We start from the raw sequence: 142864 nt of genomic DNA, 5'->3' as shown, positions 1-142864 counted from the left end.
GATTAATTACTTTCACAGTTGAAAATGTGCACCTTGATTTTCAGTCTGAATTTGTCTGGCCTCAGCTGCTGGCAGCTGGTTCTCATAAATGCCCTTTTCTGCCAGATTAAAGAACCCTTTGATATCAGGACTCTCTCTCTTGAGGTGCCTGTAGATCAAATCACTCCTTGGAAGAACCAGGGAGATCATGCCTTTTTAAATTGCACACCATAGGGTGGGTTGTCCAGACTTCAAACCTTTCCAGATTAAGCCACGTGGTATTAAATATCCTTTGGCATCCACACCTGTTCCTGCAACCCTCACCAGCACTGTGAAGGGCTGCCTGCCCGCCCAGGATGCTTGATGCCTTCAAGATGCAGACACAGCCATGCATGGACCAACAGAGGAGCAGAGACTTGGGGGAGACCCGACAGATGCATTTGGCCATGGAGGGGTTGCTCCTTAGGTGTGAAAGGACCAATGAAATGAAATCTTCCGCTGCGAAGGAAGTCATGGCATGCTGAGTGGGTCAGAGCAATTGAGGCTGACCCTCACAAGTGGGAGGGTGGGACGGAGATTGCAAACTGGCCAGCACATTGTGTACCAGCAGCCTTGGAGGAACAGATTCATCTCTAAGTTCAAAGGGTGTTTAGCCACAGAAGTCTGTATGTGGAGAGGGAAAAAAAAAATGTTGGTTTGCAACACTGATTTTTCAGATTTTAACTTCTTGTGGTAGTATAGCATAAAAGTGGGAAAGGTTTTGAATGAAGCCTCAAGCTCACAAAGTGCAAAGACTATCTTCCTACCCAGTTTTGCAATAAAAATATGTGTGTGACAGCAATGGAAATGAGAGCTTTTGTTTGTTTGTTTGCAAGCTCTGCAGCCCAGTATCGCTGCTGTGTTTTTTACGCCCAGAGCTCATGCAGAATTTCATATGCATCTCTACTCGGTTGCTGGAGTGCCACCGTCTGTAACATACAGAGACTGAGATGCTGAGACACTGCTACTCTACCACACTCACAACTCCCTGGGGTTATCATCAGCTGAGATTACAGCCAGTTGGGTACAACCAGCACTGGCTACAGCTGGGGAATATGAAACATTGTCCTTGGCCAAGTAATTTGCAAAAGGTCACCCAGAGCATCTGTAGCACGGAAGGATCTGAACCCTGCTCTTTTAACTCTGGCTCATCATCACAGAACCCTCTCCCAGGTGAGGCCTCTCCTCACGTGCTTTAGATCAGGCAGAGCTGTCTGGGCAGCCTTTCCCACTAGACTGCATTTCTGAACAATAGGATTCATCTCTCACAGCTGTATATTTTAATCAGAGCTACAAGTCTTAAGCTGCGTGCAAATCAGGCCTCTACTGCCCATCTGATGAGACTGGGAAGTAAATCCATAGGGTATCTCAGGAGGGACCACCACAACAGACTAGTCCAATGCAGACCACAAAACTTTTCATCAAAACCTGATTAAAAATCACCTTTCAGGAAGATTTAACTTATTTACAGACTTTGTACAGTCTCCCATTCTGCAAAATAAAGCAAATGGTAAACGTCTCTTTCGCCTGCCCAAGCAAGACCAGTGCAATTTTCCATCCCACCGGGGTGCTAACTGGTAGGATCTTTCCTGTAGGCCGGTATCTCCTTCAGGAGAACTAGGGAGAGCACTTTGGTGTTGTGACATCGAACCTTTTTCTTCCTGTGTGGTGCTCCATGCTAATGGGAATGTAAAGGACAAGAAAGATCTTTCTTGCTTCAAATCCTCCTACCCACCCCCCGTCCCAGTCCCAAGGGTCCTGTGTGATACGTGTTTTCCTTTCATCCCTGCCTGAGAAACTCATGTTTCAGCATTAGCATGCAAGATGGAAGAGGGCCAGCATTTCTGGGACTATTTCATCCCAGAGATTGCTTTCAACTTTTCCTCACTGCTTCCCCAACACTAACTGCAGCAGAAAACCCTGTCAGTTTGTTACCTGCTCATGCCCCGAGGTGGTAAGCTGCATCTCTCCACTGTCAGTGATGCACTAAGACATGGTGACAAGAACCTCTCACCAGAGGCTGTTTTTGGCAGCTCAGGTAAGAGGTGCTCTATAGGGCACATAGCAAAGGAGGCTCAGCAGACAGGGGAGGTGGCTTCTTGTCTCACCCAGTAAAGAGGTGTTAAAGTGACTACTGCAACTTTTTCAAGCCCTGACATTCTTTGTCAGTCTGATGAGAATGCCCATGACCCAAGTGGCCTCCCAGGAAGCGCTGTGTGAGATCCACTCTCCTTGTTGGCCACTCTTCACCATCCCCCTTTAGTCATCATCTCCCGCCCACCTCCCACCTCGGTGCAGCTAAAGCATTTCCATTATTTATGAGACATCCCTTGGTGCTTCCAGCCCAGCCTTTCTCATTCTTACTGCTTTTTGCTTGGCATGTTGAGGTCCATGGCCCAGAAGTCAATATGGCTCAACACTCATCTACCAAACACAAATCCCTTGAACTTTTCCTTTCTGGTACGGTTTGTTTTAAATTAGCAATGTGAGATCATTGTGCGTGGTTGCACAAACAAAGCAAAAGTCACAAGTTTTGGATTAATGGCTATGGAAGCAGTGCCTTCTCAGGCTGGCTGTAAAATATGTAGCATACCATCAGCAGCAACACAGACCAGAATCATGGCAAAAGATGGAAAAGAGAATTCATCATTTCAGACACACTCTATTTTTTTGGGCGCTCTCATGTTTTGATGGTTTATCAGTGAGGCAGCCAGCTGGTGCCATACTAACAGGTTTCTTCCACCTTGCTGTGCACAAGGAAACCATGTAGGACATGATCAGTGCATTTCTCAGGTACCATCATCTGACAAATCCTTGGCCATCACCAATCCCTTGCTCAGGATACTGAGCATTTTATTACTGAGTGCTCAGTGTGTGAATAACCCTTCCAGTGCAGCATAAGTAGGTTTGAACTCCTTGTAGTGAGATCACTCACTGCACTACTGCTCTGCAGGAAAATGGGGACTATATTATTCTTTTTTACAAGGCCTGCATTTGCACGCTGACAGAGGAGGCCCAGAGGAATACTTCCTCACCAGACAGCAGCCAGACCTTAGCTGTATGACCTTATGGCTCGCAGACAGCAGTTTTAGTAGCACATCCAAAATAAACCTATCCTTTGTCCTGATGCAGAAACTGCATGGAGGCTCTTTCATTTAGAAGTCATTCCTTGGACAGCTTATTCCTCCAATGGCCTGGGAATGTTGTCAGCCTCTCCTGTGAACTATTTACCACATCTGCCTTTTGTAACACCAAGTTATTTTGCTGCCTTGTTCCCTCTCCAGCCCCCACAGCACAAAAATAATAGTGCACACACAATTAAAGCCACACATAACTCTCCCAACATCTTCCGTTGGCCTTCAAGGATGTCCATGGGTTTTCCCACTGTGAGTGAAGGTTTCTCATTCCCACTGTAATAGCCCAGAGCTTGTTGTCTAAATCTGATTTTGAATTAGGCAAGGGTCCATGGTTCCATGTCAATGCCAAGATGTGGGTGGGAGCGGAGTGAAGGATTTTTTTCCTAGGGATTTGAAATCTCTTCTTACACGGTTTCTGAAAGATTTCATCTCTCCAGGAAGAAGTCTCTCGAGATGAGCTGTTTGTGCAAGACTGCCGTGTGGGCTTGAATTGGAGCCTTCAGATGCAGCCAAACCAAAAGACTGCTTTTTCCCTCATTTGGGACCAGTCAGGATCCAAACTTCAGGGGAAGATTTTGATCCAAGAAATTGAATCTGAGCTGCTCTTATCTTCAAGTGTTTCAGATGAAAGGATCGTCTGAGCCAAAGAAGGCATGTGAAATGCAGTCACCCTGACTTAGTTGTGGCTCCAGGCAGGGAGATGTGATGGGACAGTAAGGGAAGCTGCTCATGGCTCGGGTGGGCACATAATGAAGTGACTTGACAAGGGACACAAAAATAGTCCATAGCAGAGACAAGGAAAAAATTATCTAAATATTGTTTTGTTGTCCCTCTTTAATCCAGAGAGACTACTTTGGCTGGGCCAAATCCACAGCTGGTGTAAGACCCTTCATATTATCCAAATGTCCAGGAAAGATACAAACATACAGATTGCGTTAGGAGTGATCGCCATTTCTAACTGGAATTTATGACAGGAGCCAAAGCTGGAGTTCACATGAAACACATCCCATTTCAAATCACCAAAGTCAATGCTTGAGTTGGATTTTCTTCCATACTAAATATCAAGGCTGAAAGCGTGGGAATGCCTTCTCTTGAAATATATCTTATTTCCACGGTCTGGCTAAAGAGGTCCCTCACTCCCAAACCATTACAGCCTTTGTTTCTTTCCTAAATCTCATACCACCGACGTTTGCCGTGAAATCACCGGGTCAGCGTCCCCCTCCTGGCTGTACTCCCCCATTCTCCGTGAGCTTGCTGGGTTACACCCCAGGTTACACACAGGGAGATGAGCTCAGAATCCCCAGAAGCGAGAGATAAAATGCTGCCAAGTGAAACCCACACTAGTTGCAGAGTCATGTTTTAACCTTGTCCCATCCCTCCCCTTCTAGAATGCCAGCCTGGGTGGGAAAGTTGAGGAGAAATAAGATGTTATATTCATCCCGGGGAGCAGAGAGACGGGGGATTTGTAACTGGAGACCAGGAGGGAGGCGGGGGAGAAAGAAACACACAGAAATATTGATGACCCCCTACGTGGGCAGGTCGGCTGTCCCCGGCGCCCCTTTCACAGCATGTTTGGCATCTCTCGGCGCCATGCATCCTCTACGTGCATGCCCCTGCATGCAGGCGCGGGCGGTGGGATTGGGGGGGCGGCTTAAAAAGCCTCGCTGAGAAAGGTATTTCTTGTGGGGAGAAAGACTCGGGGGGGGGGGGGGGAAGAAAGAGGGCAGGCCCCCTCGCTCCCCACTGAGTCCATTTCTCCTGCTTTGCCGGAGCTGTCAGCCTTGAATCCCGGTGGCGTCCCGTAACTAATTGACGGCAATGGGGGCCTTTGGGAGCCGAAGAATACGCATCCTTGCTGGGCGAGCGCTGGAGCAGGGGCTGCGCGGGCAGCTGTGGGGGGAGATAAAGGGCGGCTTTGAAAGCCTTTGTGCCTGCCCGCAGTGCGTGCGGGCGTGTGTGTGGCGGGTTTGCGGCCAGGGGAGGGATGCCGGGCTGGGCGGCGCGGGGGGAGCGCCGGGAGAACCGCCGGGACAAGTGAGGTTCTCCCACAGAAAAGGGGCGGGAGAGGGAGGGAAAAAAAGAAAAAAAAAAAAAAAAAGCAAAAAAAAAAAGCCCCAAAGGGCTCGGGGAGCGAGATCCCGAGGAGCGAGGTGCCCGCGCTCTCCGAGGGCATCGGCGCTGCCGGCAGGGAGCTGGCTGGATGGGGGTTCGGTGTAAAGCCGGGGCCATCGGGAAACTGCATCTCTGTTTTTCATCCTGCCCTGGCCCAGACTGTAAAATATCACCCGCCGGCACGGCCGCCAAGCTGCGGCTTCGAGAAACAAATCCCCTGCTGTGTTTTTTTTCTGGGCTTGGGGAACGGGCAGAGAAATCTCGCCTCCCAGGTGTAACCTGGCAGCTTTGTCCCTGTGGTCATCCTACTCTTTCCTGAGGATTCTTTGATACCCACCAGAGGAAGGGCTAGATTTTTTTATTTTTTTGTCCTGAAGCCAGTTGCACAAACATGTCCCAGCACCCCAGACAAAATATTGTCCGGGAGACATTTTTATGTTTTTGGCTTGACTCATGCAAAAATGCCCCATTGTCTGTGACATTTTAAGAAACAATCTCTGATAAAAGTATTTGCACATTTACAGCTGGAGAGAAATAAATTAACCGCTTGCATTTCTCTGGGGTCTGTCACTTTGGAATTTAATAACAGAAGCAACCCAATGGGGACAAGTGTAGAAGAAACAGCTCCCAAGGCAGCTGGGCAAGGGTGCAACTACCAAGCAAGCCCAGCACAAAAGTAGGGGCAACAAGGGACACTGACATTTTAGACCTAATCTCTACCCAGTTTTTGAGAGAGAAAGTGAGTGTTTGAAAGATGAGGCATCAGTTCATAGGTTTGAAGGCCAAAAGGTATTATTAGACCAGCTAGTCTGATTTTCTGTGTTATAAAGACCCCAGTATGATACCCAATTATGTTTATATTGAGCTAAATGACTTGAATCTGACCAGCAGACACTTTTTCCCCCCTTTGTCACAGTCCCTTTGTCTCTTTATTTCAACTAGGCCCAATGCAAAAAAATGCTTGGACCCAGCCAGTCAAGAGCTCCTGGGCATTTGGCAAAATGCATTTTTCATTCTGCATTTACCTCACTTTAGTAGATGCTCTATTTTTGCTAGATCCTACATGTGGCAATACAGAATGGGAAAGCCAGATCCTCACACATTTGCTGGCTGAGCAAGGCTAATTGCCCAGCTCTAGGCTAAAAGAGAGAGGTGCCCAGCTATCTCCCAGGTCAAGCCCAGAGGCCCTTGGGAGTAACCCAGTTCCCAAAAACTGTTGATGCTGTGGGTGAAGCAACGAGTCCTCACTCCTTCTGTTGCCTGTGAGTTATACACTACAGGAAATGGGAGCTGCATCTCCTGGGAATGATAAACACCTTTTTGCTTAGCAATAGGTCAGTGTGCTAAAGTTTCTCCATGAAGCCAGAGTGGGCATGTTCAATGCAGGGAGAAGAGCAAGCCCTGGGCAGGTGGTTGGGCTTCCTCAGAACATCCAGCCTCTCTGGTACCCATCCAGCAGCTGGCTACTGTCTCTGCCCGTTTGAATTAATGGTATTAAAAGGTGGCTGATCAATTTGTGCTGTTGAAAGAGGAGAGATCCTTGACTATCCATAAAAGCAGTTTCTTGTGTTGTTGGGTTGTGGTTTTTTTTTTTTTTTTTTTTTAAGAGCTAGAGAAAAGCATTATTATTAGAAAAGCATATTTATCAATATTTTTGAAACTTTTTTTTCTGTTTGTTTTTAGTCACATGGGTGACGGTGTTCGCGTCTCCATTTCCCAAACACCCCTGGGGCCAATGCAGCCCTGTCCAAGCTCTGAAAGATGATGTTTGGCCTATCTAGTAACTGCTGGCTTGAGCCCAAGCTCCCAATGAACTCAGTAAAAAGATTGACTCAGCTTAAAAGGGAACATGACCTTAGTCTGTACCCTGAACAATAGTTCAGGAATGGCTGCAGGCTGCAGTGACCTGTTGCTGCTTGTGGTAGTCACACTGCGGGCTCTGGGCAGCTCCGAGCATCTTTAGGCTCCATGTTTGTAGAGCACCCCATGTGGAATCAGTATCAATTTTCTGATGGATGCTTTCTGATGGATGCTTCCACATGCTGTGGCAGCAGATAAGTGATACAGCAGAGCTTGTCCGTGCAGGTGTGAGCAGGGATGGCACTGCTCTCCCCCTGGGAGCTCTGGAATTTCAGGCAGCTGTTTTGTCTGCAGAGGGGTCACTGGTCTGTGTGGGAAGACTGTGACTGCTGGCAGAGGCATCAGTTCAAGCCTACTGATTGCTCTCTCTCATCTGACAGTAAAAATAATTGTTTCAGATAATACAGCATTGTTCTTTCCATGTGGAAAAATCAGAAAGGCATGCAAAACTCTCCCTCTTTTTTCCCTGCTAATTGCCTTGATTTCTGCTTCCACATTCCCAGCTGCCGCTTCTCTCCAGGTTGCCCTTTTTGACTCCCTGATTAACTTCTTTGTCCACCCGTTTACCACTCAGGACATGGCGACCTTTGGATGTAAATCTGCACTGACGTCCCTCCCATTTGCCTGCTTTTGTCGTGGCTGACATCTGCGAGACTCCTTGTGGTGGAGATGGGAGAGAGCCGAGTAGATGTGGGATCTGGGCAGTGCCCACCCCTGCCAGGGCTGCTGCCCACCTCCACTCTGTGTTCATGGCTCCCCGTCCCAGAGCTCAGTGCCTTAGCCTGGCATGAAAGAATCACAGATTTTGGTCTGCAGCTCCCAGATGAGACATGAGTGTAGGTGCAGCCTTCAGCCTCTGCTGTCTACTGGCTCAGGGGTTCCTGAGTTGCTCATGGCACAGCTGGTTCTCACCTCCTTGATTGACACAGACAATCTTTATTCCAGGTTAATTTGGACAGGCATTCTTCTTGAGAAAGCCCAGCCCACCTACGGTGCCCCTTGTTGTGCCTTGGAGCCGCTGCTTTTTGAAATGAGAGGCTTGTCTGGAAGACACTCCCAAAGCCATGACAATGCATTTGCTCCTTGTGTTACCTCAGCGTGCAAGATGTCCTACCTGCATGGCAAATGTCTGACAAGCCTCGCAGCTGTGAGGGGGCCACAGACCATTGCAGAGCCTGGCTGTGCACCTCACATCAGAGCTGACAGGTGGGGTGGACACAGAACCATTTTCCAGGAGCAGGGCCTTGTAGATTTTTGAAGCAGAGACAGCTTTTTCCCAAATGATGTCCCAGGCTGCAGCATAAAGGCCTTATTTGCTGTGAAGTGGGTTTTATTCTGCACAGAGTTTGACCACTGGGATGTGGAGTGCTGCCTCCTGGGTCCATTGTGATTTTTGGCATCATCTCCTGAATCCTGCTCGGAAGCTTTCTGCTTTTCCGAAGTCCTGCCCAGAGTTTCCACCAGAGACGTGAGATGCCAGTTTAAGGTTCCGCTTTCCAGCACTGCGTAGGGCTTTTGGCTTTAATTACCCAGAGCCCCCTTCCCCCAGCCTTCCCCTTGTTCCCAGCACAATGAGGTCAGACACCTGCAAAACTGAACTTTTAGGGAAATGGCCCCGGAGCAGGACAAAGGCGTTAGGCAGTGGGGGATGGGGACATGAGGGGCAGGCAAGCAGCTGCAGCAGAGGAGGCACAGCTGGATCCCTGCACAGCACTGCCTTCCTGCCTGCCCCTGCTTCATCCTTCTAAGGCCTGTTAGAGTAGCTTCTCCTTGGGAAAGCAGAGTGGTTTCTCCTTGAACTCTGGTAGCACCATAGCTGCCGCGTGAAAGGGTCCTTGGACAAGCTTCTTGCTGAAGGCCTCTTTGAACAGTTAAGGGAAGTGATCTTGTTTGATGTTTTTTCACTGAGCCCTTTTCTTCTTCTCAGTTTTACCCAAATGGAGAGAGACAACTTTGTGGAGGTTGAAATAAATGAGCTCTCCCCATCCTAGTACAGGTACTAGGAATGGACAAGTTCCAAATCTCCGCCTTGGCTCACTTAGATCACAGTCTTTCTTCCTTCACTGGAGGTGGAATGCAGATGTGAGCTGCAGATGTGAGCTGTGTCCAGATGCTTGAAAGACTTAGATTAAGTACTTTCCTAAAGGAAAATGAACAATAAGCATTGCAATTGTGCAAATGGATATGAAGTTGTACTTACATGCTCAAGAGGTGTGTGAGCTTTACAGAGCACTCTGGGCAAATGGGTTTTAGTGAAATCATACATGGATTCATCTGTACTAGGGGTTTTTTTGTCTCTTCCCACTCAAAAGAAAGGAAATAAGAGGACATATCCATTCCTTAAAAATGGGAAAAAAAAAAAAAAAGGATTTAGAAAGAAGCAAAGAAAAAAGAGAGCAGGACTTACAGATGACCTATGTTCCCATCACCAGTCTGCTTCTCTGTGCTCCCATATGCAAAATGGGAAGAAAAACAGTGAGTAGATAATGAAAACGGGACAACAGATAGGGTGGAGTAGGTGGACAATGAGGGGGAAAAAGATTAAAAGGGTCATCAGTTCTCATGCTTACAGATTCAGCTCAATATACTAAGTGCCAGGAGAAAATCTGTGGAGTTGTATCATTGAACACCTTGCAACAAGATTTCTCATTCTTCTTATTGACATGAGGCAAGTGGACCTTGCCCAACAGCACCTGCTTTCATACAGCACTTCTCCCTGTGTCATGGAGGGCATTGTATGAGAATTGTGTGAGTGTAAGAAAGCATCTCTTTAATAAGAGATGGCTGCTTGGAAGGGCCAAGTGAATTCCCCACCCCACAGAGGCAGCAAGTTAAGCCGGACCTTCGGACAGTGTTGGCTTGAGGATTTCCAGTTTAGACTCCTTCTCCCTTCAGAAGGGTTTGTTCTGCCCTGGAAGGGTGTCAGGCTTAAAGCCTTCTCGCCTCGCTGGCACACTGTGGGAATGTTGCTGAGGGGGTTCTGTGCCTCCCACCATCTCTCCTGAGGTACGACCCACTGTGTTGCTGCCTGGGCTGGGAGGTGGTGGTGAGGGGCAGGGATGAAGGGGAGGGGGCGGGGGGAAAAGCTGGTGAAGAGGGTAAAGGAAGCAACTTTTTAAATAAAAAAAATAAGTGATGAATAGATCGGCTAATCCCAGGAAACCTTGAGAATATAGAGCAGCGTCTGTGGAGCCTCTCTTTTTTCTTTTCTTTTTTTTAATTTTCCTTTCTTTAATTTCGCTGCAGCACATATAATCAATTATGGCTTGAATTGGGGATAAGGGGAGGGAAAGTACTTCAATTCATAAATCAATTTTATACGGTCATCAGTCAGGTTGTGAATGCAAATACCTCTGTCGGTTTAGGTTATTCAGAATTAATTGACTCCCACCGGGCTGGGCTGCAGATGGAGAGAAGCTTTCTCACAAAGTCTGCTCAGGCTCAGCATGGGGGCAGGCAGGCGGGCTGGCTTCCTCCTCCTCCTCTTCCTCCTCTTTCCTCTCCTGGAGCATTATCCTATTGGCGTTGAGGAGAGTTTTGTGTGTGCGTGTGTGTGTGTCCCCTCTGTGAGAGGGAGAGATGCTTGAAGAAAGAAAGGGATATGCAAAGATTAAAGTCACAAGCCCCCTCTTCAGCCCTGGCCTGTGCAGACACTTTTATGTGATTAGGAATGCTTTGCTTTCAAGGGTTTGCTTTTAAGCCTTGAGCTTCTCTTGAACTTCTCCAATAAGAAAACAAACAGCAGCGTCAAAGCCTCCCCTGTGCCTGGAATTTGAGCTCGAGTTGTGTCATTAAAAAGCCACTTCGCTACTGGGTCTTTGGCATCTGAGTCACTGTTTCAAAGCCAGTCTGGGGCAGGGGAGATCGAAAGTCATTAAACATCTAGTGGTTGTTTTGGTGGCCTATTGAAAAATGGGTTTGGAGGGTTTCAGGGCCACTGAGAGGACACAGAACAAATGCTGCCACCTGAATCCTCCCTCCTCCTCCTCCTGCACCTTCTCTCCAAGGCTGAAATATCTGGCAAGCGGGGGCTGCATGGAGAAACCCCAAAGGATGGATTTTCTGGAGGGTGAAGAAGTGGGTAAGCTGCAGCCCCTCTTTTCCTCCCCCGTCAGCACTACCCAGGTCAGCACACTTTCTGGGCTAAACAGCGGGGCAGAGCTGGCCGTGTACTACAGAGGGGGCTCCCCCAATTTCCTCACACACACCCCCACACCCCAGTCCTCTCATGGGACAGCACTCAGCCTGGAGGCTGTCACCCCACGTGGTACCACAGGGCTATCACTCCACTCCTCTCCTGGCCCCATGACCCCTTCCCTCCTCCCTGGCCAGCTCCCTTTGTCTCACTGGTTAGCTGATGCCATGAGTTCCCCCACACAAGGGACAGTCGTCCTGGTTTTTCCATGGTCTCACCACCCAGTCCAGGCCTCAGACTGCCTGGCATGTCCACCACATCAGCTGCTGGAGGTTTGTGTCTGGTGTTGGCCCTTCCCACACATCACATTGAGGAATGGCTGGGGAACACCACTTCATGACAACTCCTGGGAAAGATAATTTGTATTAACATCCAGGTACGTGCCTTTCCCTCTTTGTTTTGGCTTGTCACACCTGGGCTTCTTCAGACCAGGACATATCAGCATCAAACTGCAGGAGCTCATCTAGAGAAGGAGGCCATCAGTCATGCATCAGTAGATACCTAACTATGAGATCAATTGCCAAAACCAATCAGAGTATGTAAGCCTGTTTTCTGCCTGGGGAAACTGAGGCACAGATAAAGATGTGGCTCAATCCAAAGCATCCTACTTTAAAAAGTGGCATAGCTGGGAATAAAGCCTAGGTCCTATTGTCTGCACTCTTGTAATGGTGCACACCAGGACTAAGACAGCAGACCACCAGAGCTGAAGACGTGGGGCACATCCATGCCCTCTGCTCCACAATGGGCTAAGCACATCAGGTTTCAGCAGGGCTGGAGGCATTGGCACATGAGTGGAGTGCCAGAGATGACCCAGTGGAGCTGATCCCCACAATGCCATGGAAACATTAGGTCAGACACACCGAAAGCTCAGAAGAGGCTGTGGAGGTAGTAACAACTGGAGAAGAAGCTTGGCTATGCTTAAAGGACCCCGGGAGGAGAAGGAGGAGGCTGCAAAGGAAGATGAAAGGAGCTGTCTGTAGCTGTCTGCAGTTAAGTGGAGAGGTGGGAAACAGCTTTGCAGTTCTTCAGCAGGAAGCGTGGGGAGCAGGTCTTGGCAAAGGGAAGCAAAAGGGAGAAGCAGAACAAAAGAGCCATGCAACTTCCACTCAATGCTTTCCTCCATTTTGGGCAAATCTGCTATTTGAACAGCAACCAAAGAGCCAGGTGCTTTGGATGGTCTTCTACAAGGCTCTGCCAACTTCACAGCACCCCTCAGCTGCAAAATTCTCTGCTAGTTTTCACAGATGCAATTTTGTCAAAGCCCCCTCCCACGACCCATTCTGCCCCCTCTGCCTCTGCTGCAGTCAGGGGCACTCCTACACACGCCATCCTGCCGCCCCATTTCCCCTCAGCACTTCCCTTTCATGACACACACTGTGGACAGTAATTGATGAGAATATGAATGCCCCGAATTCCTCATCCTGTATTTTTTGAAATGAACTTGGCCCATAGTCTAGAGAAGGTAAACATGGGATTGTTAGCTCCAGCACCAACCTGGAAGCCTTAGGGAATTTACCACCCCTGCCACATGCTGAAGTACAGCCCATTAGGAATGATGGGCCTTGTGTTTGCAAGCCTGTCGAATCTTTCACACTGAAAATGAGAATTACTCAGACCAATCAGGCTGTCTTCTGCTGAGGCTGTTGCACCTTGTAGGTTCACCATGGCCAGCACATTGTCTCTGCTGCACCTTCTCCGTATGGCAGTGCCAGGGGGATGTCCTTCTCTGGGGCTGGCAGTGACTGGGAGCACGGGATGGGAGCATATTATATGTTTTGTGCCTGGTGTAGGAGTACCAAAAAGCTTTTGCCATATGGCTCTTCACATGTGAAGCCTGTGCTCCTTCTTCCTGTGACAAGCACCAGGAAATCCATGCATTAGATGCATTAGACAAAAAAGTGTCATGATGGCCTTCTGCACATCCAGGTCCCATCCACCCACCAGCCTGACAGTAACCAGGTCTGACTCTTGCTAAACACAAGTCTCTGGGACCAAAAGTTGGAATCTGTGCTGCCTCTGCTAAGCTTTGCCTAAATTCCCTGCTGAATATCCCTGAGAAGATCTGCTTGGTGTTCAGGTTGGAAAGCAGTTTAGAAAAAAAAAACAAACACCCTTTGGGATCTTCCAGCAAATCCATAATATGTGAGAATTAACCTATTTTTAATGCACTGCCTGCTTTCCCCACACTCCCTCGCTGGTCCAAGGCTGGTTCATCTTTCAGAGCTGAACAATGCTTCGTGTGTTTCTGTTTGCTCAACATTTAGCGGGAAGGCCTTCCTCTCTTCAGTGCTTTCTTAGCATTTTTAAATCATGTTTATAAAGTCAAATACCTAAGTGACCAAAAGAGCGGCAAGAGCTGCTTCTCTGCTCTGCAGGGTACTGAAATCTCCTCTTGAAGTCAATGGGGAGGGCCATGCTCTGCTGAAATCTTGATCAGAGCTGGAGCTTTAGCAAAGGGGAGGAGTGAGACCCTTGCCTTACTACACAGCTCCTTTCACAGAGGCCCGGGGAAGGAGGGGAGAGGTGGGGGGGGGGAATCTTTACACCCATGGTGGGACTTCTGAAGAATTTACAGTCATCTTTCCTAGAGACACTAAAGATTTTATAGCCTTGGTACCAGTGGTTACAATGCCCTATGGAGCACAGAGCTGAAAGTATGCCAGGGACCCCTTCATCTCACCAGAGGCTGGAAGGTGGCCAGGGGCTTCACACGGGGAAGTTTATTTCAGAGAGGGAAGGGAGGGAAGAAGCTGGGAGGGAGAGAAGAGGGGAGAGAGGCCGAGCAGAGGGGGAGAGGGAAGGGAAAACAAAGGCATGTGAGACGGGAGAGTGAGTGAAAGAGGCAGGATGGAGAGCAAGGGTGGGAGAGCAGAGGGAGGCAAAGAAATGAGAGGATGCCAGCGTGGGAGGAATGAGAGGAGAGACCTAGAAAGGAAAAACAGAAGGGAGAAATGAAAGGGAGGGAGAAAAACATTTTAGAAGTGGCAGAGGGAGGAAACATGAGACGAAGGAATAACAGAAAAGGAGTCAGAAGGAGGGAAAAGAAGAAGTAGCAAATATGAGTAAAGTTAGAAAGAAAAACAGGTTCTGAGTGCAGGTACAAGGGGGAGGCTCAGAAGCACCTACAAGCCCAATCCCCCAGACAAACCCAGCACAGAAAATAAGGCTTTCAGTGACTGTCCCCATTCTCCTGCCAAGTCTTTAAACTGAGAGAGGAGCCAGGGAGCACTTCTGCATACCCAATTCTGCACAGACTTGCACACCCAGGGTCCTCTTGGGCAGATATTCACAAAAATTAATATGCATTTATATATGTATGTATGTGTGTGTGCATGTGTGTGTACCCTGACACATGTGTGCAAGCATGTCATATACCCAATGCTATGACATCCATGCTTTCCCTCTTCACAATGCTGTGCACCTGCTGTGCACATGCAGACTCTCCCTGTGCCTTCACCTGCCTCCACAGCCATCCACAAACCCAGCCTGAGCTCCCCTCACTCCTCGACTGCCTGCAACACAAGGCTTACACTTTGTGAAAAATGCTGAGGTTTGGCTCTTTGGGTTCATTCCATGCTGGGGAGAAAATGAGCCTTTAAGATGTTGGTTGTTCTTTTTCTTGTCTTTTCTTTTCTTTTTTTTTTTATGAGGGGAAAAAAAATCAGACAGAAAAATGAAGCCAGCAAGTGTTCCACCCCAGAACTTGAAACATGGACATACATTTAAGAAATGGTTTCTCTGACCTGGTGGTCTGCGAATGTAGATTTAAGGACGATTGTGGTGGTCAATTATAGCCTGGTCATTTATAGCCCTGTGAGGCTATGCTTGAGGCCCGTAGCCCAGGAGTTTCAGTGCTGTCAGAGCACTAGAAAGCCAGTTCCATGTTCTTTGTCCTATGTCCAGCAAAATCAATATGCTGGCACATCTCTGGGTGCAGTAGAGTGATCTCTGAGCTCTGCATCTGCTTGGTTTGCCGAGGGGGGAGTGTTTGTCCAGGGTTCCCTCACAGTGGTGTGTGCCTGTGAGCAGAGCCAGACAAACCTGGGGCTCTCAGGCCAGAGCGGATATCGAGCTCCTGCCAACAATCCACTGCCCATCGCTGCGTTTCTAAAGCACTGTGTGCCAGCTCAGCCTCAGGGAGGGTCAGTGGCAATCCCTTAAAGTGAACATTGCCCTCACCCTGGTTCTCTCTCGTTATAATGGACAGAAAGGGGCTTGTAGCAGAGGTTTTCTATACTTTTATAGGTGTTGCCAGAGCCCAGAAAGGGTAGGGAACCAAAGGGCGAGAGACCTAGCAATTGCATACTGGGGTGAAGAGGCAACAGTGGTTTAATATTCTGTTAAAATCGCTGTGCAAACTTTCTCCTGTTAGAAAAACACTGCACAAAGGCCCTGGGTGATACATTGTTATGGGTCTCTCTCATACGGACAGTAACCACAGCTCCATGCTGGCGAACCACCAGAGGAGGTAGATCTGTGCATGCCACCACTGCAGGAGCTGTGACAGCTGTGACAGCTCTGAGCACCATGGCAGGGCCGTGAGGATGCCAGGGGAACATGCTCTCCATGTCAGTGTTACTGTCAGACCTCCTGGAGGACAGCTGAACGTTTTTGGACACTTAGGGGCATGCTGTCCCCTGCCATAATTTGGCACCAGCTGAGTGTATTTGACTTAAGATGGATGAAACGTAAAGAGGCAGACCTCCAGTTAGACAGCTCTTGGGGAACAGCTTCAGGAAGGGATGCATTTATTTCAAGACCTTCCAGATGCACATTTCCTTCAGCTTGTAATTCAGCCTTTCACTTGTTTGGTGGTGCTTATCTAATGCCATTGTTTTTTACAGCCCCCCCTGTGAAACACCACTGCTTCAGAAATGGCCCTGTCCCCTCTCTGCCCATACTTTCTTTGAATATTTTTTTTTGCTTTCCTATAGAATAACCAAGAAATGCATAAGGTATAGTGCCTCTGGCAAGGCAGAGAAAGCATGAATCAAGAGAAGAACAGGAGTGCAAGCTGAGCACATCTTCTGTACCCAGCAATGGAAGTCAAATTTACTTTATTTTTTCTGTTCTAATTTGGCCACCAGAAGCAGCCGTAAAGTCAAGGCCATCTGCCTTGGAGATGTGTGGTCATTTCTTCTAGGAGAGAGTACCAGTGAGCCTGCATGTCAGGGCAGGAATAGAAAGGAACTGGCCCTTGTGCCAAGACTTTCTTGCTAATCCAAGGAATTCATACACACACAAAAAAAACCAAAACTGAATTAGTTCAAACTATAGTCCAGAGGGGCCCTGGCATCCTCAAGCTATAAACAGAGAAGATAAATGGATCTGTTACAAAGCCACATTTCTGGTAGGCTTGGAGGAATGCAGTGTGCTCAGTACACGAAGAGAATCTGCATGGCTTTGCACAGGTCTTTACTCTGGGGCCATGCACTGCTGGCTGATTAAATCTTTTACTCCTGCTGGTGAATAATTATCTGCCTGACCTGTTCCACTCCAGGCAGCACGAATACCCCATTAGTGATGTCTTCCCAAATAAAACGTGGGGCGCTCACCCCTCTTCTGGCTTTACCTGGCCTTTGGCAATGATGCTCAGGCCAGAGGTTTCAGTGCCAGGTGCTGGGTGCTGACAAGAATGTCCCCAGCTTCAGGGACCCCTGTGGGAAACTTGGCTCTTGCAGGTGAGGAGAGCACTGCCTCCCAAAGGAAAGAGCCTGGCACCTTGGGAGGTGTGGCCCAGGGCCTTAGTTCTGATGTTATTCCATTCCCTGATTTTGGAAGGAGCGGTGGAAACAATTAGGTCTCTTAATTTCTCTGAAGCAAGATCCAAATACAGAAAAGAATACATCTCCCAGGCAGGGAGAAGTGGGGAATTAACTGCCTTTTTTTGGATGAGATCAGAGAAAGCTGATTTATGAAGCAAAGAGAAAGCAAAGTGCTTTTATGGGTAAAATGTTCCCTGCTTATTTCCTTTCTGTCAGACTACATTCCTCCCACGCTTCTGGCTGCAAGCTTGCTCCTTGGAAGCCTGTTTAAGTATTTCAGCATGTGATGATTTAACTGGGCATGGATTCTGACAGATCTTTGCAAATAACATCACAGGAGTTGCTGGAGGTGACAGCCTAACACCGACTCGGGGCACGTTCAGGAGGACAGGGCTGGCAAAGAGAAACCCAGTCATCCCTGTGTGCTCCCAGCCTCTGCCAGGGCCACTCTGAGAACAGGCCCTGGGAGACACCCCTGGCCATCCACGGAGGTGGGCTGTGCCTGGCAGCCTGCTCTATCTGCTGTGTCCCTCGGACAGATGGAGGAGACGCGGCACCGAGGGCTCCAGAGATGAAGCCCCACGGAGAGCGGGGGCGTTTGGTTACAGCTCAGGTGGAGCAAGGGAAAGCAGAACAGGAGAGAAATCCAAGAAGTTGGGTGTGGAATGAGAAAGTTTCTGCAATCGAATTTCCACACACAAGGCTTTCAGCTCCTGCCGATGTACATATAGGAAGGGATGAACTCAGGGGAACTCAGGAGGCTTATTCCTACTAAGGGAGAATGTAGCAAACAACTAGCACTGAATTATAGGGCACCAGAATTACAGGCTGGACATGTGAAGTCTGCCCCGGTGGCATGGTGCCTAGCGACAAAGACACCCACCCATGACAGATCTAGCTGCAAAGCTGCATCTGCTGCACCCACACATGCAAGTACAGCCCAGTTTTCACTAATAAAGGTGGGGGCATCAATACTGTCTCCACTGTCCAGAGGAACAGCAAGTGGAACCACACTGGTGGAGCATGAATGTGGAGCAATTCAATGCACAGATGTAGGAGGCTTTGCACACCCAGCAGACCATTCTGGGGATTGCTGGAAGGTTTTGGTACAATTGGCTGTCACTTCTGACCAGGCACTACCTTGTTGATGAGGTATCAACCAGAAGGGACTCCAGAGTAGCCCCAAGGACACCAAAAGGTCCAGGAATGGGAACAGTCAAAACACTTGACATACCTTGGCAGAAGAAAATTAGCAAAGGAGGTGAAATGAAATCAACCCCCTACGAAGTCAGGCAAAACAGGAAAATATAGTTTAATAACTGATAATGACATAGAGAAGCCCCCACACTCAGACCCCAAACTGCGGTAGGTTTACAGGGAGGAGGGGAGGGCAGGGGTGGGAGCAGGGGCTAGGGAAGAGAAAGCTGTACGAATTTACCTCTCTCCCCCCTGCCCCCTCCTTTTTCTTTAAATCCCCACCTAGTCAGGAGTGCTCATTAAGGATAGCTCTCTTTTCCCTAATTAGCCTGCCCCCTTCCCTTCACAGGGCTCCAGACCTCTGCCATTCAGCAATAACAAGAATAACAAGAAACTCATTATTTTACAACCTGGGCCGGGGAGGAGGGGAAGAGGGAGAAGATGGCTTTGTGATGTGCTGCTTGGAGGAAAACAAGCTCAGAAAAACCTGGGTTGAGGGAGGAGTCCCTCCTGTTAGGGAGACCTTGTCTCCTCTTAAACACTCTCTTGCCCTCATGCATGCCTGCACTAGAAGTAATACTATAAGGAATGAGGATTTGTTTTGGGTGGTTTTTCTCCTTTTCTGCAGGCTCATTCTTGAAAGTTGTTTTTCTTTCTAGCAATCATACGTACGTGTACTTGATTTTATGTGAAAAGTAACCTCTGGGGACCATGACAAGGCATGAGCCACCGCAGCCCTGAGCTGGGGAGGAGGAGGTGGCAGCAGTGACACTGGGACACTCCATGTGTTATGTGGTCTGTATTTGGCATTGTCAGCATCAGGAGGCTGTGATGGTTTGCCTCGGGGAGGGCAGCAGAGGAAGCCTGGTCTCAGCCCGGCTTTCCCAATTCCCTTTCCCTCTCCGATGCCGAGCTGTGCACGTGCACCCATCGGCCAGCCCAGCTGTGCCCACGTGTGCGAGGTCCCCTCCAGCTGTGCCACCCTCCGTGCCACAATGGCCCCTTTGTGACTTGGGCACCTCTGTTCTGCATCCTGCTGCCGATCCCCTCTGGAATAGCATCCCAGAAAACCTCCTCACCAGCAGATGTTTGATTTCCAAAGCTGCTGTGGGGAAAAAAAAAAATAAAATTAAAAAACCAAAGAAACCTGTGCCTATTTTATACCCATGGAGCAGAGGTGGAGGGTGAGTGAAATGTCTCCCTGACAGACTCCTTGGGTCCCCGTTACAAGGGGACATGTCATCATGTCATCAAGAAATGACCTTTCCTGAGTTTTGTGTTGTGTAGCATCCCACTCCAGAAGCAAACAAGCCAAGTCAGCACGACCAAGCATGTGTTTAAGTGTTGTTCTAGATGAGAGGAGAAAAAAAAAAAAATGCTCGCCACCTTGCAAAATCAGACCCACCCTGAGCATTTGGAATTAATTTTGTCAAAACCAGCTTATCATCTCCATAAATTGTCACAAATCCACTCTGTTTTGCAGAGCTAAACATTTCAACATTTTATGCACATTACCAGTTGCACCATCTTTGCTCAATTTATGCCTCATTTAAATAACTTATTGCATCAGATATAGGGCTTTTTTTATAGCTCAGTTTTTATTCTCTTTCTCATACTCTCTTTAAGACTTTTCTAAGTCTTTCAAGATGTTCTTTCAAGCCCTCAGACCAAATTAAAACATCATTCACTGCACTTCAACACTCTAGCAGTTTCTCAGAGATCTGGCAAATATTCTGAAATACCTCAGAAGGAGAAGAAATCCCAAATAATGTCTGCCTTAGCTTACACGTTGACATTTGAAGCATGAATGTCCAAAGCTGTGCCTCAGAAGTAGGTGCAGGCATGTAAGCAAGGGTTCCTGAATTTTTCTGAGGTGACAAATACCCCATAATAATGTCTTGAGGGATTTACAATATCAATTACTTGGATTTCGCCTCCAAGCCTTTCTTACAAATGATGGTTCATATTGTTTTCTAAATTCATGTTCATGTCTTAACTCAGTTACATCTGCAAACGGGTTTGGATTGTCCTGATTGTAAATAGACAAACAAGTATGTATCTGCTGGGACTGAGATTTACTGTGCCAAACCCTTTTTAAACACTCTTCTCTTCCTCCCACAAAAAAAAAAAAAAAAGCTGGAACTCCCTTGATTTAGAGCAAGGAAAATTGTTTCAGCTGAAATTGTTTTCTTCATGTAGGATTTTTTGTGCCTAACCCCAAAACTTTGGGCCACCTGAAACATTTATCAAACTGACATCAATTTCGCTGAATTATTTTAACTTAAAGAAAAGGAGCCCTCTCTGCAGGGATAAGAAACACCCAACCTCCTGCTTAGTTCTTCCCTATTTTTATGGAAGTAAAGTGTCCCAGAATATCTGTCAGACTTAGCAAAGATTGTTGTTCAGCCTTTGGCTGTGATCAGCTTTCCCCCCTCCCAAGAAACCCTTAGTGAGCACATGGGTTGGAGAGAAGGTGTGTGACAGCTTCATGGACAGCCTGGGCTGGTGAAGGCTCTTCCAGACTATGGAAACATTCAGGACTTTGCCTTTTCCTGCTGGTAAAATACAGCTTTGCTTTTTTGGTTACCATCGCCCTCCTGCCAAGAGGGTAACTTGGATATTTTGTCTGTGCTGACCGTCCAGCTGGGGCCAGGACATGTCATGGCCACAGCAGGAAGGAAGAGAGTGCCCCAGATCACACATCTGATTTTACATCTCCTCTCACTTCTCCTGTTTCAAGCAGAAACACATGGCAGGTATCTTTACAAGCAGATAATATCTGCATTACACAGTGCATCTGGATTGCACTTGGAGGGGAGCCCCAGACTTGCTTCCAAAGGCAGACGATGGCTGTACTGAAAGTAGCGGACACGGGAGTGTGGGAAGGACATGGCGTGCCACAGCTGATCTGGAGGCATGAGCATGGTTGCCCAGGGGCTGATGGATGAAAAGCACCTACCCTAGCTGGGCAGCACAGCTAGGGAGACACGTTCCCAAGAGGCCAGAGTCATGCTTGTGCCAGTCACACACTTTTCATTTTCTCCTTCATCCACTTGTTAATTATGTGCTGCAGTCACATCTGGGTGGACCAGTTGCGATCACAACTGCTGGAATAAGAGGCAATCCCAGCAGATTCCACATGTCCTGGAGGTGGAGTTGGAGGTGAGAGAGATCTCACCTTCAGGCAACTGCAGCCCTGGGCTGCAGGGTCACCTACAGCACAATGCCAGCCATGCTGTCTTTCACACATGAGAGCACAACAGGAAGTGAGGCGTTCCCAGCTGGGAAAAGACAATTTGCAGCTATTCTGAGCTGTACTGGTTGGAACCCTCTTGTGAAAACAAACTGAGAGAGACGTCCCTGGTCAATATTGACCAGCACTGCTAGGACAACACAGGCAGCTTTATTTGGTAAGAGGGGGAATGGAGGAAAAAGCCCCAAGTTTTCCTTCCGCCCTGCTCTGCTCCATCCCTGCTGCCCTGGGGTGCATTGTCCTGCTTTATCCCTGAGAAGCACGTGTGTCCGGTAGCACCACGGTTATTTTTAGGCGGACTTGGCCAGCATCCATGGTGGTGGTGGCTTTGGTGAGCTGGGAGAAGCAGACTTTTCTCTCTCTGCCTTTCAATGTTTGGAAACAGTGAGGCTGCCAAGGCAGCCTGTCTCCTGCTCTGCACTTCCAGCCTCTGGAAAGTGAGAATGAGCCCTGAAAAGCCTGGCAGGCTGTCCAGGAGAGCTTGCCAGGCAGCCGGCAGCACCCTGCCAACAGTAGTGGCCCTTTGCTGCCATCAGCCAGGGAAAACTGGGGCAGGGGGATGGAGAAGGGGAAGTGGCAGCAGAGCAAGAGGCTGGAAAATTGCACAGGTCCCTCTCGGGAAGAGCCTTTTCATTTCCTGAGCCTGACTCTGCATTTGTTATGGATGGGAGCAGCAGGGGAGGTTGGAGCAGGGGGAGGTGGGGAAGAGAGAGGCATCCACCACAGTGGATCTGGGATTTCTCGTACATGTGTTTGGGACTGGGTCAGTCTTGCTCAGGGGAAGGAGGCTGCTACCATTGGCCAGGCTTGGAGACCAGAGCAGTTTGTGACAATGAAGACAGCCTGGGCCAGGACACTTGTGGGCCTCCCCCTTGCCTCCTGATCCCTGGTTCGGCCATTCTTGGTGAAAAGGGGCTAGGACATCCCTAGATGGGATACAGTGAAGTGGCAAAGGACTACTACACCAGGGATGCTGCAGACCATGAGCATGGCTGCGTTGTGGGCAGCCCAGCAACCGGATAATGGAGAGGTGTACTATGTCCCTGATGGAGCAAAGATCAAGTCTAACACAGAAAGCAGACCGCTCAGTCAGCTGACATTGATACTGCTATTTTTGCCCCAGCTACTCAAATCTCACCTCTGAATGAAACCAATTGTTTTCTTGAAAAGGAGCAGGAGGCATGTTTTTCTACCAAAAGCTTTGCAGATACCCTGTGCCTCAGCAGGAGCAGTTAGGCTCTCAACAAGGCAGCAGAGGCAGCTGGGGCTGAGGGACAAGTCTTTCTGAAATGCTGGCATCAGTTTCACCACAGACTCTTGTGGGAAGCCCACTCCATAGGCCAGCAGCCTCTCCTCTCCTGGCTGCATGCCAGGATAGCAGGTCCGGGGCAGTGTCTGGAGCCCCCTTTTTCTCTCAGAGCCCCTCCATTCCTGACTCTGAGCTGTGCCACTGCCAAAAAGGCAAAGGAGTTCAGTGTTTGAAGGGGAGGGAGAAGGAAAAGAGGAGGCGCAAATGCTTGCGTGTGTGTGTGTGTGTGTGTGTGTGTGTGTGTGTGTGTTGGGGGGAGATGGAGACACCGGGTAAGAACAGACCAGCTTTCAGAGTTTGGCTAACACCCTCTCCAGCCTCTTACTCAGCATACACAGGGTCCCATGATCTGAGTAGCAGCCCCTCTCAAGCCATTGTGTGCCTGACCTGCTTAAATAAACGGTGTTATTTTAAGCAAGGGCAGTCGAGCATTTGCCGAAGGTCCTTCTCTTTCTTGCTCCCTTTCTCCTGTCCTCATTCCCCCCCTTTCCCGCTGCTTCAGTTTCCCCTCCCACCCCACTTTCCTTTACACAGCACGATTAATCCATCAAACCGAATGGGGGGGAGGAGGAGGGGCAATGAGCCCGCACTCCACTGAGCACTGAAGAGGCCCCCATTCATGGGTCAACAAAACCAGGGAGGACTCTTGGACTTAATCAGCCAAGGAGCGCTCCAGCCCTGGAGACAATTAACATCAAAGCAGTGCAGGAGAAAGAGGAGACGGGACAGCCAGGAAGCTTGGAAACCCACATACAAATCCCGATTAGAAAGGGAGGGAGGTTAGGGAGGAAGCAGAGGGAGGGAGGATGCTCGGCAGCATGCGGGAGGAACTGATCCATGTCTGCCTCCAGGAAGGGGAAACTGAGGTGCGAGGAGGAGGCAAGACTTACTTGAGGCTGATGTGTGGGGCAGCAACATGGGCTTGCTAAGGGCAGGATCCTCATCTCCTGAATTCTGCTGTAAGTCCCTTGCTGAGGCTGCCCTGGGCTAGGATCCTGCATCCTCAGCAGCTGTGGCACATATCCCTTACACCAGCTGAAGTTTCATGGATGTCAGTGGGGCTAGGATTAAGAAGCAACATGTGGCTGGGTGTTGCTAACCTCCCACACCTCATTTTGAAGGTTGTTTCCAGCAGTCTTGTCACAGTATTGTCACGATCCACATAACTGAAAAAACTTAATAATACTTTATTGTTACCTTTGGGCACTACATCAAAGACTGTGTGCACCTAAACATAATAATCATATTTTGCCTTTGTACCAGATGGTCACTTGGCTGCTGATGTAAACTGGCAGTGGTCCCATTCAGTCCTGGGGAGCAGCAGGGGCTCTGTGGCAAGAGCATGGCACTCAGGCTGCATTGCCCATGGGGAGGGACAGCCAAGCCTGGAAACTCTCCTTGCACTGGAGCCTGAGGTTTAATTGCAGCTTTCTTTGGAAAGAAAAGCAGCAGATGAAGTTATAGGTGAAGAAGGAACAGCTCCTGCCCCCGTGGCTGTGGGCCCCCACACGCACAAGTGCGCTGAACCGAAAAGAAGGGGGTTGCACACTGCTGAGAGAAAGGGTAATGGCAAAGGAGGCTGCAGGGCAATTTTCCAAAACTTTTGCTGCACACTTCCCCCCTTCATGGGCCTCACTCTGCAGAGATCTTTCCACACCTCAGGAGCACCATGAGGAAATGTTAGGCTGCTAGTGAGCTGTTGCAGTTGCAATTTACCATCCTCTTGAGTTACCATGGGATTATTGAATGGAAAATCAGATCCATGCCACAGCTTGCTAGCACATTCCCTCTTCTCAGCTCCAGACTGTTATGATGTCTCCTCCTCAGATCTCTGCAACAGGTAGTGCTGTCGCCAGGCTGCAGCTACAGCTGTGCTGAGATCTTACAGTCTGTGTATTAAAGTGTCAGCTACGATGGGGTTTGCATTACCTCCCCTACCATCACACTGACAAAACACCATGGAGGTGCCAGAGCTCTCCGGGAGGGGAGCAGGGTCTGCGGACGCTGTCTCATTAAACGCTGGCATCTCAGGTGTTCAGAGAGCAGAACATACGGTACATGTGGTGACTCCACTGGCATTTCCCCCGACTGTTCTTGCCTGTTTGAACCAGTAAAATATCTGGGACTGGGACTTTCTCCTGTGGTGGGAAAGTATAAATCCTTGGAGCTCAAAAGTCGGCACAAACCCACTTGATAAAAGTGTGTAGAGTGGAGTGCACAATGCGTCTTGATGGTCTTAACGCCTGATTTGGGGGAAGGGGACATTCTGGTTCATGGCTTTTGAGAAAACTCTTAAGAGGTACAATTCCATTGACAACCGTGAACAGAAATCATGGAAAACAGAGTACAGAGACCTGGAAAAGCTGGACAAAAATATTGGACCTACCTCTTCTAGTTGAAAGATGACTTCCATATAAAGAATTGCTAATTGCTAGGTGGCCCAATGAAGCTCATTGTTTCCATACCTCAGAGTACATCACCAATTCATATTATGTTTTTCAGTGTGTAAATGTTTGCTTCATCCTTCTGTGTACTTGAAGCCCTGATCTACACAAATGTCACTGTTCAGGGGCCAAGCTGACAAGCTTTCCTGATGCTGATCTATGTAGCTTTGAACAGGGAGTGAATATCCCTGGGTACAGGGACAGGGCTAAGTGTATCCTGCAAAAAGTGGGACCCTGAATGATGGGCTTGGATCAGGGCCCTGAACCAGTTGCAAGTGGTGCACCAGGTTCTGCAGGAGTAAGGGTTTTTCCAGAGGGGCTGGGGCCACAGACAGAGCAGGACATGAGTCAGGTCCCACCACCTCATGAACACATAGGCAGCAGCATGGGCAGGTCCATGCAGACAGTTATTCCCCACGGGAGAATGGAGAACCTGGAAGCAGCCCACAATTCACATCACTAAAATTCCTTGTCCTGAAGGTTGCTCTGGCTGGGTTTGGCAGTCACACAGTAGCTCTGCACAGCTGGGTTCATGCCTGGCATTGCTGCCACCATGGGCAGACAGGCGCAGAGGACGTGAGGGAGCACCGGCACGAGGGACCAGCTCTGGGTGTATCAGTTCCATCTTAATTGCAGCTGTCTGATTGCAAGGAAGAACAGGAAGGGGAGCAGAGAGCCAGCCTTGGCTTTTGTTTCATGCACTGAACTTTTGGGCTTCTCTTTCCTTTCTTCCACCCCCCTCTTTTGCTCAGATACAGCCACCCACATGCTCGCACCACGCTCACTCATGCTTTCTTGTTTTGTCCTGTCATGGCTCTTCTCCAAGAGCTTGGAGAGTCTCTTGAAAAAGAAGGAAAGGGGGAGAGGGGGTTGCATGGAGGTAAACCACTATGCAGCGCATTTCTTCACTTTCCTCCTCCTCTGTGCTGTCTCCTGAGCATCCCTCCCTTTTCCTCAGCAGGTACCTATGGAAAGTGACACTGTCAACAAACCCCCAGCAGGACCAGCCTTTGGTCATGCTCAGGCAGCTGGTTCCCATTAAATGCTCTCAATTGTGGAGAATTCTTTCTCTCTCATCTGAAATATTTTATTATTGCTTTTCCTTTCTTTCAGTTTCCTAAGGAGAAGAGAGGGAATTTGTGTGTGTGCATGCAGTGAACTAAAGGAAGGGAATTTAGAACTCAATCTTACCATGCTCATGTGGAAGGGTATGCATTAATCAGCTGCTGTAACATTTATTCTTTCTTACACACCCACTGAAATATTGCTCAGATTTTCAATCCCCCGCTGTCTCAGGTGGAGTCCCCAAGGATGAGATAGGTTCTGTTTCTTGAGCATGAGCCCCTCCATCTGCTTGGTTGCAACTAAGGCAGGCCAAGATTTAAACTGGGTTGGGTTACCTGCAGTGGGAGGCTGAGAGCTGTGGCATTCCCATTTTGCCCAGGTGCCACTGGTTTTGGAGGCTAAGAGGAATTACTTTGCTGAACAGTTTTTCAGCACCCACTGTCCTGAGCTGCCACATGTAAGACCACTGAGTTTAACACATGTAAGCCCAGTGGGAGCTTGGAGACACAGTCCTGGGGAAAAACAACAGGCACCTGAAAGCTTCCCAGGTGCAAGAGAAGAAATATCTCTCAGTCTTTCCCCAGGACACCCCAGTCTTACCCCTCTGCCCTGCATGGTGATTCTCTGTGCTCAGCATGAACCTCGTTCATGCTGAGCACAGAGAAGTGATTTTAAGCCTGAGGCACCTACTTGCTAGGTGACTCCTCCTTGCCTGTAGTTCCCAGAGCTGTCACTTCTTGCTGTGGAGCTCCTGCATTCTGGGACCTCCCACAGATCAGGAGCCACCTCACTCCATACCTCAGATCCTGTGTGGGGTGGATCATGTCAGATAGCCAAAGTTTGCCACAGGCTTCCAGCACTGTAGAAACTTCCATTTTCCATTGGGAGATGCTGAAAGGAGCAGTAGGCTCTAACAAGGAGGACCATGGATTTGGGTAGTTAGTAGACAAAGAAGGGCTCCTTAAGAAGAGAAAAATGTAAAAGACTGCATAAGCCCATGGCTTTTCTAAGACTGACTCGTGGCCTAAATGGCATAGCTGATCCTAGGGCTTGTTGCCGAGCTGCCTCAGCTGCAAATGACAGAATGGGTTATGTAAATTTTTCCTGGTTATTGTTCAACCTCTGTTGCCTTTGAAAAGACAAAGAACACATGAAGCCCCCTGCTCTCTAATGAGAAAATGCCTGCACTTGGTTTTCTCCTCTGGAATTTCAACTCTTTCCCTCTGCTGTTTGTTTCTGCCCTGCTGCCTGGCTGTCGCCTGGTGTGATGCCTGCAATCTTCCTCCTGGGACAAGAGAAACGTTTCTCCTCACAGCTCATTAGTAGCAACCATCATATCATCTTCAGCCATCTGAGAAAGTGTCCTCATCTCCTTGCTTGCAACTGGCTTGCCAACAATCTCCCCGCAGGGCTGGATGGCAGAGGATCCTGCAGCTCTCCTGCCTTAACATGGACACATGTTAAGAGGACACATGTGAGAAACAAATCAATCCCAAGTGCTTCGCAGTAGGGATGTAGTGCTGGAAGGGATCTCCTATTTTACCATGTCTTGGCCTTTGCTATTGTCAGCAATCACATCGTGCAATCTTCCGCACAAATGTGAAGATCCAAACAATCCTAATAAGTTTTAAGATTCTCCCACTACCCCAATTAGTAGACTCTTCCAGAACTTGACAGCTCTGAGGCTTAAACCATTCTTCTTATTTCCAGTCTCAATTTATTCCTGGCTGGAGCATGCCCACTTGTTCTCGTGCCAACATTGTTCCAAGGCTTAAATAGCTCTGCTCCCTCCCTGGTGCTTATCCCTCTGATATGTTTACCAAGAACAATCATATCCATCCTCAGCCTGCATTTCACTGGGCAAAATAAATCAACAGTCTCCTGCCTCCCGATAGGCACTCTCATCCCCTGACCATGCTGCTAGCCTTTGTCTGCATCCCTTCTCAACATTTCTCTTTCCAGTGCAAATGGCGAGAAGTGGAAACCATTCTCTATCACCTGTGTTCTGAATAAGGTCCTGAGCAGCACTCCAGTTTTTGTGGGTGTCCCAGTGGCCAAAGAAAAGTCTGAGTGTGGGGATTTTTATAGGCACAAACTGTTTTTCCCAATGGATTCTGGTTTTGACCCTTGAATGCTAAGTAAAGTAGTGCCTCATGGCAGTATTTTGACACTACTTAGGAGCCAGCAGCCCCACTCTGCTCTGAAGCTGTCATGCATGCTCTTGGTAAAGCATGCAAGACTTGCTCACAGAACTGTGGGGATAAAGTCACTCTTGAGGGTTTGACTCATTTGGTGGCACTAGCTGTTGAAGTTGGGTCTCTGATTTCCCAGCATAGTGAGGCACCCTGAGCTGTATCACTGGATAAGCTTAGCAGAAGGTTTTGTTATCTGGTGGTTTTCTTACAGTGCAAGAGGTCTATGTAGGTTTTGTCAGTGATTCCTGGACATTCAGAATTCCTGTGAACATGATATTGAGAGGCCCAAATAAATTACCAGTGAGTGTGCTTTTTTTCATAATTTAGTGTGTATCTGACCACTTAATTTCTCACTTATAAAAAGTGTGCAAAGTGCACATGACGGATTTTTAGGCTAGGATATGCCGCAGTAGAAAGAAACAAATAGGTCTACATTTCAGTTAAGCCAAACCTGGACTTCAGGAGAAAAAAAACCAAATAGTTTTGGCTCCTCAAAGTATGAGAACTCAGCCATGCTCCTAATTGTCCCTGACAGCAATTTTACTGACAGCTGTCCTTCAGTTTCATTCAGTTCTGTTCTGTAGAACTGAAACACCACTTCTTTTATCTTGGTGAAAATCATGTTTTGACTTTGCTAGGTTCCAAGATCTCAGCAGACACATTTTGTATAGAAGCAGCACAGCAGAGTGATTTCTCTCTTGATGGATTGACTCCCTGCTTGAGAAAATGTGACTCTGGCATAGCACCTGTGCCCCAAACTGATTTGGTTCCTTCTGAGTGCCAGACAAGTGCTGGTGTTGTACCACAGAATTGCTTTGTGTCCTTACAGAGAGGCTGAGGTATAACAGGGAAAAGATACTCAAAAACTTAAATGGCTTCTTCCCCTCACTAAAGTCTTTTGTTTCTGAAACCAAAGCACAGTAAATCAAGGGGTTCTGCCTTAAATGAACTTCAAGTGCTCTTTATTTAGAAAAAAAAAACCCCAAACTAACCAAATCCCCAAATCCCCAAAAGGAAGAGGAGGAGGAAGTAGATGGGACCTCAGAGAGGATTCATAAATCATGTTGCCATGGACCTGGTTCCTGCATTCAGCCCACCAGGCAAAGCGTAGCACCATAATGGGACTGACGGGCCACGTGTGCAGACAGAACGCAGCTGACATGGAGGAGATGTGCATATACAGCACATACAGCACATGCTCGGTCCCTGCTGTGGCCTCACTTGGTCCCCTCCTGCCAAAATATAAACAAGCCGGATCAAACCTGTCATGGGCTGGAAGTCTTCAGCTCTCCCTTTATTTTAACGTGGTGCGCATGGTCTGGTTTCCCAGCATTTATCGCTTTGGCATAGTGCTGGAAAAGTGTTAATTCTTCACTTCTTGGACTGTGGCTTCCCACCTGGTTGTCCAGGGTGTGCCTGAACCCCAGGCAGCAAGAAATTGGAAGGAGGGGAAGAAAAGGGCCAGGCATTTCTCCAAAGCCAGAGCTTGCCAAGATTTTCTTGGGGAACTTCTTGCAGAGCTGCCCAGGAAGCCCCAGGAGGGCACACCTGAAGTCCAGAACACCACTGCATGACCCCCATGCCCTGAAGCAAAAGCAGCCAAGAGCTGAGGCAGCATTTGGGCACAAAGAGACAGTGAGGAGCACTACGAGCTGTGGGGCTGGGCATGCCCATTCCCACATGGATCCAGAGGCACACCAGGCTGTGTGCCCATTTCCTGGGGCACAGGCTGGGTGCTGCCACCACTTTGTCTGCACACTGCCTGCAGATGCAAAAGCATGGTCTGCCCCCAAATCCTCAATCCCAAAGCATCCTCTTTCATATCTAAGTATTTTGAGGCTTCTTCCTCCATTCTCCAAGCAACCAAAAGGTCACAGATGTTAGAAGGTAACAGCTCACGTGTCATCCAGTGGCCATGCCTTCTATCTGGGAACAAGGGAAGTAGGTGGCAGAGTAAATTAAAGGCCAGGTTTTTCTGTGGTTTCCTTCAAAAAATAACTTCTCCTATTGTACTCCCAAAGCCTCAAATGCTTCTGTTGTCAGAAATGGCCTCAGGATGTTCACAAGCGTTTTCCTTGGTGTCCTTTGGTGGACACCCACAACAAGAATATTGGAAAGAAGCTAAATCTAAGTCCTAACTGTTCTGCAACAAGCTGCAGAACAAGTATACTTTTGTTTCCTGTGCGCCTGGATACTGACCTGACAGTTTCCCAAGGCACTGATGAGTTCAGAGTCAGGCACCCCCTTTGCCTTTGGCCCCCCAGAGGCACAGAAGCAGGCAAGTGTGATGTGATTTGGGCATGCCATGGGCATGCATGGGATATGATATTTTTCTTCTTTTTTTTTCCTCTTCTTTTCTTTATTTGTCCTTATTTCAGGAGGAAGGAATCACTCTCATTTGGACTATTTTGTCCTTTGTGTAAGGAAAGGGAAAGACAAATAGGGAATTCCAATGGGTTTTGGGGCAGCCAGCACCTGGGTGGTGCATTGTGCTTAAAATGGTCTCCAAAAATAACTAGGAGCACAAAAGGGGAAAAATTAATAAGGATAATTAACTGGTTTCCATCTCCAAGTGCTTCAGAGACATGAGCTAATCAGTCTGTAGGCATATCCAAGCACACACAATGTCTGTAGTTTGCTCTTCTACTTCCTTACCCCTTCCCCCATAAGATTGCCCACCAAGATTCCTATCAGACAGAACAGGTCTCTTTCTGCCCTTTCTGTAGAGGCCTGACAGTCTTGCCTCCTCTTCTCAAAGTACACTGTCTCTCTTGTCAGTCTGTCTACTTCCCTCCCCTGCTGGCCATGATCAAATTTCACTAAATGAATCACTGTCTAGTGGAAACTCCCTCCCATCTTTGCCAAGAATTGCAAAGTTGATGAAAATGGGACTCAGAGCCAAAGGCATTTTAGCACAGTGTCTTACCAGTTCCAACCAACTGGATTCCCACTGCAGTTGGTTGCTTCTGATTGTCCTGTTTCTGCTTTCAGCTTGGCACCTTTCCACCTGGAGCATCTTTCCCAGGATTATCATGATGATTACTTGATGCTGCAACACACCTCCAGGGCCCTCCTGGCAGCTGCAGGCTTCCTTCCACCCCAGTGTTCCCTGGTTTTGGGGTGTTTTTTCTTCAATGAAGAGGACTTGTTGAGACCAAGTGCCCATCTATCCCTATCACTGGTGTGGGTTTAAACATCTTGTCTGTTCCCAGTTATCTGGTGCAGTTCTGCCCTTGAACCTTCCTTCCTTCTCTGACAGTGTCACGGCACTGCTGGCTCGTCATGCTGGACCTTCATGGTCTAGAAGAGCAGGTACTCCCTGACTGCCAACCACAAGTCCTCTTCCAGGTGGGACCTGGATTCTTTGTGAAACCCAAGGCAATGTTACTTCACTTTTCCCCACCAGTAAAATGAGTGTAATAAACTCCATTTGGGAAAGATACTGGATTTAATGCTGGAGAGGTATCTCAAAATAGAGAGGAAGCCCTCCCAGTTCTCCTGGGGTTCTCCAGCACACAGAAAGGAGGTTCCTTCATGCCACCCTTAAGCTAACTCCCAAGGACTTAGCAATAACCTAGTTCTCAGGCCCAGGCTGAAATGCTGAAGCAAAATCTCTTTGTGTTGGTGTCATCCACATGTCCAGAAACAGACCTGTCCTCAGGCAGTTAAGCCTGGTGAGACACTGAGGAATAGTCCCTAGACATTTATGTGTTGATAGGAAGTTTTCCATCCCTGAGGCTCTGCAGGGAGGTCCCAGGGCTCCATGCAGGTCAGCATGCACAGTTCCCTTGGGGGCTCTCAGAGAGGCTGCTGCCCTGTCTGGCTGCTAGCACAGCCTCCCCAGCCCAGAGCGTGGCTGTTACAGGCTGTACAGGAGCAAAAGAAAACATGTTATACACCATCTCTTTATTCTCCAGCCTTCATCTCCTTCTTGTCTTTTCTCTTCTGTCCCTTGCTTTTTCCATTTGTGGTACCTACTATTCTATTTCCTCTCCAAGCCTCTTTCTTTTCTTATCCTGCCTTCTATCACCTCCCCAACCCCCTTCCCTCTTGTTTTCTCTCCTCTCCACCTCTGATCCACATCCACCCCAGCTGGCTTCTCTTCTCCTGGAACCCACCAGGGATGTGAGACAGATGCTTTGGATCAACAGAGAGCCACGGCTCAGCCTCAGCCCCCAGCTGGCTCACAGCTCTTGTATCCCAGCTTCCCATCAGGAGAGCTCAAGCCCTGACCAGTCTGGGAAGTGATAAAGCCCAGGTGTGACTTGCTGCCCCAGTGCAAGGTTCAGCCTTCCCACAGGAGCAGGGAGCAGTACACCAGCACAGGCATGGGCTCTCTGACAGGAGAGGGCAACGTGCCTTTGCCTCCCCCATCCCACACACCACCACCTAGCCCCGGGGGACAGCCACGAGCCCTTATCAGTATTCGGATCCTTGCTGTGAGGAGGAGGGATCGTTTTCCTTTCTGGGTCTCCCTGCTCTTCCTTTAGCCCTCCTGCTCTCTCCTTCCCTCTCATCCATTTCCTTTGACACTGGTCCCAGGCCCTCTGCCAAGTCTCAGATCCATTAGTGAGGTGCCTTGCTGACTGAAGCACAAATCAGGACGGATCCGGGTGCAATTAGCAGCTTCTAGCACCTCATCTGGAAAGCATTAGCTTGGCGTTTGCGGGAGGGGGTTATGGGTTGGGAGGAGAAGAGGGAATGGATACAAATGCCAAACAGAATAAATAACCACTATTTCTACCACTCCTAGGAACAGCCATCAAGCATCCGACAGCAATGCATGAGCACGTGCAAGAACCATCTGTGGGGGACACAGTGACTGTACCAAGCTGGTGTGACCCATAGACCTTCCCTCCTGGAGGATGTAGTTATCACATCCAAGAAGGTACTGAGATGGAATGGAGGTATGCACTTAGCCACAGCTTATGGGTGATATCCCTCCTGGTTTTCCCTCACAAATAAAGGCTTGTGGTTATGGTGCCTGTAAGTGGACTTGGTCTACTTTGCCTTCCATCTAGCCCCCAGTACATTAAAATCCCTGATAACATGATGCTGTAGTGTCTGTCTTATGTGTGAACAGCCAAGATAGACTACCAGGTATTAGTTATCATGGCCTGTTTGTGTGCTAGACACAGTCCCCAGATAAAACAGTTCTCATCAAGACCAAGATTCTGTACAAAATATATCTGCCTCCGTTTTTTTTCTCCCAGCACTGTAGATACCTTTTAGGAAAACCTTGGCATTCCTCTGTGCAAATACCCAAGTCATGCCCTGCTCTCTTGCCAGCTTGCTCCAGGTTACAGCCTGGGTGCATGGATGCACAGGAGGCTGTGACTCTTGGGTAATCTCAGTCCCAAACAACAGGACAGAATAAATATACTCAAAGGGCTGTGTTTGTGCTCCCAGAAAGGTCCTGCTTTTTTACAGGCACAATGATGCTGTCACACAACATGTCTCTGAGGGATTCCAATATTACTGACCATTAGAAAAGGTGACTGTCAGAATGAGAGAACCAAAGCCAGCCTGTTCATTACCTTCACTTTTGCTTTCTGATGGATCTCAGCTTTGGGGAGAAGGCAGGGTGGGAGTGGGGGACCTGGGGGCTGTCCTGGGTCCCTCTGTGGTGGCAAGCAGTCTGCTGTGACACAGGCCCCTGAGGGAGATGGGGCCACTGGCAGCAGGTGGCTGGCGTGGCTCTGAAACAGTGCATCTTGAACTGGGAGGATTCTGGGGGAAAAACCAAACACCGATCCCAGTCACCTCGTGCAGGAGAGCCCACCAGCCAGCAAAGCAGGGGGGCTGGCTTTTATTTATTCATCTGTGTATGATCCCCATGCCTACATGCCATGTTCCCCTTGCCACAGCACGCACAGGCCATTCCACTGCCCAGGGCCACCTGCTGATGGCCAGGGGCTGGGGAAGCCGAGTGAGCCAGTGATCTCATGTTATTTCTGTGCAGGCAGCAGCTGGAAGTAGCTGGAAACATCTCTAACAGTAATTTTTCCTACACCAGCTGTTGCCAGACGATGGTCTGTGAGGCTCTGCTGGTTAATGAGCTCACGGAAAGTGAGCTGCACCTGGGCTCCAGGGCCAGTCATATTCTAAAGATTTCCAGCCCTGAGACTGTGGTGACATAGGTGTGGGAGTGCCTTGTTGAGGGCTGATGACATTGGTTGTTTCAAAGAGACGGGCACATGTTGTTACATTCTCTGTTCTCTGCTGGTTACCGTGGTAGGTACAAGGTAAAGATGGTAATGGTTTATCCTGTCAAGAGAATGGAGACTGGCAATGGTTGATGCTGGGTTAAGTTAGAAGGACAGTGGCTGGAAGGACCCTGTGAGTGTTCTCTCTGTTTTTTGTACACAGAGGCAAAATTGCAAGGCATGAGAGAAAGCCTGCACATCCTCCCGCCCCATCTATGCCTCTTGCTTGCAAGCTGTGACCAGTCAGGATGGTAGGAACATGACACTCATCCTTTCAGCATCCTTGTTCACTGACCCAATGTGATGAGAAGGCAGCCCAATGGTACTCGGTGTTTCCCGAAGAGCAGATGCACAATGCCTGGAGGATAGCGTACAACAGCATGTGGGAGCCTCCTCTGGGTGACAAACTCTAGATGGGAGAAGCGCAGAAAGGGGGAGCGGATGTGCAATAAAGGGTGTGAGTGCAAGGGTGTCAGGAAGTGCATCCGTGCCATGCCCTGGGGGTGCCACATGAGCAAATGTCTGCCCTCCCTCTGGCTGTGAGTGGCTGTGCCTTGCCTCCATCCTTGGAGGCAAAGGAGGACACCCGTACACGCTCTGCCGGTGGCTGCCTGCACGTCCTCTCTTGTTTTCCTGGCTGAGGCAGAGAGAGAAGGCCTGGTTTCGGTTAAGCCTTGGTCACACAAAGATGCCTTTCCTATTACTCTTTTGTTTTTCCTTCTAAGCAATGTTCCCATTTAACTCTTTCAACTCTCCCCTCCTCTCAGCCTGAAGCCTGGCCCAGGTCAGAGATAATTCAGGAAAGAAGAGGAGTTGTTGGGCTGTGGGGCTGGAAAATCCTCAGCCCTGCTGAGAAGTTTTGGGAACCTCAGCATGTAAGAAGGATAACACTGTTGAGAAGATCTAGGAGACCAGGATGAAGATACTCCAGTGGTGTTGTGCTGAGCATGGTAGAAATACCTAAAGAGTCAGTCATGGCATTATCATGACTGAATTTGGCACCAAACTTCAAATCCACAGAAGGGGAGTGGGGGAGGCGGAAAAGAAAACATGCAAAGGCCTTTTCAAAACTCAAGACCACAAGAAAAACTTCCTATAAACAAATCAAATGGAAATATTTTTTTAGTTCTATAAACATTTCCCCTTGAAGCATTCAACCCAAATATTGCATCACTGTGCTAAGACATAAACAAAGCTTGCAGTGAAAGAGATGCACACCAACAATAGACTGGCCTGTTTGCCTTGTCCAGGCTGCAAGAAGTGCAAAAAACAAACAAACAGGGCAAAGAGTGACAAACAGAAGAGAGATGTCTGCAGAGTACTTGTCTGAATATTCAAGGGAGAGAAGAATCACACACCCCACCCCCTAAATCCCACTGAGCTTCAATAAGAAAATTCATCTCCTTCAGGATCCTTAGAAAATCACAGCTCTGGCAGGTTAAGGACACCAGCCAAACTTTTCTTTCAAAAGCAAGGTAGCTTCTGATTTTCCCCAAATATATTATTTTTAAAAGTATATTCTTTGATACAAATATCTCTTGGGTGAAGATGTATTTATTTTTGCAGTGATTCACTTCAGCAGGAGGCAGGGGTCTGGGTCTGGCTTTCAGGTGGTAAAAATCTTTAGAGGCACTCTAGAAAAAAGAATTTGGTGCCAGATTAGAAAATGTGAAGTACCCCACAAGAAACACACCTCTAAGGAATAGCTGTAAAAGGTGATTTTTGCTCTGTCAGGACTGCCCTTTGCTCTACCTCACGTGTAGGTACCTCTAATCTAGCTCTACCTCCTCCATTTCTCACATTTTTGGGATGCAGTATGACCCTGTAGACATCATACCTCTGAAAGCACACAAAGAGATCTGCCTCCAGCTCCTTCTCTTGCACAGGGAGAGCACTGTCCCTGTGTGGGAAAGAAGAGTGGACAAGGACATGCTGACTGGCAGTGGCAGTGAGGGACGTGGTGTATTCACCATGGCATAACCACGCTTAGCAATTTTGGTGCTTCCTGGTGTCGTGTATTTCAAGTCATAATACCATGCTGGGACCAATATTTGGCTCATACCTCAAAAAGACACTGTAAGAGCTGCCAGGGACCTACTGGCTTGGTCTCTCTCACCATGAGACACAGGCAAGGAGCTGCACAAGACACTGGGGTGGGAGGGAATTTCATTCTTGTTCCGGCTCACACACGGAGACACTGTAGAAAGGGCCACCAAAAACAGCTGCTTGGCAGTTCAGTCTCATGGGAAAGTTTCACTACCAAAAGGCTAGCATAAATGAAACCTCTTGGGCAGGTGAACTGGCTCTGTATTCAGCTGAGACGAAACAGAAACGTGGTTTTGCATGGTTCTTCAGCTGGGTTCATACTGCAACAAGCCGGCACAACTACGATTTCTCTGGTGGCTTAATGTCCCCTTTCCACGAGCCCTCCTCGTGCTGAGCCATGTTGTGCATGGTCCTCACACTCAGCAACCCTGGCCGAGCTGCCTGCAGCACTGCAGGAAACAGCAAACCTTCTGAGACCATTTGATCTTGCTAGGCTCTTGAGAAAACCTTCTCCATGCATGCTTTCTTTGGCCTTGAGAAAATGACTTCAGGTGCTGCTGTGGGAGCTGATTTATGAGGGGAGGCTGACAGAATAAAAGGCCTCACACACTTCTCATGTTACATTGCATCTAGCTGGTGCGAATTCAGAGACATTTACACGCAGCTAGCTGAGGGAGAATTGGGCCCAGACCCAGTATATCTGTCTGACAACAGAGAGGATTAAAGACCTGCAAATGCTAAGCAGGGGTGGTCCAAAAATATTAGAATCAGAACTAATGGAAAGAAGTACACAACAGTAAAATTTAAATTGTAGAGAAAAGATTACAGCTGACAGCCATTCCCTAAGCCAAGTGTTCTGCCTTCCACAAGATGCTTCTAGATATGGCTTACATCAGTCAGAAAAGGGGATTAAATGGGTTTTGGGTTCAGCATGGTCTGGCACGCAGCAGGCAGACCAGAATGGAAGTATTTTGAGCACTGGTGTCTTGCAAAACTTCAGAAGGCAGTCTGCAAGTGGATTACAGCATCCTTCTCCAAATTCCCACCCGTACAGTCATGCCTCATGCAATATCTAACGCATGCAGTCAAATGAAATGGCGACAAACAAAAGCAGCTGGTAGAAATGAAAAATGAAGAATTTCAAAGCTTTGCCTGATTTTTATTTGCCTATAACCACTGGCTGCTGCATTGTATCATGCCACAAAAGAATGTGTGGATTTCATTTTCCTCCCTGAAAGGTTAGTTTGTTCTTTGGATTAAAAAAGGATCAGAAACACTGTGTTATATAACTTTTTAAAGATCACTTAACCCTTGTTTTCAGAGGCTGTAAATTCCTGAGCATCATGGCCTTGGCATCAGCCATTATTCTTTCTTCTAAGAGAACACCTAGCTCCTGAAGTTTCAAAGAAATTTTTGGTAGGTGTTCTGTTATCCTGCTCTTAAAAATGCAGTAGAAGTGTATTTGTGCACAGCCTAATGAAAAGACAAAGCAGGGCATATATGTCCAGAGGCATGGAGCTGTAAGACCAGCTGTTTCTCTTTTGGCCTTTGCCTGAGTCTCCAGATTGCAGTAGGGTGATGGTGTTCAGTGGACACCACATACAAGCAGAGAGGAGAGTATTAGGAGGATACTGCAGATAGGCAATGCCTGACCAAAAGGAGAGGGACTCATAATGGTTCAAACATCAGTGTCTGCAAGGCTTAACACCACAGAGTTGAAGGTACTGAGGAAGATTATATTAAGGGATCATATGAAAAATCAGGAAAAATAATGGGAAAGTGCAGATTGGTAAAAAAACACTGTTTTGAGAGACGTGTCCTCCAACAGGCAAGAGCAGTCTCCTTCAGGGAGAGGGCTAGCCACTGGGGCAGAGCAGGGGAAGGTAGGTTTAAGGAGAGTGACACCTCTGACACTGGGAGTCAGGACTGTCCTTTGGTCAGATGGTCAGATGGGGAGAGAGAGGTTATCCCAGGCTGCATCCTCACAACCTAGAGGCTTGCACCAGCCCTCCTCTGGCTTCATGAGCTCTTGGATGACCCCGGAAAGCACCAGCTCATGCCTGGGACCAAGGGCTTCCCCACAGGCTGAGCCCAGAGCGGGACCTGCCAGTGCCGTGGGGGCTTCCCCGTGCTCCCTTCGGTGCCTGGCTGTCTCGGGGGGATGTTGGGGGCACAGTGGGGCTAGTGGGGGCCCGGAAGACTGGGGAACCCCAGCCTTTTCACTTCCTGAAGTTAAGGACTTGTTTGAGGGCTGTTGCAGAGGACAGGGTGAGCACAAGCCTTAAGCAATGAAAAAGAAAGATGGAAAGGCAACAGGTGTGTGGGAAAGTGGTCAGGGAAGAGAGATTATAGGTGAATAATAGGTGAATAAATAGACTACAACAAAGAGAGAATGTGATGTAAAGGGAGATCTGTGTGCCTTAAAAGGTAAGCTCCCTTGTTGACAGACATGACAGGTAGCTATTTCCTGCAGATATAATTATCCAGGGACTACACTCAACCTAAAGGGATCTTTTCAGTCTTCAGCATTAACCTGGAACACCTTTAAGATGCCTCCCCATCTTCACTGTTGTTGTCTGTAAACTTGCAACAACCTACTACAGATTAGGGAATCATAAAGTGTGAAATCCTAAACCCAGCAGAGTCTGTACTGATGAGAATAAGATTTCCATCAACTACTGTAGTACCAGGTTTCCCTGCAGAGTCTCCACACAGAAAATGAATCTTACGCGAGAAGAAAAAAACCTGCTTTTTCCAACAAACCTTTACAAAGCTAAAAATGGATACCAGGGGAAAAGGATCAGTCAAAGCCACCTAAGCAAACTCCACTAAAACATCTCACACTGCCATGATTTCCAGCTGAAGTGGTGCACACACACTAAAAAAACCCCAAACTGATTCTTAATGAGCTGATGATGCTGCAGCTTTGTGTACATACATATAATTTGAATGCATATGCTAAAACATTATATATATCTTTCCTCTAATTTCAGATTCACAACGTTCACTTCAAATGATCCATTCCACCTAATGCTTTTCACCCATGAAAGTTCTGTTTTCAGCACCTACTGCCCAAGTTCCCATCTCCACTTGGAAAGGCGAACTATTTTCTAGCATCCCATCTTGTCTATCCACAGGCATCCAGAAGTTTCCAAATAATTTCCCACTCAAGGATGAGAATAAGCTTGCCTGCCACTGAAATATCACTGTCTCTTGATAAATACAACACCTATTTAACAGCACAGAGCCATTGCAAAAGATGACATGCATGGTCTTGGGTTTACATCCTGTCCATCAGGGGAGCATTTCTTATCATTATTCTGAGATGGATTTTGGCAGTGAACCCAAAGGCATGAGGGCATGTCCTGCCTCCTTCTGCAGACAGCAGGTTCATGGTTCTCTTGTGTCCAGTCTCAGGAATTCCCACACCCAGCACCGGCAGTGAGGTGTGTGGTCATGATCACAAATGTGGTTATATTGGCTTTCACTGCAAGAGAAGTTTTAAACTGCAGAAGAGTAGTTGCTAAGTTCTGAGGAAGGAAAGCAGGATTCTTGAGGGGTGGCTATTTATTCTAGAGGGGAAAGACTATTTATTTAGGGCATTTGTCTGATCTCCTTACTCAAGCAAAAAGTTTTACCAATTGCCTTTGATAATTTCCCATTAACAAAACATTTTCTTAAAGACCCTGTCCTCCACTCAAAATGTTCAGCGACGTTGTAAAACATTTGCCAAACACAAGAGGATCTCTCTGACTGCTGATCCCTGAACATTTTAAGACAAGGAAACAAATGGACCTGAACCAAATCTTCTCATAGACTTGGGAGCCCACTAAATCTCCACATATTTCCTATCAATGGCCTGACTACAAACAGAATGGTAGTTCTTTACAACATCCCCTGTGGGTATGTGACATAGAACAGGCACAGCTGTACCCATATATAACATGTTTTATATCAATGTATGTATCACGGCAAGAAAAGAGAATGATACCTTTGTGGGGCTGTGTTTCTTTTGTATTGTTTTTATTATATTTGAAACAGGAACAGTACTAATAAAACTATCTTGCTGCCAACCCCTCTCTCAGAGGGAGAAGCTAGCACTGGTTCACTGCGATTTTTTAATTTCAAAATACATACGTTATCCCTTGTGTGTGCTTGTGTTCGTGCATGAGGGGCAACATATATATTCTGAAATAAAAGAAACACCAGTGAACATATGATATTTTTGTCTGACATCAGGATGAGCTTGTCACAACCAAGCCTATGTCCCTGACTTGGACCCCAATGGTAAAACTAAACTGACATCAAGTTGGTTTAGTTTACGGCAGCAGAGATTTCCTAATATAGGCAGGCCCTATCTCTTGTCCTTTCATCCCACCCCCCTCTTTAATTTGTCTCTCTGAGTTCTGATGACTGAATCACTTCCCCCTTTGTTTCTCTGATTTCTTTCTTAATCTTCTGCTACTGAAAGATGCTTAGTTCCTGAATCCCTACACAAATACACTTTCCTTTCTAAGCTTCTCACCAGCCAAACAAGGTTTTATTTGTTTATTTAATTTGACATGCTGGAGAGAAATGAACCCGTTTCCTATGGATTATCAAAGTAACAAATAGCTTTACAAGAGGGTAAACAAAGTAAAACTCATGCTGAAACTCCTTTGAACTGGGGTTTCCCATTCACGTCCTTCATAATGTGAGTCTTTCCCCTCTCCTCTACACAGTTCACAAAATTACTTTCTGGTCACTTTGGACCATGGCCACTCCTGGAACTGAGCTAGTCATCAATTCCTCATACATCCTTCCACAAACTTATCTTGAATTTACAACAACATGGCCAGACAGCTTTGAACTCTCTATGATGGAGCGTTTTATCCATCTTGTCTTTGCCTCACAGCGCAATTCCCCCCCATCAAGTTTTCATTTTTGCAAAAATGCAGAGCTAGAGGAGCCTGGTGGTGAGCCTGGGAGCCTCCGTGGAGGCAGGCATACCACGGTGATTTTTACTGGGAGTTTTGCCTAACTCGAGCAGCAGACATGGTACACCTAAAGCAGTGCTCTGCAACACACCTCCTGCAATGTGCATTTCTGGAGAAAAATAGACAAAACAGCACAACTCAGGTGTGAATCTGGGCTAAAATCCCTAAGGACTCAGAGCCAGAGCTGCTGAAGAGCAGCTCCCAGGACAGCAAACCCCAGCAGTGTGCAGCACACATATTTTCAGGGCGCTTAGGTTTGGTGGCTAGGGACTGGCTGGCTTCCCCCCACCCCCAACATCCCTTTCTGTTTATTACTCCTGCTGTAATTGGGAGGCATGTGTGGATGAATTAAACATAGCAGGACAGATGAGAAAACTCTCCCTCTTAGCTGGCTGAATGAGCAAATTTAACTGAGCCTGTTACCCACTGAGTATCGTGCCGACATGCCAGGGTCCGGTTTCCTTTGAGCTCGCCCTTTCATGCGAAGTCCCTCTGTGCCCCCTGCCTTGCTCCTCACAATATCAAACAGCTGGAGTTTCAGCGGCCCCAAGGAGAAGCCTTTGCATCCGACAGCAGCAGCAGTGGGAATTTTGTCTGGGATCAGAGAGGGACAGGGCCAATACGGGCAAATTGGTAGCCAAGGATCAGTGGGGCTCTGGCATCTCCAGAAGGACACGGGACACCCCCCAACCATGGGCTGTGCTTGGTCAATGCCCAGAGTAAAAGTTTCCTTATGCCTGAAGAACTGGGGTTAATGAGGGGGTTTTGGCTTTCACACTACTTCGAGCTTCAGACAGGCAAGGGGCATCCAGAAGCTGGTGCTGGCGGGGAGTTTGAAATAAATGCATACCAGCCTAGAGCAGGCATCCCCAGCAGAGCAACAACAGAGCTTCCTGAGAGCAGGACTGCCACTGGCTTGTCCGGGGATGCCAAGGGGATGTGGCTGCACAAATCAGCACCCTGCTTTGTCCCAAGGCATTTCTTTTGGAAGGCAGGTGAGAAGAACAGCATATGAAGGGCACTGCTGAATCCATCTATTCCCTCAGCCCCGGGGATAAACAGCGAATGTAATCCTGCAGGGTTGCAATCTTTCCTTTCATACTGTTTAACAAGCCCTGGGGCACTTCTTTGCACAAGGTAGCTCTAATTCTGCTCTCTCACTTTTTCTTCCCACCTCTGTAAGTCTAAAACTAGTGAGGGCTAATTCAGTTACTACTTTAATTTAGGAGAGTTTACGACTGCTTTAAATTAGGAAACCAGCGTTTTTCAGACAAGGCAGGTGCTGGAGGTCTTAGCGCTTGTAAAAATTAGGCCACTTAGTGAGGTGTCTACGTATGGATTTAGCACCTGAGGAGTGTGTTACTGAGCAATATAAGGAAAAAAAACTTGGAAGCTTGGAAACAATTCTTTAAAAGATAATTAGAGAGCAAAGTTAACATTTCAGAGGAAGGAAGTTTGTGTTCAACCTGGTAAGCTTACCCATTGAAATGAAAGTTGAAGAAGCCATCTTCACACATTCCCTTGGAACTCAAAAAATCCTACAGAAAAATAAGTTCTGATCTTTTCAGTACCCATGTAATAAACCAAGGAAGCAAGAACCCCAAATATAAATAGGAAAAAAAAAACAAACCCACATTAAATCCTTTGCATCATCCTTATGAGAAATGAGTAAAAGTAAACCAGGAAATCAGAACTCTCCTAATGTGCCACTAAGCAGGAATAGCTCTGAAACCCAATGATGACATGATTAAAAACTTCAGCTCTTTCACCTTCTTCTTTGAAGACTGAAGGACTTCACATTTAGAAACTACAGATCATGTTTGTCATCTATGCTCTTCTGTACATGGCAAAAACATGAGAAACCTATCCTGACCTTTCAGTGACAGATTTGTTTCAAGAGAATCTTTACTGAAGGGCCTTGAAAGGCCCAAGATTTCCCTGCACGTCTGGGTAAATTTAAGTTTTGGGGCATGAATTCACTCTTTGGTGCAGGGACATGCAGTGAGGAGGAAGCAATGGGGTTTCATCTCAGGGAGTGGTGGCACTGCTTTTCCTTAAAATTTTGTACCCGAGACACTTTCCGTGAGAGCAAGCACCTGCTAGGATGGGATGGCTGGAAGAAAAGACCTTTTCATCCTTGTGGTATTTTTTACAACTGATGACCGCAGAGGATGGGCGCCCGGGGGGCTCCGTCAGCCCTGGTGCCGCTCCAGCGTGCGGGGCCAGCCCGGGACCCCCGCGCCCGGGGCCCCGCAGTCCTCGCCCCGCACATGGGCCGGTGGGGCCGCCTCCCCTGCCCACGACAACCTTTTCTTCCCAACACTCCCGCTTCCGCCGGCCCGGGAGCGTGGGGCGGCGGGGAGCGGCCCTGGGGGCCCGCGGCTCCCGGCTCGCGGTGCTGGGGGGACGGGGATGGTACGGGCAGGGCGCTGGGGAAGGGGCTTTACTTGGAGTTTTCTCCCTTCTCTGGCTCCTCCTCTTCTTCCCTCCTCCTCAGGGGGAGGGGAAGGAGGGAGGCTCTCGGGGCAGGAGTAGCTGGAGTAGGGAATTGTTTGGGAGTTCAGTCATCCAAAAGCCGTCTCCCGTATGGAGGGTCTGGCTTTCCGCATCCCGGCGCCTCTTCCCTCCTCCTCCTCCTCCTCCTTCTCCTCCTCCTCCTCCCGCCGCGCCTGAGCTCAGCGCGGCCCCCCCATCCCCAGCGCCAACCCGCAGAAAAAGCACAACCACCACCCCCAAACCAAGGGCCCCCTCACTTTCCCCTTCCCCCCAAAACAGGCTTCCCCCTCTCTTTTTCTCTCTCTCTCTCTTTTTTTTTTTTTTTTTTTTCTCTGTGTGTTGGTGCGTGCGTGTGTGTATGTAGTGAATTCCCCGCAGATCCGGCCTGGAAGTTCCCAGCTCCTGGAGTTAAGCCTCTTTGTTGCCTCCCTTCGTTTGGGGCATCTTTGTGTTTCCCCCCGCCTGCTCCACTGGAGACCGCGGTGAGTGAAAGAGAAGGGGGCCCGGGCCTGGTGGCCCTGGCGAGGGGCTGGGAGGACGCACGGTGGTGGCGGGCGATGGGGCGCAGGGATTTCGCCCCATCCATCTTCAGGCAGCGGCAGAGTTTGGGAAGTTGGTGTGGGGATGCGAGGAAGGGGGTCTGCCTAGGGATGTAGGAGACATGACAGGGGAGTGGTGGAGACCCGCTGGTCCCTGCCGGGACGGGGCTTGTTTTGGCGCAGGCAGGTGAGATGTGGGGGGCTCGGATGTTTCCCTCCTGCTCTTCCTCCTCGGCGGCCCGGCCAGAACTAATGGAGGGCCCAGGGCACGCACACGCTCCGCGGTGCTCCCGGGCTCGCCTGGAACTTCCCCGGCAGCCTGGTCCACGACCTTGCCCCGTCCTCACTGCCGGCTGGGCGAGGAGGCACGGTGAGCAGGGAAGGGAGAAGGAAAAGCTGTGCAAAGTAAGCCGCGGATCCATCCTCCATTGCTCCAACTCTTGTCAAAAGCTGCTGGGAATTTACAGGCAAGAGCTGTCTCTGGCAGATGCGAAGGCATTTTGGTTTGTGCTCTGTGAAGGGGCTGCTGCTGCAGCAGAGAAAAGCGGGAGAGTCCGTCTGTTAGCAGAATTTTTGTCCTCTTCTGTGACCGTAGAGTTTTTAACCCTGGTGCAAGGATAAGGAGTGATTTGGGTCACTCAATTTTCTGCCCGGCAGTGGGATGTTGTAGGATTTGTCCACGCATGCCTCCCTGCTTGGATTGGAACTTTGGCAGATCTGTCTGGATGGTGCCTGTAAATAGAAAATGTGGTGGGGAGAAAGTGGGATGCTGAATTTGTAGCTGTGTCCAAACAAGACTCTTTCAAGTGCTTCAAAGATACTTCTGTGGAAAATAATAGACTTTAACCAATACCCTCGGCTGGCAGAAGGTACTTAATACAATGTTTGGGCATTTCCCCAACTGATTCTGGTACCTCAAGTGTTATTTCACTGGCATTGTGTGAAAGGCAGTTCACATCTATTAAAGATGGTCTTTTTTGTCCTTGCTTGTTTTAAAGAAACTCTCTTGACCTCTCTGCAGCATTATGTGAGTGGGATAACAGGAATCCATACATACACTCAGCACCCGCATGTATGTATGTAATTCCCAGCATGTCTTAAATGTTTTTCTTGGTGCTCAGTTCTCTTAATTTCTACATTGCAACCATAGTGTCTTTTTGATATGTGCATTTGCAATCTGCCGTTAAAATTTCTTTTCCCATGGGCTAAAAAACGACCACAGAAAACATTAGAAGAATGTGGGTGTTTTGTAAGTAGAATTTTATCTTCGTTTTCTTTTGAAACTAACTGACTTAGTGTGCCTGTGATTAAGAGGAAGGTTCCTCCGTATTTATGCCTATGTACTTATATGGCAGACACTTTGAATTAACTGGTTGAATATTGAGATTCATGTCCTGGGGAAGGATTTCAGCAGAAACACATCATGGGTTTGCAGTGAAGATTTGTTCTGTTTATTTAAGTGACCTAAAGAAATGAAGGTGAAATAAATTCCTATGCTGCTAGGAGTCATGTGGGGATTTTCTGAAGTAAGTAGGACAATTAGGAAGAGCTGTGAGCTTCCTGCTGGGTGCATGATATTCTCTTACAAGAAGTAAATGGAGTTTTGTTCCATGTCCTTTTCTTAATTCTCCCCTTCAGATACAGGGACTCATCCTGCATATGCCAAGCAGAAGAGGTCCCAATAGGTGTTTGCTGTGAGGGTTGAAGTCAGATACAGTGCAGTCCTCCCTGCTTCCCGCTAGGGAATGTGAGGCAGGTTCATCTGAGTGGTGCACGGGGGTTCTGTGCAGCTGGGAAAGGCAAGGTCAGTTTTCTCCCACTCATACACATACACACTCACAGGACCTTTATTTGAGAGATATCCCAGTACAAGAATCCACACATTTCTTCTCTGCTTGGCACAACGAAAAAGCATTGGAGCTGCATGATTCTGCATGTGTGTGCTCCAAGCTAACATGTAAGTTGTATGAGTTCTGTGTATCCCTGCGGTCTGGAGAAAGCAGCTTTTTTGTGCCTTTTACTGACAGGATACAGAAGCACGAGAAGTTCTTTGAGATTATATTGCGAAGTGAAACCCACTGTCTGGCATTTGCAGAGGTCTTTCCAGCCCTCAGAGTGTGAGACTCCTGGCTTGGAGGTTTGCTCCATTGAAGGACAAGTGAATCATTGCTCAGTCCACTTCACTGCTTGCAATTCTGCTATGTCCTCAAAACTGATAGCAGACAGATCACTCCAGATCTTCAGAAGCTAATAGGCAGCCCTGCAATACCTTCATGATGCTGGTACAACTCCTCCTGGCTTACTAGGGACAGCAGGATTGCCTCTTTGAAGCCAGCTGGAGCCTCCTGCAGAGCAAGAAGCATCACAGTGGGGCTATGAAGCAAGCAGCCTGCTTTTTCCCTGTACTCCCCAGTGCTACAGAGGAGAAAGTGCCTTTCCTGAGTTAAAAAAAATGTCACTCATTTAGGGCAGACCTGAATTTTTGTAGTTTCTTGTGATTGTTAGTGAAACACTTGACTGAAATGCCACCAGATCTACCTGCCAGTTCCTGGCCTATTCCTGAACCACATGCCCTTAGGAGCACAGAAACCTTGCAATCTGATAACAAGGAAAACATAGGGAAAAAATCAACTATTGCTTCTTCTACCTGGGCTGTGGGAGGGAGCATGGGTGACAGGACAGGAAAGGCACTTCAGCTGGAAGCTTGTGTTGGGAAGTGGAGGTGTCTTCAGCCCATGCACATGCCCTATTGTGAGCCTGAATTTTCTCCACAGCCCTGTGCCTTACTGTTCCCATGCAGAAAATGGAACTGGACCCTGTGCTGATGGGTTGAGCACTGGGAGGGGAGGCAGATATTACTGTCTGTGTTGACATAGACCTGACCTGTACCCTCCCTCATGTCTCTCAGAGCAGAACTCAGGTGCACTGGGGAGAACTCTCTCTGTTGTGCTTGGCCTCCTCAGGACTGGCACAGGGCTGGAGAGGCATCTCTGTGCCTCCAAAATCACTCTCTTTCCAGGCAAAGGCAGGCTGTCTCCCAGCACCCCACTTTGTCTGCCTCATGGAGCAGGGGAGCAGTAACAGGGAAGAGTGTGTTGGGGACCATGCTGGTTGTTTAAGTCCAGGTTGGCCGGCAGGTGGGTTTTCAGAGACTTGAGCTCAGCTGGGCTCAGTTTAGTCACTCAGCCTGCAAGGTCTTGCAACAGCAGTAGGCTGAGGTAACTCCAGGTTAACAAAAGTTCCTTTGGCAGTAAATAATGGTGGGTTGTTCGTTTTAATACCTGATGCCGAGTGCCTCAGAGACATGAGGCACAATTCCCTTGCACTTCTTTAATGTGCAGAGGTGACTTTGATATATTAATGTTGGCATGTTATACACCAAGGCTTTCAAATCTCTTGGTTTAAACCATTATCTCCCGGGCTAAAAATTTGCAGTGTGAATTCTGCAAGTTAGGATGGGATATCCCACAAGGAAAAAGTTCTCTTGCAAAGTCTTCGGAGGCTTCCTGTTTCTGGTTAGACTGAAAACATCCTGAGGGAAAAAACCTGCTGCTGTATGTTCTGGTGCTCCTGTGGTCAGTCTCAGTTTAAGAGGTTGTTATGTATTCCAGTTCATAGGCCACAAGAGCAATTTAAGGTGAATAATGACTAAGTGAATTTCAGGTCCTTACGTGGAATAGGGGTGAATATCACCTTTCAGGTTTCTAAATGTACTTCGGGTAATTGTTCAATGCAAGGTATCACATGCATCTTTTTCTGTTTCCTGATGCTGGGTTTAGTTCCTCTTGGCTCCGAATCATATGACATCATATCTGCTGCCTCATTGGCTGAACACAGTGTTTGAAGCCAGTTCTCTGGAAGGAATGCTTACAGAAAGGGAAGCTTTCAAAATTTGCTTTATATGCATATTTGTGCATAAGTCTTCTAAAATCTCTCCACAGAAGCATGTGCTCCAGCAACACAGCTGTCTGAGTGTCCATGGGAAGCTAAGACAAAAGGAGTATGGATGCTGTGGAAGCAAGTTGGCTGAAAAGCTCAGAAGGATATTTATTGCAGGGAAAAGAAACCACTTGGTGCTTACACAGTCTCAGAGCTGCTGCAGGCAGTGCAGACCTTTCTGCTTAAACAGGGAGCAAGAGATCCCTGCCCCGAGGATGTTACATGCTCCTTTTCTTAAAATCTCTCTTCCCTGCAAAAGGACAAATGGGATGGGAGCCTGATGGGGTTGGTAGCAGAGCACCTGGGCTGGGTGCCTGTGAAGGGCTCTGAGGGCTGCCATTGTGTGTTGTAGGAGCTCTTGAGTAAGAGGCAGTGCCAATTTATTTTGGCTCTAATGGCCTCGATGGAGAGAAATGTGCCTCAGGGAGCGTGTGGGACATGCTGGAGCTTCTTTGCCCTCCTTGTGGGCAGTGTGCCAGCACAGAGGTGAGAGCCAGACTTTCTTCCTTGCTTTCTGCTCTGCTGCTCTTGTGTCCAGTCATCTTCCCTGGGCAGCCATTAGATGTGAGGATGGTGACTGCGCCTTGTGCCTGTGCAGAGTGTTGGAGGCTTGCTGGGCCAAGTCCACACCACAGCACAGCATATTGCCCCTATGGAAACCCACCGTTGTTGTCCAGTTTGCAGAGGTTTTGGGCTGTGGTGTCTCTAGATGTTTGTGTGAAAGCCAGATAGTGTTTTGGAAAGTAATAATTTTTCATTAACTTCTGTGCCTGGCAAAGGCAGTAAATCTTTCACCCCAAGCCCTGCAGGGGCGATCCCATTTTAGTTCTCTCAGGTCCACTCTGGCAGAGAGATTAGCTAGCAGGTTGTACTTTCATGCACAGCCATAGACCCAGGGCCCTGCCAAATGCAGGGATGTGTTCACTGGTTGTAATGTCAGCGAGTTTGAACAAGCTTGTATATCTGAAGACTGTGCATCAGTCTGCATTCAGGTGTATATCCTTCTGCTGTTCTTTAAATCATGAGTGCAGGGGAAAAGGGTGTAAAGATCCCTGTCAGAACTGTGTTGTCAGCTTTGAAATACCAGAATGAGGTTACTTCTAATTTTCTTTTTAGTTGACAGAAGGACAGGTTAGACAGAGCCCTGTGAATTAATGTGTTGAGTTTAGTGTGATTTAGAAAGCCTGTGGTAATACAAACATAGGTAGTCTTTGAGGTAGTCTTTGAGAAATACACCTCAAATGTGGATACATTGGCCTGGAATACAGCATTTATTTGCAAAATTCAGCTTCTTCTGGTAATGTCACTGTAATTTATCTTGGTACTTTTAGGGAGAGCAGCCACCTTGCTTAGTGATGCCAGTGTTTTAGGGTGCAAGCTGGGATGTGAGGGCAGCTGCGTTTGATTCTCCTCTACACCACAGATTTCCCCACAAGCTGGGGCAAGTTGCTCTTTGCCCCAGCTCTCCACCTGCAAAACTAAATGGCACTTCCCTGCCTCCTTGTGGTGTTGAGGGTAGGTCTGCTGGAGATCAAGAGAGACCATAGATTTGCTGACCCTCAAAAACCTCTTAGATGAGGACCACAGTTGGATTCAGCAGAGAGCCTCCTGCGGCACTGACAGCCCGGTGGGCAGCTCCTGTGGTTGCCTCTGGGGACATGTGCCCGTGCTTGCTGGGTGGATGGGGGCTCTGTAGGGGGTGCAGGATGCTTTTGGTTTGGAGGGCAGGCTGGTGTGCAGCTACAGCAAAGGCCCTGTCTGAGCGTGACCCTTGGGGAGCCTGGCGTAGGCAGCAGCAGCAGCGCAGCTGCAGCGAACTTCTGGCACCAGCCAGTGGTGGTACAGAGAGGCCATTGTAATTCTATGTGCTGTACAGTGTACATCTCAACAGGCTAAGTGGCTCCAGGGCTGGTTGTTTTTCTTATTTTCCCCCTCCTCCTCTCCATCCCTTCAAATCTACTTTATGAAGTTCCTCCCCTTAAATTGAAAATTTGGCCTTATCTTCAAAGAAGCCCTTTAGTGCCAAGCTTTTAAAGGTGGGGAGGAGGCGAGAGCAAAAACATCACATCCATTAACAGCCCAGTTGCCAGAGAAAATGTTTTTTAAAACATAATCTGAAACCTTAGTGTTTGGGAGCCAAAGCCAAGATTGAATACAAGTATGGGCCTTGTCCCTAGAGAGTCACAGCGCTGGGAGTATGCTGGCACAAAGACCATGGAGCGAGGATTCTTGTGCATGCACGCACACAAATAGACAATTATTTGGAAGCCAATAGTGTTCTGGATGCTGAAGAAATTTAATCTAGTGCCTTCTGTCCCAGATTGCTCCCTGAGCTGCAGCTGATGTGGAGAGCATTTTCATTGCTCCAGCACTTCTCTGGATGGCAGTCCCCTCTGGAGCAGGAAGATTCCTGCTATTTGTTTGCCATGGGTGGTAAAAAGGACTGTCTGGTCCAGCTTCTTTAGAGCCTGCTGCCATCAGTGAGAGATTTCTTTGGGACCCTGAATGGTGAGGGGTATATGATTTTTGTGGTTTATTTCTGCAGAAGAAAGCTGCTTGTTTAACAAACCCAAGCACTGTCAGATTGAAGGGTTGGATTTGAGTTCCAGTGTCAGGAAATGTTTTCAGAAACATGCTGGGTGGGATATGTCAAAAACACCTGGGCAGACTTTGATGATACAGTGGGGAGTCAATCAGACTTGTGCATTGAGAGCAGCTCCCCCTCTTCACTTTTCAGTACAGGGTCATGCTCGGTGGGTTTATGAGATGGTCCCACTGTCACCAGTGTAACAGCTGCCCAGATTAGCCCTGACCACCTACTCCTGTATGGAAGTGGACCCTGTTTCGTAAGTGGCTATTCAGGCATATCCTGGTTTGCAAGCACTTGAAGAGCAGCTTCTAAGCCAGAGTCATCTGGGCAGAAAGAGAGCAAGATGGACCCAGTTATCCAGTTGCAATGGGGTTTGAATCCAGTGAGGAACACCCCATTACAAAGTTCTTCTGGGCATGGCTAGCCAGACCACAGCAGAGCTGTGGGACTCTTGCAGGAGGAGGGCTTGATATCTACTAGCTTGATACCTACTAGCTCTTGAGTCCCTCTGGGTACTTCCATACCCCTCAGCTGGCCAAGCAGGGTATCAGGCTTGTAGCTGTCAGGCATTTCTGCAGCTGGAGGCTTGTAGGGTGAGACAAGCCTGTGGGAAGCTGGTGCCTGAAGAGCTCCTCAGAGAGGCACACCAGCTGCTTTAGATGTGTCCATCATCACCTTTTGTCACTCCGAGGCGACTGGGACTGACCTGAAGGGAAAAGACATCTGCTTTCCAGCAGATGAGGAGCTGAGCTCCTGGTTCCATGCCAGCTTGTGCCTGAACACCTTTGTAATGCCATAAAGAGTCCAGGGCCACGCAAGGACTGGTTGCCTTTAAGGACCTTGCTGCTCTGGGTGCCTGAGGTGCTGTGAATGTTGCAAGAGTAGTTCAGCTCTTGTCACCCCAGCTCCAGATCCTGTCAGAGGTGGCTGCCCAGGCAGCAGAGAGTAGGAAGGTCTTGGGATCATGATCAACTATGCCAGATGACCATGCAGCCCATTAGTTTGATGATGGATGCTGAGAAAGGGAGGTCAGTACCCAAGCACAGAGCTGGAGCTGCTGGAGCCTGGGTGTGTTTGCTGACCCTAGTCACCTCTTGGTAGGGAGGTATGGAGCCAGTTTCAGGAAGCCTTAGGGAAGAGTGATCTGATTTACATGGCTACAGAAAGACAAACCAGCTCTGTGTCTCACAGGACAGGAACCAGTCTACTCCAGCTCCCACTAGCGCTGGCTGTGCTTGCCTGGTGGGAAAAGTGCTGTGGGATTCTGCTGATGGCATCATGAAGCCTGTGGTCTTTTCTGGAAGGAAGGGGGTCTGCTACTTATCATGTAACAATTTAGGCAGGAACATAGTTGCTAAATATACAGCTGTCCTGTTTTCCTCACAATTGCCTGGGCTGCAGGTTTGGGGAGAAGGGAATAGGAGCACAAAAAGACCAACATCAAGAGCAAGTGGCAGGCTGTGTTTATCATTGAGGCCTGACCCTATAATCTCCCTGGGGATAGCTTTGGACATCCCTAACCTCTGAGCCACTTGAAAGAACCACCTTTAAAAGAGTTTCCCAAACTAGCGACCAAGCAAACAAGTGCAAATTTCATCAGCCACAAAAATGTGAGTATAACCCAGTTTCAGCATAGTTTTAGCACTGAAGATAAGTACAGGTTTCTTGGCTCTCTGGATGAAAGCCTGAGAAAGGCCTGCTTTGCCATCTTTCCCCCATCACCGTATTCCAAAACCTAAACTACTATTTGTATTACAGTTGTGTCTACAAGTTTTAACCAAGTTTGGGACACAGCTGTGACAGATACCATGTTAACTTGTAGTGGGAGACTGTTCCTACATTCCCATTCAAAACAGTGAGGTAAATGTGAAAGAGGAGATAAATAGAGCATGAAAAGGACACATGTACCTTGGAGTGACTCTGCAGGTCAGGACTGCTGCTAAGTACAGACTCCACCGTGCCTGATAGTCAGTCTCATGTTCTATCTTCCCTCGTAGAGGTCAAAGTCAAGTGTCAGTAAACCTTGATTGAAAGTTGTCTGCCTTGAAGCTGAGAGTTGTCATAGCAGAGTCTCATCTTCCTTAGCTTTCAGCTCCCATCAGTGGCTACATGTGCTTCAGTGAGTGATTTGCCAAAGGGGCACTTGGCACTGCAGGTGGTGTTGGTACCATCCTGCTGCTGTGCATGCCTTACATCGGGGCAGGCAGCGGGTCTTGTGGAGCTGGGGAGCTGCAGGCGGAGAGCAAGAGCTTGTGGCTGAAGGCAAAGGAAAGGAGCCAGTTATGTCTTTAATTCTCTCCTGTCAGCCAGTTTTCAGTTGCAGCATTATGCTTTGAAAGGTAGCTGGAAGAGGAGCGTGCCAGTGTAATAAGAGTGTTTTGCTTGCAGCATGCAATCTCAAGTTAAACCGTACCATTACATAAATACTGTGTGCCTTCTTTCCACAGGGGGTCTGGGGCTGTGCTTCTCTTGCTCTGGAGGCATTGCTTTGTAGTGCACAAGCCAAGAATAAGCTCTAACAGATGCTGCTGAGGCCAAGTCCATGGCTTGTATTGTGCCCAGGTGCAAGAGGAGATGTTCAGGTCAGCAAAGAGGTACCTTACACTGTAAGCAGGTGCAGGAGCAGCAGATAGGGACAGCAGGGTTACAAAGAGCTGCTCTTCCTGAGAATGGCATACAGGGGTACCTGAATGCTAATCTGACTCCTGCAGGCACAGGCAGCCCAGTCGGGAGCAGCTGTGTGGACACCAATGGCAGGACATGAGCAAAACTTGGCTTGATGCATTAACTGGGAACTATCTCTCAAAGAGGATAGGATTGCTTCAGAGAAACCTGAGCAGGTTCTTTCCTCCCTCCTTTCCTGTCTGACTTAGAGCACTGTTTGGGGGAGCCGGTGGGGATTCAGGTGCATCCTCTTCTGGTATCTATTTGCAAAAAGCTGCAGGCAAACTGTCTTGGGGGCTGCTCATGGCCGTGCCCTTCTGTGTCTGAGTAACAGCCTGAACTGCTGTCAGAGGCTTTTTGCTCAGAGGAATGCTTTGAAACATACTGCTTTTAATGGCACTGTGTTGCCAGGGGCTCTTTGTGTCTAAGGGATGACTCTTTGCTCTCTCTGCAGAAGAGGAGCCTATCTGTAGTAGGACCTCCATTTGGCAAGTGTTTTGATCTGCTCTCTGCAAGCTAAATAACTGAATTACAGAGGAGATCTCAGATGAGGTGTTTGTGCCCTTGCAGTCAGTGCCTTGGGAGTGGAAGAGTGGTGGGAGATATCGGACAGCTGCACAGTTACGGTTTTTTTCTTCTCTGTTGATCCCAGGTCACTCCCTGTGCCTGAAAGACTGTGAAGAGGCCCTAACATAGCTGCTGCCTTCACTGCTGTCCAGTTGAATTAGACAGGGCATGGGATGGAAAAGGCATTAAAAATGGGTTTGTGCCACCCGCCCCTCCTCATGCTTACTGTGAATAATCTCCTCCTCTCTCCCAGCACACAGCCCCCTTTCAGTTTTGCCTCAGACCTCGCAGTGAGAAGAGAGGACAGGATTGCAGCTGAGGATTCTAGTGTGGCCCTGTTCCCTGAGTGCATGCTGCCTCCCAAAGGAGGTAGGTGCCTCTGCCAGGTCCTTGCACCCCCTTTTCTCCCTGTTTTCTGTCTTTAATTTCCCCTTCTCTGCCTGAGGTCCCAGCGTTGCCAGCAGCAGTTGCTGGGGCTGAGAAAGGCTTGTTGGGCCATATCCTGGGTGCCCCTGCCCTTACTTGTTTTGGGGAAGGCTGATAAGGAACAACTAGGGGTGCCTCCCCAGGCACCAGCCCACTGCTGCAGAGATGCTCCCAGCCCTCGCTGACCCGAGGCAAGCACAGCACGCTGCATGTTGGAGCGGGTCTGGGAGCCCTTGCCCGGGCACAGTGGCTGCCTGCAGACACAGGCAGGGCTGCTGCCTCCCCACAGGTTATTACAGAGAAATGCCGTCCTCAAAGTGAGATCCGTGTCTCTCCTTCCCTTCTTTCCCCTCAGCTGGTGGATTGGGGCTCAAAGGTTCAAAGGCAATTGAAGTCCCCACCGGCATTTCTGATCTCACATCAGTTTGCAGGCTAAGAGGGTTTTGTGCTGACCTGTCTCTTTACAGGCAGCCAGGGAAGCAGTGGACATGGCATGTGCTGAGGTGCCAGCATCTGCAAGGGGAATGTAGGAACCAGGCCAAAAAGGATCAAAAGCTGTTAATGAGCCACAGATGGTCAGCTTTATCTTGGAGCCTGGTGATTTGGGCTTCTAGAGTTTTCTGCTGAAAAACTGTGTGAGTAAAAGCTGGTAGCAGGCAAGAGCTGGGAAGGAAGACCCTAAAATAAAGATCTTTAAATATATATGGGGGGCCTCAAGAGATCATCTGTGCTAGGGGCTCATCGTGTTTTTTCTGAAGGTCTCCTTAACTACTTGAACTACTTGTGCGCTGCAAAAAAAGGACTAATTTTCTGTGGAAGAATTTTGTAGTCAATAGGTAAGACCAGCAGAGGTTTTTCTGTGGCTGTTACAGAGGAGGATCTCCAGAGGCTTTGCTTGAGTACAGAGCCCCCAAGGCTGCAGTAGATGTTTTCCTCTCTTGCACAGGGCAGGATGCTCCCAACAGATGTTTGTTATCGGCAAAGTAAAGCAGAGAAACAGAAAAACTTCAGCTGGCAAGAAATGCAGAGGGAAATTATAATTGTTTCCCTGTTGTGCTTGCAGAGAGAATTCTTGAAGCTGCTTTCTGTCCCATTTTAACACTTTATGTTTATATAGCTTATCTCTTTCGTGAGGAACTATTAAATCCTGCAGCATGTTGTGGATATGATTATATGAAAACAGCTTGTTTTACCCATCCCAGGGCAGAGTGTGCCACACAACTGGATCTAAAACAGTGGAGCAGCATTTTCACAGAAGTGAGTGCTCTTCTTCCTGAAAGAGCTTATTATATTTTCCAAGTTAAGAAATGGTGAATGATTTCCCTAATGGTAATTCTGAGATTGTATTTCCCTTAGATAGGTGAGTTTTCACAGTTGCTAGAGGGAAAGACCTGGTTCCTTCCCACTTCTAATGCTGCATTTGTGATCTGTAGCAAGTTACAGTATTTAATGTCATTTGGAGGGTAGGTACTGCCTGAGCTGATCTCCAGATGGCTTTGCACTGAACGGTGAAAGGTGTTTCTGGGGGTATTTAGTGCTGTGGGACAGCTGCAGATTTCCCTTCTCAAATAAGGCTCTAACAGTCCCTGTAAGCAGTTAGAAATAAATGTCCTTGAGGCAGAGGATGACTTTTGCAGAGCACCTGAGTTCTTAAAGGAGTCTCTGTACAATAAAGGAATCTCATACTCCTTATGTTCCTTTACTGGACAATAATATAAGGATTTTTGGAAAATCCATTTATATTTCCTGGTAGAAAACCAAATGTCAGGGATTTGCTGTGTCCTCCCAGAACACTGCTGGGTGAGTCTTTGGAGAAGGCCATCTAATCTTTTCTGTGAAACATTTGCTAAAACCTCTCAAGCAAAGGTGATTTCTGCATTGAAAAGACATTCTAAAATGATAAAGCAATTCACAACACACTGCTTCTTAGTCCTTTGCAGCAGAAGACAAGTTAGACTTCTTCAATTAGATTATTAGCATATTAGACTTAGGTTTTTAAAATGTCTTAGGCTGAACAGAATGCGTTGATAGATGGAAGAATAGATTAGAATCTCCTGTTGTCAACCCCAAAGCCCAGGAGCTGGTGTCAGTGTTTATTCTTGGTCTTTTTACTGCTTACAGTTTTCTCCAAAAATGACTAATCATATAAAACAAGGATTGGGTTTGGAATTTGAGGTTTCTTTTTTTTTCCTTCCCCTGTTCTAGGCCAGACTCTGACCACAGTCATGTATTTGTTTTTTCTCCTCTCTTACTTCCAAATGCAGTCACATAACAATAGCCTGGAAAAAAAAAGTACTGGAAATTATTTGTTCATGAATTTATTTCCTTTTTTGGGCTACAAGGAGTGGGTTAGCATTTGGGTAAGGAGGCTGGGAGCTCCAAGGCATCTCTTTCGGGATTGAAGAGGGTTTAAATGGGAACCATCCTGTTAAAATGAGAAGTACTGTAGAAAGGCAGCCTTTCTGGAGCAAGCATTTCCACTGCTCCATGTGCAGAGCCTCATGCTTGGGGCACCTCTTCTCAGCTGAACTTTATTTGCTATTTGTGTAATAGCAGTGTCTTGTACAGACACTACTAAACAGGCTTTGTCTGCCACAGGCAGGCAGGGACTGACTGGAAGAGAACTGCTCCTCCTGTCTTGGGCTTCTTCAGAAGTGGGTGATTGTTTGCTTTCTTTAACAGTCTGCTAATATGAGGTAGTGGGTGGTGTTGTCTTTTTTATTTATTTTACGAATGATGATTTTGACTCTTGTCCTCAGCTGCAGAAACTGCTTTTTAAACCAAGCTAGCTAGGATGGAGGCATTGTAGCAGGATGGTCTGTGAAAGAGGAAAGCCTATCAGAGACATTAGATTCCCAACTGATTGTGTTCTGTCATCTCTCTCCTGAAGAGCAGGAAAATAAGTGTTTTGCAGACAGGGTTAGGAAATACATTTTTAATGTCTGGATCTTTGGGTCTTAGCAGATGACACCTCTGATTGCAAGGAAAATTAAAAATCACCAGGTGGGACAACAATGAATATGTGACTGCTGTGCTGGTCATGAGGGTGGTTGTTAAAATATCAAACAGTACAGATAGTGAAATCTTGATATTTTATTGGTGTTTCAATGGATTTGGTCCTTACAGGAGAGAAAGCAGAAGCAAGTGGAGCTTATGCATGCTGGAGAGGGAGCATAATCTGATAAAGGCTAGACCAGTCAGTAAAGTTTTCAGATAGCAGGAAATTTCCTCAAAGTATTTGTTTATTTATTTATGGCTCTGCTGAAAAATTTTCAACCAGCTGTGTTTAAAAATATAACAGTAATGAGATACTTAAAAAAGGAGTTAATCTCTCCCTCTCTTTGACATGCTGCAGAGCACCAGCTGTAGCACAAGCAAGCCCTGGGGAATCCAAGTGGCCTGGCCAAGCAGCCTGCGAGCCAAAATCACACCTTGGGAAGCCAAACCCTGGAGGGAAGCACTGGCCTGTGGCACTGTGGCAGGTTATAGGGATGGTGACCATTTGGCCATCCTCCAGGGACAGTAAGTTTAGCCTTTGCAGATCTTCAGCTCCCCAAATCTCCCCAGTTCTCTTAGATCCCAGCCACTTATTCCTAGGGCAGCAAGACCCAGTTTTGTCTGAAGTACTGGGAGGCCTTGAACTGTCTCTGACACCCCTGATGGGGAAATGCTGGAATGAGGAGGAAGGGAAACCAAGGGCTTTTGTACTGAAGGAACAAAAAACATGCTCTACATGTCCCTGGGTTCAGCTGTTACAGACTACAAACCAGACTGGGTTTTTTGTTTTGCTTTTAAATGCTTCTTTATCCAGTGCGGGTTTTTTAAATTATTTTTTCTGTCTGTCTTTTTTTTTTTTAATTATTTTTTCTGTCTGTCTTTTTGGGAGACAGAACCAGTCTGGAACTCTTCATTTGGCCCATCCAGCCTCTCCACAAAGCATGCACAAGCCATCTTATCCAGGCTCGTTTCCTCTAGGGTTCCCTACGTCTTTGCAATGGCCAGACCTTTGTGTTTGATATCATGGTGAAAATGGCAGGCCAGCTGTGCTGTGTCCTCCAGTCCTGTGCCAGCAGGGCTCAGTGCTGGGTGCAGGAACTTTGTGAGAGCTACAGCTGTGAGAGTAGTAAAAAATGTGTGTGGTGATCCTCCTCCTCCAATGATGAGGACGGTGTGGCACATGGTAGACTGGAAAGGCAGAGCATGTTAATTTTGGTCCCAGGTGGAGGATTGTGTGGAGAAGTCTTGTCTCCTCTGTGTCTACTGGTTTCAGCTTCAAGATGCATATCACATCAGAAAAATCTCCTCTCCTGTTTCCTTTTTCCACCGCTGGTAGGTAATCAAGATTTAGTTTTAATGACTTCCCTCTACTCTCTCTGTTTCCTCTCCCCCTGTCCCACACATGCCTTTTTTATATTTTTTTATGCATTTCTTTTTGGCAGAAGTTGAAACGCAAGAAGTGTTTGGACCAAGATGAAAACAGTGGAGGAGCATGTTGGGCAGTGCAGTGCTTTGTTCTGAGTTCAGGGGGACGCGAGGAGGGGACAGGATATTATTTCCCATATGGGGACCCTGCCAAAGATGTTCTTGCTTCAGAAAGCAATGAGTGATTTTTGAGGCTGTACCAGGTTTAACCCTTTATTCACCCTTTGTAACCATTTCCCTGCCATCCAGGGAAACAGCAAAGGCCTGGACCAAATGTGGGATGTTGTTGTGCTGTGTGGCCCAGGTGATGTGAATGGTTTCAAACCGAAGTCTGCTGTTGTGACTAAAGGCTGTCACTTTTCTGAGGTGCTTGTTCTCCTGTTGGAAACCCTAAGGAGTGGATGAGCAGTCTGCATTTGTTTATGAGTGAGGGTCCAACACCAGTGTGATTGTGGTTGAAAAAATGAGATCAGCATGTTCCTTACAGGGGTTAGGACTGCTGTGCTACCTCCTGCCCTGCCAGCAGCACGTGGTCGGATTTGGGATGGTGCTGAGCTCTGCTTCAGCTGTTCACTTTGCAGGACAGGGAGGACTTTTGCCTTGTGATGCTGGGGAAACACCTTGTCCTGTGACAGAGGAGCCCTGCAGTGCTGGGACTGCAGCAGCACCAGGTCCCAGGTAGCTTGTGGTTGTGCTGGGACCCACTGGCTGGTCATAGCACTGGTTCCTCCTGTCTGAGCCAGTCTCCCATGTGAGAAAATTGCAAGTTTGGAGGGTATGGAGGGCGGAAAACCTCTGTAGGCATGTATTTACTGCCATGTTTATAGCTCCTTGGGCTTTAAATGTTGCATCATGTGTGTAGGCTGCTGATTTAACTGCCCAAGGCTGTTGCACAGTAGCAAATTGAGAGGGAGGATACAGTAGGGGAGCAGAGAAGGGAAAGTTAAAGCAACTCTGCCTCTTCATTAATATCTCTTCCAGGTTATAAATACTTGGAGCACTTATGTCAAGACTCTAGAGGAGGTCATTTATCTCCTGATGAAAAAAACCTCAAGGGTTTTTGTCTGTGGTACTGGACAAAATACTGGAATGGAGGTTCAGCCTTTTAAATCTGGATGGGGTTCTCCTGTGGAAGGCCACCCTCTTCCCTCAGAGTTGGAGTGAACCAATGCTGTGTATGTAAAATGCATCAAATCCCTTTGTTTCAACTCAGACAGAGTCACTATTCACCACAACTAAACCTGCAAGCCTCTTTTTCTTTAGAACCAGCAGCCTCTCTGGGTCCTTTGATCTCTCACGGTCCTTCTCTAGCTAGGAGGATGACAGCTTTCTTAACCTCCCTCCCCGTGAACCTCCTGCTCATAAACACAGTCTAGGTACAAAGGTGTCAGTAATTTTGGGCTGCAGAACCACAAACTTCCTCTTTCCAGCACCTTTGCAGCATGAGAGTTTTTGATCACTTGTTCAGAAAGCTGCTGGCCACAAACATGCCAAGGAATGGTTACACCAAGCCCTACTGTGGGTGTATCCATGGCCGGTGACTAACAGAGAAGTGATGCATCCAGTGCTGGCCTTGAAACATGCCTTGTGTCTCTTACACTTCTTTCAGACAGCCAAGAGAGGTCTGATCTATAGGAAATTAGTATAATGCCACTCTGGTGTCATTGTTGGGATGAGGTGTAAAAGAATAGGGGCGTGTAGACAAAAGATGCATGGGTAGGATTGCCTGTGGTGGGTTTCAGCTTTATTTTTGACGTATTCAATCTTGAATGCTTTCCCAGGGAGGTCAGCAGACCTGGATGGAAATTCCATGTGCACTGCATGTCTGAGCTTGCATCTTTTTCATCCATTTTCTTGGATCCCTTAAGTCATCCAGGTACCCTTTTCAGCAGTCTTGTGACCCATGGGAGGGAAGCCCTGACTGATGAATAGGCACTTTGGTGGGAAGCAGAGACCAATGTTTCCCCTCACTTGCCCAGTGCCACTAAGCACCCTTGGCTTCAGGGCTGGGATCAGCTGGTTTGCTCTCAGGTCTTGGCCCTGGTCTCTGGCTCCTCATAAGCACAGTAAATACCACTGCAGGCTTTTAGGTGAAGTGGGACTAAAATGCATGGTACCAGAGCTGTTGGGTATTGCTCACTATCTTGGAGTTCACTACTTTCAGCCTGGACTTTGTCTTTATTTCACGTGCCCAGGTGGTTTTATGTGTGTGGTGCAAGAAGGTGTCCATTGAGCCACACAGATGTACTCATGCCTGCCCAGTTCTGCAAATCCTATTCTAGATGAAAATATCTTGAAGGTGTGAATTGCTCATTGTTTGTCCAAACTGGTGGTGGGTCTTCCTGCAGTAGTTCATCTCCTTGGCTTCACTAGTGCCTGCCGATGGGCTCAGTTGGCCTGTGACTGCTGATCATGGGGTATTTGCACATGGTGCCACGTTGGCTCTTCTCCTCCTCTGTTTACTTAGCTCTTGGCAGCTGGATGTTTGAATGTTTGCTTCACAAACACTTTCCCTGAAGTCTCTGATTACAGAAAGTTTAGTCTGACAAACCCCAATGAATTATCCTGTTCTCTGTTGTCAATGATATCTCTCTGTTTCCCTTAACCACAATATTTTGTGTGCGGTGCAAATTCATATTTTCTCTTTGTTGCAATCAGCATGCCCCTCCTTGTTTGGTTCAGTTACCAAGGCAGTATCCCCAAGATGCTGACATCTGTATTTTACTAATCCAAAAATCCTGGGGCTTCCAGGAAGCAGTAGAGATAATAACAATACATACCTGTCTAGCACCTTTCATATGAGAATCTGAAATTATCTGACTCATGCTCATCTCATTACTGCTTGTACCAGCTGGAGTTTGCTGTTCCTGTTTTTGCAGCCTGGAAAGCTGAGACATGGGGTAGGGGTATATTTTGTTCAATAGAGGAGGCAATTCCAGAAATGTGGCGTCATAACCTCCAACACTATGAGTTTCTATCCCTCTCTTTCTTGCTAATTTGCCTCCAAAAGGGAAAGAGATAAGAGTGGGATGGTTGGTTTTGAGCAGTGCTTTATTTGTAGTGATCCATGGCTTCATTTGGTGTCTCAATTAATTCCACCAAAAAACAAAAAAGCAATTGCAACATTTCTTCAAGGTAGTTACCTTCCTTGGCTGTGGTCAGGGGTCCATAATGCAGTTCTCAGGAAGAACACTATCCAGATACTGTCCCTTGTAAGTTTGGTGGTTTGGAGCGATGCTGAGGGACAAGTGTTCACTAGTAGGGACTACCCTAGGCTGGCCTAGGGTAAAGTCCTTACTGTGCTTCAGGGGTGGTAATGAGACTTGTGAAAACAAGTCTGCAGGTGTCTGGGTGGTCAGGCCGGGCTGTTAATCCATCCAGCTGCTGGCCTGTTTTGGACAGGCTCCAAGACCAGGTAGGACACTACTGCTTTTCTTACAGCCTCCAAACACAGCTGAGCACCTTCCAAGCAAACCTGGGCTGCTTTATGGTTTTAGGTGGAAACCACAAGCAAACCATGTCAAATCACTGGATTCTGCCCCAAACCAGGCAGAGTGCATACATTTCTGTTTCATTTTGCTTGGAGATGATTGGGAGAGGGAGGAAAACCTGCGTGGATCCAGTGTTGATGTAAGGGCATAGGTGATCTATTCCTAAAGCCTTCCAGTGCCATTCCCATGGCTAGACCAGACGGATGAAGGCAGAATAATAAATAATACCCGAGCTAACATCTCCTGGGAGCTTGGGTTTAATAGGAGGGATATTTTGTCTGAAACCCTTCCAGAAAGGGACAGTTGGGAGGGGGATTAATGTAAATGTGGACCTTCAACATATGTAATCTCAGCCGAGGTGATGGGGCAGTTGGGTCAGGGTTTCCTGTGCTGTGGGGCCCTGGAGCATAATGTGCATGGGAAATAGAAACCCTAAGAAAGAAAGAAAGGGGGAGAATGGCATGCCTCGGGGGGTAAAAGTGCATTTATTTTTCACGTGTTGCATCAGAACACACTAATTTTTGCCCGGGAGTGAGAGCAAGCACATGCAAAAACAGTCCAGCTTGCTAGGAAAGGGGTGGGGAAGTGTGATGCCAAATAGCTCAGGAAATGTGGCTGCAGGACTGTCCTCCCTCCACTTCCACGCAGGGCGCAAAGCCCAGCAGCGGGCATGTGCCAGGGTTTTGTACACTGTCCCCTTGAGCCCAGGGCACCCCCGGCTCCCCAGTCTGTCCCCCTTCTCCCATTCCCTCTTCTCCCATGTGCTTTTATTCATTCTGCAAACAGCGTATGCCAAATCCAACTTCACAGCTGGCTCTGCTCCACGTGTTTGTTTTCTGTGCCTGCGCGGCGCTCGCCAGCTCTGCTTGCGCCACGGCTCAGAGGTGGAGGCGCGGGGGGGAGAGCAGGGCTGCTGGGGAGGGAAACGGGAGCAGGCTGCTGCTTGCCAAGCCCTTATTTGTTTAAAGCTTAAGCCTGTTTGAGAGAGCCTTTTTGGAGTGAGGGGTAAGTGGCAGGGGTGGGATGCGGGGGAATGGAGAAAGTAAACTGTGTGTCAAGGAAAGCAAACTTTACAGCCGGAATTGCTGCTGATGCTTGTTGTGTGAAAGGCCTGGGGAGGGGCCTTCGGTTCTGAGCTCGTGCTTCTAGCGGGAATGGGCAGCCGTGACTGGTGGGGAGCCGCCGGCGGCTCTGTGCCGTGCCCAGTCCTCACAGGCGCTGCTGCTGCTGCTTGACAAGCACTGTGGCACTTGCCAGTGTGTCCTAGGAGCCCCATGGGGCACAGGCAGGTGAGTCTTCCTTCCCAGGCTTTGAGACAGCAGCATTTTGCCATCCTTTTGTTATGGAGCATCCCCTTGTCCACAGAGAGAAACCTTATGGCGGCCCTGCCCATCTGTCTGTGCAGGGCGACCTGCGGTCTTGCTTCATCTCCTGCCGTGTTTGGCTCACTGTCCTCAAGGGACCATCATTTTTGGAAAGGCTGTTTATTGTTGTGGTGATAAATGGGGCAAATCACATGCAAACGCAACCTTTAAAGAAGCCTAAACAATGCAACCCTCTCTTCTTCATCTCTGGGAAGAGGGGAAATCTGTCGCCCATCCTGAGACCCCATTGTGAGTGTGTCCCCCTTGATTTTTCACCTCAGGGTGGGCCCCATGGGGTTTTGGAGCAGTGCGGCAGCTGCTGATCTTGGCACAAAGTAGGGCTCTGGCTCAGCCCATCTGGGTTCTGGCACTCAGCGCTAATCCCCTCACCCCACCTTAGGCATTTGGCACAAGCCAGAGCATTTTCTATGGACAGATATTTCTGTCCCTTTGTTTTGCTAGCCTTGAGCTTCCTCTTGTGTTTTTTAGAGTAGTGACAGGTCTTCCAGGGGAAATCTGTCCCAGCAGAGAGTTCTAGAGGCTTCTGACCTGCTCCCATAACGAAAATTATTATTGTTAGTGAAAAGCAATTTAGTGACAGCTATGGAGAGTAAAAACTCCCATTTATTCTCAAATTTATGAAAGAAAAAAAAAATCCCCAACTTTCAAATACCGTCTTCAAAGGACAAGAAAAATGGGCTTGTGCTCTTTTGCATCCCAGCAACAAGTCACTGTTGAAAGAAGTGCAAACTAGAAGGCAGTTTCTCTTTATGGTGGTGATGGGGATGTCTCTAAAGCCAGCCATCTGGGGATTAAACTTTGTATTGACGTTACTGGCAAGTACTTTGTCCTGTCTCTTTTGTATGCTCTTCTGGATTTTGATGTCAACTGTGTTAAACTAGCCTTGTGCTTGTTAATGCAGTTTCTGGGCCTGCTCCCATTGAAGTCATGGCAAAGATCAGGCTGATTTTGGTGGCAGTAGAATCAAGTCCTCTGTTATAATCCAGAGGATGTGTTGTTTTAGCAGGTATTTCTCCTGTGCCACTGGCTTAGGTTTATGATAAGCTTGGTCAGTTTTTTACTGCAGCAGTTGTAGGCACCCTTGCTCTTCAAGTACATACTGGAAGAAGGTTCAGAGCTGTGAAAAGCTATGCAAGTCTTTGCTCTGCCAACAGGAAAATTTCACCATAGCAGCTTCCCCCAAGGAAGGCTTAACAGTGTCACTGGCAGTTTCTGTGGACTTTTCTGGTTTGTGGTTTGGGATTTTTTTTATTTGTGTATTTGTTTCACTCTATTACTGTTTCTAATTGGACATGGACAAGAGTTTTCTATTGTTCCTAGACAAAGATTATTTGGACTTTTTCTTTTTTTTCTTTTTTTTCTTTTTTTTTTTCTTTTTTTTTTTTAGTTTGGTACTTAAAGGTATCCCATATTTAAGCATATGAAGATGTGGGCTGCTCTTAAAAACGTGTCCATGGCTGCTGTGTCTGGCTTGTGATCTACTCTGAACAAGAGCTTCTGAGCCTCATTTTGCAGGTGGCCATAGCTCACAGACACTGAAATGTGCTTGCTCCCTGAGCACTCCTGCTGTGCTCCATGCAGATGCTGACTGGTGGGGTTTGTCCACCACTCCTCTGTGCTTTGGTTCATGTTATACAGAGACAGGAGTGTTTCAGCTGGTGGTTACCAGCATGAATGGATGCTGGGATATTTATTGTCTGTCCTGTTGCAAGCTTGACACCATCACGTGACAGAAACAATAAAATGGAGATGGGTCTTTTCAGGGCAGCTCCATGTCACACCTTTGCCATGATTTGTGGTCTTCTTTCCCATTCTTGACCACTGCTCTGGCTGCAGAGAGGCTGTAGGTAGCCTAGGGTTTGGGGTTTGCTGTGTCATCAGTGGCAAAGTGGTTGTTCTGGTCAACATCTTGATGTCCTCTAGTCAGGGAGCGAGAGTTGGCTGTGTGTGTTCCCCAGGAGCTTCTGGGAAGCAATGCAGATGAAAACAGCTTTGGATAAGAGCATCGTGAATGGAGTGCAAACTAGAAGGCAGTTTTTCTTTATGGTGGTGATGAGGATGTCTCTAAATGTCCATTTTTGGACATTTAGATGTCCATTTTTCCATGGATTTCTCCATGGAAAAATGCTGTTTCACTGAGACCAGGGCATGCTGCGGAAGTCTTAAGCTTTTGTCTCAAAGCAGCAAGGAGTTTCTGGTGGAGAGCAGGAGTGGTTTTCCTGCTATTCTGAGCAGGCCACATTTAAATTAAGTGGAAGAGTGTCAGCTGGGGAGAGAGAATTGCTTGAGAGGTGATGGTGTGAGGTGACAGCCCCTGCTCATAGGAAAACAGGAAAAGGACTTGAGCCTGGATACACATGTGGCAGGTGAGCTATGGCATTGCCATGTCCTTGCCCTGAAGCAGTGGGGACAAATGCAACATAAGGAAGTCTGCCAAAATCCCAGCTCCTCTATTTATTCTCTCTTGACCCTGTCATCTGAATTTAATTTTCCTGCATTTTCTTTTCTGTCACCTTTATTCCACACTTCTGTTTAGTATCTCTGAGGGCTTTTGCCCGGCATCACTTCCCCTACATCTGCCAGGCCTGCCTTCTCTCTGACCTTTCCCTAACCCAAGAGGCAATTAGAATCTCAACATCAGATTTCAAGGTTTGGGGCTTTTTTGTTTGCAAAGGATGAGAAGGGAAGAACAAAAGCAGTGCCCTGAGTAACATAAACTACCCACAAGCACATCTGTGCCTGTGTGATGACAGCTCCTGTTGGGAACTGCCCATTGCTCCCTGCACCCTCCTCCACTGCAGCTGCTGACTGGGAGGGAACAACCTGAGGCCTGGCTCATGCTGATGTAGGATTCAGAGTGGTGGAGCCCAGTGCAAAGCCAGCTGCATAAGTTGGCACTCACCACCCATCCTATGGGTCCTATTGCATCAGTTGCCAGCGAGAGCCATTCCTGTGGCTTTTCTTGCCCAGATAGACACTCTCACTTATTCCTAGCTCTCTCTTATATGCTTTTCCTATTTGTCCAAAGAGCAAAAAGGTATGGACAGGGAAATTTTTTTAGTGCTTGTATCAAGCATCCTAAAGTAACTAACTCTTCTATCCAATGGTGTGAAGTCCAGAGGACATGGGATTGTTCTTCCCCTGTGTTTAGTACAGCATCTGACTGCATTGACACTGATCTCCAGCTTTAGTTGTGATGGGAATGATAAAGCAAATGTTGTTTTGATATGGCAAGGGAGAATGCTTCAGGCAAGTAATACAGTGCACTAAATCCCTTGCTTCTGAGACTGAAGGTGTGTTTTCACATCATACTGGTATCAGTGGGTGACCCCTTTCCTGCTGCCTCCTCTGAAATACTTCTTACAATGAAGATTCAGTGTTGTCCCATAGCAAAGCCTCAAAAAAACAAGACTTTGTTGCTGCACATCAGCTGAGTTTATAGCAGTTGTGAGGAAAACTGAAAACACTCCAGAGCAAATAACTCATCACAAATGTGTGGCTACATTGATGTAGTATTCAAGGGGATCCTGGCCCTTTTTTCCTGACACCAGCCTTGGCAAGAGAGCAGGTTGAGCTGCACCTCTCTGGGGCCTTGATCTCGCACAACCTTGATAGCAGCAATTCTGCTGGTTCTCTGACATGTGAAAGTCAAGCTCCTGGATGTAGGGCCTGCACTCTTCTGTAAGTGCTGCAGATGTACAGTCCTTTCAGGATTCCTCAAATCCCTAAAACTGGGACCTTAGCTGCAAGGTGGGAGAGTCTACAGGTGGATCAAGAATGAGAACGATGGAGAGTGCTGAGGAAAAGTTGGTCTAACACTGTGGCAGCTCTCCCAGTTTGGGAGTGATTCTGGACTGAAAGGTTTTGATTGGAGAAGCAGCGTGTCCCAGCCACAGGGCCAGCCCTGGCAGCTGCTCCAGGACCCCTTTCTCCCAGCACGCACTTGGGACAAGGAGCCAGAGAGCAGCCAGTAGTTCCAGGCTTGTTGCAGCAACAACATCTGTTTCCTAGGTGCACTTTGTTTCTGAAGAGGCTGTGCAGCACGCTCCATCTGCGCCCTTCTCTTTTTTTTTTTCTTTTTTCTTTTTTCTTTTTTTTTTCTCCCGCTTGTGCCGCGTTCGGGGCGGCTCTTAGGGGAGGCAGGCGCTTCCTGGGAGGACCCTGCGCCAGCTCCGTGCCAGCCCTGGCTGTCGGACTCTTTGCACCCGGAGCAGTATTGTCAGCATCTTGACAGCTGGCCGGCTGCATGCTTATTAGTTACTACTTTCCTCTTGCCCTCCACCTCTCCTTCGCTCCCTAACCACCTCCACCCTCTCCCTTCCCCCTTACCGCTCCTGCCCCATCGGCCGGCCAGCCCTTCGGGGAGCCCCCAGCCTCTCCAGATTAGAGCTCTCTAGGGACTTCGTCCTTTTGAAAGGAAGAAAGGAGGGGAAAAAAAAAAAAAAACCAGGAAAAAAAAAAAAGGAGGGGGAGAAGGAGGGGAGGAAAAAAATTTATTAAAACCAAAAAAGAGAGAGAGAGAGAGAGAGAGAGAGAAGAAAGAGGGGGAACAGAAGAATGAAAACAGACCCAAGGGGCAATAGTCCCTCGAGCCATTTCACTGCATTACAATGAATATGGACTCTATTAAGCTCCGTTCTGCCTGTTAGTGTTTCCCAGGGCAACACAGCTCCCATATGGCAAGCATGCAGCAGATTAGGGTAGGCCTCTGGGCTTCATTGAGGGCCCGAGGCTTGACTGGCAGTTGAACCCCATCCTTCGCCCCCCCTCCTCACACTTGACACTGCCTGTGTTTATCTAAAGCAAAAAGGGCCCGGGTGGGAGAAGGGGGCATTTGGGGGGTTATTGTCCCGGGCAATGGGAGAGGGCAGGGAGAGGGGTGGGGGCTGATGAGGGAGGGAGGTGGGATAGAGGAGAAAGGGGGTGGGGGGGCGCAGCCCCTCATACATATTCAGGAGGGGTCTTGAATGGGCAGAGGAGAAATAAAGCAGATGGAATTCATGTTAAAGAACAGCCACAATCGCCCTCCAAAAACAAGGAGAGAAAAGCGGGCAGCCTTAAAGGAGCGTAGGGAGCAGCGTTTATCCAATTAGCAGGGTTGTCAAATTGAATTTACTCAGAATGGAGGGGGAAGCCGGGGTGGGGGGGGAGGGGAAGAGGGAAATTAAGTGTCATGGGCATGGGGGAGCATGATATTGAAGAAAGGAGGTGGGTTTTCTTTTTTCTTATGCTTTAGCCTTGTCTTTTCAAGGACCGGAGCTGCTTTCAGGGCACACCAAGGGGCAGCAAAAGCCAGTGTGTACACTCTGTTTTCGCACAGGGCTCCTCTCCTGCTAACTGTGGAAAAGAGGACGTGTATCCTGCGGGGCAAGGCCATCCTTGCATCCGTGGCCCACCTGCACTAGAGCTGTCCCCAGCTGGCAGTCCAGCCACCCTGGGACCACCATGCCACAGGTGGCACCCAAGCTGAGCCATGCTCGCTGTGGTGCCACTGCCGTGGTGACACTGGGGAGCCCGTGGCAGGTATGAGGGTGACATTTCGTTCTTCAAGCAGCCTCTACTCTTGCTGGCTTGCTGGCCAGTGTGAAGGGGTTTGCTGGGTCTCAGCAAAGTCAGCCTGATCAATGCCAGCTGGAAAGTGGCGCTCGGTTCAGAGGAGCTGTTGGATGGATAGGTGCCAGAAACTGCAGGCATTGGGTCCTCGGGGCTATGAGCAAAAGTCAGACAGGCTATGAGAAGGCTTTGCATCCTGTTGCTAATTCAAAGCCAGCATGCCGAGTCCTCTCCCTGGTGATGCTGCAGGCTGTTGTGGAAATGAACTGCTCAGGGAAGTGGCTTCATCTTGAGGAAGACAAAAAAGTTACAAAGATGTTTGTATGTTTGGTTTGTTGCTTGTTTGGTTTGCTTGAGCAGTTCTGCTTAAGGAAAAGAGGTGTTTTCCCTGCAAGTTTAGTTTATTTTTTAAAGAGGTGCCTATTTCTCAGGACTTGCTTGAATTAAAACTGTGGTTCTTTTTAGGGTCACCTAGTTGCAGTTTTTAGGAAAACTCGCTGATCTGCGGTGGTTGTGCCATGCCAGGTTTTATTCTGGATATTTTCCTTCTGACCATGAGCATGAATTTATCCCAGGCTTTCTCTGTTGTGGCTTTTTTGATGGACTCTCTGAGCTCACAAGCTGCCACTAAGAGAGTCTTTTTGCCTAATCACTTTTAAAAAGGGAGGAGGGGACCCCCTCATACAGTCAGTCAAGGGCTATGTTAAAAGAGCTAATGCACTCTGAAATCAGAAGCTCTCAGTGCTACAAGAGGGAAAAACAGGCAAGCTTTTATCCCTGTTTCCACAAACACCTCCTTGACTTCAAGCGTAGTGGTGTAATATTGGGTTCTGCCATTCTGCCCACTCCTGATACCAGCCTTTTCCCATTTGGGATCCTGCCACTCCCTGTGGCACCTGCACACCCACCCCCATCAGCTGCCCATGATGTTCTGTGGGAGGGGAAGCTTCTGTCCTGCACCAACCCGTCCTTTTCCCAAACCCTTTCAGAGAAAATGAGCATAACTTAACAGTGTGAAATTAATACTTTGAAATGGGGGCAGGGGTTGGGTAGAGGTTAATTTTGCCCTGTGATATGTTACTGTTTGAATGGGTTGGGGAGAACAGTCAGGGATGTCCAGATTGCTGTCCATGCCCAGGAATCATGCAGGGACTTTGCAACTGATCTGCCCAAAGATGTCACCTGGACAGTATTTTTGCAGCTAAAGGATTATGCAGTTGTACAGTGGGATTTTTCAGAGGGGATGAAAAAGATTTAGGATCCAAAAACAGCTTGCTTGGTGGAATGCAGGTTCCAGTCAGAGAGCTTTTGATTTCTAGCTCTGCCTGGCACTGCTTTATTGGATAACCTTGGGCCAGGTTGGCTTCCTCTTCTAGCCCTCAGATTCCTCAAATTGTAAAACAAAGGGGTACTGTTGCTCTTTTCTCTTCCACATTTTGTTTTTCAGTTGTTTTTGCTTCAAGCGGAAAAAGTACTGTCTTGTATTAAAAAGCAATGATTACAAGTAAAATTGACTCATAATACTGTGTAAGACATTGCTTTTTCTGAAAAGCTGAGGTCTCAATGTATGAAACAGAGAGCTGGGAGTATCACTGTCCCTACTTGACCTGCTGGAAACAGAGAGCAGCTGCAGTGAATTCTCCAGAGTCACCCAGGGTGTCCTCAGCTGGTAGTTGGACTGAAGTTGCTGCAGCCTTTCCGTCGGTGCAGAGCAGTCCTTACCCCTTCCCGCTGTTCATGCCTTGCAGGAAGAAGTTCCCAAGGTCTGTCTGCCTGACACAACCCCGAACCCCTGCCACGCGTGTCGGTGACTGTGTGCAGCTCCCGGTCTGCCTGGGCATTCCCGCAGCCTTCCCATCCATCCCAGCCTGGGATGTGTGGTGCGGGATGCAGCCCCGCAGCTGGGGCACGGGCTGGTTCCTATTTGGGAGCCTTGTAAATTACAGGCAGTGTGGCAGTAACAAGGGCTGCTTGGCTGGCCCTTGTTAAGCAGGAGGGGGCTTGGGGCTGTGAGCTGCATTTCCTCAGTAAAACCTTCCGTTTCTAATCAGCAAACACCTCTCCTGCGACCTGGGCTTAATTCAAATCCCTTTTTCCTTTCGAGATTTGTCATCCCCCCACGCAGGCATGGGCCTTTCCTCCCTTTTATATCTTCACCTCTGGTTTTCCTTTCTTGCTCCGCTGCCTTTGCAGTGCCCTGCATCACCATGGCACAGCTGGGGCTGCAGGCAGGGGCCTCGCTGGGCTTAGGTGTGTGGTGGGAAGCCGAGCCGACAGATTTTACACCCCCACCACCCCTCCTTAACTGATTAAGCGCTCGTTAATTTTGTTCTCTTAATGACCCCTCTTTTGATTTATTGGGCTGTCTGACAGGGACTTAGAGCTCCACCGACAGGAAATTGTTATTTTAACCTGGCAGGAAAGAATTTAAAATAAATAAACAAATAATTTTTTTTTTGTTTTCCCTCCCTCTCGAAGCTCTTTAAATTACTTTAACTCTTTCTTTTCCCAGATAGCAATTAAGCAGGATCTGTCAAGGGTGGTGTTATTGGTGGCTGCAGAAGTGCTGGCAACCAGGGGCACCTCACAAAGTACCTGCCTTGGGGACAGGAGGCAGCAGAGCAGAACTCTGTCATGCAGCAGCCCTGCAGCTCCTGGTGCAGCCCCTACCTGGGACCACCACCTCTGGGAAGTTAGCTGGGATGCCTGGGGTCTCCTCCACTCTCCACCTTTGCCTTCTCTCCCACTGCAGTCCACCCTGGTGCTGCTGGCAGGACACGAGGCAGATCGAAAGCTGCCTGATTAATAAAGTTTCTTGCTTTGCACTATTGCAGGCTGCTTAAGGACAACATTTTCAAAAGAGGTCAGCTCCCATTTACGCATCGAAATAAGTTGGTTGCCTATTCAGGAGAGCTCAGCATGTCAAGAACTGAATGCTTTTGAAAATCTGGCTTCAATTGTAAAAGCTGAGAATTTCAAAATCTGGCCTCAGATCCTCCTAATAGTTCTTTTGGAATTGATGTTTTCATTCATTTTCCTCATTATTTTTATGCTAGCCATTTACTTTTTGTACTTCACTCAGCTGTGAAAGAAATGGCCACATGTCCCTATTTAGAGCTCGTACTCTTGCCTGGAGGTTTGGGGAGGTACCATACATACACTTGTTGCAACACACCTTCTCTCCTCATTCTCTGCTCAATACTGTTCAGTCTGCCCAGTGCTGTGGCCAAATTTTTTGAGCTCCCCTTTTTTTCCTCTCCACCTATTGCTCTTCATCTTTTCACAGACCTGGGGGCAGCCAGTTCAGTCACTTCATCGATGTGCCTGGGTGGTCCTAGCTCACGAGGGGTCTCCTGCACAGTTCTGTTCCTTTGGCTTTGTCCTTCTGGCCAGAGGCTCTGTGCAACACAGAGCTGCAGGGAGGTCTGCTTGGGAATGTCTTTGCATACCCCCTCCCTCAGCCTGGGCTCTAGGGAGCAATTCCTTTCCATCCAACATTTTTCCATCCTGCTGCCAAACCCATCCAGATAGGGGGAATGAGTCAGCTTTGCTCCGTAGGCTTCCAGCACTGAGGAACCAGACAGTAAGTCCTACCCCAAAATGTTTCTTCTACATCAGTGAAAGGCTTTCCATCTCGGGTAAACCTTAGGGTGTGAGGTGTTTTTAAGCCTGAACTACCTAAGTCTTTTCCAGATGAGTGTAGTTAGTGGGACCTTAACTTGTGCATCAGCAGTGGTGTCAACACTGCATGTTCTGGTATGGACAGACCCAGGGCACTTTTACAGCCATCATCAGTGGTGACTTCCTGTGGTGGCTGTGGCATAATGAAATGGCTGTCTTACATGGAAAAATAAAATTTAGCAGCTCAGATGGGTCTCCAAATCACTAAAGGATCTTGTGATTGACTTGGAGCTGTCAAGTCACTATGCGCTGGTTGGTGAGGGAAGTTTTGAGACTCTTCTCAGGTGAGGAGAGTGAACACCGAGAAGGATGAAGCATGTGGGAGGGAAATTGCTGTCTTGTCTGTTTGGCACTTTAGGTTACCCACAGGGATTTCCACATATAACAGGGCTGTGGCCTGCAGTAGCTGAGTATGGCCTAGCTCTTCTCTCTGGATGCCTTCAGGATATGCCAAATGTCTGAGCTCTGTCCACGCTCCTGGATGCCTGGAAGCCACATTGGGCCATGCCAAGCTTGACTTAATTTAGCCTGCTTCTCAGCAGGGTTTGTCATCTTGGCCTCACAGCCACTCTACCCATGATTGTGTAACTCCTGTAAAGAACTCTACTCCTTGTGTAGAGCCTGCTGGGCAGGCCAGTGCACTGGGCTCATACTGGCCTGCAAAGGGCCATGTAAAGATGTTTTTTGTGGCCTTTCAAAAACTCCAGCAGCATGTCACTTTACTTGGTGTTTCTTCCTTTTGAAATCACCAGCTCAGAGGAGGCTTTTCTTTTCTCTTCTCAAGCCAAATTTACAGAGGCGTGCAAACCAGCCTGCTGTATTCTTGCTGTTACAATGTGGACCTCAGCATGGCTGGCCATGGACATTGCCCTGTGCTGCACTTCTGCACCTTTGCTGTCACCAAAAGCCAAGCAAAGTCATTTGAGAGTAGCTTGGTGCTATTTCCCCAGATGCTGTCGTTTCCTTGCTAGCAGTAATCAGCCTTGCCTTGAACAACTCACCAAGCATTTCAGGGAGTATGTGTCAGTCCTTTCTTCAGGAATTAGGATGTTTAGTTTTGGGGGCTGTGCTTGAAGGGACTTGTGTCCTCTTTTTGACTGAGGTGGATACGGAGAGCACATGCTCAAGCAGGCAATGGCTCAAGCAGTGACTATGGTGGAAGCAGGAAATAGCACCCTGCAGAGGCAGGTGCTCCTGGGCATGGTGATGGTGGCGAATGAGCTGTTTGCTGCAGGGGGAGCAGGCAGTATAACTGCTGTTGGGCTGGCTGCCAGGGGTGCTTTGGGTTTGGTCTTGGGCTTCTTCCCTGTAGACAGGCCACAGGAGCAATTCTGCAGTGCCTTAAGGGTTGCAGGTTGTCTTCGTGCTGCAGCTGAAGGGAGCTCAAAATCCTATAGCTGCATTGTGATGCCAGTAGAGGGAAATCTCTTGACTTCAGCCTGTTGCCTTTGATTAGAGATGAACTCAGTCTGACATCTGAGGTGTCTCTTGGGGCAGCTACTGAGGTCTTTAATCCCCCTTACCTGGCTTGTCTGCTTTAGTGCTCATTCATGACTCCAAAGCAGTCACTGCAGTGTGCAGCTCTTCACAGCAACCTGGGTTGTGACAGGTGGCCTTACATTTCTAGTTTTTTGGGGCTAGTTGATGCTTTCAAGTACGAACATGGTGGTTTGTGTAGACTTAAAACAGGGGGTGTGTTTCAGGCAGGACAGTTAATCAGAAGTATTTTCATAGGTTGAGTCCCTTAGTTAGAATGGACTTGTACTGCTCATCTACTGTAGTGTTCAAAATAGAATATGTTCCAGACAGCCAAGAAGTGGCAGCAACACTCAGTGGATACCTTCAGTGACACTTTGTTGGAAATATTTGTGTTTTGCTCCTGAAAATTGCCTGGTGTGCATCACTGTCATTCACTGTGCCAGATATGAAATGGAGAAGGGGAGTGTGTGTCTGTGTGTGCATGTGTACTGGGGATAGGATGTCTTGGGAGACTCCCAACCATGCCTGGGGGAGAGGCTGGAGAAGAGAAATGCTGGCATCAGTGTCTGTAGTGTCCTCAGGCCACTGGCTTGGTGAATCTGTGGCAGTTTAGGGATGTTGGTAGAGAAGCCAGGCAGGGCTGGAAAGCAGAGGGAAGCCTGAGGGTTTCATCCATCATGTCTCTTGTCATCCGCAGGAATCCACTGCACACAAATCCACTGCATCACCTGAGGCAGCTTATGGGACCCTTTCCTGGGCGCCCCAGGTCACACCGCATGGGATGGCAATGACACGTGGAAGGAAGAGGCCCATGTCCCCCATCCCTTGCCTCGTGCTTGCGGCTGCCAGCTGTTTTGCCAAACTGAGTGAGTGTCTTTTCTTACCCATTATGGTTTGCCTTGATGCTGTTTAGCATAGGCATACCTTGTGAACAGAGAGGTTTTCCTCTCTCTGCTGTTCCTGAGTAGCCTTGAGTCTGGGTTCAAACCCTCTTCTGGAGGAGGATACATTTGGAGTCGAACATTTCTCTCAGGCGGTGCCAGGAAGAAATGGGGCTGGGATTCATCTCTAAAAATTAGGGTGGGTGTGTGAAGAGTCAAGGAGATGGTGCAACACAAGGAGAAGCCACTGGGAATGCAAAATGTACAGCACTGCAGCTTTTTCCTCTGTCCATTCTATTGCTGGGTCTCACAGAGCTTTTTTATTCCCATTTTTTTCCCTCTGTGCAGGTGAATCTCTGCAGGTCACAGTGCAACCTGCTTCTATTGTTCAAAAACTTGGAGGCCCAGTCAGCCTGGGGTGTGTGGTGGACCCCCCCCGAGTGAACCTCACCTGGAGACTGAACGGGAAGGAGCTGGCTGGATCAGACGAGGTGCTGGGTATCCACGTGGAGCGAGGGAAGCTCGTCATCACGGCCCTCAACAACCGCACTGTGGGGCGCTACCAGTGCATCGCTCGTGTGCCTGAAGGAATCATTGCCAGTGTCCCTGCAGTGGTCACCTTAGCTAGTGAGTAGCTTTAGTTCTCTGACAGCCCCTGCTTTGCTTGGGCCATCACTCACATGTTTTGAGAGGCTCATCCATTCTTGCTTCCTCATGCTGGCATCAAGGGATGACTCCTTTGACGTAGGTCCTTTCATAGCGTTTTTGATTGTGGCCTGGCTGACCTGGTGTGGCCCAGTCTGACCCAGGCTGTCCTCCTCTTGTGTGGTAGGCTGCAGATCTGTCCTTCAGGAGAAGTTTTTGCAAGACCAGGGAATACCTGAGCCGTGGGGTTTGTGTGCGTGGTTGATTTCCTGACAGTCAGGCTGCCTCCTCTGGTTTCTGACTTATTGATGGAGTTTATAAATAGTACCTGCTGGTGCTGATGGCCCAACTGCTGCTGGGGCTGCTGCTGGACTGCTGCCAGCACAGGGTCAGTGTGTGCTGAGTTTTACTGCCTTCCTGAGACACAGCTCTAAGCAAGGGACTTTACTCCTATTCCTGAGCTTACGTGCTCCTCACTGCTGTCCTCTGGCATTGGGAGATGTGTGCGTGGCCAGAGATGTCTTAGGTGGGCAATTCTTCTTACAAGCACCTAGTTTTGGCCAGATGTTGTGTGTATTTGGCCAGAAGGGATTGTATCTGGATGCCTGTGAGAAAGAGCAGTGAAGAGCCCCACCTTCTCAGAAATGCACACAGTGTTTGGTGGAGCAAGTGTGTGCAGAGGAGGCTGCCATTGCCTTGCAGTGACAGTCCCTGAGCGTAGAAAGGGCTTCATCTTTCCCAGCAAAAGGGAGTTTGGGGCTAAGTCTTCAGAAAATGAAGACGTGAAGATGTTTGTGCAAAGTGGGGCCTGGCTTTGCTTTAAAGCCAAGAACTATTGGCTTGTCACTGATACATTAATCAGGAGTGAAATGTTTAGGCCAGGCTGGGTGGGAGGAGGAGGAGGCCTGGGAAAGCAAGGAGAGAGTTGCTGAACTCTGAGGCAGGGTGGGAGGGGGTTGTCACGGGGCCGAATCTGTTGGGGGATTTGGCCTGAGCCCCGTGCTGAGATTAAGTTTCAGAGAACACATTCCAGAGCAAAAAGGGGGCTGTGTGTGCTGGTGGCCTGATAGAGGGAAGGAGAGGAGGGGAGAGGTGGATGGGATTACCAAGAGCATGGTTTGAATTTAGGAGAGTAAGGTGTGCACAGCTCCTCAGCCTGATCAGCTCCTGCTTAGCTGATCCCCTTTTTCTTTTTTTACTCGTACCCCAGCCCACTACTACCAGCTCTGTCTCCTGGGAAAAGTGTCTCTGACTAATCTGATCGCTTTAGTGGTGGATTGGGGACGGGTCCTAAGGCACCAGAAGGCCCCACCATGTCCTTCAGGACAAATCAAAGCCTCTGAGTAGTGCATCAGCCCTCTCCAGGAGCCAAATCACCCTTGCCTACTGGATTGCAACTGGGGATGTGCATGCAAAAGAGAAGGACTTGGCCATAGCTGTGGTTCCTGTCGTGGCAAATGCACTTCTGAGAGGAAGTCAGGAGCACCACTCAGTGGAGCTCACAAAACTGGAGCCAGAGATTGGATGATCAAGCAGCTAATCCATTGTGGAAAACCCCTGTGCTGTGCTGTGCTGTGCTGCACAGGTCCCTCATCCTCAGGGGTGGCTGGGGATGGCAGAGACTGTGTCCCACACACCTGGATAGCCTCGGGTGATAGAGAGTACTCAGATGGGGAAAATCTAGCAGTCTGTGAGTGAAGAGAGAGATAGGGCATTCCAGTGAAGGTGTGGGCCTGAAGTTGTAAGAGGAGAACGTTCTGGAGGAGTTCACATAACCAGTCTCATGTTCATGAGCTGGAGGCTGCTTGCAGCAGTGGTGTTGCAGTGGCCTGAAAGAACAGCGAGCACCACTTGGTGGTGGGACTGAGTTCTTAAGCTGTGGTAGCAGGTGTGCCCTGGGCTCTCCTGCTTCAGACCTCCTCTACAAGACCTTGCTCAGAGCTGATTCATTGGTGACCATGGTGAGAGGAAAGCCCCTGGCAGGTCAGCTTGCAGTTGATACATCTCCTCCAGATAACCTTCAGGTCTGAAAGAAAACCCTCTGAAAGTCTTCATTCCATCCAAAAATTATTTTGGGGTGGCAGGGGGAAAGTGAAACTGGAATGTGTGAATGAAAGCAGTGCAGGGAAGGAGGGCAATGGAAGTATTTTCAAGGCTTAGGTTTATTTCGGAAGAGGACCTGGAGTCATTGGAAGAAGTGACTTGCTAGGATTTGAGAAGTGTGGTTAAATCGTCTGGCCAAATTGTAGGCTATTTCCCCTTCTTTCTTTGGGCCTTCTTTGAAGGAAGCACTCTGGAATTCCCTAAGCTCTGTGTGTCCCAGGGGCTCTGCTGTGCTTTGCTGACAGTCAGCAAGCAGATAAGCATAGCTGCAGTGCTGGCAGCCAGGCACAGCCCTGGGACTCACACCTCCTTCTCTCGTCTGCAGCACAGTGATGCCGAGGCCGTCTCTCTTCCCCCTGGTTCAGGGAGCTGGTTGAAACTTGCATTTAATTTCTCCAGCAGAGATAAAATAGCTGTTGTATATCCAAGAGGTGGAGGGAGGAGGGATTTGCAGATGGGAAAGATTTCATGAAGTGATAAAGGGAGCAGCACTTCAGGCATTACTTGGGCACCTTTGAGTCCAATCAGAGCTGAGCTGGCGCTCCACAGAACCTTGGCAGCCCATGGCATATCAGTGCAGGTCACTGCAGGTCACACCTGCTGATCACTGCTGGCCTGACCGTGGTGCACAAGATCAGCCCTGCAGGCTCCAGGGCAGCTCTGCAGTCTGGGACAGCTTGTATGGATAAAACAAGAGTATTCCTGGTTTTCCAAGCCAGGCTTTAAGCCTTCATATGAATGACAGCTGCAAAGAAGAAAGAAATGTTTTCTGTGCCTGATTCTAGGTAGTAAAGTTGCCATCCTGCCAGAAAGCCCTGCCCGAGCCCCTCTCCTGGGTAGAGGTGTATATATGAAAGCACAGCTGCAGTGGGCTCTGGTGGGGCCGAGTGATTCCACCAGGACTTGGACATGGTGCTGAGGGCTGGTTCTGTAACAGCCCGAGGAGGGTCAGGAGCTCTTCCTGGAGCTCACAGGGGCAACTGAAGTGCAGGGCTGAAGCAAGGCTGGTGAGCAGAGGTAGCGAGAGCTGTGTAACTCCCAGCACTCATCTGTATGCATAGAAAATCAGGGCATCAAACACAGCAGCAAGCCTGACCTGGATAGACATGATATTTGAAAACAAAACAGAAAAATAGATGAGGGGTGCAGCAAAAAACCTTCCCCCGTTCCCATGTCCTGGGAATGCAGTGGGCAAGGGTGGCTTGTTGCCCTGTTCCCTCCATCGGTGCCACGAGTGAGGTCAATCCTTGGCCTTGTGGCAGCACCTGTGGGAAGCTGGGCCTCAGCATGTGGAACTTGTGGGCAGTGACCTTGCACGGGGTCGGGCTGGGCATTCCCCAGGAATTCGCAGCTGCTTTCTGAAGGCAGCCTCAGTCATTCTCCTTCACCAGGCCCTGATACTCCCCAGAGGCAATGGCAAGAGGGAGGGAGGGAAGGAAGGAAGGGGATGGCTGCCTGTTGGAAAAGCATATGCAGAGCAATGCGGGGGCTCTGGCCCTGGGGGCGGTGTGAGGAGGGGAGAGAAGGAAAACACAAGTGGTGTTTTGTGAGCCAGCGGAGCTGTGGCATGAGGACTGTGAGATGGGCCCAGGGTGGAGGAGATGTGCTAGGGAGTGTGAGTAGGCAGGAGTCTGTGGGGCTGTGCCTGTCTCAGCAGGGTGGGAGGAATCTGGTGGTGACAGCACCAGTACCGAGGCTCCTGTGGTGCTGGCTGGATGAGGAGTGAGAGCCATAGCCCTAGGCTGCTCTCACTGCTGAGGGGGGAACAGTGGAAGGTGCCAGCCCCCAGGCTGGAGGACCCTGTTCCTCCTGCCTATTCCCCTTCCCTCCCTTTCCTCTTGCACTCGTCCCTATGGCAGGGAGAACTTTCGGGTCCATAATTTCATTTACTATTGCTTCTTCTCCAGAGTTATTTATGGTCTCCCATTCATTTCATCGGCTCTGTCTCGCCTGCCTTGTTGCTTGGCCCCCAGCCCTGGGACTCAGCTGGTTTCCCTCCCCAGTGACAGCAGCACAGTTGGCTGCAGGGCTGCACCCCGGTTCACCCCATCGCGCCTCGGAGCCAGCTGCAGATGGACATAAGTAATGGCCTTTGGTTGCACTCCCTCTTAAACAAAAAAAGGGAGGAAAAAAAAGCCCCCTCTTGTCCCAGCATGGCTGGGATTGGCAGTGCTCAGTCTGTCTGTCCGCAGCACCTCCCGGACAATGGCTGGTAGATGAGGACTTGCTTCACTGTGGTCAGGCGTGTCTTTTAAGGACATGAACATGGGTTGGCACGCTGGATGCTGCCATATGAGAAGGAAAACCCAGCCAGTGAGAGGGGATGTGGTTTCTCCCAGCTGCGGTGGTTGTTAGACTCTGGTGCAAATTGCATGTTAGATGTGGGGCCTGGCTGCTGCTGGCTGTGCAGCTGAAGGGGCAAGTGCTGCATATCCCCCTGGCATCGATCCTGTCCTCCAGCCCTCCCTGCTGGGCAGGACATGCATGGTCCCCCCACAACTCAGGGGCAGCTTGTTTGAACCCCCCAGGACGAAGCTGGTTGTCCCAGCTTGGCACTGTGCCCTCTGTTTTGCTGTGCTGGAGCCAAATGCAACAGGATGTGTGTGGAGGAGCTTGTCTCATGCACAGAGGGGGACAGGGGTGACCCTCACCACCCATCACCAGCTCTGGCTGACCCATCTGCCCCAAAGGATGGCTCTACATGCCCATACCAGTGGTGAGCAGGGCAGTTGAGATTACCCATGGCCAAAATCCACTGGCAAATAAACCAGTCTTGTTCTGTGTGGGGAAGCAGGAATTTAGGAGAGTAGTTTGGCAGGAAGCTGGTACACTTGGCGTATGAGAAAGTAGTTTGTCCCAGTTCTCCTATTTTTCCCCTCTCCCCTGCCAATTTCCCTCTGCTTCTCCAGAGGCACCTGGTTCTCGCTCTCCCAGCCGCCTCAGGATCCCTTCTTTCCTCCGTTCTTTCCCCTTTGTCCACAGTTGCACCCCTTGTCCCTCACGTCTGGGTTGAGGGGAAGCCAGGAAGAGTTGCAGCTCCCTGCTGTGGGGCTGCGCCACTCACAGCTGTGAGATGTGGGCTAAGCCACCATGTGGGGGGGCTGCCTGTGAGAGGCCCCCATGTCTGCCCAGCCCACAGTCATTCCAGGGGGTGCCCTGGCACAGGGTCATAATTTTCCATCTTCAAGATGGCTCTACTATGCCAGGACCTTGGGTCTGCTCTTTTTCCAGGCTCTTGGGCCCCTTCTTCTCTTCAGGGTGTGTGTGCATGTACACGTGCTCGTGTAAGTGTGTGTGTGTGCAGATCCCTGCCAGCATTGCTGGAGCCTATGCTTTGGCTCCAAAATCTTAATTTGGCTGTGATGAATCCAGACCACCAAGGCGCACATTAATTTTCCTGATGCTCGTTTATATTTTGTTGATCAGCGAAACATGCGCAATGTGGGCAGGCAGACCCTGGGCTTTCGCCACTTCTCCACCTCTTTCCATTTCTGTGGCTCTCATTATTTTATTCCTTGATCAAATATAAAAAGCAAAGAGAAGAAAATATCCATCATCGTTCCCTGCCCCAGCAGTAACTTTCGTTGGAGGAGGAGCATGAGGTGCTGCCAGCTTTTCTCAAGTTAGGAGTTAACTTTCATCTGGCTTTAATATCCAGTGGAAACATGGCTCCCCTCCTCAGCTTGTCTTAAAGGATTAATCACATTTCTGAAGTTCACCCATACTCCTTCTTTTTATTATTTTTTTTAATTGAACAGTGCCAAGAAATTCCAGAAGTATTAAGCATGTTCATTGCAAATCATTTTTATGACATTGCAAAACCTCTCCTTTTCAACCTCCTCCCTTTCCCTCAGATCTGGGCCCGGGACCGCTGGCTCCCCCAGCAGCCACCCGACAGCCCCTCCGCACCGCGCTCAGGGAGGCTTTCTCGATGCCTTGCCAAGAGAGCTGGTTTTTATTTAAACTCCATAAAGGATCTTGCTTTAATCAGAAAGTCTGCTTGAGAAATTTCATGTCACTTTTCCATGACTGTGGGTGGGAGAAGCTTGGAGCCAGAGTTGTCTTTTGCTCTTGGAGCACTGCTGCATTTCCCAGAGAACAAGCCCCATGTTTTTCTGCTGGCTGGGGCTGTCAAGGGAGGCTGCCTGGCGCCCGCCGCCACCAGCCCCCCTGCTGCCCCCCAGCCCCACACTGCCCAAGGTCACGGGTGCCACGTCCTGGGATGGGCTTCTAGGGGTGAGGGAGCTGTCAACAGCACACGGCCGTGCCATGGCTGCAGCTGCAGCACGCTGCCTTAGAGTAGGGTTTTGCAAAGAAAGTGTGGTCTGATCCAGAATTAGTGGCATGCCATTCAGGAGATACATTAGCCCTGGATCCTGGGAAGAGGCACCAACCTGAGCCTTGATGTGACTGTGTGATCTGTCATCTGTGACAACAACCAACTGCGGGATGTGCTGTTTTCACAAGTGGTCGCCTGGGCTGGTGTACAGTATTGTAAAAATGTACGTGAGGGACTTTTTTCCTGGCACAAAACCTCCTCCCTCACAGCACAGGCTCTGAGACAAACTTCCAGCTTGCAGTGCCTCTTCAAGATTTGCCATCACGCCCAGAGAGAATGGAAACCAGTTTTTCTCTCTGGAAAGTTTGGTGGGGCCAGGTTGGCATGCTCCCTGCCCTTCCAGACCTGTGGGGTTTCGCTGCAGTCCTCTCCTCCTGCTTTATAAAAACAGGGAAAAGAAAACAAAAAGTCAGGTACCCCTTTTTAGTTCCTGTGCTTCCAGTCCTGCTGCCCACATCAGCCCAGCCAGGGTGGGAACTCCCATCACAGCATGGGCAGAGGGATGTGGTGGGACAGGGTTTTCACAGCTGCTTTAGGGAAGGAGCAGCTGTGCCATGTAGAGGAGGAGCTGGTTTTCCTTGCAAGTCCCTGTTCTTTTAACTGGAGCTTGGGCACAAGTGAAGCGTCGTGGTTAACCAACTTCCAGCTGCGAGGTATTTGATGGGAGCAAGAGTGCCTGGAGCAGAGACGTGATTTCTCAGGTGTGGGAGGAGCTCAGGGGACATCACACACTTCCTCCCACCTGGCATCTGTACACCCTTAAAGCAGGGTGGGCTTCCTGAGTTGTGACTACAAAGTCAGCTTCTCAGTAGCAGGACAGCAGCCATGTGTGAAATAGCAGGCAGCAAAAGGACCATTTTTGGCCGCCTTTCAGTGCTGCAGTAAGTTGGCTTATTTTTTACTCTCAGGCCAGGATTTTTCACACCCAGTTTCCCAGCCCTGGAGCAGGCAGTTTCTCCAGAAGCTGTGTTTTAAGTTACTCATTTTGTAGGAAAAAGTGGCGGGGAAATAATCATGAAAGCAAGCCAGTTTCCCTAGCTGCTAGGGTCAGAGCAGTTCTCTGCTGGCACCACAAGGAAACAGCCCTGATTTCACGGGGACAGGATGAGCTGCCACTGAGATATTTAGCCAGACACTGAGATGGCTTGTCTTCTGCTCTCTTTGCAGATCTCAAAGATTTCAAGTTTGATGGCCAGCATGTGATCGAGGTGGATGAAGGGAACACAGCTGTGATTGCCTGCGACCTGCCCGAAAGTCACCCCAAGGCTCAGGTCCGCTACAGTGTGAAGCAGGAGTGGCTGGAGGCCTCCCGAGGTGAGTGCACAGGGCTCTGTCCCAACAGGTTCTGCCACAGTTTCACTGTTCCTTACCAGCAGTACCTATCTCTACCTGCTGCCTCCTTGTCTCTTTGCCACCTGTCTGAGCATAAGTTACTTCAGGGTCCCTGGCATGGTCTCCCTGATGTCCATGCTGCCTGGGACATCATGGTTTTTTGTTTCCCCCTTGTCCACCTTTTCTTCAGAACACTGCATGTCTTCCAGGAGGCTGGACAGGAGCATATCTTGTGACCATGTGCTACTTTCTCTTCTCTCTCTACAGACAATTATCTTATTATGCCATCTGGAAACCTTCAGATCGTTAATGCCAGCCAGGAGGATGAGGGGACTTATAAATGTGCTGCCTACAACCCTGTGACACAGGAGGTGAAAACTTCAGTCTCCAGTGAGAGGCTCCGTGTGAGACGTAAGCCATTCTCCCTTCACTGCACATCTCCCACTTTGGGGGCACTGATCGGTGCTATCTGGTGCAGCTGGTTTTCTGTGTGAACCATTGTCAGTTGCTGAGAAAACTCCTTTCCAGCAGCAGAAGGCCCCAAGATCTGCTCCTGGAGTATGTGTATGCAGTCCTGGGATTGCCATGCTTCCTTAGGATTTGTTCTTGGTGGTGGGTGGGCAAAAGCCCTTAGTCCTTCGGCAAGGTAGCTTTGCTGTGTGCACAGAACCCTGACAGAATGTCCCTCTGGTCCTGCATTACCATTTACCTGTCCCAGCACAGGAAAACAGTGTGCCCTACCATTATCCCTACTTACCCACTGCACAGGGTGCTCTCCCACCATCCACCTTCCTTCCCACGCACCTCCTTCCTCCATCTCTCCCCCCAGGCTCCACAGCAGAAGCAGCCCGGATAATTTACCCTCCTGAGGCTCAGACCATCATTGTCACCAAGGGCCAGAGCCTTATTCTGGAGTGCGTGGCCAGCGGGATCCCCCCGCCGCGTGTCACCTGGGCCAAGGATGGCTCCGGCGTCTCCGCATACAACAAGACGCGCTTCCTGCTCAGCAACCTCCTGATCGACCCCACGAGCGAGGAGGACTCGGGCACCTACAGCTGCACGGCTGACAATGGCGTTGGGGAGGCCGGGGCCGCGTTCATCTTCTACAACGTGCAGGTGTTTGGTGAGTGCTGCTGGAGCCATTGTTTCAGGAAGGGCTTGGACATCTCATCTTCTTCTAGGGGAAGATACTAGCACTGAAGCACTCTTCCTCTCCCTGGACAAACCACAATGTAATGCAAACCCCTGCTTGTGGTTCCAGTTTCCAGACCAGACTAATTCTTTCTTGAGGGTAGTAGTTCCTCCTTCTTGGCTCCCACCATGGGTTGGAGATGGTGGATCCTCCTTTCCTCTGCAGAAGCTCTTCTCCTGTCATTTGTGGCACTGCTTTTGTTCTAATACCTTCTAGTGGAAGCCTGGTTGCTTTTTAGACATATTTGACATTGGCATTAGGAAGACACTGGAGTGTCTTGGTTTTGTTTTGTTTTTTGTTCTGTTGTAGGGAAGCAGCTCTCCGTGGAGTAGAAAATGTAAGGGATACCACACCTTAGATATTTCTACCACACATACTTCCCATTGTCACAATTTTTAGGGAGATTAATCCCTAAAATTCGTTTCACAGATTGTGTTTCATCAGGTGCCAATGTGGTGTTGTGGCACAAGCACAATCTTTGCAAAGTGGCATTTCAGCTCAGAAAAATGGGACTTGTAGATCCCTTTGGGTCTGACGTCATGTCAGAGGGCAGATGGCCTTGGGCTACCTCCCTTTGCAGTTTATGTGGATGCTGAAGGGGAGGGGCATTGAAGCAGACCCTTGTGGGCCACCACAAAGGGAGTGGGACTTTAGGGTCGGGAAGGATCCATTACTCTGCTCTCATCCCTGCCAGAGAGGAAAGTGCAAAGCCATGACCGTGCCATGCTCCCAGCCAAGTGGCGCTCAACAGTCTGTGTTTGTTCCTCACACAGAACCCCCGGAGGTCACCATGGAGCTGTCCCAGCAGATCATTCCTTGGGGCCAGAGTGCCAAGTTCACGTGCAAGGTGCGAGGAAACCCGCAGCCCTCAGTGATGTGGCTGCGCAACGCGGTGCCGCTGTCGGGCAGCCACCGGCTGCGGCTGTCGCGCCGGGCGCTGCGGCTGCTCAGCGTGGGGCCCGAGGACGAGGGCATCTACCAGTGCATGGCCGAGAACGAGGTGGGCAGCGCCCAAGCCATGGTGCAGCTGAGGACAGCCAGCCCAGGTAAGCCCCTCTCCCAAAGTCGTGGCCATTCAGTCACAGCCTAACAGACAGGACAAGGACAGGGGAAGCAGGGGAAGAAAGTCAGGGTGTTGCCCCTGCTTCCAATTTAACTTAAACTACAAGTGCCGCTCTGCCTGAGGTCTCCATATCTCCCTGTGGGAACGCATGATACCAGTTTTGCTTCTAAGGGCAGGGCCATGTGTGCACATTTGGGTGATCTCTACACAAGAGACACAAGACATCTGGGTGTAGTGCCTCACCCCATGGCTTAGCTCTGCCTCTGAATTTGCACTAAGCAAGAGCTTAAAAACTGAATTCACCTGGGGTAGGAGAGGTACCACCAGATTCCTTGGATCCTGTTGAACTTATACAGGGTAAGAGAGACTTCAGAGAGACTGGGAATCCTGTAGGTTATAGCAGGGGAAGGAGGGATTGTTGCCAATACCTTTTTGAGTGGTACAGCAGGCAGCACCGCACAAGGGGCTCACAGCTCCGCCTTAACCACTGACCGGGATGAGCGTTTACCCTGCTGTGACACCTTGTCTTCCAGGAGCTCCACTCAACCCCAGGCAAGATGCCCAGCTGGATTCGGCTCAACCTCCAACACCACCTTCCAGGGACAGTGCCTTAAAGCTGCCCTTGGATAAAGCTGGACTGCCAAAGCCTGGGACAACCCCTCTAGCAGCATCTCCACAGTGTGCAGCCAACAAGGAGCTCGTGACTCCAGCCGAAGCCCCCATCATCCTCAGTTCTCCACGGACATCCAAGACAGACAGCTACGACCTGGTGTGGAGACCCCGGCCTGACAGCAGAGCCCCCATCCTCTATTACGTGGTGAAGCATCGCAAGGTATCCCTGTTTTGCCCTGCTCCCATCTTTCCTCTGAACCATTCCATGGGCAGGCTGGCGGCCTCACCACGCGTTTCATGCTTCGTGGGCAGGGGCACCCGTTGCTCACTGGTGGCACGGGTTAGTGGGACCTACTGAGCTGCAGCCTCAGCCTGTTGAGGTGTGATGGATACAGGCTGTGACAGGAGGTTTGCTGAGCTATCCGGGAAGAGCCCAGTGGCAGTGCCTGCCTGCCTAAGTATGCAGAAGGCACATGCACACACTTCGCCAGTAGCTGTCCAATTCCCAGTTGTGTGCTTGCACAGGTAGGAAGCCCTGAGGGCAGGTTGCACAATGACTTGCTCTGGAATGCTTTTGTCTTGGCACAAGCCACGGAGACACCTCTGCCTTGAACGGGCTGCAGGGCACAGAGCAGCAGCCTCTCTGCTGCATGTGCCTGCCCTGCTCAGCAGCATCAAAGTGTCCAGGCTCAGTGAGTGTGAGGAGCCAGCAGAGAGGTGTCATAGCCATGCTAAATCCTCTGGGAAGGTCCTTATCCCCCAGTTTTATTCTGGAAGCTGGAAGGCAGTATATTGTGGAGTACATCGATTGCAGGTGGCACAGTGTGAGCACATGGTGCACAGCCAAGCCCTGCTGGAGCCCAAGGGCTCCTCCCTCCGGGCTGCTTCATGGCACCACAGGCACAGTGCAGGCACAGCTGTAGCCCAGAAGTTTCTTTAAGTGGTGAAGCATTGTTGAGGGAAAAATTCCGCTTTTGAGGTCTAAAGTATCTCTTTCCATTTTGCTGGGGATAAGTGGAAAAAAGAGGCTTGAATTTATTTGTCTGCTGCTTTTCTTTCCTTTGAGTAGGCAGGGAGTTGCAGTAGAGGGGCAGGTTTTGCCTCAAACCCCAGAGGGTTTGAGTATATTCCAAAAACATGCCAGATCGCATGTTCAGGATTCCCACCCTCTGTAAGGCACCGTTTTCACGTACATGTGAATTATATGTATCTATTTTCCTGGAATTGTATGGTTTTGTGAAAATACAGTGTAATAGAAGACTGTTACAATCCTTGATTTCTTTCTAAAAAAAATTAAAATGAGGATTTCAGCTAACCATCTCTTTAAAGAGCCCTTTAAAACAAAGGCGGAAGATGCCGGCACAGGAACACAATAGGGCAAGCTTAAATAAAAAACAAGATGCCAAAAGCATCCCCAGACTATTGGCTCTGGTTGTCTGCCAAGAAGAGATTTATTCTCCAGTGGTGTATCATGTAACTACCAATTCTGCTTGCAGTCTTAACTTGCAGCCTTGGAGTTTGTCCATATTTGATTTGTTTTTCAGCGCTTCACCTGGAAGGGGCCGTGGGGCAGTGAAGGTTACCATGGGTCACTGCAGTTTGCAGTAATATGTTTTCAGTGTAGTCCAAATTCTCAGCTGGAGACTCTTTCTTGGGATGCTTAAGGATTGTGTGGAAAGGAATTAGTCCAAATAACCCTTAAACTTGTTTTAGAAAGAGTCTCTTTCTACCCAAGATCCTTAGGATCATGTTATATAATGATCTGGTTTTGACATTTCTGACTGGAAAAGCATGTGTGTGGGAAGGGAAGGAATCAATTCAGCAACAAAAGAAAAGGCTCTTTGTGTAGAAGGTGGCTGTAAAGAAAGTTAGACCTACTGACAGGAGACCTACATTTGTACTGGGCAAAGTTCTGCTTCTTCTCTAGAAAAGGTCTGTTCTTCTCTGAATGTCTCTTCTTACCCTGTTGCTACACTGCCCCAAACTTTCAGCAGCCTGCAAGCAGTCAGATCCCATACAGCCCTTATTTTTGTTTCTTAAGAATTTCTCTTTCCCTTTCCTGGATATTAGCAGCCTTTAGGCCTCCCCTCCTTGGCCTCACAACTTTGCAGGCTCAGGAATAAAAATAAAATGAGGCAGGCATTAATCAGTCAGTGTCAAACGCTTGGAGAAGATGAATGATACAGCAGAGTCTTGGCATTTCCGTTCTGTTGCGTTGCCTGCATTACTAATTCTCCTTCTGGCACCGGGTCACTTCAGCATCCTGCCTATTTGCCTGCAAAAATATTATCTTTGCAGCTGGGGAGAAGGAGGAACGTTCCACCTTCCCTCCCCCTCTGCACGGGGCATCAGGGTATCACAAAAAAACCCCCCTGTGCTTCCAAGCTTTTCTGAGGGCTGTGGCTATGCACAGTCTCTTCCCTGCAGAAACCTTTGCTCCAGCATTATGGTTCTTCATTTCAGCCCCAAAGCGCCAGGGGTGAGGCTGGATAAAACTCAGTAAAACAGAGTTGTGTCTGGGTTCCTCATCCCACAGAAATGGCCAGTATCTAATGAGCAGCTCAGCAGCTGGGCTGCAGGAGAGATTCAGCTCCTAAAGCACTTCAGTCCTGCAGCTAATGCTGCATTTTGGGGGCCACGCGTGCTCTGGAGATTTACACACAGTAGCTGGGCTGCAGGAGAGATTCAGCTCCTAAAGCACTTCAGTCCTGCAGCTAATGCTGCATTTTGGGGGCCCCTGCATTGAGGGGTGGTGATATCATAGGGAACCAGAGGACAGAACAGGGCTGACTGAACCCTGGGGTCAAGAAAACACTCTGGGGCTTGAGTGAATTGTCTTGCTTACACCTGAATTGCTTTGCAGAATCAGGCTGGAAACATTGCCTTCCTTTGCAGAGAAGGAAGGGACGGTAAATGTGGTTGGTACACAACTTACTAATAAAGTTTCTGAGCTCAGTGCCCACAAGAAGCCCAGGCTGCCCCAAGCTCTGCAACACCTGCACTGGTCTCTCAGCAGGTCACCAATGCCTCAGACAGCTGGGCCGTGAGGGATGTCCCAGCCTCGCAGCACCGCCTGACCCTCACCAGGCTGGACCCTGGGAGCCTCTACGAGGTGGAGATGGCCGCTCACAACTGTGCCGGCGAGGGACAGACGGCCATGGTGACCTTCCGCACCGGTAAAGGACAGACCTGTCCCTGGGTTCCCTTTGCTCTGAATCAGGGGAGGGGCCCTCTGAAACATCCTGTCCCAGCCCTGAGGCACAAGGCACCAGCCTTTGGACAATGGGATTGTTTCTGCTCTGAAAACCCATCTGTCCTCAGCTTAGAGCACCTGTCAGAAGGGAAAATGGAGGGTAGGATGGGGAAAATTCCAACCCATCCTCCAGTGTGGGCTGGAATAAGTCCCTTCTTCCCTTGGTGTCTCAGTTGATCACCTGCAGAACTGTAGAAAATGGGTCTAGCATAAATGTCAAGAGGTTGTTTAATCCATCCTCTGCCTGGAGACAGAAATCTAGCAACATTTCAAAAAAACCAATTAAAAGTTGTACAAAATTAAATTTGAAGGGGATTATTAACAAATCTGCACCTTTAGCTTTCTTTCCTGCCAGCAGGCTGAACGAGCCCCTGAGGCTTTTAAGAGTCCAGGAGGTACTTACCTCTACATCCTGTCTGGGAACACTTGCTTTCTTCATCGCAACAAAAGTTAATTCTGAGTGCATCTCTGTTACTGATGCCACCTCTCCCTTCCGCACAGGCCGGCGCCCAAAACCAGAGATTGTTGCCAGCAAAGAGCAGCAGATCCAGAGGGATGACCCAGGCACGAGCACCCAGAGCAGTAACCAGGCTGACAACAGCCGTCTGTCCCGTAAGGCCCTCCCTGAACTGGCACCGGGGAGGGTGAGGGTGCTGGGTCTCTTGTGGGAGGCAGTGGCCAAGCCATGCTGGGGTTGAAGTCTCTGCTGGGTAAATCAGTACTGCAGTGCTGGATGGGTGGTATCTAGCTTCTGACAAGGAGAGGACCTTCTTGGACACCCCTACTACTGCCCTTGGCAGACAGTGAGTCCTGGAGAGCAGGAAAATCCCACTGCCTGGCCCCACCTTTAATGCGAGGATGTCTCAGCAACTCTCTTGCCTTTTTCTGAGTTCCACATGGAGGGTTCAGAAAGCCCTGTCTTGGAATCTGTGAATGTGTGAGGCACAGGAACAACAAACTGCACTGCACCAGTGGGGCCTGATGGAGTGTGAGGGAGGAATGGGGACCAAGTTCCTGCATGTCCTGGCATCTTCCTCTCTCAGCCAAGCCCTGGCTAGGGGCAATTAGTTCCCATTCTGCAGGTGCAGAGTGCTCCATTTGGGTATCTTGCTGCACTGCAGAAACATCACATCCTTACTGGTCAATCTAATTTGTTGTTTCCCACCTTGTCTTTGTCATTACTATCACCTTTATAATTTCTGTGAAATTCTCTCTTTCAATCCTAATCCCATCCTTAGTCTCCCCCACACTCATTCATTTGTTTTCTTTATTTTCATATCCCTAGCTCTGTTCATCTCTTTTTCTCCCATCTTTTGATTGTTTTCCTGTCAAATTGTATTTCCACAGTTCAGAACTTTTCCTTATTTCCTTCTCAGCTGATTCTTTCTCAGTCTCTCCTGTTTTCATCTCCTACACTTGGTTGTCCCCAGCATCAGTCTCCCCTTACTCACTGCTTCCACATCACCCAGGCTTTTTGCTCCGTCTCCAGCCCTGCATCCACCCCTCTCACTGCTTTCCCTCGATGAAGGGGATCACACCTCAAACCTTGTCTCATCCTAATTGAGCCAGGAGTGGAAAAGGAGCAAGGTGAAAGCAGGAGTAAAAAGTGTTTGTGGGCACAGACTGAAAGGCATGAGGATTTGTGGGTGCCAGCTCTAATGAAGAGCATTCAGGAGTTGCAGAGCACGTGGCTGGGTGCAGTGCAGGTAGTCCTTCACCTACATACGCTGAGCCACAGGATCCTCCAGACAGGGTGAGAAGAATATGTTTCACATCCTGATGTCCTTCTGGGTCCCTTGCAGCTCCAGAGGCACCGGACCGTCCAACCATCTCCATGGCCTCAGAGACATCTGTGTACGTGACCTGGATCCCCCGTGGGAATGGCGGGTTCCCCATCCAGTCTTTCCGCGTGGAGTATAAGAAATTGAAGAAGTTGGGAGACTGGGTCCTGGCCACCAGCGACATTCCTCCCTCTCGTCTCTCTGTGGAAATCCCAGGCCTGGAGAAAGGTAGGCAGGTGCTCTCCTCTCTGCTTCCTGGAGGTGTGTAGGAAGGCTGCAGGGTCCCTGTAGGATGCTTAACCATCTGTCACATCCTGCTCAGCCCTGGCATGTGTGAATAAAACAAAGCTTCCCTGACTCCTGCCCTAGGTGCAGGGGGAAAAAGCTGCAGATGCTTCTCCAATTTCTCCAGCTGCAGAGACCAGCATAGGTTTGACCTCCCTCAGGGAGGCTTAGGCGTGCTTTTCTGTATTACAGGATACAGTTACTAAAGGCATTTGCTTTTGCCTTTTACAAGACAGGACAGAACTTTCCTTAGTCACAGGCAAGACAGATGGGCACACAAATCCCGTTGCACTTCACATGAGAAAAGATTTCATCACACAGCTGGACAACTTAAAAGAGGAACATAACTACCCCAAACTAAAGACCAGTAAAATGAAGTTTCGGCAAAAATTATGTAGGGTTTGAGTTTTGATCTGATGTTTATGTACTTAATTCCTATGGACTAGAGGAAGAACACGTTTCCATACCTGCTTTCAGGTCAGGATATCCTTTCAGGCATTTCTTAACCCCCTGCACAACTTCCAAAACTGCTATCTGACCTTTGGACCATCCAGACAGGAATGGGGGAAGGGAAATAAAAGCAGGCTCCATCTAGGACATGGCTGAAATGTGGCCATTCAGTGTTTGTACTTCCACAGCAAACTTGCTGTAGGCTCTCTGCCTTCTGGAGATGTAGCCCCTCTTCACAGTCAGGGCCATGCTGACAGTAGAAATCTTGGAAAACTCCAATCCCTGCAACCATTTCGTATTTTCCCCGTAGGCACATCCTATAAATTCCGTGTGCGGGCGCTGAACATCCTGGGAGAGAGCGAGCCCAGCGCGGCGTCTCGACCGTACGTGGTGTCTGGGTATAGCAACCGCGTCTACGAGCGCCCCGTGGCCGGGCCCTACATCACCTTCACAGATGCCATCAACGAGACCACCATCATGCTCAAGTGGATGGTAAGGCCCGTGAGGGTGGAGAGCGCTGCAGGGGCAAGAACCAGGAGTGCGGTGCTCCTTGCCCAGCTTACACCTCCTCCACATTACCGCGCCAGTTCGTCACCAGCACAAATGGGTCTGGGATCCAATAGCTGCCTCCACCAAAGGAGGGCTGGGCTTGGGACACATAGAAGGGCAGGAAGTCACAAAGCCTAGGAAACCCTTTCCATCTGAATCCACATTGTATACAGGAAGATTTCAGTGGAAAACCGTGGGGTCTGGACCATTTTGTTCAATAAGCACAGTTGAACGATGCATGGGGTGGCTGCTTGCTCCATTAGCACCTCCTCTCTCTAGTATTTTCCAGCAGATATGTCCTTCACTCTCATTTGCTGGGTAACAATCCTAAACGTTGATAATCATTTACAGCAGTCCACTCCAGAGGATTTTTAGGAGCGGGTAGGATCTTTTGGAGCACAAGCCCAGATCTGAGTGTTTTCAACAGCTTAGAGCTTATTCAGAGGGATTCACTGCTCTCCTCTCCTAGCTGCTTCTAGCCAGAAATTGCCACTAGGCAGGATGGGCACTGTTGTTCATTTAAACTCAAACAGTAGCTGATAAAATACTGCATGAAAGACAGCAAAAACACATGGAGCTGGGACAGTACTGCCCTGGCTGTGGGGGAGAAGAAAGCAGTCTTCAGAAACATAAAGCTCCTGCAGTGACCAGTTCATGGCAAGACTCAGTTTGTCTGGAAGCCATGAGCCTACTGAAGTCAAGATGATGGTGTGCTTGGTCATGCCCAGCTGAGTCACTGTTGTTTAGGAATTTTTTTCTCTTGAATCACTGGCTGTGGCTGCTGAGAGGGAGCAGAGCACTGAATGCCTGGAGTGACAAGCCCAGATTCACAGCTTGTCTGTTACCTGCGAGAAGCAAGGCTTGAGAGTAGAAAGTAGCACTGAGTTTTTGTCGGGAAACCCTCATTGTGCAAACCAATGGCAACACAAGGAAGGTCCCTCTGCTAGTCTATCTTCCTGTCCCATCCCATTTATCCCAGCTGCTCCTCAACTAGTACAATACAAGCATGGACGTCTCTGCTAATTTCTGCTCTCCCTCCCATTCTCTGCAGTATATCCCAGCCAGCAACAACAACACTCCCATCCACGGATTTTACATCTACTACCGCCCCACTGACAGTGACAATGACAGTGACTACAAGAAGGATGTGGTGGAAGGTAGGAGAAATAGACTGGTCCCACCACTGGTCCGTGCTGGAAGACAGCACAGCCAAAAGGAGCCCTGTGCACAAAAGGCAGCAGTCATCCAGGCTGCTTTACCAGGCACTGCTGCAGAGCTGGGCCAGCTGCCTGTTCCCTGAGGAAGTTAAGAGCTTCATGTGTTTGTTTCCTCCTCAGGAGATCGGTACTGGCACTCCATCAGCCACCTGCAGCCAGAGACCTCTTATGACATTAAGATGCAGTGCTTCAATGAGGGAGGTGAAAGCGAGTTCAGCAATGTGATGATCTGTGAAACTAAAGGTAAGTGGATTCCCAGGGCAGCTGCTGCCTTCCCTGCCTGTGGCTGTCAGAGCACAGCAGGGCACGAACCATCCCTCTGCCTGACAGTGTGTTACCCAAGCTCCAGTGAAGTGGTGGAGGCAGCACTGGAGGGAAGAGAGATACAGCATTGTCCATGCTGTTGATCAGTGTGCCCGGTCTGTGCTCACCCCTTGTGCAGAGTCCATTGCTGTCCCTCAGAGCAGCAGTTACCTTTTGTTTTCCTATCACACAGGTGGTGACTGGAAGCAGAAGGGCTAACTTTCCCTTGCTGTGCTGAACTCCATGTTGTGTTAGAAGCAGGCCCCATGTTGTCTTCAAAGCAGCTGCACTGTCATGTCAGGCACAGCTTTAAGTCCAAGTGTCCGCTTTGGAGAAACTATTTTGGATTTGCTTTTGCTTGTGCAGTCCATGAGCAGATCTGGCAGAGCTGTGAGCCAATCACAGAGGCCTTGTCTGTCCTGCCGTATGCATCAGCCTAGGATTCCTGTCATCCAGGAGTGCTTCTTTAAAGCCACCACAGAAGTCTGGCCGCTCCACAGCAGCATTAACATCCCTGGACTGCTGTGCCATCTGCATGTCTCTAACGTTCTCCCTCTCTTCCTTCCACAGCTCGGAAGTCTCTTGGTCTGCCAGGTCGTCTTCCACCCTCCACAGTGCCCCCTCAGCAGCGTCCCCCACTCAGCGGTGGGCACAGCGGCCTGGGGACAGGAGCCATGGTGGCCCGTTCCAGCGACTTGCCATACTTGATTGTAGGCGTTGTGCTGGGATCCATCGTCCTCCTCATTGTGGCTTTCATCCCCTTTTGCCTTTGGAGAGCTTGGTCCAAGCAGAGTAAGGGTTGTTTCTTGGGGACTGATTGACAGGATATGGTTTGCCTGTGGATTAAATCTGACCCGGGGTGTAGTTGCATCAAACACCCAAAACGTGAGGGAGTTCTGGGAAGCAGGGAAGGGATGGACAGAGGGCAAGTCTCAGATGTCCTGTGGAACCCCATAACGACAAAGGTCACTGTTTGTCCCTTGTTCTGCTTGCCTTGTTGCAAAGTAACCTCTGGGACTAGGGGGAAGGGCTCCTTTTCACCATTTATCTCCAACGGTGCTTTGGGTGCCAAAATAGCTGCGTGATAGGACAGCCTAACCCTACACATGCTGAGCTTCAGCAAGCTTGACTTAACCTCTCATTTTTGCCTCAGACTTTCTTTTCCTTCCCTCTGCAGAGCAAACCATTGACATGAGCTTCCCAGGAGCTGGGCTGCTGGTGTCATCCTGCCAGTACACCATGGTGCCTCTGAGAGGCATCTCTGCTCCTCGTGCCAATGGACATCCCTTTGTTAATGGGCAGCCCTATGCCAGCAGGGCACATCTGAATGGCATCTGCACCTCTGCAGGAGTGGGGTACGCAAGCACCAAGCCCCGAGATTACAGCCCTGATGAAATGCCACAGGTGAGTCCACACCTGGAATCAAGAGCTGGTTTGTCTTGAGCTGGAGACACTGGAGAAGCCCTGTCACTGCTTGCAGTGACAGGGCTTCTCCAGGCATGGCTGGCACACTTGGCAGCATGTAGAAGTGGCAAGGCTGGCTTCCCAAAAGAGATTTCCCCTTTGTAGTGAAGTCTGAGACATGAAGGGAACAAGAACGTCTCCAAAACACGGGTGAAGGGGTGGTTTCTTGGGCAAGGTGCCTATTAAGTATGGAGGAGGCAGTGAGAAAAGCGACTCTTATGGGAACAGTTCCTGTGTCCCTGAGCAAAGCTCACAGGGACTGACAGTGCTGAGGACTCTGTCTCTAAAAGGGTAAGAGGCAGTGCCAGAGCTGAGACTATAAATTGCTTATCCCCCACTCATTCAGCAGTAAGTGTAAAGTGAGTTTTTCAGTGCTCAGTTTCACTGCCCTCAGTAGCAAAAGAAACAGTTTCAGCTTTTTCTGCCTTCTGCTGTAAAAGCTTCAGCAGTCTGCCCCAGGGCTCTGACTCACAGAGCAGCACCTGCCTCTTAATGCTGCTGTGTGCCATTGCTCTGCTAAGAATCCTTCTCTCTCCTTCCATTCACAGGAGACCAACGCCTTGCTGCAGGCAAGAGTGCTGCAGAATGGGAGTGCCCAGCAAGACTACCAGCCCTCCAAGTGAGTCCTGGCCTGTGGAGAGGGAGGGTGGAACAATCCACTGGGACCCACAAGACTACATGCTCACAAAGGCCTGCCCTCAATACAATCCTATCTGTCCCAGCTCTTGAGAAACAAATCCATGTTCCTTGGTCTAAATTCTTTTTGCACAACTCATTCCTCTTAGGATTTCAGGAAGGAATAATTTCATTGTAGAGGTGGCCAGGACCTACTCCCTGCTGTCCCCTTTTCCTCCTCCTGTTTCTAAGTGGGAGACTGAAAAGCAGGATGAGAGAAGCAAACATGTGTGATTGATGCTGATAAACAGCTGCCCCAGAATCTGCCCGGTGTCCAGCTGTGAGTGCTTTGTGTCTCACTGTTCAGACATCCTTCATTACCACGCTCCCTGTGAGGCACTGTTCCTCTCAGCTCCTGTGGCACTCACCAGCTCTTGGGTCATGGATACCAAGTCTCACATCTCCTCATTCCCATACCACAAGTACATCCCAATTTCTGCTCTTCCCCTCATTTAGGAATGTTCTGTGTCACAGCATTGATGAGCTAGCTGACACAAGACGCAAGTGATATCTTCCAAGGAGGAAAGATCTGTGAACAGCACTAAACCTCTTTGCCTGCTTCCACAGATTGCCCAGCTCCAGAACAGAAGACAGCTCTTTCCTCTACAGTCTTCCAGATGACTCCACTCACCAGCTTCTTCAGCCACAAGATGACTGTCCTCACCTTCAAGAGCACTTTGCTGGCCTCCATCATCCAGTGATAGGAAGCAAAATGGGAGGCCCTAGCCTGGATGTTCGACGGGATACCCTCTTCCACCAAGGTCAGTGGTTTGGAATACTCCATGCCTCCTTCATCTCATCATTTTAGGCTGCTCTTGAAGGGAAGTCTCACTGCAGAGCCTTTCTGATGGCTTGTATTCAAGTGATGTGAATCTGTCTCCCTAGGACCTAATCTATTGATCCGCCCCTGTAGTGCAGATCAGACTTGTTTTGTGTGATCATGGCATCGAATTCCCACACAGACTTTCAGAATGCAGATCTTCCTTTTTGATCAGAGTACCCCTCCTCATAAAGTGAACTGTTGACTTGAAACCTCCCACTGCATCTCTCTTTCTAGTGTGCATTGTAATAATTTCTTGCTCCTTTCCCCCTCAGGAAGCCCTTGCTGCTTAGGCCTAGTGCCAGTTGAAGAGGTAGAAAGACTAGACTGCTGCCAGTCCAGAGGAGATCTCCATGCCCAGAATCTGGTGATCACATCTTTGGGTCAGGACCTACCAAGACATCTGAACAGCAGTCCTCCACCACTGAGACCCTTAGAGACTCATCCTCCCACCAGCTAGGGACCAAACTGCCTTTTGCAAAAGACTTATTCTAAAGAGAAAAAAAAGAAAGGGTATTTATTTTTGTATAACACACCTATTTATATATTTATGCACTTGTATATAGATGTATATGTGCCTTTTATAATGCTATGGAGACAGAAGGCATCCTCAACAAGGTCACAGGAGGACCCAGGAAACAAGGCAGCAGCTCTCGGTGGCACCATCAGAGCACACGATGGAAACAGCCGGACAAGGGACACTGCAGGACATGGGTCCAAACCGAGCTGCCAGCACCCTCTTGCAGTGAGGGTTTCACAACAAATAATGCTGCCCAAAAGGTCTTTTCCTTTCCCTCACAGGAAAGTTTGTTCCAGGAATGCACTCCTGTGAATGGACTGGAATTATGCACTCTGCCTAATCAACTTAAACAACCTTTCACGTACGCACCATCTGCAGCTGCCTATCTGTGAAAACAAATCCACGCTTTAACATCTAAAATAAAGGCTTTAGTCTTTGCTGTGCCTGGCTCTAAGCTGATTCCTCACACAGAATAAGCCTTCTCTTTTTCACTTGCAGACATACAGCAGGCAGGGCACCTGGGGAAAGGTGACATTTTCCTGCAGTTACGAGTTTTCCAAATAGTCACTAGTGATGCCGAGTCTGGGGTCTTCTTGTTCCCTGTCTCCAGCCGAGTCTCTGGGTGTGTGGTTACCCAGCCGGCACTGTATGTCCTTGCCCTTTGTTAGGCAAGGGATTGCTGCCAGACAGCCTCTCTCGCTTGGGGCTCCAGCCATTTCCTACTTCCCAGGGCACAAGCTGCAGCTGCACAAGAGCTCCCAGCACCAGGTGTGTTCCTCAGCAGGGACCCCCTGTAAGGGTAGGCTGCACAAGCACCAGCCACACGCTTGTGCTGGGACCAGCAGGAAGTTCTTGTGCCTGGCTGGGGTATGACTGGAGCCCTGCTGAGCATACGCCAGACAGAGACGCAAAGACCTGTGGCAAGAGGTGAGAAGTGGGGAGGAACAGCAAGAGCAGCTGGAAGTTTTTTAATATATTCAATTAAAAATTAGCACCTCAGGAGCCTTGCATAGGAAGAACACAACCCCTCCAGCCTGGGGATGAAGGAAGGTTTCACAGTCACAGTGCTGTAAATGATCACATGCTGCCACCTCACCAAATGAGAGGCAAAAAAAGAGCAACACCTGAAAATGCACAGAGCTCGGCCCTCTGACTGATCAGGCAGGTGCAAGCCAGTGGAAATACAGGCTGACTTTGCATTGTTACACCCTCCTCCTGCCAGTAAATGCCACTGCCTTCCCTGAGGAGAAAGGCCCCTTTGCTTTCTCCTGGCTAGTAGTGTGTCCCTGGACTCTAACTCGCTCAGGTATCAGAGTAGGGCCACTGCTGCTCAGCAGTAACAAATGCTTGCTTGAGGCAGACTTCTTTTACCATTTTTGAGAACAAATATTTGCCCCAAGGAAATTTCAAATCAGCTTTCCACTTGTTTGAAGATGGACACAGACATAATGCATACACATGGACACACACAGGGCACCTTGTCCAGTACAACCCTCTGCAATGGACTGATAACAGTATTTAGTAGTTTTAGTTGCTATTTTTTATTCCAAATATGTTGTTACAGTCATATTTTGACAGAAAAAACAAATACAACCCTTTACAACTAAACCCCTGGATAACCAAAACAATTAATTTTGCACTTCCAGGCATGACTGCTGCCATAGTTAATTTTAAGGGTGACTTGGATTGTTAGTTATTATTTCTGAACAGGGAGTTGAAGTCTCAGAGTCCTGTGGTAAAGCTTGTAGAAAGAGGCACCCACCTTTTCTGCTTAGGAAAGCGAGTTCTTTACATCTGATCTACTCTGCCCTGGCTGATTTCCTCTTTTAGAAGGGCCACCTCACCAGTCACATGCATGAGCCGTGACTCCAGCCGGGCTGTCTCTTTGATCTCAGCACTTCGGGTGCCCTCAAATTCTCCGCCCTGTAGAGAAAAAAAATGGAGAGGAAAAAAATGGCTCCTATAAAACACAGAGAATGAACAGTGGAAATTTATTTCAAGCAGGGAAAGTGAAGCTTTCCAAGAACCAGGACATACCCATGACTTTTCCCCACCTTAGTCAGAACTATGTGAAAGAGTGAAGGTTCACTAATTTAGACTTATTCCCTGGTACAGAGCAATAAATCCACTTCTCATTGTAATGCTGTTTCATGACTGTAATATGACTGTTTCCATGTAACAAAGGAATATTCTTTTATTCCTTTGAGGTATATTTTAATTTGAAATTCATTTGTTTCAGTCTTAGAAAGCAGCAAAATAAGAACTGGCAGAGATGGTAAGGTATGGAGCAGCCATTCAGCCTGTCACACTCTTAGCCCAAACTGCTGACTGCAGAGCAGGATGTGAGACCAGGGAGCTGGGGAGGGCCAGATGATCCCTTACCCTTTCTGAACAGTCCCAAACCTGCAAGCACTGCAGTGGCTACAAGGCTCACCTGACCAGTTGTCAGTGATTCCAGCTCAGTTTCAAGCTGATGCTTTTCATGGCAAAACCTGTTCAGTTGGTGCAGCTTGCTGGTGTTTTCCCTTGTCAGTTTTGTTAGCTGATGCTGCAGGAGTACAATTCTTTCCTAGAAAGATGTAAAAACTTGATCTGGGATGAGAGAGGACAAAAAGTGTGGAGTGGTGAAGAAGTGCTAGGCACAATGTAAATGTCACAGGTAAACAATGGACTGATCCTGCCACACCACCTGGCAGGATCAGCCACACGGTACCTTTAGTGCAGTGTCATCTTTTTAATATATCTAAACTACAAATGCCTAAGTAAAGCAGTTAGGCAGAAGTGTGAGAAAAAGAAAGCCATTAGGTACATAGTATTTCTGTATCCTCCTATGCTCTTCTGCAAGGGCAGCATAACGTGTTGCCTGCTTGCACCACAGCAGCTGAGCCTTAGGCCCCACCAAATGGAGATACGAACTTTTCAGACTGTACAGATTGGCACCCCAACCATGAGCCAGAGCCTGCCCTGTACTCAAAGTTTGTCACCAAAGGCACTGAGAAAAGGAAGGAGGTGCTGAATGCCACCTGAGAAAAGCACTCTGCAAGAGCTTCATGTAGGGAATGAAGTAGGAGAAAAGCAAAACAGAGAGATCAACTACCTCCATGAAAAATAGGATGTGCACTAGCAACTGGAGCAGAGTGATGATGGGAAATTGGAGTTGAACACTATGGTCTATTAAGGACAAGTGAAAAAAATGAAACATGAGCAAGTTGACAAAAGATTTTACTGTAACTTTTCAGTCCCCAGGAAAATGAAGCCTTAACAGATCATCACAACACATGTGTCTTCCTCCTCTTCCTGCTGCTTACCTCCCATTCTTTGAGCTCCATGAAATTCTCATACTCTTTCTCCATTATTCTCACTTTCATCTGCTCCATGGGTATATTAACAGAGTGTACTTGAACTGCTTCAAAATCAACCAGGCGACCAAACTTCTCCATCATCAGATTATTGCACCTCTCCTCCAGTCCTAACAGAGCGACATTGGCACAAATGGCAGCACTGTCACTCCTTGGTTTACAAGAATTTCTGCCTTACCCCAGCTTTTTGTCTGAGCCCTTTGGTATTTGCTCTGTAATAAATAATTGACACAAAACCACACAGAGCTCACAGCTGAGTCATGCCACTTGTCCTGGCCCATGATCATGCCTGTGTGGTCACTACGCCACACTTTAAGCCAGTCCTAGTAAATCACTCTCACAGCACAGGCTGTATAGGGCCTCTGCAGGTCTGGTGGTGCTGGACACACCTTTGGGTTTGGCTCTTGGGAAACAGTTTGAATAGGCCTTGTTTCCTTCTTCAGATGTTCCAAAGGGGAGGAAATTACCAGAAAAAGCTTATGTATCTTTGGAGAAACTACTTTTATCCTAGGAGTTCTGGTTTACAAGCAGAAATAGCAAACATGTGTCCAGAATTCCAGTGTCTCATCTCAGTCAGCTCTACTTATACTGAGTTCCCAAATTATTTTGCATGGCCTGATGACTCTGCAATGCTGGAGAACTGCTACTCCATCAAAACACCTGTTCTATTTTCTGCAGTAACCCTCTGTGACATCTGTGCAAGTATAGAGCCAGATGTGGTGAGTTACCCACAGCAAGTGAGGGGGACAGAAGGAACATTAGCAATGTTGTATTGTTCAGTCTCTGTTACTCACCTTGAATCTCCATCTCCATCTCCTTTTTCTCCTGGAGAAGCTGCTTATGTTGCTCCTTGGCCTTCTTATGGATCTCTCTTTGCATTATCTTTTCATTGCGTAGGTCCACAATTCTATTCTTCAGGTACTGCAAGGACTGGTTGGTAAATACTAAAGTCTGGGAGAAGTCACGGGGCATCTCCCCATCAACCAAGCACTGCACCTGCAAAAGCAGCCAGAAATAAGCAAGGCTGGCTTTACTTATTAAGGGCGATGGAGATGTCTCTTTATACAAAATGTGTGAGCAATAGAGAATTTGTGAGTGAAGTGGGCATGGGCATGACTTTTTTTAGGCCAGGGAATTTTGTGAGTGAATGCCTTGTATCAAATCTGGCATTATTGAATTGGGCAGAATTTCCATTAGTTGCAGTAGTTTTGGGAGATTTTTTGATTTGTTTTTCTGGAAAGGTGTTTCATTTATTTTTTTCCCCAGGAGAATATCAGTAGGTATGGACCTGAAGGAGAATACCATGCCAAACCTATACAGCACTTGAAGACTATGCACATTTCAGCAATGGGCCAGCCCATTGTCCTTACCTCATTTCTGTCAGTACAGAAGAAGGGGGAAAAAAGGGAATTCTAGAGGAAATAGCAGCATGAAGTTCAGTTAATGGCACTTCCTTCCCAGGAGACCATAGTGAATCAGGAACTAAGGGCCCCAAAGAACAGTAACACCATTGTTTAGACATACACAGGCTACTCTGCATGTGCAAATGCACAACACCTTGAATTACCTGATGGAGTCTCAAAGGCACAACTACATCCAGCTCATTCAGTTTGTGCAGCTTTTCCCACTGAAACTCCTCCAGTTCCCTTTTTGTTGTGTCCAGACTGGTTTCTATTTCTTTTGCCTGCAGAAGGACAAATTGTGGACAAACAAAATCCTGTGATACTTAGAATACATAAGGCAACAAGGTTCTGTTAGAGTTCCTGATCCAAAGGGAAAGAAGTGTATAAAAATGTGCTTTTTTAAACTACATATGATAGGTGAGTTTCGTAGGCAAACCCAAGGATCATCTACATATATTCAAGTAAGATTCTAACCTGAACACCTCTGCACACGTGTTCACTCGTGAATGTCTCCTTAGAGCTGCCCTGTATGTGTCAAGAGACAGCTGCTTTGTTCAGCATCTAAAACACTTGTAGATCTACAGAGCCTGTGAGATAATTTTTATTGTGTTATGCCTGGAAATGTTTATTGATTCTGCATGAGAAAGAAACAATTCAGACTCAAATGTCATGCCCCAGGGTGAATATGTGGCAGCTGGCACTTAGGAAAGCCTTTAAAAACTAAAAAATGTTGCATGTTAAGCATGCTCGATGGAACATTTTTGAGACAAAAAAGGCGCAAGACTTGCGTAATGTTATTTTGCTAGCACCCTCTCTCTTCAAGATAACCCTTCATAATAAGATATTTTTTAATTAATACAAATCAAATTTCTTAATGAATGCAGGAATTCAAAAAAACAAAATGTCAAATTTGTACCAAAAGTTTATTCAGTGATTACCTGTGACAAAGAGCAACAGAAAATAACTAAAAGCAAAAGAAACAGATGGAAGAATAGAATTTTTATGCATTTATTTTAACCTGGATTTGTGTTAGGGTCAGTATTCTTCAATCTCTGTTCCCATACACACACACAGAAGATAGGCCAGACCACACCATGTGTTTCATCTAACTAGAGAATCCAGTTCCTGCTGCTGCATGAGGTTAGACAGCTGGGAAGGAACTGACCTAAGCCTGGATCCAGCCCCATGAAAGCTAAGGTTGGACCAATTTGATTTACCCTTTTCTGGAGAACAGGTGACCCACGCTGAGCTGCCTCCTGCCTCTGTGCTATCACAGATATCTCTTCCCAGATGGAGGCCTCTCAGAGGGTTAGAATTCTGTTTTTAAATCTTAGACCAGCACTAATCACTAGCACTACATTGAACATGCTGATGCTTTCTGAGAAAACACTACAATACCTCTATGGCCAAGGCATTATGTTCCTTTTTGAGGCTAGCAGCAGCTTTCTTCTCCTCTTTTAAAGCTTTCTCAATGCTTATCCGCTGCTGCCGGAGCTGGATGGTGTTCAGGAAGAGATCCTCACTGCAGCCTGAGAGGAAAAGGGTCAAAGAAGAACTTATTTTCACTCTGACTACTCTGGAGTTACTGAGTAGAGCTGGTACCTTGTCCTGTGCATACTCCCAGCATTCCACATAATAACACCATGGGTTTGGTTCCCCAGTGCTTCCTTAAACATAAACCCATGGGCCACGTGCCTCCATGAACGGGTCAATGTCTTGGATGGATCTTTTTCTTCTTTACATACAGTCAAGGCAGCTTGTTTCCAGAAGTCAGATTAAATGTATCAAAGCCAGCATGAATGGCAAGTGCTCAAAAATTAGCTTTTGTAAGCAGTGCAGTCCCAGTAGTTAATACGTGTTGCAGTAAAATCTTCAATTATGTGAGCACATAGTTGTTTCTCCACAGCACCCTTCTCTATAAATTATGAACTTGCTGTAGGGATCATTTATAGCTCTACTTGTAAACAAAGCTGTATTTCATAGAACCTGTGTCATGGTAAGGAAGATCTGTGAATTTCTATCTAATACTGTGATTTCAGTGATGCTTAGCAAATGCACAATTATGCCCAAATCAGCAGGCATAATAATAAAAAAGAGAGCCCAATAAAGGCCAAAAAAAATTCCACATAAAGAGACAAATATGAAGACGCTAATGCAACATGTAATTACCCTATTAAATTAGCAATTTGGATGTTTTAAGTAAGAAATAAAAATTTTTATTTCTTCCCAGCATTCCATTGAAAAATGAGATGAACAAGAAGTTAATAAAAATTCAATTTGTGGAAATGATTTTAAAATCCAATTTAAAAAAAAAGGGAAGGCAAATTGTTGGTAAGTTAGAAGTTCAAAATGAAGCAGCGCTGTTACATGGTCATTGACACATCACTCAAAGAATTTTTTTTAAAAAAAGCAACATCCTAAATTAGCTAAGCTTGTACAAAAGAAAAGGAGGGAGAGAGGCTGCCTACGATTTTTGAATGCACAAATGAAGAGGATTTTGCAAAGTAAAGCTACTAACTTTTCAGAGCAGCCTAGCAACAGGCAATTGCTGCATAAATCCACGAGGTGGTAACAAAGAGCTTCCATTAACAGCATGAGGATCCCCTCAGAATTTCCCTGAACAGAAAGGGATCCAGCCAGGCCAGGCAGCTGGTTTCCAGAGAGCAGCTACAGCCTTGCCACTGTTCCAATCCAGAGAGGAGCCTTTTCTCTCCAGATAACAGCCATGAAATAGTAAATGCTTCTTTACACAAAATAATTAATTCTTAGTGTGTAGTTAAGTTTCATTTTTCCAAACTTTTTTAATTAGGGCAGTCTACACTAAGTTTTATTGTCTTGACCAAAGTTTCCCAGGGAAAAATGCTGCACACAGAAGGGGTACACACATTCCACCCTTCATTACGTTCCCATGCAGTGAATAATTTAAAAAAATCTGTGTTTTCTTTTCAAACACATGATGTTGGTCCTAAAGCTAAACAACAAGTTAACACAAGGAAATAACAGCTTAGGTACCTTCTGGGCAAACTGAGTCATCAAAGACTATGCTTTCAGATCCGCAATTTTTTTCATCGGTCTTTAAGTCAGGCTTTTCACCATCCTTTTCTTCATTCTCATTTTGTTTACCTGAAAGAAACAGGCACTGGCTTGCAAAATGCTCCAGACTCACCAGCTATGCATTATGCCAATGTGCTGGTAAACACAAGCCCAGCAGCCCATGAAAGATCATTCTGGTGATATGTGAATCCAGGCCCCTTGTGCCTACTGCATTGATCTGATGCAACGTTTTCACAGAAAGGAAAAAGAAAAAAGGGAAAGAGAGAGAGAGAGAGAGAGAGAGAGAGAGAGAGAGAGAGAGAGAGAGAGAGAGAGAGAAAGATATCACCTAGTAGTGGAACAGGCACAGGTGCAGCCCATGTTTTTGGGACTTATCGTCAACATATTTCCTCTCTTTATACATGTTAGGAACTTAAACAGTGTAGGTTTACCATTCTACCAGAGATATTAATCAACCAAGCAGAATATGGAAGCACAAATCTGTCATAAAACATCACCATTGTCTGCACTTTTTGCTAATCATGTCCCACTTGAAATCAAAAGCTAAGTCAGAGAGAGCACAAATATTTTAGCTCAGTAGGACTGCCTGGCTTTAACAGCTTAAAACTGAGCCACTAAGACGAATGAAATCCTTTTGTAATATGTTTAGTCCTGTGACTAACAGATGATTGCAGATTAGGTTTATGATGTCTCATTAGTCAATGGACAGATTAGAGCAGAATGTCACGAATGTGACAGACTAATCACTTATCCATAGCTCCCATTGGTACAGCATGAGAAGCACCTATTTAAAGCTGTACCTCTTCCTCTTACCAATTATCAGTCCTTGGTATTGACTAACAGCATGTAAATTGCAGGAGCTGTTATCAGAGCAACTGCAGTCATGTTAGAAACTGGATTACATCATTGTTATCATTCAAGATGACAGCCACAGAATACATTGTCAGTCCACAAACAAATCTGGGTAGGTCTGACCTACGGGTTTTTGAACTGACTGGAGCATTGTGTGTACTCAGGACTCCAGCTAACCGAGAGATATGTATTTGACCACATGGAAATATGTATAACAAATCCACAAAGCAAAAAGAACAAAATCTCCAACCTGCTTCTCTTCCTACTTCTTTTTTTTCCACACATTCAATTTTCTTCTTCAAAATATCAGTCAGAACATCAGCAAATTCATTGTCTTCTCCAAGGGATGCTTTGAAGCTCGCATAAAGAGCTTTCTCACGTTCCTCAAGCATTACAATCTCACACTTTCTATCCTCCATTTGTGCAAGGCAGCTCTTCAATTTTGACTAGACAAACAAAAAACTATTTCAGTTAAAATTACAGCACATGTGTACGTATATAGGATGCAACTGTGAAGATTTGGAAATGCAAAACTTGTCTTTCTCTCGTGATTAAACCCATGGTTCAATCAAGCATCACCTAGGAATATGTTCTTAAAGTATGTGATTAGTCACTTATGCCATATAATGAAGGATCTATTAAAATACAGATATTAAGATTATTAAAAATTAAGTATTGGAAGTTAGAAGTGACCTATTAGGCTGATCATCAAGAGTTTCTTGTTTTTCAAAATTTAGCATTAGTCACTAGATTGGTGCTAAAACAAAGTCAAGGAATGCCACCATTTACTTTATGGTTTACTTTTGTTTCAAGCCATGCATTAATGGTTAAATTTAAATTAATGATACACGTGGTCTACTTACATGTATGTTCTCCTGTTTATTGATGAGGGCAGAAATTTTCTCCTCAAGAAGGTCCTCATGTATCTCAAGTTTCTTCAGGATGAGCAGCTCTTCACAGCAAGTGATGCAGCGCAGATCAGCACTTTTCATCTGCACATCCATCTTCAGTTTCTTGTGCCGCAACAGGCGAAGTTCAGCATCAAAGTTGATCACCAGTGTGTTGATCTGGAGCAAAGGAGTGTGAAATCAGGAACAGGAAAAGTATTACCAGTGCAGTTAAACATGCAGAGCTAGAGAAAGGAGCAGAAAGGAAAACTTCTCTCTGCCAAATCAACAACTAGACATGCTATTTCCTAGAGAGTACTGACACACTTTGAAAGACAAATCTTTGTTCTAAGCATAATAGTAAAAGAATCACCAGGGTTTCACAGGAATCTTTCACTGCATCCCCTCCATCCCTGAAGTATTTTACTCTTCAGAGAATGTTTTCAAGTAGTCTGTAGTTTACAGTAGTTTATATAACAATCCCAGATGCATCAATAAATAACTCTTCTGTCTTGACAGACTTCTTTTGAAATAGCTGCCAGCTCTTCACTTAGACATTTACAGCTAAATAAGCACTAGCAGCTGCTAACATTAACTTACAGGTGTGTGATGCTCACAGCAGAATTTGGGTATTCACTCAAAACCTTCTTACACATAAACACAAAGGTATCTGTGTTGAGGCAGACCAAAGAATCAACTCCCAGTAGCAGAAATTAGAGGAGAGATGCCAAGAAATGGAGCAAACAAGTGAACAGTGGCATACCTCTCCTATACAGCTCTCTTAAACTCTGACTCATGTGCATCCTGAGCTTGAAGCAGTACACTTGTGTTCAACAGCTTTGAATGGATTTTTTTCCACACTATCAAATTATAGCTTCCCCCACATTCTAGCGCTGAGTTCCGAAGCTTAGCTTATTGTTGGATAGGAAAACTATTTTCATTTGCATGCTTCAAGCTTTCTGTGTGACCATTTCATTTGATATCTCTCCTTCTAAGGGACAATTCCCTCCCCCCTTTTCTATGCTATTCAGAATTTTATCACATCTCTAAAACCATTTCAGTTGCCTTTTTTGCAGGCCAAAGATATGTTATCCACTTAGATGTACCTTTTAAAGAATCTTTTCTAGGGCTAAGCATTTTGGTTACTCTCTTTTGTACCTCTTCTAATCCTACAAAGTCATTTTTTGGACCAAAAATTGAGACCACAGTTATTGAAGAGCTGAGAACACGAATCTACAAAGTTGCAGTGATGCTGCTTTTTTAACTCTGTAATTTTTCAAGTTATGTCTAACATTTTACTTGTCTTTTCCCTTTTTTTTTGGTCACTAAGATCATAGCTTCATGGCACAATCAGTAAGAAATCTAAGAGGTATTTCAAGTGGTAATAGTCAGAGCACGTGTTATAGTTATGGATTTATACTGATTTCCACTGTAAATTTACAACAGTTAGCATTTTCTGGGACTGCAGAAAGGCAAGACTAGCAGCAATCCTGAGACAGAAGGGGTTTTGGTTTCATTTATAAACCAGTGGGATTTTTTAATCTGACAAAAATAACTTTCAATTTCCTACCTTTTTAATCAAGGTCTCCTGCAAGTATAGATTTTTTATCTTCTCCCTCTTTAAAATTTCCAGTTCCATTTCTGTTGGCTCTGCTTTCTCCATCTCAAAAGCCTCCTGCTGCTCTGTGACCACAGCTGATGCATCTCCAGCCTGCGCCATGGGGTCACCCTCTTCCACTGGAGGAGTTTGAAGAAACACGTGCCTAAATGCGCGAGATGAGAGACACTCTTCCAGCGGTTCCTTGAGCTTTTCCTTAGCCTCCTGCTCCTCTTTGAACTTTAGGAGGACATCCGTGTTGTACTCAACTATTTTTTCAGGAACCTCATCTGGGTGTAACTGAGGGATCAGGGGAATAGGGAGATGTTCTGAGGCATCTAAGTTTGCCTGTATGGATTTGACTTGCTTCACTAAACTCTTGATTTCATCAATAGTAGAAACCTTGAGATCCCTCAAAGACACAATCTCTTTGTTCATACTCTCTTTCGCCTTATGGATCTGCAAAGGAAAAGCTATTTTAGTAGGATTCTCCACCATAGGGAGCAGTCTTACCCAACTCAAAAAGGCTAATGTTAGGATAATTAATCATTCTGTGATAAGGGGACACTGTATTAGTTGATTCTTTTTACATAAAGTAATAATTGAATATGATCTATCATCCATATACTTGGCAGAAACTTCTTCTGATAAAAGAAAGTAACACACCATCCACTTGAAGCAGCTGGAATTCCTCATCTGTATAAATCAAGAACTTATGACAAGAACTATTCCCTTTGTTTGGTCTAATGAGTTGGGTTAATCACTGGATATCTGGTAGCAGTGAGATATATGTGGTATCTGTCAGCACTACAGTGAGGTGCTGAAGTCCAAGCACAAGACTAAAATGAACCAACAAATGCCCTGAAACTGTGGGATTGCTTCTGTAATGCTTAGGCCTCGCTGTCAAAGTTATCCAGTGTAACTCTTTTGCACTCCAGCCAAATACAGTGAAAAATCATTCCTATGAGGAGGATGGGGGGGAAAGAAGTCACAGGGAAAGCAACAAACATTTGAACTTATTTTAACTTATTGTGTCATCAAGGTTGAAAGATGTGTGGTAACTGTAGGAGTCCTACTATAGCAAGGTGGCTCCCAAAAACCTGGTTTCTCAGGAAGATTCCAATTCCAGGAACAGTGATTGCCAAAGTGTAAATACAGAGAGGCCACACTAGAACATTTGTCCTTGCTCATATCCCTGTTTTTGTAAAGGTATTTCCTGGCAGGGGTTATTTAGCTCAGTGTTTTACTAGGTTATAAGACTTGTAATTAAAAAAGACAGGTGTTCCTGCTGAAATACTAGTTAAGGTAAATTCTCTTTCTCCTTTATAAAAAGTCACCCTGGAATGATCCAGGGTTGGGTTTGCTGAAGCACAAGACAGTTCACAAGAGAAGAGCTGATTTGTAACTAAAGCTTACTCAAATCAGCCGTCTGTCCTTCAAGGCCTATTCCCACACTCACTTTCAGTTATTTTCAAAAAAATTCTTCAGTGATTAATATATTATCCTTACTTCCCCCCAAAAAATCGGGCTATATACAGTTTTACATACCAAGTCTTCCAGGACTCCAAGCTGCACCATCTTCTTTTCAGTGCTTATACGCTCACCTTCAGTGAGTGTGTAGTTAGTGGCACTCTTCAGCCTGTAACATCCTATATTCTCCCGTGCTTCTTTGATCTCCTCAGCATCTTTGGAATTCTCATGGTTATGTCTGGGTTTGCTCTTGTATCTGGTAGGTACAAAATAAAGCTGAACTTCAAGACAGAAAGCATACAAATGAACAAACAAGTAATTTCATACCCTCTTACTTGTGCAGCAAAGTTTGGGAGGTGAAAGAGTGATACGTCTCTTTCAGAAAAGAACGGCTACTTTGGAAAGAATATCCTTGCACACTTAAATGTGCAAGGATATTCTTTCCAAAGAATATCCCAGATTTTTCCCCCCCTAAGAACTCTTAAAACAGCTCTGCCATGGGAAAGTTTAAACCTTCACACTCAGACTGAGTTCTGGATTGAGTACATGCTGCTATCAATTTCAGGGAGCCGCACATCAACAATCTACCAGTTGTAGCACAGAATACTTGATCCTACTCTACATTGTTAAACACTCAATAACCTTAAAAGCTTTATATTCTGACTCTACATTGTTCTATTCCCTGCCATTCATCTCCTAAGGAAGAGAGTACTCATCTGTACTTCCATGAGCATGGAATGGATTGGGTTATAAGGGACCTTAAAGATCATCTCATTCCAGTGCTGCTGACATGGGCAGGGGCACCTTCCACCAGACGAGGTCACTCAAAGCCCCATCTAACCCAGCTGTGAAAAAGTGGTCATTCAAAGATATGACTTAGGTTAGATATTTGGTAAAGGTTCTTCTCCCAGAGGGTGGCTGGGCACTGGAACAGGCTCCCCAGGGAAGTGGTCAAAGCACCAAGCCTGACAAGACTTCAAGGAGTGTTTTGACCATGCTCTCAGGCACAGGGTATGACTCTTGAGGCTGCCACGTGCAAGGACAGGAACTGGACTTTGATGGTCCTTGTGGGTCCCTTCTAACTCAGGATATTCTATGATTCTGTGAAAGATGTCCTGTCCCCCTTTCTTGCTGCTCAAGATAAAGACCAGCATGGAGCATGACGGCATATCACAAACACTTACCCAGATCTTACAGTGTCTGCTCCATGTGGGGCTGGCAGGATTCACTTTGAGTTGACTGTAATGGCGTCTCTCAATCATGATCAATTTAGACACATAGGGAGTAACTATCTGAAAATGCAGCTACCAAGCTGAATTCAAATTTGATAATATTTTACAGGAACCATAGAAACTAAATATATTCTAATGCTCTCTTGAGAACTGGAGATACATGAAAATTCATCTGTTTTAATTATAACCCTTAGGAATATAAAAACCTAAGCAGGGAGATAATAGTGCCAAATGACAGCTAAATGGCATTACTTGACCTCAAACAAGAAGCAGAACTAAAAAGGAACAGAGTCCAGTTCAAGACTCACAATTCCTGCCACTCTGCCCTTCTCTTCATGATCTTGGCTTTCAGCGCATCATATTTCTCAACAAGTCTTCTGATTTTCTGACGTCTGCTTTCTATGTAACGCGTGGTTGGCTTTTGGACCTCTGGTGTCTTCAGCCTTTCAGTCTCATTCTCAAAAACTACACTTCCTGAAACAAAATATAACCACGCAAAGATGTAATACCATGCAGCACAGTGCAGTCCTAGCTACTGGAAACTCCCTCAGACAACTCCTGTAGAACTGATGTGAATTAGGATAGTTCCATTGTAGTGGATGTTTTGAAAGTATTCAGGTTCTTTGACTTGACTTTTAGTCACATTCTACCATGGGGCTGACAGACAATTGCTGACATTGATCTAAACATGGAAAACTATGTATGAGTGTTACTTTGTATGTAGGTACTAAAAAACACGTTACAGCTATATTTCTTTAGCTGCACTTACATATGTATTTCTTTATCTTGGACTCAAGAACACAAACTGAGATGAAGGACAGAAACCATATTACTGAAAGATTTAAATGGTTATCATTACCTCTGTGCACACGGCCTATCTGTCTGGGGATCTCCTCTTCTGCTTGTTCTACCTCTTTAAGTGCTGTCCACTTCTCTTTAAGTACTGTCCACTTGCTGTCCACACGTTTCTTATCTGGGGTGTATTTCTCAGACACTCTTAGAAGGCTGTAGGTCGAAATCTGATGATTGCTTTGAATAGCATGCACAGTGAGAGCAAATTCCAGAGAGTCCCGAAACCTGGAATCCCAAATTAGACAAAACTGTGTGATGTCAGTGGGCACAACATACCATTTCACCTTAACCAAAAGAGCATGAATAGTGTAGTTACTTATTGCACATGCAATCCTTACATATAAATCCACAAGTCAGTAAGTAATTGCATAGCATGATGACATCTGACACTATCTATTGACTTTTATGCAATCTATGAATGGAGATGATCAAGAATAAACATGTGAAGACTTTTCCCAATATTAAAATTTATACCAGGTTCTTCATGACAGTAAATTTCATCTTCCATTAAGGACTTATCAAAAACATGCTCATTCTATCTTTTTTCCCAGTCACACACTCTGTGTGCCTATGGTGGTTTTTTAATTGTATATTTATTTTATTAATTCATCTTTTTCTCTCACCTAGATCTATGAAAACCAACCCAAAATGCACCTTATGCTTAAACTTGTGTTCTTGAGAGTTTGTTTCGTAACTTCAAGTTGTATAGAGAACATTGTGTTAGCAATGACATTAAAATATCTGACAGACACACAACATGTCTTAAAAACAGGCATTCTTTTCCCAGGTTGTTTTTCAACATTTCAGTAAGAGTTCTTGGTTCTTATTGAACTTACTGACAAAACCCCAAGCAAATAGTCTCAACCAGCTTTCTTCATACAGAAGTGAATCCAAATGAAGTAATTTCCTTCATTTGACTATCTGCAATTTCACCAAAGACTCAATAGAAGTAATTACACATAAATATAAACATATACTCCTGTGAATGTTCCAAGAATAAGTAAGATTCTTAAATAAGAACAGAATCATAACGGAACAGATGAAATATTGATTAAATGAGAGAGATTTAAAAAAATCACATTCCTTTTTCTTGTGGGAGGTACAACTTCATAGACAATAAGCCCCATGGAAGGTCAGGGAGAGAAGTAGAAGAAAAGTGGTAATTACTGTGTTTGTAGTTTCTGCAGTCCAATTAATTGTTTCTCATGCTCCCAAGCCAGCTGCTTTTGCACTAACTGGATTCTTTGTAGTGTCTGCCTATCCAGCTCTTCAAAGATCCTACGGTCCATCTCAAACTCCTGCAGGAAGACAGAAAACCCAGCATCACATTATTTTAGCTACTAGGTCTTCATAATAAGTACTTTTACCTGGGTGCCTTAGTTGCATGCACATCAACACTACCCTTTATTTCAGAAGATATCTCCACAGAGAACCACATTTTTTTCCTGTGCTCCTTAATTTGCACAAATAATCAGCCATGATTCAGCTGTGATTCAGAAGTCCAGCAATTCATATATTCTTAAAACTACCTTAATCCAAAGCATTGGACGTCTTTGGTCCCAACATGATATGTAGCAACATTTTAGAAGAAGGTGCCTGTAAATTTAAATGACCCTAATAAAAGTCAGGTGTACCTCTCTGTGCAACTGCATGTGCTTGGGCAACTCCTGATTCTTTTGAAGGAGAACAACAAAGTCTTGTCTCAGTGCACTTAACTCCTCTCTTTTCTTATGTTTCTTTTCTTCAGCTTCCTTCATTTTCCGTTCATGCTCCTTTTTCTGCTTGTATTGCTCAATACTGAAAATGCATAAAAAGGAAATTATGTTATCTCAATGCAAGAGTGGAAAGGTTACAGTTTATACGACCTTTCAGATTTCCCTGACAGTCTTAAATTCCCAGTGAACTCAATGGTTGTTAAGGTAACTTAAAAAGGAATCATCTTCCTGTATATTTGTACACTCAACATCAAGGGGCTTTGACCTTTTGCTGTCTCTGTAGTCTAAAGTTAACTGCCTCATAGTATGATATTTGAATTACTTCCAGAGAAAAATAGATGAAATGGAGAGAAAGGCTGAAAAAACTGTGCATTTCACAAATAAATGACCCAAATTCAGGGTGATCAACTTGTCCCTCCTCTTTGTAGGCAAAAAGAAATACAGGTGAAAAGAGTTACGTTACCAACACTTGAAAATCCCTTTCATCAGTATCTAAGCATCTCTTACGTGTAGGCATCAGGATCCTTAATGTCTTCAGTAGCCTTTTCCTTCTCAAGACCTCTCTGGAATAAAAACATTGTCTTGTCTTCAAACAAGCAGTTATAGTTTCAACAGACAATAAAGCTTTTATAAACATTAAGACAGAGCTCTCACCACCTCTCACAAAAACAAAAGAAATCTTCATTTTTCAATATTACTATCTGGCCTTAAATATTACGTTGTAATGTTTCAAGCTGAAAAAGCAATGAAGTTGGTTTATATGTAAAAGAATTAATGAAACATTAGGGATAGAGAACACAAATCCTATAACCTCCCCAGCGGCATAAATGGTTACATCATTGCTTGTCCTAAGCTCACTCTGTCCCGTAACAACTTTGGTTCTCTACCCCCCAGCCCAATTCTCTTGTCTCCCCTCACAGCCACACTGACAAGAGTCGGTGTCACGGGCTAATTCCAAGTTACATCTGTAATTAGTCTGGTTGGCCTTTGCTGACTGCATAATGGATTCACAATTATTAGCTGTGAAGAATGACAAATGGATGGACATTGCAGTGGCACAAGCCTCATTTCCCTAGGCAATCATGCTCTGAAAAAAGAGGGGGGACTATCACCCAACAATTTAGTTGTACTTAATTGATCTGTAATTTAACTCAATTAGTTTCAGATGATTTGTATTTAATTCTCTAAGAATCTCATGAAGTTTAATGAAGATAGAATTTTTTAATCTTCCACATGACTTAAAACTAGAATAGATACTTAATGAAGATATACTTTGAAAAGGGAAAAACTCCATTAGAATGGTCATTAAGAAATGTTAGCCTGAACAATAGAACTGACCATAAATGTCTTTATATAGAACTACTTACATATTTAAAACTATAAATCTGTACATATGCTTATAATGGTATATTAATAACTTCTTGTAATACTGGAGTTAGTAAGGCTCTGATATCAAAGGCTCTAATCATTCACTTCTAGAAAATAACTCTGGCTCTACTGTTGGTGCTATATATTCTTGTCATACTGGTAAAGAATTCCAACTACTCACAAACAATTTAGCTGAATGACCAAAATCACAGTTTCCTCTGTCTCTGTTGCCAAGCATCCTTCAAAATGTAGTTACTAACCAGCATTAAAACATATTTTGAAGTTTAATTTGTTTTATGTTGACACTTACAAGATTTTTAAATTCTATTGAATGTATGCCTACTGTAATATTAATTGTGCATGATGGCACTTCTTTACTCAACAGGTCTCATTGCTTCTTTCAAGTTACATTTATTTAATTCAGACACTCTTAAGACTTTTTAAAAATTCAGTGATGTCTGAACATTTTAGTTGGCATCCCTCTTCTTGTGCATTATCAGTAGAACTGCTTCTGAGTTCCAGTGTCATCTGTTTAAACATGCTAGGGATGATCAGCTCTGCAGTGAGTACAGGACACCCGTAAATTCATTACTACTAATGCTGCCCAAGATGAAAGAGCAACAGCATCAGCATCGTGTTGTGCTATTTTGCAAATGTAAAAAATCCGTTGTGAATTTTAGATGAATGGTACTAAATGTATGAAGAAACTACATATTTGGTATTCTCCAATAGTATTTGTAGAATCCCCATCCAGAGCAGAATCATATTTTACTGGAATTAAACCCAAGAAAGGCAAGAAATATGAAAAACCTTCCAATTCTTTAATTCCAGGAATATGTATGACTACACCTTTGAGTGGGAAAGCACTGGCAGAATATTACATATGAATAACACATACTATGTTCATTTGGAGAAAAACATAAAACATTGAGAAGCAAGAGTGCAGTCACAGAGCTCATTTATTAGGGAACGTTTTGCAAGAGCTATTCTTCTAAATAGTTTGGGAAACTTCAGCTTTTGCTGTGAAAGATCTTTAAGAAAAATAATTGAACCATGTTTGCCCATCTGGATAGTTTCATACCAAATAGGCCTAATTCAGAAAGAGGGTACCAACTTACCCTAGGAGGAGGGATTTTGATTTTTAGCTCTTTGGGAAGCTCTTCCTCTGACAAGAGGTCAAATGTAAAAATGTTTCCATCTCCACCACAGGTAATCAGACACCTATCATTATGACTGCAGCAGATCCCCCGGATCTGCCCATTATCATTGTCATGCACATTAAGGTACCAGTAGTCCTTCAGGGCACCCACTGAGAGGCCTTTCTCACTGAGAGGATAAGCACGCAGCGAGCCATCCTGCATCCCACAGATCATCAGGGGCGGGCGGGTACTGTTAAATAAATAACAAGAGTAATAGCAGCAACTTCTAACAAGCAAGCTCAAAATATGAAAAGAGCTGATCTAGCTTAATAGAAATCACTTTCCCAAGTTTGGAAGCTGAAAGCAAAGTATTTGGAGCATTTCAAGTATGTGTGATTCTACTATAAAGTGTTTTGCAGCTAACTGGCTGTTCAAGAACATTCCAGCACTTGCTGGGTATCTTAGAACTAGTTTTAGCCCTGAGCTGGGCAGTGTAGCAGACACCAAGTTAAAAGCTAGAAAAGCAGGTTTTAGCCCCTGCTCCCCATTTAATACAGATGGTGATGACTGCCACCAGCAGTAGATTAAAGCCTGAATTAAACCTGCCTCCTTTTGATGCAGAACATGCCAATTCTTACAGGGAACCTAATACTGGGAGTCTGAAAAGAATCCAGCCTTTCTATTTGTACAGTTCACAGAATGTCCTGAGAAGCCTATATTCTTAGCACTAGAGGGATGGACTGACTGCTCCATGTTCTATTCTCATTGTTAACTATGATAAAGGACTGCTGTTCTGGTGATCACTACATGCAGGGACTTCTAACGGTTCTCCTGGAGTTGTACAATCTAGGGTGGTTGAGTTCTAGTCAGTACTTACTTAGAGATCCTACTTTTTCATCTTTGAAGGTCTTTTAAAATTACTCTATCAGACACATGGCTCAGCTATGTCCATTAGGAATTTTAAGTGAAACTTAGTGCCAGGAAAACCAGAGTTATACACTAGAGTTGAGCCACGATGGAAAAGGGACAAAGGAGCATTCCTCCCTTCCAAGTTCAATTTCATCAAGCTTTATCCCAGAGCTATTTGTTACATTACAGTGTTTTACCAGAAGGAGATTTGGTGAATGGGATTGTTGTCAGTGTCCTCCATAGGAATCACTTCAAAGGGTTCATCTCTCCTCTTCTCAGGGTCTTCTTTGTCACCATGTGAGAATTCACAATGATAGAGAAACCCTGAGTCGTAACCACCCTGAAGAAGAGAAGGACCATAAGGAAATGGTGAAGCAACTGACTAGGAAAATGCAAATTTCAGAATAATGCTTCCTTTCTTAAGAATCTGTGATAGGTTAGAAAATCCTACTTCCAAACACCTAGAGATCCTGTTTATCCCCAGACAGAAGTCTGTCATGATCTCTTGCATTAAAAGCCATTCAACCACTATGTTAAAATCCTGCCTTCTGCTTGTGAGGGAACAGCTCAGTCTTTGTGCCCATTCAGGCACTACCAAGAAGGGCACCTACTGGATATCTACCAGAGTGACACTACTGGTATACTTCACAAAAACCACTGAAACTGTCAAGGATGAAAGGAATTGGATGTCCTAGGGATGACAGGTTTCAAAGGGAAAGGATGTCACATCATGCAATCCCATCAACATGTAGTAAAAACTGATTTACCAAAGAAAGCCAAAATTTTCCTGGTGCTGAATAAAAGCCACAGAGGATGGGACTGGACTCCTCTGGTATGTAAACAGGTGGCAATGGCTCTTCTTCAGGTTCTTCCTCTTTAGTTTCTTCCACCTCAAGTCCCAGCTCCTTTTGCTGGTTTATCCATTCAAGCCTTGCCTTCTCCTTCTCTTGCTTTTCTTTCTCTCTCCGTGCAATCTCCTCTTTCAGCTATTACAATGAGCAGAGAAACACCGAGACATGAAACCAAGGCACTCCACACTTCACTGGCTGAAGGAGTCTCATAAATGAAATCCAAGGTGGTCCTGGCATTATACATACAGAATACCTACAGAAATCTCTTTCCTGTCAACCTAGCAGAGATCAACCAGACTTCATGGCACTCTCCAGTGAAATTCCCCCCTCCTCTAAAGTATGTACTCTTGGTCCTTTGAAACAGAAATAATTCTGAATGACAAGCAGATTTCAACATTTCCTCAGAGGGATTATTCCAAATCTTCACCACTGTGCTTACTCCTGCAGAAATCCTAAGTCCTGTCCCCTGCCTGCCCTGGTGAAAGAAAAGAACTGAAAACCCAAGTAAGTTCTAGTACATCATTGGCATAGAGCAAAAGAGAGAAGCTGTAATTGACTTAACTTCTGAACAATGAAGGAAAGATTTATCAAACCTTTAAAATTCTATTCCATTCAAGCATACTATAGCATAAACAAATATCAAACATTCTCTGAAACAGCAAGCCTTAAATATTATCAGCTGATCTTTGTCTGATATATGTTTTAAAAAATCTCCTGCTCTAGGGACTCTACAGACTATAAAAATTACTTTTTTTATCACCACCCTCATGGTGAGAAATCTTTCCTTGCATTAGAGCATCCTTTTTGTAACTTGTTAATTATTTATCTAATTCCAAAGTAAAAAGAGAGCCATTAATATTCTTTCTCTCTGTATAAAATTTTTTTATTTTTAGTGATTGTTTCTCAACATTATTCTTCTCATTTGAGTAAAAAAAAAAAAAAAGAAAACCAACCAGAAAACAAACAAACAAAAAACCCAACAAAACTCTACACACATTGTTTTAATCTTTTCTTTCATATGCATGCTTTGTGATCATTCTTATAGATACTGCTGTGAAAAAAAACATTGAGAGATCTTTCTCCTGAATGCTGACTTCCTCCAAGTTATAACATGAAATGAAGCTTTGCCAACATTCAGTGATACAGGAACAGTTAACAGAGAAGGCAGAGAAATCACAGGTTAACAACAGAACTAGAGACGTTGTTGGATTGTAGTGGATTGAGTATGGAACTGAGAGCCTGCCCACTGGAGTTCTCCTTCTGAGCCTAACATCAGCTTGCTTTTTAGTTTCACAAAACTAACTGTAGCTGTGAGTTGGTATAACTATTTCCCTTTGGCCCCACATATTCTTTTTAAATACTAAGTGCCATTCAGAAATTAAATGCACACCTTTAAACTTAAAAGATTTTTTAAAAGCCAGAAACACTGCTAAAAAAAAGAGATGTTTCATAACTGTTGAAAGAAATTTCATGTAGGGTGAATATCAACCACAAGAAATAGTCTTTTTGTGAAAATTACCAAAATTAAAATGTTGTGAGAACTAATCCACTATGTTTCCCTTTCTCTAATGCTGTCTTCTAATTATAATCAAAATTCACATCATGCTTTCAGTGTCATGTAGGTTTGAATAAACCAAAAACAATTTGTAATTTCAAGCCACAAATGGCTTCTACCTGTCATTCCCTTTCAAGGAGCTAAGCAAAAACCCTGTGATGAAATACAGGGACTAGAAACTCTTCTGGGTAGTTTGATCACCTGGCACAATGAAGAAGATGAAATTCTGCCACAGTAGAGATTTTTACCTTGATTTGGGATTTAATACTATAAAAATGGAAGTACTGTTTTGGCAGGTTTTTTAAATGATAGGTGGTCACTTTATCCTTCTTCCCATGGGGAGGGGCAGGAACCTGGACAGCAAAGCCATTCTTACAAAGGATGAGCAGCGTGCTCTTGCCCTGTATAAAAACACAAATAATGGGGCAGATGTATAAATGGAAGCAAGACATATGGAAGGAAAAGTTGGTTAGGCAGATGCACAGGCATAAAGCCAAACTCCAGCCACACTTACCTGTGTTCTTATTTCTATGTACACTTTTAAATCAGACATCAGAAATCAGTGAGCTTCTTTTATGCTAGGCAAAGCTAAGGAATTGAAGAAATCCTTGCTGTGTCCAAACCAGCTATAATTCTGGCACTGCTTAGCTTGAAAGCAGCATATTTTGGAAATTTGGTTAAATTAAAAGATGGATTTGACCCAGGACTTAGTAGGTTTTGGGTTGATAATTTCATATATTTCCGTACTAATAAAGACTTGGCTCAAAGTCTTGCCAAATGCTATGTACCTTTCAGTTAGTTTGTTTTTTGTAGGCACTTCACAAGTCCTTTAAAATATGAAGTTAGGAAGAATAGGTGAGGTTAAGGTAATAATTATTCAGTGTTTTGAGTTTTTAAAAGACAAGTCTGTATTTAGTTTCAATTTTCATACGCTATCTGGAGAAAAGAGAGAGAGGCTTATTTTATCTGACCCATCACTAAAAATGTGCAAAGAGGGCATTTTAGAGTTGCTATGGAAACCCTAACTAGGAACGATATGGTTCCTGTGTCTACAGGATCTCAGTTTAAAAATGCATTCATTAAATGTAATGTATTTAATCAGCAGTGCTTCTTTAAAACAAATTACAAAAAATAAGCAGAGTGACACTCAGATGCTGGCACTGTGTTAAGCAAGTGTTCTTATCTAGCAATGGAGGCCAGATACTGGTAGAGAAAATTACTCAGGCAGAATCTATCATATCCAAGACACAATGGGTGCTTTTTTTAGTAAGGAGGAGTACCTTGTCTTCAAGGAAAGGACTCAAAATGTAACTGTCAGATCAAAATCTGTTGTTTTTGCAGTAAGATAGAATTCATACCAAGACGTCTTTTGCCAGCTTTTAGGAGTGGAAATACCAACACTTTGCCACTATGCACCTGTAAAATATATCTTGCTAGCATCTAAATATACTGAATAGTCTCTCCTCTAAATAAGAATACTGGACCAAATAAAATTTCAAATTTTCTAGGGTTATCCTAACCCTAGAACACTTTTAAATATTAGCAAAAACCTAAGTTGATATGTCCTGACACATTTCAAACACAGAATGTGAAGCATCCAAAATCTTTCTTAATGCTGTCAAAAAGCTTTTTAAAAGTCTGTTTTAATAGGGGCAAGAGTCACAGACAGTAACGCTCAAATAACTTCTTTGTCAAAGAGAATCAGTTCTTCAAAAAGCTAAGAAATAAGATTGTTGCTTCAAGCCAAAGGCTCAAAAAGCATACCAAAATCTTGTAGTTTGCATTATCCAAAACCCAAAATATGTCCATAGTGACTGAACCAAAGATTCAGCTACTCAGAACCTTTCAGAATCTGTCATGCTGAAGCAGCATGAAGAACAAAGTAGCAAAACATTATTTGTATTGTCTATAGAGAACATGACTAGAGTCATGAATCTTCATCTATTTTGATTGGAAATTCTTTTTAAAATTATATGTTAACACTGCTGGGAAGGAAAGAAAAAAAATATTAATTACTCACATAAGAAGGTGGAGACCACTGTAATGCCTGTACAGGCCCAGGGACACAGATGAATCCAACAGGCTTGTATTCATCCTCAATAGCAAAAAAGAAAACTGTTTTGTCTTTACTCTGAGGAAAAACAAACAAACAAAGATGATGACTAAATCAAAGCTGACCAAAAATTCAAAAGACTCTAAGCACTTTATGACATTTTTTTGTGTTTAAACAGGGGAACTTAGGACTGGATTTCCATGACAATTACTGGGAGATAATAAAAATCCTTCCCATACTGTTCCAAGAAACATATTGCACCCATAGCTTTAACTGCTCTCATGGGCCCCCTTTGGCATCACCTGCCATATGCTTTCTGCCCATTTCCTAGGAGCTCCTTTAAATCTCAAGCTCAGGCCTGATTTTTTAGATAAGGCAGCACAAGCTGATTTCCCCAGATAACAAGAAGTTCCAGAACTGAACATGATTCATGTTCAACAACATGACTCATTGTAGCTCAAATCCTACCTTAAATGAAATGCATGGCAATTCAGCCGAATGAACACGTAACTGCAAATGCTCTGATCACAGCTAAGGACTAGCTTTCAAAAAGAGACACCACATTAACTGGAAACTCAAAGACTACCAGGCATAATGACTGACTGACTGACCCTGTGGTAAGGCCAAGCAGTGCTGCGTAGCAGCTGGATTGCTGCCAATGTGGTGCACCAAGGGACTTGATTCTACTAATTCCAAGATCCTACTAAACTAATTCCAAAAGTAAGCAAATCCATCTTCAAAGGGAATTACAGAATTCACACTAAACAGTCCAGTAATTCACAAAATGAATTGTGTGAATTGCATGGTTGCTTTCCTTCAGAAAAACAGATGTGAGTGCAAACAGACCTTCTCCCTGCACAGAGAACTACAACATCCCATCAACAGCAGCAACAGAAGTAAATCTGTGTTGTCAGTAAACAAACTTTTCCTTCTCTCTTTTAAAAGGCTCTACATTTGTGGCTTAATAAAACCAACCAAACTAAATTATACATACCCCTGTGGCTAACACACTTCCCTTTTGTGCATATGCCAGGGCTGTGACTGTAGCGCCATGAGGTTTGAAAACTTGTTTCAGATTTATCTCTGCAATCTCATTGGACTGTCCTGCATGACCAGGCAGCAGTTTGGGATCATAAACCTCAATTATGCGGACAACACCATCTTCAAATCCCACGGCAATTAGACCTCCTTCAGGATTTACCTTTAAATGAAATGAAGAAAAAAAAAATCACAGTGTACATCTGAGAGCTTCAAAGAATAATCCATATGGCACATGCTCTGGTGTTTACCTTTAAACTCACCTTAGGTGGAAGTGTTGCTAAAGCACAAAGAATATTTCATACATGGGAAATGTTGTTTATTCTCTCTAATATGGTACCACAAAAGAAGATAGAGGACTGGGGCCTATTTTTTGGTTTGGATTGTGTTTTGGTTTTTTTAGTGACAACATGGCACTAAAACTGAATATGTTAATGAGGATGTGGTTGTAATGTCTGAGGAAGACGTAATTCATGCTGATATAAAGCTATATCAGTGCCTTCTTAAGAAGAAGAGCTGAAACTCAAAAAAAAAAAAGAATTATATTTCCCTGAATATAATATGGGACACCAAACATAAGTATGATTTTTTGAGAGGTCAGGGCACAGGCTTGGGTCTGGTTGAGTCCATAGAAAGTACAGCAGTCAACAGGGAATGCCACTTGAAATGGAAAGGAGGAGGAGTCGTTACCATAAGTCCTGTAGGTAAGCCAATTGCTAACAATTAAGAGAGGCTTGAACTGTGATAAAGGTTAGCAGAAACAGCTCTGTGTTTTAGCTGGATATAGCTGGACTTGTGGATTTAGCTGATATTTGCCATACATGGTAATGTCTTGAAGTCAATTACGAACTGATTTGTTGGTGTTCACTTATCTAACAAAGACACTGCTAGCTTACCTATGAGGAGATTATGGTATACAGATGCTTCAAAGTATGTTGCATTAAATTTTCTTAGGTTAATAGCACTGATTTTAAAACACATTTGCCCACTTTAGGTGACCAAGTACCTAAAGCAATTTTAAATGCAGCTGGATAGACTAAGTGCCCTCTGTTTTTCAGATTGTGTTTAGTAATAACTTGCATAAAACTGAACTGAGTCAGTTTTGTGATGCTGTACAATTTATTGTGGCAGACAGCTTACATCATGAAGGTACAGGTAACCATTTAACACCTCTGAAAGCCTGCATGGCCAGAATTATACTTTTATAAAATAATTATTTTTATAAAATAAAGGCACTCTCCCAGTGGAACCCTCACCTTGAACATTCAAGTAATTATTTGCCTCCTAAATTTGCTTGCAATTAACCCACCAGGCATGCTATGTCAAGAACATAACTATAGACACTGCTTTAATTAAAATTAGCAAATATGCCTGAAAGTGATATACTCCACACTCCACAAATGATCAGTTCTGGCAACAGTTTTTAATGATTTATCTCAAAATGTTTGTGATTTGTCTGGCCTGTCATTTCAAAATGTGTTAACTAACTCAAGTTAATTGACATTTGCTCTGTGTGGGTTAAATAGAAGCTGTTAGTCTACAAACTCAGACTACTTCCCATACTGCACACAGAGATCTGATTTCAAAATCTTAGGAGGGCACAAAGTAGGATACCTGATAACCCATAGTAAAGTTAAACTGTTCCCATACTGTATACTAACACACTACCCCACAAACTTATCCATACATCCTGCTACAGTGAATTACACCATGGCCTGACAAGTGACCTCTAACGTCTTGTTTGCTGAGCACCTTCCTGGATGCTGGCAGGCTCATAGGCTCCTTGATGAATTTTTGCTAACATGCTAGGAAAAAACTCACAACAGCCGGTGCCCATGCCAGTGCTGTTCCTCCCTGTTTAAACTTGATTACACTCAGCTGGCTGTTGCTGCTGAAATCATAGATGCGCACTGACCCTGTGTGGAAAGGAGACAGTAAGGATTTATTTCTTGCAATGTCACTTACATGTTAGGATTTATGGAGAAAAGTCTATTTATTTGAATTAAAATCTGGATTAAATGCATGTTTTCTCTTTTGAGTAACAAAATGCCTGCATGAAAGATGACTGATGGTTACAGAGCACCACAGCTAACATGGCGTTCGTGAACAAAATGTATGATTTCTTCACTCTTCAACTCATACAGAACCAAGAGTTGTCAAAGCTGAGGGTTGTAATAAGAAGTCCCAGGCTGACAATCTACACGTAATTTTCAAGCGAGCACGGAATTGTGGCATACTCTATGAAAATCTGTACTGACAACATAGGAAAAGATGATAGGCTACTACTTGGGACTGCCTAGGGAGGAAACATTTAAAGGGAAGAAAACACAGGAGATTGTCCACAAAAGATCCAATTTCATTAGAGGGAAAACTAACAGATTCATAGGCACACATACTGATTGCATAAAATTCTATTCCAGCTAGCATTTATGTGAAATGTTGTTTGCTCAACTGGTAGGAGTTAGTCTCCAGGCTAGAAGAATATGTGCATTTTATAACACAGGCAAATTACAAGGCAGTACTGACAAGAATTTAATTAAAAGACCATGTAGTGTTTTCTGAACAGTGCAAATGATGGTGTTAGTGTTCTGGCCAGTAGTTCTTCTTTCAAAGCACAATAAAGCTAACACTGAGAGGCCTAAACAGCAACATTTGTACAAGTTAAATGAATATGTCTGCAATTGCTTGTTATCTGTTGAAGAAAGTATAATAGCTATTGCATTTTCTAAGAAAGGCACAAACATTAATATTTGCAGTGGCTTATACAACGCTGGGGGTGCATGTAATTCCTTACAAGATAAAAATCCCAACACTTATTAAAACCCAACACTGAATACAAGTGCTGTTATTCAAACCAGATGTCTCACCTTTCCAGCCATTCCTTCAGAACAAACAATTTACAAGGTTTCCCATTAAAAATTCTGTTGTTAAAAGGCCAGGTTTTTAGGATGAAGCAGTATTAATGCATTGTTTCAAAACATTAATGATTTGCCTTAACTATTAAAGAACTGATCCCAGGAACAACAATTGCATGTACAGTGACTTCGCAAGAGCAAATACAAAAACACAAAATACAGTAGCTCCAAAGCAAGCATCATTGCTCTTCAAAACCAATAATGGCAGTGGCATGAGAGGAAAGAACAGTGCACTTACGGTCAAGAGCTGTGGTGGCCATCAGGTATGTAAAGGGAGAGACACCAATGGCCTCAATCCCCCCAGAGTGGAAGGTACACATGCGCTCTGGGTCATGGCTCTGCGGTGCAAAACAAAAGAGAAATTATTTTACACTCATGCTCTCCAGTTTGAGCTCATGCTGCCTGGGAAATAATTTCATCATCCAAGGAATTACAGACTTTGCAACAATTTTTTTTTACATTAATTTGTATAGTATGTGTCTTTTATTTACCATAAAATTCTTGGAACATATTTTACTTTTCACATTAGAATTCTATTCCCCACAAGGTATGTTCCTATTTACTTTATGTTCCAGAGCAAAAATTAAAAGCCCGCTTTTTCACCTCTGTCATCTATTTCTCCATCAAAAACATCTCCAGCAGTAAGACTAGTTACCAGTAGGATAAAACACTTCAAGTGTGTTTCTTCTTATTTTTTTTCTAGTTCTTTCTATCATTGAAAGACTACAGTAAGGATTAGTTCAAACACTTATGTATAGAGGAAATAACAACACTCCTCGAACTCATTTCCTGCATCCATGCAACTTTCATTACCAGTTTACAGAATCAAACTCCTTTAAAGTAACTTGAATTTGGCAGCTGAAATTTCAGGAATCAAAAATCAAATTCCTCTTTACCATCCTGCACAATCATTACAATCAATTACATTTGAAAATTTTTATGAAATAAAATATCTGTTTCAATGCTACAATTTTCTACCGTGCAACTTCATAAAACACAAATTTCATTTCAGATGGAACCAGTATAGTTACAGGATGTCATAGGATATGGTTCCTATTGCAAATGAACTGAAGAAATCAGAAGAAAGAAAAAACAAAATTACCATATTTGAAAAAGTCAAATCCAGCTTCCATATTGCTCCACTTGTATCCTGAAGAAGAAAAAACATTAATTGAATATTTTCAGACTCAATTTGGAAATAAAACTGCACATGGTGACTTCTTAAAAAGTCCTTAATGATTATCATTGTGAAACAGAAATTACTAAATGCAATGATATTGGTCTTATGAATCCCATTCATCACTTTAAGGTAATAGAACTTGGACAATACCTTTTGGCATTCTATTCTTATGCCAGAGTCTCACACATTACTGTACACTAAAAACACAGCACAGCATAATACAGCATAATTCAGTTGGAAGGGACCTGCAAGGCTCACCTTGTCCAATTGCCTGCTCAAAAGTTAAAGTATATCATTAAACACCAAAAGTTAAAGTATATCATTAAACACCTCTATATATGCCTCTTAAACACTGACAGGCTTGGAACTTAAACCACTTCTCTAGGAAGCCTGTTTCAGTGTTTAAAAAAAAAAACCAACAAAACTGCAGGCAGGTAGGTAGGTAGATAAGAAGACTATTTCTATATATCCAGAAGACTGAACTCTACTAAAAAGAAACACTCTCATTTGTAATAGACTCCTGCTGTTACTTACCAGCATGTTCCTCATTTTCTTTTTCTCCATAAGGATGCATGTACCTGAGTATGTCTTACCTGAGCAAACCAGAAGGACTGTCCATGGTCATGAATTTTTGTAATGAAATTCAGGCTGACATTCTTGCCAAGCCAAAGTTCATTCATAGGCTCCATCTCCACTAACCCTGTGTCATCCACACGATCAGCAGTATCTACTACCTCAAAGTTCCACATCTTCATGGCATTGGAATCATTAAAAAAAAAAAAAAAAAGAAAGAAAAAAGCTTTTTTTACAAAACCACGTTGTTTTCATACACAATAAACATGAAAAATCAAAATTTTAAGAAAGCAAAATCACTGCTTTGAACATAACCTAGAACAGTGACTGGAGCTTCAATTCAGCCCTGACACTAGCAGAGCTGTACACAGCAGCTTCAGAACTATGCAGAATAAATGGTACCTGTGGGCACTCAGCATGGCTCATCCTGAGGCACCACAAAATAATGGGAAGTCTAACCCTTCCATGTCCTGCTCTGTAGGATAAGGACAACATATCAGTTAGCATGCTCATAATCAAGTGAATTTTCCTAAGGGGAAACACCAACCTATAAACACACCAACAAAAACAACAACAGTGTTTGAAACCCTCCGCTGTCTATAGGTCAGTATACCATTGATTATCTGGGTCATTCCACACACATCAGCAGAAGACACATCATGTCCTCCCTTAAAGAGCAGGGAAATAAGATTGCTATATTCTTGATCATTTACAGGTGAGATCAGAAAGTGCTGTTATGCATAAGGAAAACATTTTGACCTTAATTTATAGAATTATTTGCTAACTTCAGGATGCTTTTGCTTTAATTTTCCCCTATTTTAGGATATGTATCTCTGAGATGCCAGTTAATTTCTATGTTATTTTAACATTAATAATCTGAGCTTTTAAACACTCAGAAAGTTAATTTCAAATATTCCTGTAGTTTGTTTTTTATCTTTTAGATAACACCACCTGTTAATATGCCTGGAAATTATAAAATGTTAGAATGTAGTCAGGAACAAAACTGTTTGAAAACCACTGAAGATAGTTTTGATTTACTAAAGTAAAAGCTGATTTATTCATTCCTATTAAAAAAGGAAAATTGCATGCCATGCTATCCAATTCAAACACATACACTGCGGAGATGCGCTCTTATTTTCTTTGTTCCACCAAATAATTTTCAGAAAGAAACTATCCTCCAAAAAGCTGGTAAAGGAAATACATAATATTTACCTGCTGACCCCACATTTGCACGCCCAAAGGCAGAGCAAAAGAAAAACTCACCCGAATGACACCATCTTTTCCAACAGAGTAAAGGTCTCCTTCCTCAAAAACTAACTGGCTGACAGGGCCCTCATGACAAGGCTTGCGTCCAACTTGACAGAGCTCTACTTTAATGAGTCCACCTTCCCAAAGCAGCAAATTGCCCCACTCAGTTCCTGAGACAACCTTCAATGTAAACGAAGATAAGTGTGTAAGCACCTGCATGTAATTGTGCAGAAGCACAGGCAAGAACCCAGCTAACATTTGTGGCTTCCTTCCATGAAAGCATTAAATCAACGGCAAAGTACAGACATTTGCAAGAGAAGATGTAAAGGGTGAGGAGGTTGAACTTTTCAGCAATGTGACATAATTTGCATGCACTGAAAGTGGTGACGATTGGGACCAACAGTCTCTTTGTATTTCTGTACACTAATGTTTTCACATTTGAAGATACTCAGCTCTAAGCCAACACAGGTATTTTTTCTGTGAATTACAACACTAACTATTTTCCAATTATTACAAAGCAAGACAGGGATTTTGGGCAAACTGATGGCAATATTTTCTTCTCATAACAGTGCATCACGGGCCTGATTAGAAACATTTTTAAGCAAATAATAATCCTCTAGCTTACCAAGAAGACTTTATATCAAAGCCTAAAAGGGTACATAATATTTTTCTTCTGGTCACTTTTTCTCACTTACCTTCCCATCGGGCAGCTCCACAAAACCTGTAATGTCAGACACTGCTGTTTTTCCAAACCGGCCCAAAGCTCCTTGTAACTTGAGACCCGTTAATGTGAGAGCCATCTTCCAGAACCTGAGTACAGAAAAACACACCCCTCTCTGACACAAGATTTCCTAAACACTGGCCAATCCCTCTTAGACATTGCAATAGTCTTACCAGGCATGTCTTGCTCAGGTATTACTCCTTTTTGAAGGAGAACTTGGGGTTGTATCTTTTGAAAATGACATAAAGCATTACATCTACACAAACATTTCCCTATACTACTCCTATGAAAAAGCTAGGAAAAGGATTTGGAATAGGCAGAATGAAGATTAAACTACTATTTAAAATTAAAAAGTGTAAAATCCATAGCTACATCTTTCCAGCTACAACCCATACACATAGTTAGGGATATCTATTTTATCCTTGCTGTGGAGTGTATGATGCTCAGTTTTGTAAACCCAAGGGACTGAGGACTTCATTGAATGTCATCCAAATCCTCTTGTGGAATTAAACTGTACTATAAAATCTCACTGAGCCAAAGGTTTAATCCTAAATATTAGGGTCTCCTGTGTGTGCAGGAGACATTACTTTTAAGGTAACTGTTGGAAATTGTAATTTGAGTCCACATTTGGGTGAAAGGTCACATTTATCATGTAATAAAAGCTATGTCAAAGTTTATTTGTAGTATTTCAGCTCAAAAGAAAGTTTATAAGAGATTTTGTCAGATTTCCATAAATAATGCATTCTAAACTACACTTGTTCTGTTCTAAATAAATCATTTGCTATTTCAGACCCACCCTGCAACCAAACTATAAAGCAAATCTCAGGTCTTGATCTGATTTCCCCATTAAAATTCAAATAAACTTTAGATGCATTATAATTTTTAAGATATCATTTTTATTACAACAAAATCCCACTCACAGCATAAGACTCTGCTGTGTTAACATTCAAGTACTGGATAAACACAGAACACAAAAAGAATGTTTAAAGTCATTGGGTGTTTGAGCCTTTTTTATAAAAGGACCCATGAACTTAGCAGCAAAGGGAATGTATGGAAACATCTTTTGTAGGCTTTTGGTGCGATCAGAGGGTTTCTGATCCATGACTTGGCAACCAGCTCCAATGGCTGTCCAAGCAGTAGATGAGCTCAAGAAATCAAAGACAAAAAGCCCAGAAAGCACAGAAGGTAAATATCCTATCTTACTGGCTAGAAGTCATGTACCTAAAAGTATTTTTCACTTCTTCTTCCCAGTGCTTGTTGAAATTACAAGAATGGAGCCAGAGGTACTGACATTTAATACCAAGCATCATCCTATTTGGATAGCAAAGATATTGAAATATTTGTTTGACTGGCTGAAGGATTTGAAAATCCTCATTTTTGTAATTGTAAGGGCCAGGTAAAGTAGCAATCCTCATTGGTACATGTTTGCTAATGATACATTCTTGTTAGTCATCTCCTATGTATTATGACTGCAGAGGTGTTATGTACGAATCCTAATCAGCGAACCTACCTGATGTGTCCTGATCCACCTGTAGTTAGATGCTCTTCATTCTCAGCAGAAAACATGACCCTGTAAACATCCTGTGCAAAAGCTTTTGACCTCAACAGAGTCTCCTCTTGTTTCCAGTCCCAGATGGTCAACATGTAGTCAGGGCTGCTCCCAACACTGGCCAGAAAAGTGCCAGTACGGTTGAAATCACCAAAAACATAGGCTATCTCTGTTCCACCTAAAGAAATGTACAAGACCCAATACACATGCACAGGAAAGAGGTAGAAATAGCACAAAAATGTACTCAGAAGGAGCTCAACTTTCACTGAAATTATTTTTTATTCAATAGGTAAAGGCTTTAGGTTGGCTATCTCTATCAAATAGAAGTTTCTTCCCATGCAATAATAAAAAAAACTTGAAACCAATTTTTCTATTTTTGCTGTGAAGGACCAGAATATTCTATTTCCTTATAAACTAAAAATGATCCACTACTCCATCTGCTGGGATCTTTAAACACTAGTCCATCTTTATAAAATAGAATGTTTTACACTACCTTTCAGTATTCTGTAGGGCCTCACCGAAGGATATGTGTAGATGACAATGTTTGGTTTCTTTCCTTTTTCTCCTACTGCAAAGTATTCCTTACTAGGGTGTGCCTTGAAAAAGCAGAAGTCTTGTTGCATGCTGTAATAACACCTTTGTCTTTATCCTGAGTTATTGAGTTATTGTATTCACCCACTCATTAGTCAAAACATACTGCCATAAATTCTAGATTGCATTTTTCAGTGTTTATTCTGAACAACTGTCAACCTATTGCTCAATATCAGAATGAAGCCACTATGCACACCAAATGGTATATCCCACATATATTGTGGAATTGTCACAAATGGTGAAACAATCTGCTTTGTGATGCATCCTTTTACTATTCCTACCTCACTCAACCCACTAATCTTTCCATAGCAGCATTTGTGTCAGCAGCCATCCACTTCAGCAGACAGCTGCAGAAGAGCTATCCTGAATGACACTCCTCTAAAAGTGTAAAAATGTACACTGATTCCCCAGAAAAGGCTGTTTACAATGAAACTGGACAGTCTGAGACTGATAGTCTGAAAGCCTCACTCATGTGCAATAAAACTGAGAGACAGCAGAGCTTACACATGGTAAAGTGCTCCAAATTCAGAGACAGAACTTGATACTTGAAGCTCTTGATAAGTTTATTAGAGTGAAATCAGATACTTTTTCTCCTTATTTGTTTGGGAGCTTGGTTTTCTAAATTTTAATTGCAAGTAAGACTCTATATTAGTCTCAGTTGTGATTAGGACAGATGAAGTGTTGAAAAAAATAAAAGAATTGCTATGAGCCAAAAGATTAAAATAAGAATGTAAAAATAATCCCAGCTGGATTTGTCAGTCATTTTAGGTAGCTGAGCCTGGGACCAAGGTGTGCAGATACTTGTTCTCTGCCAATTATATTGATGGGATGAGAAGCCCTTGCTGCATGATCCACACATTTCTTTAATCAATACCATATACTTTCTTATGTATACGAATGTGCAGCTGTAGAAGTCTCCCATATCTGGCAACCACAACCAAGCAAACATTTTCTCCCTAGAAAGTGACTAAAGTTCTTAAACAAGAAACAAAAGCCATACCGTGATAAACCCAATGCCACCGCCACAGCTGCTCCGGACGTGTTTCTGATACTTAGTTCTCAGGTTCTGGAGGATCACCTGATTGCCTGCTACATACCCTACAGTATGTTTATCCATTACCATCAGATTTACAGGTCTGGTACAGTCATATCCAAAAGAATGTCTGGGAACAGCCCAATAAGGAAAAGATTAGACACTGGCTTTCTAGACAGTTTACTAAGTGGGTAGACATGCTTAAACTGAAACTGAAATGGGAATACTGAAACTAGTGACTAAGCCTGAAGGCAGGAGATAATTTTCTTCAGTATACAGTGAAAGTAAAATATATCTTGACTATAACTGAAAGGAAGGCACAAGTAAAGGCCTTCTGAAGTTCACATACCATCTTTTCATCTCCACTATGGGTATATCTCTTGCTTCTACTGGATCATTTGGAGCTGCAAGGAATTAATATGTTATCTGTGCTCTCTTTTCAAATGAAATGTAAAAGATGTGCATCAGATTACCAGGAACTGTTCTACAGACAAAAGATCAAACCAAGCAAGTTTTCAAGCTCACTTCTCAACTGTTTACAGGCAGATGTAAAAAAGGGAAAGTCCGATCTTCAATAGCAACTGAACTGTGTCTGCAGAGAAAACCACCAGCATATACAAAAGTCACCTATCATATCCTACCCTACTTGACCATACCTACCAAAGAGTTTATTGTAGCTCTTAACTGATGGGCACCACTTCCTTCATTCTATGAGTTTACATCTCCCGAGCACCAGAATACAAATCTACCTGGTTCCTTCCCCACTTCTCCCTTATGAGGTACACAGGAGCTCTTCTGCTCTCCCCTCAGCTTCTTGGGGAACACCAGTGTGGCTACAGAGAAAGGGAGAGCTTCGCAGGGCATATTCTTATGCCAGTTTTCTGCCTGGTCCCATTAGCTTCTCCATGATCTAGTTCTACAGCAGTATTTAAGATAGGAAGCACTATGCCCAGTAAGAAATCTTTATGAGGTCAAGACAACACTTAATATTAACTTCACCCAGAACCATAACTGGCCAGAATTTTCACCTGTGTCTCAACCAAAGGTATCCTACTAATGCCACATAGGCTACTCCAAATTTGACCAATACAATTTTGAGAAGGTATATTAAATATCATTAGCTTTGAATTTGCACAAGCTCAACAGAAAGGATACTTAAAAACAAGAAGGTCAGTGGGTATCTCAGTGTCATCAGTGGCATATGGTCCTGAATATACATCTTCATACGTGTAGAAGAAATTTTCATCTAATTTCTTTTTTACCTCCTCAGGCCTTTTTTGTGGTTCTAAAGATACTTGAATATTGTCTTGTTTGTCCAAATTGTCTTCTGCACCTCAGAAGTGGGAACACAACAGAAATTTATATTCACCATATGTTTTGGGTTAGTTGCCAATATTTGCACCTAACCATAAAAGGGAAGGAGTCACAAATCTTTGCCCCCATAGCTCAAAACAAGGGTTCCATATCGTAGTGACTACTTGTCCTGGAACAATCTGAGACAAATACTCCCTCGCACTTTCAAAAACTTCACTGTAAATATTCAAAACTGAAGAATTTAAACAAAAAAAAAAATTGAGACTGTTTGAAAAATACTGGTTTTACAACTTTAAAGCTTACTAAAGCAGTTCAGTTGAGGTTTGCTTGATATTTAGGTCTCTACTTTAAAAACCAAGCAAATTTAAAGTGTCTCTTTTCAGCAGCTATTGAATGCACATTGTTACTCAAAACAATTATTAAAACCACATATAATGGACTACCAGAAGACACCACTGTCCTCAAGAAAGCAAATTGCTAATGTGTGACCCAGTGTAGTTCCTCACTGGATTACAATGCACAATACTGTCAACTTGACTTCCAACTAGTCGTAAGCACTTGCTAAAAGTAGTTGCCAGTTGGTTATCTCAGGTTAAATCTATTTTGTAAGCATTTCATGCTGTCCTGAATGTTTTCTTCCCTAGGTGGGCCATGAGAAACAAGCAAGGCAAAGAGCAAAATTAAGTCAACTGAAAGGGAGCAGAAATACTCAATCACTGTAACTGACTACAGTCTGAGGTTGTCAGGCTGTTCCTAATAATAACTGCAAAAACAATAAAAACTAGAACGTATGGGGGGTTTTAAGTTTGTACCACCATCTCCTCAGTGAACACCTGCTCTCAGCAATGCTCTCAATGTCTGACTTGTTCCCCCTCTTCCTCCTGTTCCTCTGCAGTTGGTGATTCACTTGAAACACTAGTTTTGTTTTCTTTTGCAAAGTATAAATTGATATCACTCTCTTAGGTATGAATTCCTTTGACTAATTTGCTCATACATGCCATATTAAATAAATATATAGTTCTGTAGTAGTAAAAAAACCTCCTCTGTCCAACAACAGACTTCCTGCTGTTTAGCATTAAGTGTCAGGAGAAGTTTACTTCCAAAAAACAGTAATTTAAAACTTAAGGGAAGGAAAGAACAAGCATATCCTATAACAGAAAAGTGTAAGAGGAAGACCAAACAAATGCCAAAACTAATGCAGCAATGAATCAAAAATCCTTCCAAAGTGGATTTGTTATTCATGCTACCTGGATCTAGTGTGTTAGATGACATGCAGGATACTTAAAATAGTGTCTAAAATAGACACTGGACAGGCATTTCAAGATGAAAAATATGTTAAAAAGAAAAATACTGACCTCTGATTGAAAGAGTCTGGTGGAGTTAAATACATGATTTCAGTATTAGCTACAGAGACAGGTCTAAGCAGCAAAAATTTTCAGGGCAGGGACTTTGAGAGCTGAGGCACAGCAGGAACAGCAGGCACAGGGCTTAGTCCAGAACTCCACTATGACCAGAGTAAAAATAAAATTTGGCAACACCAAGAGCAGGAACTGGAGTTGAAGTAAAAGGGGTGAGTGGTGGAAGAAGGCAGAAGTTACTGTAGGTTCAGTACTGAAATCACGATATAACAGGGAAATACTCACCACTGGGATCTGCCTCTGCATCTTCTGCTGGTTCCTGTTCCATTGGAAAAGGTGGATGTTCTCTCTCCCTGGTGGTGGTAAAGACAAACCTTTAGTATTGTTGCCTTTATTTGCCATTTAGACCAGTCTCATTTTCTCTCAAATGCTTTGAGATTCCCAAAGATGCTATTTGTCTTCTGCCTGTACACAAATATGTATAACCCAAAGATATATCTTACTTTGTAGAGTGAATTAATTGGCTCAGGTTTTAGGACTCCAGGCTCTGAATAAATTGCTACAGCAAGACTTTCATCTAAATACTGTGTAATGGTGGGAACTGACATAATTTAAATGTGTTGAGCTTATCTTCAATATACTGGGATGAGATCTGCTTTTGAGACAACAAGGCTATTCCTTCACCTTTGTGGTGAACTTCACAAAAATATCCAGATATAGACAGTCTGAGATCACCTATTATCTTGAATGGAAAAGCAAAAGAGATAACTCTTGAAGAAAAAATTACTTTCTTCAAAACATTTTATGATAATGGAAAACAAAATTTAAGAGTGAACAATTTTTTTTTTTAATTAAACATCTTAATAACACCCCTCCCTCATATGATTTTCACATTTCAGATCATCTTTTTCAGGGTGATATTATTTTCACGAGTTACTGTTTTCCTCTGAAGTGGAAAAGGTCCAAATTTGTCATATAAAAACCAAACACATTGACCATTTTTACAAAAGTCTCAAAAAGAAGGAAAAGAACATAAGCATTGCTCTTACTGTTAATTTTGTCTGCCTTTTGATTTCATATGTGTTCTCCATTTCCAAATGAAACACCTTAAAATGCACATTGGAGCAACTTTGCATCAATATTACAGCATGAAAAAAACTATCCAAAATGAGAAAATTCAGAAGTTGTGTATAAAGAAACATGAATACTCAGAATAAGAAATATGGGCAGGATGCAAGCAAATCCCTCTTCATTTATAATCATGACTTTGATACCACTAAGAAGTCCCTAAAAACGATTTCCTCTTTCCAGCTCTGGGTCAGAATCCATTTAGAAAATATATTTTGAGGAATTTCAGGCTTTTTCAATATTTCAGGAAAGGCCAAGTGTCCTAACAAAATGCCCACAAGAAGGACAAAGAGGACAAAGAAATACTTCAGATATGTCATTCTTGTTGTTATATAGCCAATCTTCATCCAAAAGTCCTAACTATCTGCCAGAATCTGACTTTACTGCATAATTTCACATAAGAATTATGAATGAGCTTTTATCCTTCAGGAGTGCTGAAAAAAAACTTGAAAATAGACAAGCAGAAAGTTTTACATTTAGAAAACAAATTAAAAGAAAACAATTGCAATATATCTCAATAGATTTGAATGAAATTCATGAGTTTTTAATGGGGTAACACAACTGATATCAATGAAGTTGAAGAAATAGTTATAGACTATTTGCATAAATAGATAGTGGAGTGTTCAGAGACCTGAATTCTAATTCCGAACCCAGTAATGATGTGTACATTTTGTATCAGCCATTTCACCTCTGGCTGTCTCAGTTATCTCCTGTGAAAAATTAGATAATAATACTTACCCATCTTAGCGAACAGTTTTGATATCCACAGAGAAAAGAGCTATAAAATTTCAAATTATTTTAACTAATTAGCAATCATTTATCTTCTAAAAATTAAGACTATCATAGTTTTCATTATAAATTAATTCCTATCTGGAAAATGCTTTAGGCTGAAAGAGGATATGAACATTTCCACTTGTGTTGATATCTGGGTTCTAGTTAAAGAAAGATACTGCAATGTCCTCTGTGCACATTTTTGCGATGGCATTCAGTACTGTGCCAAAGCAAATTCTGAATTTAAGGACTCAGAAGAGGCTTAAGGGGATAACTTTGGCTGCGGATTCTGGGTTTCATTAATTGGCTGATCCTGAAAACTCTTGTGCAGGCTCACCATGACAAAGGCATGCATCTCCCTGAATGTTGATTTTATTTTCCTGGAGGAAGTTGGCAAGGCTTTTTTTGCAGCAGATTTCCTAAATCAGAAGGATTTAAGCCTTTTGATACTGAAAACTGAGACACTGATAAGTAGAATTGGTGTGACAAGTCTAGTGAGAAAAAAAAAGTCAGCAATCATAATTTTTCTGCTAATGACTGACCAGGGCAGTAAATTTTCCTCCAAGTCCTAGTAAATCAAGACACTGACTTGAACTGATCCACATCAATTTCATAATTTCCAAGAACTCAGGAGCTCATTCCAAGTCAGAACTGAATTCAAATTTTCCTTGTTTCAGAGGACAGTGCTACAAGCTGGGAATTTCTTTCTTTCAAATTGCCTTTTTCTTAGCTATGTTCTCAAAAGGCACAGAATGGAGAAAATGTGTTCATTCAGGTGTGTAACTTCAGTTATTTCAAAACTGAAATATTTGTCAATTTTGGTGCCCCACAGAATCTTTATCTATGGAAGGCTCTCAAAAATTCTCAGTAAATTTGGATATTAAGTGATTTCTCATCTCAGACATATTGTCTCATTTATTCAAAATACAGCATAATTAAATCAAATGAGTGTTTATTTGCTAACACATAAACAAATTCAGCGAGATGACACCACTTCCTTTCTATTTTGTCATCCTACACTTTTCTTCTTTCCAGAAAAAAGATGTTTAAATGTGTAAGCCTCATAAATGCAGTTCTTGCCTTCATAAACACTGTGACTGACACTTCAACTGCATTAAATACAGGAAATTAAATAATGACCAAAATGCAGCCTACAGTTTTACTTTAGAGAACAGAACATATCTACCAGTTATTTTAAGCTGTCTCTTCCCCACCATTAACTGTTTTTAATGTTTTTAAGCACATATTAAGTGTGCTTAAATGACATCACCTATCAGCTTTTACATCCACAGAAGAGTGATCATCAGTTCGGACCACGAATTCAGTTTATGTAGAAATAGAGAACTATTACTGCAGAATAAAACTGCAGTGCTATTAGTACTAGCAATAAGCAAGAGATTAAAAAATTACCTCTACATTGTGCTACTTCTGCAGGATTTTATTTTTCTGATTAATTCCAAAATGTGTTAATGTTTTTTGCAGAAAAGCTTTACCCACTGAGGGGAAAAAAAAAACCCAAACCAAAAACAAAAACAAACAAACAAAAAAGAACACTTGTTCTTTCTTTCAGGAGAAATTGTATTATTCCTTTAGTTGTTTTCATTCCACATGAAGGAACTCAGCTTGTCCCAGGAATTCCAACCCTGACTCCTCTTAGCACTGCACTGTGAGCCTTTCAGGCTGCACTCTCTGCACTTTCTGACCCAGGGCTAGCACTGGCTGATCTAAAACACAGCTGCAGCATCTGGGTTTCATGAGAAGTATCTGCCATGAGGAACTCCATACTGATCGTCTCTTCCAGGGTGAGGCATCTTCTTCAAGTCTAGCTCTGCTCTGGATGTGTCAGGTTTCTTCCCGTCTGCCAAGTCCTGTTTCTTTAACTCACTTTCAAACATGGTTTCCTCAGCACTTTTTTCTGAATCTTTAATTTCTTTTGGAAAAACAGCAGAACATCTATCTCCATAGAACCATAGAATGTCTCGCTCAGTACTCCTTTTTGCCTTCAGACCACATCAGAGTACATCAGCAATTTACTGGGCTGCTGATGAATGCAAAATGGGCAAACAGGAGAGTCTTGCAAAACTTACTTTCATTTTAAAAAATGAAAATCAAAGTCTTATATACAGAAATAAAAATATCCAAGTGTAAATCAGGCATAAAAACCAGTGCTGTCTGTATATCACTATCCATCAACACTAGAAAATTAGTAATAAAAGTCAGTTTAGGCAATCAACCCAAGATCCCGTGGAAAAAATAAAAAGTACTAGAGAATATGGCTGCTCTTACAACATCTTGAAGACTTGAGAGCAAGGCGAATAACAAAAAGCATCAATTCTCACAGCAGTTAAGTATATAAATTATTCACTAGTCAGAGACTGAGACAGCAAGGATAAAGCTACAAAGCTATAAAGGATCTAGACACATTATCATAACCCTATTGTCTCCCTTCTCCCTCATCAGAGAGAGAAAAGAGATGGACTGGAGCCCTGCTCTTGTTTTCCTCACTATTACTATGTTGCACACATGCAAAGTATTTTCCTATTTCATTAGGAGAAATAAATCTAACTCTAATTTATAATCTTACACCTAAAGTAGCCCTGTGTATGATCCACATATTCTAGCTCTGCCACATGCAAGCAAAAGTTTCAAGTCTATTAAAGCCTGCCCTGTGAATAAAAGTTACGAGGTTTCTACTAAGCAGAAATAAGAGCAGGTGACATCACCAGTTACTTATTAACTTACAGTGTAAAGAAAAATCATAAAAATGAGTCTGAGAGGAGTACCACAAATACAACAGGCAATAAAATTAACTGCCTCACACGTGGTGAAGAAAACCCGAGTCCCACATTTCAGATTAAGTACGGGACGGTCTATCCCTGCTGCACGACACTGATTCCTGTTTAACGGGCGTAGCAGAGTGCAGGCAGGGGACACCTGGCGCTCCGCAGGGCGGGCAGGGGAGGGAGCCTCAGCGGGCCCTGGGGACGGCGCGGTCACAGAGGGGCCCCGGGGGGCGCCGCCGCTGCGGGGCCGTGAGGAGCGGGGCTACAGGGAACAACCCACGGCACCCGCGGGCCCTCCGCGGGCGGCTGTGCCCGGAGCGGCCGCGACCGCCCCACAGCCCCGGTACCTGGGCCCGGAGCGGCCGCGGCCTCCCCACAGCCCCCGTACCTGGGCCCGCTCCGCCGCCGCGCTCCCGTCTCCAGGCAACTGCGGCAGCGGCGCAGCGCCCCGGGAGCGCAGCCAGCGGGCGGGTCGGCGGCGCTACCGGGCCAATTGCGGGGGCTGGTGGTTTACTTTGGGTTGTTCGGGTTTTTTAATTTAAAGAAACCTCTGCTTTGGCCATGGTTGCGGTCCTTTCAGAACTCAGCGGGAAAATTAAATTAGCGACAGGTCTAGAGGAGACAGTCTTGAGCTGCGCCAGAGGAGGTTTAGGTTGGACATTAGGAAGAATTTCTTCACAGAAGGATGATTAGATATTGGCATGGGCTGCCCAGGGAGATGATGGGATCACTGTCCCCGGAGGTGTTTAAGGAAAGACTGGACGAAGCACTCAGTGCCCTAGTCTAGTTGACATGAGGGTGTTCGGTCACAGACTGGACACGATAATCTCGGAGGTCTTTTCCAACCGAACCGATTCTGTGATTCCGTGAATTCCCCAGATGTTCCTCCCGCCCGCAGTCTTTAGCGTGCGCTCTCGTGCGCCCCTCGCTTGGGGCGCGCTGCCCTGGACGACGCAGCTCGGCTAACTTCCCACACACCTGTGTGTTCGGGATAGATAGATAGATAGATAGATAGATAGATAGATAGATAGATAGAAGGCAGTTCTTGAAACTGCCGGCTGGTATTTTGTCTGGCGTTCCGGCGGAGGGTGCAGGTACAAAGGGAGGGGACTTCAGCCGGAGGCAGCGGCCGGCCCAGGGACAGGTGCCACGGAAGGGGAGGGACAGTGGGCGCGACGTCCCCGGGCGGAGGAGGAGGAGGAGGAGAGCGCGCCATGGCTCAGCGCGGGCGCTGCCGGTGGGCGCTGCTGCTGGCCTGGCTGCCGGCCGGTGAGTGCGGCCCGGGGCTCACGGCGCCCTCCGGAACTGCGACCCACTCTGCCCCGGGACACCCCCGCGGCGCACGGCCCGGGACTCGGGAGGCGCCCTCGGGTTTCTCCCGGGGTTAAGGAGGCGTGGGGTCGGGGGAGCGGCGGCGGCCCCGCGGTGAGGGGAAGGGGCGGCCCGGTCCGGCCGGACGCCGTTCCCCCGTGGTGCCCTTTCCCGCCCGCGGGGCTCTCCCGAGCTCGGCGCGAAGCCGTGCGGAGACGAGTTTCGCTTCCCAAAGGTGCGGCTGACCTCTCTCCTAGGAGGAAGTGGCCTCCTGCTTCCTGGCAGCCTCCAGTATCGGTCGCATGCGGCCAGCTCGGCTGGGACCTGGGCGCTGGGCATGGACGTGCGGGGATCCCCTTTGGCCTCTCGTAAACGCCCAGCCGAGGTTTTGCTGCTGGCTCAGGAGCCTCAACCTCTTGGGGATTTCTGGGGTAGCTGCAGTGCTGCTGCACCTGCTGGGCCACCTGCTCGTGTGGGGAGCAGGAGCTCACCTCCCTGCCCATGGGCAGCCCTCAGCCGGCAGTGTTCACTCTGCCAAGCTTTGTGGGTCGACCGAGTCTA

The 142864-nt window shown here is 46.0% G+C and overlaps 3 protein-coding genes across 3 annotated transcripts in view; 2 read left to right on the top strand and 1 right to left on the bottom strand.

Moving 5' to 3' along the window:
- The first annotated feature begins 44571 nt into the window (after positions 1–44571).
- Positions 44572–98466, top strand: BOC (BOC cell adhesion associated, oncogene regulated). Its single transcript, XM_041410890.1, has 19 exons — positions 44572–44756; positions 75708–75876; positions 76240–76518; positions 84146–84292; positions 84578–84721; positions 85140–85433; positions 86276–86548; positions 87099–87397; positions 90191–90353; positions 90932–91042; positions 92233–92439; positions 93257–93438; positions 94547–94652; positions 94833–94955; positions 95586–95807; positions 96193–96419; positions 97028–97098; positions 97722–97915; positions 98250–98466. Exons 2-19 carry the CDS (start codon positions 75792–75794, stop codon positions 98432–98434), a joined length of 3312 nt encoding a protein of 1103 aa, XP_041266824.1. The 5' UTR covers positions 44572–44756; positions 75708–75791; the 3' UTR covers positions 98435–98466.
- Positions 98467–100164: 1698 nt separating this feature from the next.
- On the bottom strand, positions 100165–136638 carry CFAP44 (cilia and flagella associated protein 44). The gene is given in 34 exon segments (XM_041410919.1): positions 100165–100290; positions 100292–100417; positions 100929–101063; positions 101803–101963; positions 102648–102849; positions 103421–103537; positions 104655–104785; positions 106269–106379; positions 107413–107608; positions 108026–108229; positions 109620–110105; positions 111195–111372; positions 112657–112822; positions 113208–113425; positions 114368–114498; positions 114835–114997; positions 115423–115478; positions 117402–117672; positions 118529–118671; positions 119099–119317; positions 120986–121138; positions 122758–122868; positions 123785–123991; positions 125650–125744; positions 126982–127081; positions 127846–127893; positions 128517–128672; positions 129760–129924; positions 130440–130554; positions 131976–132192; positions 132508–132610; positions 133606–133768; positions 134794–134971; positions 136596–136638. Coding segments are annotated over 34 exon segments (5394 nt in total).
- A 5539-nt stretch (positions 136639–142177) lies between these two features.
- The window catches only part of ILDR1 (immunoglobulin like domain containing receptor 1), a 13944-nt gene continuing 13257 nt past the window's right edge, over positions 142178–142864 (top strand). The window contains exon 1 of the mRNA XM_041410920.1: positions 142178–142261. Coding sequence (XP_041266854.1) covers positions 142207–142261 — 55 coding nt within the window. The 5' untranslated portion in view covers positions 142178–142206. The remainder of the gene's footprint in view (positions 142262–142864) is intronic.

Source organism: Onychostruthus taczanowskii, unplaced genomic scaffold, assembly GCF_017590055.1.
Source record: "Onychostruthus taczanowskii isolate IOZ18803 unplaced genomic scaffold, ASM1759005v1 scaffold34, whole genome shotgun sequence".
Classification (NCBI taxonomy): domain Eukaryota; kingdom Metazoa; phylum Chordata; class Aves; order Passeriformes; family Passeridae; genus Onychostruthus; species Onychostruthus taczanowskii.
Note: the sequence above shows the minus strand (reverse complement) of the source record. Positions and strands in the feature narration are given on the sequence as shown.

Bases quoted from the DNA above. Each gene is read 5' to 3' on its own strand.
- BOC (XM_041410890.1), top strand. From the start codon at position 75,792: ATGGCAATGACACGTGGAAGGAAGAGGCCCATGTCCCCCATCCCTTGC. The intron at 75,877-76,239 runs GTGAGTGTCTTT...CCCTCTGTGCAG, and splicing joins CAGCTGTTTTGCCAAACTGA to GTGAATCTCTGCAGGTCACA. The intron at 91,043-92,232 runs GTAAGGCCCTCC...GGTCCCTTGCAG, and splicing joins TGACAACAGCCGTCTGTCCC to CTCCAGAGGCACCGGACCGT.